We start from the raw sequence: 144,179 nt of genomic DNA on the forward strand, positions 1-144,179 counted from the left end.
TTATGTATGCACTATGTTACAGACCTGAAAATGATGCAAAGTCTGTCAAAACCAATTGTTTGTAAATAAATATTTATGCTCTCTTGGCTTTAGAAAGTTTTCACCAAGTAATCTACTTGGACATACTGTGATATGCACCATTAAGTACCTCTAACCTGTTATAAATGTCACCGATATAGTCATAGTGCAAGGCAGTGTAGAGAGTCTAGGTTGCTCATGATACTACATAAAAACTAATTTGCACTGAACTTCTGGAGTTGTAATTCATTTTTGTGTTTTTATGTATACTGGGGTGACACAACAGCAGAGTCAGAGATGAAAGGTTTGCCAGTTCTGGAAGCAGCACGGATATTGTCAGAAAAGGTAGCACAGCTCATAGCAGAAATACATATTTATATGGGACAGCTAAGGATGAATAGTTAGCAATGCTTTGGGTACTGCAACATGAGGTAGATCTAGCTGCTGCATGATTAATTGTTACCTTTTATGGAAAATCAACTGTGGATGTGCAATTGTCATCAGATGACCTTAAAACGTTGGAGGAGATGGGTCCTTGGGCAGGTATTTGTTGTGTGCAGCAAAATTGCAATAATGGGAGAAGAAAAAATATATGAGAGGTGTACAGAAGCCCTAAAGATTGCAGCAAAATTAGAACAGTTGGAGAAATGGCTTTAGCAAAGGTATAAGAAACAGCACAGTGTGAGGTATTTTCGGTAGCACTCAAACACAATTATGAAGAGGCATGAGGAAATTGTGAAAGATTTAATTGATAGGGTAAGGAAATCTAATGAACACACGTACAAGTTAGGGCAGAGTGTTGCAGGAAATGTGGATTTGTGGCAAGTATCTGAACAGACACCTTTTGATGCTTTCATGAGGGGATTGCCACCAGACATGTCAAGAAGGATGCGCACAGCTGCACCAAAGGATCTGTATTCTGCTGTTAGGTTATGATGGAAAGCAAAGAAATTGACATTCCAACAGGGATATGAGAAACCATGGGAATTTAGCATGAGCATTGAGTGTAACAGGTGTGGACAGAAGGGGCAGTTACAGAAGCAATGTCGCCAATCATGGGGAAATAAAGGAAGTAAAAGGTAACAGTAGCAGAATTTTGGTTTTGGATTTAGGGGTGGATGAGAGGTTGGTAAGCAGCTATTAAACACAAGTGGCAACCCTAGATCCTCCTAAAGGCATTCCTGTTAAAATTAGTTGCAACAAATGTATATGCAGAGATGGAGGTGCAGTAATAATTGTAAGAGGTAAAGAGTGCAAGTTTTTGTTGGACACAGGGTAGAATGTGTTGGTTGCCAGTAGACACTTAGTGTGTCAAAGGCAATGGAACTTGCCATGCTATAGGTTATGTGGGATTTGGAATAATGTTGTAAGACCATTGTGGCTGGCTCACACAGATTTATGAATAGGTGCTGTTTGATTTCTGTAGTGTGTAGAGATAGTACTGCATGTAAGCAAGGGTTGCAGCATAATCTTGAGGTTAGACTTTTTGCATCAACATTGTACTAAAACTGATTTTTGGCAATGTGCAGAAGAACATGGTGAAATGACATTCCAGGTAGGGGAAACTGTTGCCGGTGTGGAACTGTCACATATTGGACAGACTAGTTGAACTGTATTGGATTGCACTAAGGCTTGATTAGCATAACTGTGTGCCAGATGGCATTCCATCAAAATATGAGCTAATGGCTGTAAGGCTCCACAACCACAATTTGTGGGTTGCTCATTACGTAAAAGAAAACTATGGGTTAACGTGGAGTGGCTGATGTGGAGACGACATAGGACTGTGTATTCCTTCTGGGAGAAATGGAAGGAGGAGAGCCAAGCTGCAGTAGTCTCCTTGATTGTGTGAAGTTCATTAGATGGGGGAACAGCCCACTAGAAGTTATTCCACTTTTGAATGGCACAGATCTCCTGTACACTCGCAAAAATGCACCTGGGGTTGGCACAGCGAATGGGGAGTGAGTAAGTGCTCCTCTAATCAAATGGTTGGTCAGTTCATTCCCTGGGATACCCAAGTGAGTTGGGATCCAGAGAAAGACAATTGAACAGGCAGCACGACAAAGGTAAATGAGAAGGTCATGAATAGTGAAGACCAAATGGTGACAAGAATAGCATCAGTTAATAACCTGGAGATTGACCACTGAGTTAGCACACATTAAAACACTATAAAGGGAGGCCTCTGCCAATGGCTGTCAGCTCTGCTGTAAACACACTACACGTTTCTGGCAGAGAGAGCCACCAGTGTACAAGATGGTAACACCTTGCAACTCTTGAACAGCTAGACACAACAGACGTCTAAAGGTCAGGGGGTGACTTGGAAGAGATCGATCCTAGTCAAGAGGGAGTGCACGGGAAAACATAGGGAGCACAGTTCAGGGATGGGAGATGAAGATCTTGGCAGACGGAAGTGAGGTGCATTCCAGCTGGTAACCCCACTACAGGGTGGGAATGAGGAGGATGACACCCCTCATATGTAAAGAGAATGGGATATGTGGGGTGATGAGGGCATTGTTGAATGGCAATTTCATAGGAAATCAAGAGCTGGTACAATCAAATCTGAAGAGGGAAGATCCCAAATTTGGCAAGGAGACTGAAGACACTCAGGCAAGAAAGCAAAGAGCATTAAGCTTCTGCATGTGGCTTGTCTTCAGGAGATGAATATGGGGCAGGCAAGTTAGCTTTTTATTTAAAATGGGGCTCAAGGAACAGGATTGTGCTGCAATGTTCACATGCTGGGTACCTAAGTAGAGTTCTGGGTCAGAATGAACCATGGTATGACGGCAGAAATGCATGACCAACGTTTTTTTTATGAGAGAATTGGAAATCATGGGAAAGAGCTCATGCAGGGGCCTTCCAGATGACACCTTGAAGCTGCATTCAGCAGAAGTTACTGAGTGCAAAAATCTTATACATACAAGGCAGGGATGGCCAGCAGCCCAACACAGGTTGTTAGTCATTGATGGTGATGATGAAGAGAGTTACACTCAACACAGAGCCCTGTGAGGCACCATTCTCTTGGACCTATGGAGAGCTAAGTGAAATGCCGGCTATCCCAGCACAAACAATGGGATAAAAATTGACCAATAAAAATCATTAAGTGGCCTCAAAACCCCAAGTCATGCCAGGTAAGTAAAATGTGATGATGCCAATCAATGTCATACACCTTATGCATGTCAAAAAAGATGCTGGCATTTAGCAAAATTCTGTTGAGTGCTTTTTTCAACCTAAGCAGACGGTCAGTTGTGGATCAACCCTCCCAGAAACCACACTGATAGGGTACAAAAGACCCCAAGTTTTGAGAAACCAGAATAACCTGCAGGCATCCATCCTTTCAAGAAGCTTACAGAATATGTTGGTCAGGTTAATCAGCCAGTAAGTGTCGAGATGTACTGGGTTCTTAACTGGCTTAAGGAGTGGGGCGACTATGCTATTTTGCCATTTCAAGGCAAGGCATCTTGGAGCCAAAGATGGTTGTTGTAGACCCTGACAAAATGTTGCTTTTGGGGAACATTCAGATGATTGTGAATTGAATCAGGGTCTGGGAGTGTCTCATGCGAAATAGCAAGAGTCTGAAGTAATTCCGAGTCAGTGAAAGGTTCATTACAGGATTCAGCTGGGGGGGGGGGGGGGGGGGGTAAATATAAGGAGATGTCTTTAATTTGTCACTTTAACAGTACAGTACAAAGGCAGCAGGATGGGAAGAGGATGCTGATGCTGTAGGACAAGACCTGTAGCAGCTGTTGATCATTGACAGCCCATAATACCACAGAGCTTGGTCTACACTTAATATGAAGAGGCATATGTCCTCAAGGAGGAGACATAGCACTCCCAGCATTCCTTCTTGCTGCATTTGATTAGATAGAGAGCCTTAAGATGAAGTCACTTAAAAAAGATAAGGTTGGTCTGTGAAGGACGTTGTTTGATAATCATTTCAGGGCTTGTCGGTGATCCTGAATTGCTATTGCAATGTGTTTGTTGCATCATGGCACTGGTCGGTAGTGGAGGGAGTATGTGGAAAGCAGAATAACAGTTCCAGTGGCATGGCTGATTGCCTCTGAGATGACTTCCACCACCTCATAACCCAATCTGACAGAGAGGTGGCTAATTTAACAACAAAGACATACAAAGGCCAGATGGTTCTGTGAAGTACCCAATGTCAGTCTGTCTGCCTATGGCAAGGAAATAATATGATAACCAGAAATTGGGTACTGTCATAAAGATCATTGTGTAGTAACCAAATTAGTGAAGCCACAGGATTAGGGGCAGAGATCATTAGGTTGATATCCGAAAGTGTGCCATGGGCAGCACTGAAGTGCATAGGAGAACCATAATTGAAGAGGCACAGATCATGGTTCATGACATTGGTCAATTAGAAGGCCCCTTCCACAGGGAGTGGTACTCACCCACATTGGGTGGTGTGTGTTGAAGTCCCCAATCAGGAGAAAAGGGAGGTAAAGTTGTTGGATTAATGTGATCTATTCAACATAAGCAAGTGGCCTATGTGGAAGTAGGTGAACTTTGCCAATAGTGATTGCACTTGCATCACTATTGCCTACAGTGAGATATGAAGGTAAATGCATTCACTGATGACATCTGTACAAACCAAAGTAACAGACGCCTCCTGACACACTCTCGGGACCAACATGATTGTGACAGAATCCACAATGACCATTGAGTGTGTTTCTTGGAGAGCTATGTAAACTGCAGAAGAAGAGGGAATAAGGTGGTGTAGCTCTGGCAGGTGGCAGCAGTAACCATTACAGTTCCATTCAGTGATCATGTGACTGATGGTCAGGTTAGGAGCCTAGGGGCTAGGAGGACTATGCCACAGGGTCACTGCATGTGATCAGTGTGGAAGGAACCACATCCACAAAAATTGGCTCAGAATCCTACTGCGTGGGGGGATCTGGAACTTCTGTGGGCAATGAGGAGCCTTGTCCCAATTCTTGCTCTTATTCATGTTCTTCTTCTTTTTCTTTATAGCCTTTTGAGGACAAGGTTTGTTTAAGAGGATATTTGCGTTTAGTGTGGGGATAGATGAAGAGCAGACAGCCTCGCGACGTATAGGCTGTGGCTCCTTCATCCACTGTTGAGCTTCGAGCCACTGGTCTAGGGAGAGGATCCCGAGAGGGAACCCTGTTACCGGTAGATGCTAAATAAGGAGAATGGTTCTCCAGCCAGGTGAAGGAAGTGGTTCATAAAGAAGGTGCTGTGGGAACCATGGGAAAGGAGGGTGGTGAGAGATCTGGTTTGAGGAAGGTTGACATAGGGTGGTGATGGTCATGATGTTAGTGTAACTCATCATCATATCCACAGAATGTAGGCATTCATATTTCTTCTGTGCCTCAGTATATGACAGATGGTCAATAGATTTGTATTCCTGGATCTTCTGTTCTTTCTTGAAAACTGGGCAAACTGGTGAAAATAGAGGATGATGTTCTGCATAGTTGAAACACAAACCTTAACGTTCACAGGGGCTACCTTCATAGAATGATCATCAACAGTTAACACATTCTGAGTCTGCCTTGGTGTGGGATGACATACGTCCAATGCGTAAACATCTGAAGCAAATCATAGGCAGTGGAACATTTGGTTTGCATCACACCTGTGTGCCATGACTTCAACCTTCTCCAGGAGGACATTCCCTTAAAAGGGCAACGTAAAGGTACCTATACCTGTAGATTATCCTTGGGTCGTTTTTGTACCCGTCTGACAGAATGTGTGCCTTGCAGCTGCAGATTGCTCCAGAGCTTCTCCTCTGCTGGGAGGGTAAGATCTCTGTGGAAAATGATTACTTGGAACACTTTCAAAGTTTTGTGTGGGGCAATGGCCACAGGTTTGTTCTCAGTGTAGATGAAACAACACCAGGATGCAAATGATCCAGTTTTGGGGTGCTGACGTCTGCTTGAGAGGTTCCCTAAAAGTTTTTGACATTGTCTTCCATTGTCTTCACATTGCTATTCGACATTTCTCTTGGAATAAACTTCGGCTTACTTTGTTCCCCATGCAATTCAGATTTCTTCTTCTCTGGGTGGGACCCTTATTCATTTTAGGATATCTTAAGGTGTTCATTAAGGACCATCTGCCAGATGATGAAAGGGGAGCCATCTCAGGAATGATTTCACATTGTTCTTGTAAAGTCCTTCGTTGACTTTCACTCTATCAGTTAGACTGGCTTCGTCCAGTTGCATTGCAGGCACACCTTGCATCTCAGATCAGTCAAGCAGATCACGACCATATACATCATATCATATGGGCAGTCATCACCCTCCATTATCCACACCATGAAGTCTTTCATGCCACCGATTGCTGTTTGTGTAGGGCAGTGGTGTCACTGGGAGCAAAAAAATTCAGGAGTAATGACATCGGGCTGAAAGTGGTAAAGTCTTGTGCTCCGGAACCCATCAGTTACATTTTTCGGTGGCAGATCTATATGCCACACCTTTCAGAAAAGATTCCTGAGTGATACTTTTGTTATTTTCCTGTGAAGGTTGTTTGACTACAAACAACTTTTCATCCTTCCTGCACATGTTTTTTCCATTTCTAAAAAGCCCATTTTAAAAAAGAACTCAGAGGTTTTACTATTCTCTACAGGTTTCCTTCACAAGCAGCTAAAAAAATAATTACCCCAGAGCTTAGGAAAAGCTTATCTTAGTAGCTTAGCAAAACCCACCAAAACCAAAGATTCTCATCTGCAACTGAACAACATAAAACATGGCATCTCTTCTTCTCTTTTGTCACTAGGATGCTATTTCCGGTCATATAGGTACTGCCATTTGGCAGATTTGACTGGAAGTTTCTAAATTAAAGTGCAGTGGCCTTAATAGGGACTGTGTCCTTGCTTGGCATACCTACCTTATGTCATCAAAAGTGTTACAAAATAACTAAGTGGAAGGGCTAGGCTGAGGTGACATTACATTTTTATTTCCAAAACTCCCATTAAAAGAAAATAATGTTCAAACCTTCATTCAGTTTAGAAATAACTTAAGTTTAAAACATTAAAATCCTTCATTAACTCCTCAGGAATTACAAAATGCAACTACAATAATTTGTGAAACACACAATAGTCAAACAAGTCCAGTAAACAAATTTATAAATCCCCGATCATCCATGAATGGAAAAATACTGTGTGACATGAATGACATTAAGCCTCAATTAGATTTAAAAAATTTGGCTTTAATGGGCTTTGGCAGCAGACAAATGATGCAAATGCATTTGATTATAGCACAACACTGCCTGCAGTGCCTCTCATGGGTTCATGACTATTTTGGCTGTACCCTAAACGATAGAAAACATTGACCTGGTCATATGAGTCCCCATTTCAGTCGGTAATATCACATGCCTGAGGAGCTGTAAACTGCGTAGCAGAGGAAGTTTAAATTAATAATGAACCATTTCACATTTTTCCCAGAGGCTCAACTTCCCCAAATTTGTCTTCAATGTTTTTGACACAAAATAATGTTTTGCTGCAGTAACGTATCCACACCAGTCTGAGAACGTACCAAGTACTGTGTGAAGTGTTTAGCTCCCAGTCATCTGGCTAGTCCCATTTTTCCATGTCATAGCCAGGGAAGGAAATCTCCCCACACTGTAATAACCTTTACCCCCTGAAGAGACTGCTGGGGTCTTGCAGCCACCAGCAGAAGAAAGTTTAATTCACTTCATGTGTGAATCATCTGTCATGGTACCACCCATTTTAAATGGGGGCATTCCCCAAGGGCGCTACCCAACCACAGCAACAGTTACCTGGCTAGTAAATCATCGCCTAGAGTCCCCGTGCCCCAGCCTTGATGGGCACATACTCCTTGGCTTGCTGTCTTGCTTGGATAGTTTCTAGCGCAGGCACCAACATTGCGATCCCAGTATGGTCAGATATCTACTACCATGCAGGTACTTGAAGACTGCCCTCCTGCCCCCCCCCCCCCCCCCCCCCCTGCCCCCCCACACACACACACAGCAGAATGGCTACATGGTGGCTTTTGGGCATAGTACCCGTGCAAGAGAGGAAGGAAGCAAACAGAGAGAAAGGAATAAAATGTGGAATATAAGCCACACTGAGTGACTTTCTCTGCACAATCCATAGCACTCCGTCTTCAGGCCATGAGTGGCCTACCGGGACCATCCGGCCGCCATGTCATCCTCAGTGGAGGATGCGGATAGGAGGGGCATGGGGTCAGCACACCACTCCTGCACAATCCATAGATCTGTAAAATTTGGAAAAGGGATAGCAGGTCAGACCCAACAATGGGGATCATATAGCTAAGGATGAAAATTTGTAGAATGTCGGAAGCAGAGAAGACGAGTGTCCAAGATCACAAACCTAATCCAAGCACAACTGGCACCAAGAAGGACATCAGATAGAAAGGCACAGAGGTAAAAAGAATTGTAGGAGAACAGAGAAGTGGAAAGTGAAGTAGCATGTGAGGGCTGGTGTCTCATGGTGGCCAACTACATATTCACAAAAGAGATGTGAGCCCCCAGGGAGGCGGGAGGATGTCGCATTCCTAAGTATTTTCAGCTGATTATGGAAGATTTCAATATCCCACAGTTAGCTGACAGGACAACAGAAGAGAGCAGTCGTCCCTGGAGTGCAGGAATCATGGTCGTACCAAAAAAGTCTACGGGTCTTTCTAGACAATACAGGTTCTGCTGTAATTACTGTCACCTGAACAGCAAGACTGTAATGTATGCATACTTCATTCCCAACATCACTGAGACCATTGATAACTTGGGACAATGTCAGTACTTTTTTAACATGGATTTGAGGAGTGATTACCATCAATTGGCAGTTGTTCCTAAAGACTGGCCAAAGACAGCAGTTTTGGTACCATGTGCCTACAAGCAACTATGAGAACAAATGATAAGTGGTGAAAGTGATGTCACATACACAATGGAATAGAAAATGGATGTATATTGGGGATGAAATTTTGAAAACTGTTTGGAATGGCAGGTATGGGTGATATTAAGAGAATTAAACAAAACTGAGGAAGTAGTAAAAAATTTGGCAGATGGAAATAAATTAGCAGAAGAACGGCACACTACACAGTCAGAGAACTTGGAGAATGAAGTCGTTAACAACACATAGTTATTATGGAAATTAACAAGTCAAGAAAAGGATTACACTAGGGCATCATAGGAAGTGACGAATCAGAATCCAGGAGTGCTGCAAGCACGAGTAGAAATGTTGGAGGAGAGAATTATAGTCACAAGGTTTTACAGGCATTAGCGGATAGCACATGGGATGCACAACAGGCAGTGTGCATACAGAAATGAAAGAGGAGCAGTTACAACAGTGTCGAAGGGGGAAGGTCACAGTTTGTCCAACCCAAGTAACACAAACCAGCCAGAGTACTTGAGAAGTCCAGTTGTTCTTAGCCAGACAGAAGGGACTAGATTGTCTGAGAGATATTGTAGAACCCAGAGTGCATTTCCAGCAAGCAGGTCTTAATTGGATTTACTCCATTTATGATGACTTGCATCCACATTTGTATTGGCCAGATGTAGCTTTGGGGTTGTTACCAGTACCAAAAATAACATTTCTGAATCAAACTCTAGAATCTAGCATAATCCATTCCCTGTATTAATTCATTGCCCCACAGTAAGAGCATATTTCAGCCAAGCAGTTAATGCAACATTTAGAGCATTTTTAGAGAAGGATAATGATGAGTGATGGTGATTTTGAGCACCATAGTAATAAGTGCCACAGTGGCTTTAACTCTGCTGTGCATAGCTTTTATTCTTTTGAGGTGGAAAGCCAATCATCCAGATCCAGTAGACTGGATCCATACAGCCCAAGAGAAAGTAAGGGTGTAACATAGTAGTGTGAATGCAAAATATATGTAAATTTAGTGTTACCAGAAAAGGAAGCTACGCAACAAGGCATCATGGTTTAAATTGCTAGAAGCGAAAACAATAATGATAAGTAGATTTGTAAGCAAGTAATATAAGCAGCATAGTAAGAGTGGATGTAGTATCTAACCCAAGTGGGCAAGCTGCCAGTTTCACCGTATTTCATAGGAACACATATTGTGATACAAAACTGCTCTTCAGATGGACCCAGGGGACCGTATCTTGTCCATAGAGGGAGTAATGTAGCATAACAACCATGTATGGCAATTTTGCAGCAGCACTGACAGCGGGTGAGAGCAGGATGTTGTCGCTCCAATAATTTAACAAAGCCAGAGCAATGTTGCAAGGCAGATAACTTGTTGAAACAACAAACTCAGTGGTACTCCACAGACTTATGCATTGAGGGCAAGACAGATTTCCACACTGATAGTGGGAGTATTGTCTTTTGTCTTCATATACATGGCTAATAGTGGCACATGTCCGCAAGAAGTGAGCTACTGCTGACTGTGAGTATTGGTCATTTTTGTAATATATTTATTCTGAGTCTTGCAGCCCAGCCAGGATGATGGGGCTTTGCTGGATCTGGATGAGGATGCCATATGGACCTGCCAGCAGAAGCAACCAGTTCAAGGCCAAGATAGGGCAACAGCTCTTTATATGCCATCATTAAGAACATGACACTGGCATAGAAACAGTGTATGTGGATTATGTAATGCAGGCACTGGCTCAGTGCAGGAGCTGCATCAGCATTGGGGCATACGGGCCACCACACAGCAGAATTCAGCAGCCAGCCAACCACTGACTTAGTGTGTCATGAAGAACAGATTCACCAATAAAAGAATTTGTTGCATTTGCAGCTTCCTTTCTCTGGAGCCTTCATGGCTCCCACCTTGCCTCCACCATCCTGGCCCACAACCGCCCCACCCTACACCAAGGGATGCTATAGACCCTTTAATAACTCCCATTAGCAATGGGTTTTATTTGAGTTGTTCAGTGTGCTGAGGGTCTTGGTATTTGCAGCATGGCTTGTTGCATAATTTACGGATACAGTCCATCTTGGGATTGTGATATGATTCCTTCTGGTGTACCTTCCCATGGAAACCCAGAGGGCCTGTGCGCCGAAGCATGTGCACAGGTGCTGGATTTGTAACTTTGGTCCTTTCCAGACATCCTAACTCATTGCTTCCCTTTCCATGATTTCTTTTGGTAGCTCCCTGCTTTTGTTCTCTCTCTCTCTCTCTCTCTCTCTCTCTCTCTCTCTCTCTCTCTCATTTTTTAAGCGTCTCTCTCAAAAATCAAAACATTGTCAAATATCTTCTACAAAGAAACATCCTTGTGCTATAACGTAAGTGTAGCTACAAACTGTGAATTTTTATTTGGACAGAGCTCTTTTTAGGAACCTAGATTTAATGTTCTCTAGTTTTTTGAGGTTTTTCACCATCAAATGGGTCCATATTAGTGGAATTCTATATGTAGCAGATGGCATAACTTTGAGCTTGAACAGCATTATTGCAGTTTGCAGAGATAAATTTTGTAGCTTGGGATGTTGTAAATGGCTTCTGTTATGCGTGTTGCTTGCTCCTGTATATGCAAGTGGTTCAAGTCATTTGTATCATTACTCCCGAGTATTTAAAGCTGGATATGAATTATAATGCTGATCCACCACACTTGAGTCATACTCTCTTTGATATTCTTCCTCCTCTACTAAATTTCATTGCTTTCATCTTTGAGCTGTTTATTTCCACTGAGTATCTTAGTGCCCACTTTCTGAAGGTTTTCCTTGGCCGCTTGTAGGTCTTCCTGGCTCCTGGAGAGGATGAACATGTCATCTGCAAACACAAGCAGTTTTAGGTTTGTTGCATCTATAGTTTGTATGATGTCTGCTGTCATTACATTAAAGATCACTGGACTCACCAGACTCATTGGATTTCCGGGTAGCACGCTCTTGTTTGGATGATGTCCTTCCATACTGATATGCCATCGTATATTGATACATGGTTTGCAACTGGAATCAACTACCTATTTCTAGTTCATGGCTTGATTTATCTAGCATATTCTCTAGCTTCTGTACGAGGACCTTCCTGTTCATACTGTTGAATGCTTTAGAGTAGTCTACAAAGACGCGTACAGTGGGTAGTGGGTTGTGCTAGGGTCGTTATTTCTTAAACGACTTCTTCAACAGTGTGCAGTGTTGATCCACCTGAAGGATAACTATATTAATTCGTTGGAATATTAATGCATACTCTTTGTTGAATGTGCCCTAATTTGATTTTAGAGAAGAGTTTTTGTGGGTGTCAATAGTGGCTCGCATTGCTGGCTGGAGAGCGGAGGAATATTTGTGGATGGGTCAAACACAGCAGTGCGTTCTGACTCTTGATATGATGTAGACATGTTGATGTGTCACACTTTGTGGGTGTGTGTATTGTGTATTGAACTGGGGATCTAGAAACGACGGAGAGGCTTCGTCCCCCCCTACCTCCCCACCCCCACCCTTCCGAACATCTGATACCAGATGAGTGTAATCCCAAATGTTTGCATGGTAGACTAATTATGGTGTATGCGTATGTGGAGACAGCGTTTGCATAGCAATTGCCGACATAGTGTAACTGAGGCGGAATAAGGGGAACCAGCCCACATTCACTGAGGGAGATGGAAAAGCGTCTTAAAAAGCATCCACAGGCTTGCCGGAACATCAGACCGCGACACTAATCCATCGGCACACCTTCCCACTCGGGAAGCACTTTGTGGGTAGTATATTCACTATCAATGGTCTTGACTTCAGTACTGGGACATTCCCTGTCACCCAGTAAGGAAATATGGTCATAAATTTGAATGTAATGCTCTCCAGAGAGATTCCTCAATAGGAGTTTGGATCATCTGTCCTACCTTTGCCTTTGAGGAGTACAGTTATAATTGTCTTCTTCTGCTGTTGTGGTACTGAGCTGTTCTTGAGGCATCTGCTGAAGAGGCACACTAGAGGTTCTGTCAGATCTTGGATTATATCCCTCAGGTGTTCCATTTATATTCCATCCGGCCGGGCTGCGCTGTTATTCTTTCTGTTCCATATAAGGTGGGTGGCTTCCTTGGCTATAATTAGAGCCATGACCTGTGCATTTGCCACAGGTGGTGTGAATCAGTTTACATTTTTCTTCTTCTCTGAAGAGGTTGCTGAGGTATAGTTCCCATTACTCTATGTTTGCACATCACTTTTAGTACAGTAAAATAGATAGGGGTGGTCGGGGTTAACTGGACCTAGAGATTTTTCTTCCCTTGAAATTTTAATTAAAAATGTTTTTTTCTTTTTTTAAAATTTTTATTTATGTAACTGAAGAAAAACATGTACAAAAGCTATAGGTACTTTCATTTTTTCATTATCTCACAAGGATTTAACAGAACTGGAGAAGAACTTTCAGCCTACTTTTGGTCCATTTTACCCCCAGTAGCTGGCTTAACTGGACCAAATGTCAGGATTAAATGGACCTCTCAGTTAAATAAATGAATTTCAGGATACTAAATATAAATATGTATTGCAACAACATTAGTAACAATGCTAAACACGCAAACACAGCACCCCTTCCACACCAAAAATCCCCCCCCTCCCCAAACAGCTTGGCTACCCAAGGACAACACATCTCCACCATACCTACCCCAGTATGCTGAGGGTCTCACCAAGGCCTACATTGACAGGATTTACCCTCAGGCCTAGTCCGCAAAAAGGAGATCTTCCATGCCATTTCCCCTCACATCCTCAATCCTCACAACACCCTCAAGAACCAGCTTCAAAGCTTCATCACTCAATACTACCCCGGACTGGAACAAATGAACTACATCCTTTGTCAGAGCTTTGATTACCTGTCATCATGCCCTGAAATGAGGGACGTCCTACCCAGGATTCTTCCCATCTCTTCTAAAGTGATGTTCCATTGCCCATCCAACCTCCACAACATCCTAGTCCACCCGTATGATACTCCCAATCCTCACCCCCCAACCCCTTGACACAAGGATCATCTCCTGTGGAAGAGGACCCACTCAGCAGTTCCTATTCCAGTCCAGCCAGAGGCTTATCCTACCTGTCAGAGGTCGCACCACCTGTGAAAGCAGCCATATCATATACCAGCTCTATTGCAATCATTGCACAGCTTTTTATATTAGTACAAGTACCAATCATGTGTCTAACATGATGAATGGCCACTGCCAAACTGTGAACAAGACCAAAGTAGACCACCACGTGGCACAGCACGCAACTGAACATAACATGCTTGATTTCAATGGCTGCTTCACTACCCAAGCCATCTGAATCGTCCCCTCCACCACCAGCTTTTCTGAACAGTGCACATGGGAGTTATCCTTACAACACATTCACCGCTCCTGAAATTATCTGAGCCTTAACCTATGGTAACCTACTGTCCCCACACACTCCACCCAACTGTTTCTACTCCCACTTACCTTACTACCTCCTCCCGATTCTTCTCTCTTTGTGTGCAGCCCTCTGCTAATGCACCCACCTGTCTTTTCCCTCTGCTGCTCCTCTCCTTTTTTCGCTCCCCACTCCCCCCCCCCCCCCTCCACTCCCCTCTGACATTGTACTTCTTGGCAATCTAGTCCCAGCACACTCTGCCAGACAGCACTCTTCCCTCCCCACACTCATACCCTGCTATCCATTCCCCTTCCCCGCCCCCTCCAGACTACTGCTTCCCCTCTATGTGACAGTTGCATGCCAGTCCAAGATGCCAAAGATGGTGGTCATGTGTGCATGAGGTGTGCCTACTTGTATGAACGAATGTGTGTTTGTTTCCTTTTTGGTGAAGGCTTTGGCCGAAAGCTACGTGCAAGTGTCTTTTGTTTGTGCCTGTCTGCAACTCAGTGGGTCATTTTTACGGTGAGTAGCAATATATCTTTTCCTTATATTGATAAACACACATTTATGAATACATTGATGAAACAAATCATGGACATAACAAAACTAGTGCACACTGAATTTATCAACATCAACCTGGAACAAAAGCATATTTTTATAGCAGGTCCTAGTGAAACTTATTGGATTCGGTAGTATGGCAGTTATTTCATTTGAAGCAACAAAGGTGTCACCTACTTCCGCAGCTGCAAATTTTGTAGTACAAACAATATTCCTATAAAATTTTACTTCACAGCCCTCATTTTACATTTGAATGACTCAATCAATCAAATAGTGACTACTCGTGGCAGTTTTCCTTTGTTCCCTAACTACTATGAAGTCCTCTTTCTTCACTGTTTCAACAGTTACATCACCACTTGTGCACAAATCAGCATTAGACAAATCAACATACTGGACATGTTTACATCTTCAGAGTTACTATTGCTCTCTTCCAATATTTGGCATTTGAATGATGGCTTTATTTCGTTCATTTTATGCTTCATTGGCAATTGCTTTGATCTTCTGTATTTTGCTGCTGCCTCTAACTGTTGTTTGAAAGGTGTATGATAAAGCAATTGATTTTTCCTTTCTTTCTGCCTCTTGGTGTTTTCCGTGCACCAGTCTTAGAATATGGCCAAATTGGCACATGATGCGAAATTTCTGTTTGCTGATCTAGCTGGGTTTCAAGATACTCCACATTATCATCTGCTGGTGTGCTTGGATCTTCTCCGAGTGAATAATCTGCTGTTTGTTGGTGAATGGGAAGAGGTATGTCCATTACACAAGATGATGAAGTCTCATAGTCAGTAAATATGTTTCAATTGGGAAAATTGATACTACTGACACCATAGTCTTTCAAGATGTTTGAGGTAATAAATGCCAAAGGATATGCTACACCTACTAGGCCTGAAGTGTCCCATATGGCGATTCTTGGACCAGTGGTAGGTGTTTCTTTCAAATTAGTGTTACATTTAGCCTTTAGAGTTGCAAATACAGTCAACTCTAATTCTTGTGTTGTACCTGCACAATTTACAAGTATTTTCTGACAGAAAGCAAGTTAAACTATAAGTAAAATTGTTTTCATCTACGAAGGGCAAAGTTTACATATACAATATTTAATTTACTTCATGTTTGTATCAATTTTATTTACATTCATCAGCAACTTTCTGGGGTTTAACGTAACCAGTCAACGTAAATCCAAGCTTTTTCTGGTCTAGTCAACCACCATCAAAACGGATGGAAAGTGGCTCCATGCACAGCTTATATTTCATGAAGCACCCTACAGTAATAAAGACTGAATAATTCACACAGCTCAGCTGATTTAATGAAACACATTTATGGTATTAAAAATAATTTTCCTTCTTAAATGGTTTATTAATGTGATGTCAAGTTAACTGCAATGTTCAGCTAACCACAACCTCCCTATGCCTTACAAAAGGCAGGGTAGAAGATTTTATTTATTTTTTAACTTGTCCATTTGATTGGAAGACCAAATTTTGTGTACAAAATTTATGTGGGCTATACTTTATGTAGTCTAAAAGCTTTGAAATTTCAGATTTTTTCAGTTTTTTTAAATATTTTGTGCTCCTAGCATACAACTTTTTTTCTGCACTCCAAACCAAGGGTGCTCCATAGACAGATTTATTCATCTTGTAACATACAGTTTTAAACCACTGTTGATTTGATGTGTTGGAGGCATATCAGGGTTTTTATTTTATTTTATATACCTTTCTAAGACATTTCTATACAATTACATGCTGCAGTTTCCAGTACGCAAAAGTAAATGTATAATTTCCTTGTTAAACTGTCACAGAATTCTTCAATAGAATAGTAACACTTTTCCACAAGACGGGTATAGAGTAATCTTTTCATTGGACCTAACTTCTTGTTAAATGTATTACTGCCTTTCATTTTATGTTCATTAGTAAGCCTTCCTGTGAAAGCCATATTCTCATGAAACAGGATTGTTTAAAATTAGTCTAGTATTAAAAGACAACTCGGTATCAGCAGTGATATTTTCTAAAGCTCTCTCTCTCTCTCTGTCTCTGTTTTTCCAGTAGTTTTTCCTTATTCGGAGGTGTTTTGGGAGTAGCAGACAGTGAAATTGTTTGAGTAACATCTCGGACTGACACTGTTAGTTTCAAAACAAGAAGTGAACATCCACTGGATGTAAAACTGGAGAAGAAGGAAGGAACTTTAACATCTATCAATGTCAGGATCATTAAGGATGGGTCATCTGAAAAGTTGACCCTGATAGGCAAGGACATCGCCAGCAGCCTATTAGACTAGGACAACAGAATAACTGATTTAGGGAAGCCAAAAGAAACTTAAAACTCTGAGCAATTAATGACAAAGAAAGAAATTTACAGAACCTAAATCCATACTGTTTCAAAAGGAGGGGGTGTATACGTCTTTGAAATGATGATCCTCATTTGTCTCTCTCTTCTTATGTCACTTCTTTCATCCCATTCCTCTTCCTGGCCTTGCTGTGTTAAGACGTGTGTATCGTTGTAAATATATTGGTGTGAATAATTATCCATCTTGTACCTTTAATGACTCTTGTTTTATTATTTCTTAACATTAATCTTATTCTTGAGTTTTTAAAAGATTACCTAGTGGAAAAATGGGTGTGTTGTACAAACTGTGATAACTATCTTGGGTGAAGCTTGTGTAGCCACCATTGTGGCCATCTGACCGAAATAACTCCCAATTGTAGTAATTATTTAGAAATAGCTCTTCATTTAATTAAACATAATTCTGTTAAACATCACACTTGAAACATTCCAAACTCACAAAGCTGCGAAAATACTAAGCCAAGCCAGTTATTCTGAGAGAGTAATATTTTGTGTCTTAGTATCCTTAAATCTGTTAACCTCTCACCAATTTAACTTACCCAGTTCTTTTTACGGTGAGTTACAACCTATATGGTCTTAACCCTTCCTCCCTCCTTTTCATAGTACTAGTGTACTCAGATAGCTGTATTAGTACCAGCTACTAGTGCTGAATAGCAAAAGTTAGCTTACGAGCTTGATTTCCCCAATCTAGAGTGGATGACATGATAAAACATAGAATGAAATTTTTCACTCTACAACGGAGTGTGGGCTGATATGAAACTTCCTGGCAGATTAAACCTGTGTGCCGGACCGAGACTCGAACTCGGGACCTTTGCCTTTCGCGGGCAAGTGCTCTACCGACTGAGCTACCCAAGCACGACTCACGCCCCATCCTCACAGCTTTAATTCTGCCAGTACCTCGTCTCCTACCTTCCAAACTTTACAGAAGCTCTCCTGCGAACCTTGCAGAACCAGCACTCCTGAAAGAAAGGATATTGCGGAGACGTGGCTTAGCCACAGCCTAGGGGTTGTTTCTAGAATGAAATTTTTCACTCTACAGTGGAGTGTGCGCTGATATGAAACTTCCTGTCAGATTAAAACTGTGTGCCGGACCGCGACTTGAACTCGGGACCTTTGCCTTTCACGAGCAAGTGCTCTACCGACTGAGCTACCCAAGCACGACTCACGCCCCGTCCTCACAGCTTTAATTCCGCCAGCACCTTGTCTCCTACCTTCCAAACTTTACAGAAGCTCTCCTGCGAACCTTGCAGAACTAGTACTCCTGAAAGAAAGGATATTGCGGAGACATGGCTTAGCAAGTTTGGAAGGTAGGAGACGAGGTACTGGAGGAATTAAAGCTGTGAGGACGGGGTGTGAGTCGTGCTTGGGTAACTCAGTCGGTAGACCACTTGCCCGTGAAAGGCAAAGGTCCCGAGTTCGAGTCTCGGCCCGGCACACAGTTTTAATCTGCCAGGAAGTTTCATATCAGCGCACACTCCACTGTAGAGTGAAAAATTTCATTTCAGAAACAACCCCTAGGCTGTGGCTAAGCCATGTCTCCACAATATCCTTTCTTTCAGGAGTGCTAGTTCTGCAAGGTTCGCAGGAGAGCTTCTGTAAAGTTTGGAAGGTAGGAGACGAGGTACTGGTGGAATTAAAGCTGTGAGGACGGGGCGTGAGTCGTGCTTGGGTAGCTCAGTTGGTAGAGCACTTGCCTGCGAAAGGCAAAGGTCCTGAGTTTGAGTCTCGGTCCGGCACACAGTTTTAATCCGCCAGGAAGTTTCATGATAAAACATGGTGGTTTTAGACCCGTAGGCTTCCTTTGCCTCAATACATGATACCAAGCTTCACCCAAGTCAGTTGGGTAATTTATTCTCTTTTCTTCACACAGATCTGTTCTTGTTCTCAACAGGATGCCTGTCAGACCAGTTACATCAAACATATGGCCAGAGGCTGCCTTCGTACTGATGTAAAATACTGAAAACAATAGGAAACCAAAATGCCAAGCGAGTTGGTGAATGAGAGAATTGGATTGCAAAAGAAATCAGTGTGGAAGTAAACTTATGCAGTGTATGACTTTTAAAGTTGTGGAATATACAATTAAAAATTTTACTCAATTGTCTTGGGGATTTAGGATAATTAATGATGATCTAGCCATAAACAAGAAAAAAATGGAAATCCAGTTTCTAGAAGCACTTATTATTAGGGGGAGGTTGACAATTACTTTGAGATTCTTAGCCTCAGAAAACTCCTCTACAAACTTCAAATATCTTTTTGACACCTCCAAACAAAATATTGCAAATAATGCCCGAGGTCTGTTATGTCAACATCGAGGTCGTGAAAGAACATATGCAGGTTGGTTGGTTGGTTTGGGGAAGGAGACCAGACAGCGTGGTCATCGGTCTCATCGGATTAGGGATGGGGAAGGAAGTCGGCCGTGCCCTTTCAGAGGAACCATCCCGGCATTTGCCTGGAGCGATTTAGGGAAATCACGGAAAACCTAAATCAGGATGGCCGGACGCGGGATTGAACCGTCGTCCTCCCGAATGCATATGCAGGTAAGTGAAATAAAACACTGTAACCACAGAACAGTATAAATCTAATTTTCTTACCAAGGAAGTCAGTAACTATATCTTTTTTCCCAGTTCCAGAAATGGCAACTTCGTTTTGCTATCTACGTCCTCCCATGCATTCTCATAAGTATTTTCGTTGTGTTTGTCTCTGTTCTTTGGATTCTACATAATTTACTTTTTCAACTATTCTGTCAGGGCAAAACATATTTCACTGTTCATTTTTATTGTACATGAACAGATGAAATACCATCTCAACTGAACAAGCAGAGTACATTGAAATTGCTTAGCTGCAGGATGGTAGACTGGTCTGCCTTGGGTTGCTGCATGGAAAGTTGACTGCAGCAGCCATGTGCTGCAACATGGTTCCAAATGCACGAGATACAGCTGCAATCACTGCAACAGGTGGCTGCCACGTTCAGCCGATATGCAACTCAAGGACCCATTCAAACAAAGGCCACAAGTTCCGCTGCTTGAGGTATATTTCAATCCCACATGTAGCTACATTATTATGTAACTCATCCAGATGGAGTACTGCTTGCCTGACTATGCTTCTTATGACGGAAGTATGGCAGATGTTACAGTGTGTGCCTGATGTCACACTCACCTTTGGTACATAGTAGCCACTGGGATTCCCTTCATGGAGGTTTCTATTATTCTAATGTAGCCATTTGTAACCTTCCATATAACACTTAATAGTGATTGCTGAAGCATGCCCATAGTTTATGGTAACTGTGATTCTTCAGTTTCTCCCTGCGTATTTCTTGCTCGAACAGTCCACGGGTGTACTGTCAGTCTATAGTGTCCAATGGGCACAATATTTCGGCGATCAGACATGTCACCATCATCAGGTGCACTGACAAACTGAGCTCCCGAGGGCGGGTGTCCGTCTTAAATCCCCTCCCCTCGCAAGGCATTGTCTCCGTGGTCTGCGCCTGTGCCTCGGTGGTTGCTGAGACGCTGGCATCGGCATCTGTGGTGGCGTCAGTGTAATTGCCTCGTCTGCCCTAGTTGCTCGTTTGTTTCCTTTGCTGAGCATATTTTTAATTACGCTCAGTGCCGGTTCACATGCCCTGCTGAGGTTGTACCCGCAATCTCAAGGGCGACTAGGGCAGATGAGGCAATTACACCGACGCTACCACAGACGCCAATGCCAGCGTCTCAGCAACCACCGACGTGCGGGCGTGGAGACAACGCCTTGCGAGGGGAGGGGATTTAAGATGGACACCCGTCCTCAGGAGCTCAGTCTGTCAGCGCACCTGATGATGGTGACATGTCTGATCGCCGAAATATTGTGCCCATTGGACACTATAGACTGACAGTACACCCATGGACTGTTCGAGTATGTGGTAACTGACCTGAATCCACTTATTGCAGGTGATATCCCTGAGGGGTATGTCACTATTATACATGATCTAGATGAATTTAGAAGACAATGGAAACAGTACTATCATAACCTGTGTCTGTGTTCACTGACTTTACCAGTTATTAATTAATGCCACCAGATTTATTTCTGCTGTCAAGGTATACATGTTCTAACATAAATTACTAGGAAGTATGGGGGTCATTCAGTAATTAAAGAGACAAATTGCTCTGGAGAAAAAAGCGTTTATTTTTGCAAAACAATACTTTTTCTACTTTTCAACACAATCCCCTAGAATATTTATGCACTTGTTCCAACAGGCTACAAGCTTTTTTTATTCCAGCTGCAAAGAACTCTTTATCTTGATGTTTGAACCAATTTCCCACTAACTTTTTCATGACCTTGTTGCCCTGGAACCTCTTCCCATGTAATGCCTCCTTCAGTGGACCAAACAAATGGAAATCACTAGGTGCTAAATCAGGACCGTAAGGGGGGATGAGGCAGAACTTCCCAGCCCATTTTGTCGATGGTTTCACACGTTAGTTGAGCAATATGAGGAAGTGCATTGTCTTGCTGGAGAATCACACATCTCCTCTGAGATCCACGACATCTCTCTCTCATGGCTGGTTTCACCTTGTTTAAAAGTAAATCCGAGTAGTATTGGCTGCTCATTGTACGATGCTCTTCGAGAGAATCACAAAAAACTGGACCTTCAGCATCCCAAAACACCGTCAACATGAGTTTTCCTGCTGACGCTTGTTTCAAATTTTTTTCTTGACAGGTGAATTGGTGTGCTTCGATTCCAGGCTTTGTCTTTTTGATTCTGGCTCATAACAGTGAACCCAAGCTTCATCACAAGTTAAAATTTTGTTGAGGAAGTGCTAACTTTCTCTTTCATAACATTCCTTTAGCTCTGTGCACACTCTCATTCTTGTTTCCTTGTGCAGCAGTGTCGACTCCTTTGGGACCCATCTTGCACATGTTTTGCAGAACTTCAGCTTGTTACAGATAATGTTATGAACTGTACCAGTAGTAACTTGAACCTTATCAACTGTCATTTCCACAGTTGTACGGGGGCTGGTATGAATAATGTCATCAATTTGACTTTCAAGTGAGGGAGTTGAAAATGCAACTGGTTGGCCAGAACGGTGTTCGTCAGTCACTGAGTCGTGACCATTTTTGAACTGCACTTGTAAAAATTTGCATAATTCATACAACATTCACCATAAACTTTAGACATTCTACAGTATATATTCACTGGTTCCTCACCTTCAGCAAGTAAGAAATGAATAACAGAACATTGTTCAACTAATGTTGACGCAAGCAGACTCGCCACCTTGAAATGTATTTTTGAGGTTATAAACAAAACAATGTTGATACATCAACAGACCAGGGCTCATCTCAGCGATGAGCCATAAAAGTACCAAACTTGCCATACTAACAGTTTTTTACCCAGACCAATTTGTCTCTGTAATTACTGAATAACCCTCGTAATACGATCTGTAGGCATTCATTTGTAATGTCAAAATAACGTGCTCTCTGATTTATCTCATAATTTGGAACAAACATTCCTCTGAAATATCACAGAGATTTTGTGCCATAAATTCATGTCATTATGACTTTAGTGCAGAAATGTATGAGTAGAAATATATTCTTTCCAGAAAAAAAAGAAAAGAAAAAAAGAGCAAGTAGACAGGTATATCCGAGATCCGTGATGTACTATATTTCAGAAAATAAAAATCAAGCAAAAATAAATTAACAAAACCATTTTGATATCTTTCCACCCTGTTGCTCCCTACGAAACAATGAACACAAATTATCAAATTCTGTACGTCTTGCAGTTGGTAGAGTTGGTGATGAAGTACTGCAGGTTCTGGAGAAATCACCTAAAACTGTTATTGTTTCCTGGGACTCACATATTGTCTTTATTTGAAATGGGCCAAATACTTTACACAAAACTTGCATAAAAGCATCTCACAGTGTCTTCAAACAGTAGAACACCTACAGCCACATTCAGTTTATACAGAAACAAATGGATGAACAAGTTCATATTTCCCGGAACTGCATAAACAAATGAATGAATACCCAGTTGTATACAAAATTCAACCCTCCCTCTCTCTCTCTCTCCCTCCCCTCCCCACACACACACACACACACACACACACACACACACACACACACACAACAGAAATTTTACACTGTACAAATAAAGAAATGATAATTTCGCAATTACATTACAGTCCATAAAATAATATATAGATTACCCCACATTCAAAAGACATCCACTTCCTGAAATGTAAGCATATCTGTGTACAGTTAATAATGATCTGCATTTAATTTTGGATATATATTTCCTTTACAAAATGTGTGCCATTTAATTGACATGATTTCATGTGGTCTTTGTAAACTGAATTATTAAACAATAAATGGCATACATGGGTCTTGATTTGTCACACAACTTCCACTGCAAAAGCAATGATCTTTATCACTCACAACAGAAAACAAACAAAACAGACAAGACATAACACTTGAAAATATTATACAGTTCAGTCAGTTGCTTGTGCAAATCTCTGTAATCTTCTTCGCCTGATCTCTTCTTGTTCAGTGGGACTTGAGTTATTAGCATCACTGGATGAATTTGAAACAGGATATGTTTCTGCTCTGTGAACATAAAAAAATCAAATGAAATGAATTGCAAAAGTAATCTAAACAATGTGTAAATGAAGTAAAATATTTTGAAATATTGTCTCATGCATCTAAAGAATCAATGTTCTCTCTCATTTGTACTCAAAAGTCAATGAAGATTTTCAAGTCTTCTATATGTTCCAATGAGATATAACAAAAATATAGTTTACAAAGAAATGTGATTTGATCCTACCTTCTCGTATCATTGAATTACCAATGTGAAAACTAAAATACAAATAACTTACATAGCAAGGAAGCACAAGAGAACTGAGAAGGTCACAATACATACTTCACCGAGTTTGTGAAAGTGAGCAAACAAATAATGTGTGACAGCCATTTTAATTATTACTCTTTAAAAGTAGATGAGAAAATAAAGACACACAGTTAAGGAAGGAAAGCAAAGCAGTAAGCTGAATACACAACACACAGAAAAATTTAGTGAAAGTAATATTCTCCATGCCACATTCTCAAAAAAGAAAAATATATAAATAAATTAAAAAAGGAAAAGCTGATAATAATTCCAATTGTAAAATAAAAATTTACTACCGTGCAATATACACTTACGAGCCAAAACATTATGACCACCTGCTTAATAGCTTGTTTGTCCATCTTTGGAATGAAATACATCACTGATTCTGCATACCAGGGATCCAACAGCTTGTTGGTAGGTTTGTAGAAATATGTGACATTAGATGTCTACACACAGGACATGTAATTCGTGTAAACGATGGGCCACTGATTTGCGTACGCCATGATGCCGTCCAATAGCGACTGAATGGGTTCCGTAGGATTTACATCAGGCATCAATGTGAGTTCACTTTAATGCTCCTCAAACCACTGTAGCATAGTTCTGACTCCAAGACACTGACACTTATACTGCTGAAAATGACATTGCCGTCAGTGAAGTCATCAAGCATGAAGGAATGCAGGTGGTTTGCAGCTGTCAGTGTGCCCTCGATTACTATCACAGGTCCCATCCAACGCAGGACAGTGTATCCCATAGCAAAATACTGCTCCCACCATTCTCCATTTGTGACACGCTTCATGTTTTGAGCCGCCATTCACCTCAACGGTGGCGTTTGTGGAGACAACCATTGACCTAGTGCAGCAAAAGTGTGATTCACCCAAAGCGCCAGCACATTTCCACTGATAGATGGTCGAATCCTGACAGTCCCATTCTCTATGCAATCATAACTAACGATGTCATTGGGTCAACATGTGAACTCATATGGGTGGTCTGCTGTGGAGCACCATGTTTAACAATGTATGATGAAAGGTGTGGTCTGAAACACTTGTACATCCACCAGCATTGTGCTCTTTTGGCAGAGATGCCACGGATCACAGTCTATTCTACTTTACAGAGCAGAAAAGCCTCTGAACCCCACTTTCTGTGAAGAGCTGTGGATGTCCAACTGTTCCACTGTCCTCCAACCTCTTTCTGTAGATTGCTCACAACAGTAGTACATAAATATTCGACCAGCCTTGCTATTTTCGAAATATTTCCCGCATAATTATAAACTGCCCTTCGTCAAAGTCACTTATCTCAATGGATTTCCCCATTTACAACCCATATCTTTGCTAGGGTGATCCCTCATCCATGTCTGCTACAATTACATACTTCTGTTATGGCTTTACGTGCCCCCAATGCCACCAGGTGGCATCCAACATTGTGGGGGACCGTGATCATAATGTTTTTGCTTATATGTGTGTAATGTTCTTACTAGCACATGTAACATCAGTAATTGACGATAATTACTGGCCAGATTAAAGTATGCAATTATTAGGCCTTTTTGTGGGAACAGTGATTCCTTATGTCAACAACAACTAGCCACTCTAATTACACAATTTTCCCCAAATTTTTGAGAAGGTAATGCAGTCAAGAGTTGTCACCTTCCTGTGCAGTTATGTGCTACTTAATCAATAACAGGCCAGATTTTAAAATGGCCTTTCCAATAAGACAGCTATTTATATGTTTACCAAGCACATGACAAAGCTTTGAAAGGAGAAAATTATCTCTAGTTTGGACTGCTATTTTTCAAGGAATTCCACTGTCAATTATTACTATAAAAGCTGCCTTCTTTCATTAGTATATCATGCAATGTGTAATTGGTTTAGCAGTTATTTAAGAAACACAATTTAGCAAGTTACAGAAGGCTGTTTAACTAATTTACAAGCATATACCACATCAGCCGGAAATAGAAATTACAGTGCACATTCAAAAGGTCAATCAAATATCCGCTACTAGGGGCATGAAATTTTGCGAAAATGATAATGCAAAAAATAATGCAAAATTATTGGATTTTTGCAAACTAATGTGAAAGAGGTAATTTTTATGTGATATTGTAATTTTGCCAATTAAAAATTTTATAAATCAAAAGATGGCAGTTTACTAATATTCATAATTGATACTTATTGAATGTTAAAACTGCACTTTAACTTCTAATCGCCTCAAGGCTGAGGTTCGTGCATAATCTTAAACTGGCAGTTCATTTACTGTATAACAAACTTTGATGTGATGATAAAAATAGCACAGAACTTAGCAAAAGTAATATGGAATTTGACAAAAAACAAAAAATTATCAAAATGAATACAACACCAAATTTGGCAAAAAACGTAGCTGCATTGGGAGAAAATAACACCAACTTTGGCAGAAAATAATATCAAATGTGGCAAAAAAGATAAAAAATATGGCAAAAAAGATAAAAAATATGGCAAAAAACAACACATTTGGTAAAAACAACACTAAATTTGATAACAAAGTACCAGTACATTTCACAAAAAACAGCCAATTTAAGCAAATAAACCAACATCAAATTTGGCAAAAAGGTAACACCAAATAGGGCAAAAACACTAAATTTAACAAAAAAGTACATCAAATATAGTAAATTAATAATAATGAATTTGGTAAAAGTATTAATTAAGTTGTAAAATAACAATGAATCTCACAGAAAATAACACTGGTTTTGGCAAAAATAACACTGAATGTAGCAATAATGCAAAACAATTTTTTCCCGTCCCTATCCATTACTAGTATATGCTGATGAATATTCATCTCCATATTTGAATTAGAGGCAGAATTAATCCTATTTGCAAAAATTTACAAGTTTTCTAATTAAGCCAAGCAAAGCACTATCACTGGAGAACACTGTATCTGATATTTTTTTGTGAAATTTATTAATTAGGTGTGCACAAATGGGATAGCTTTAAACTTTCAAAAATACATCTCTATAGTCAAAAATTCACAACATTCATTAGCATAATGGACAAGTAATGACAAACAGGATAGAAAGTGCTAAGTTAATGTATACTGATTAATATTTATACTGTAACAGTAATAGCTTCAGGTACTTCTCACTTGAGAATAATGGCCAACTTGGAAGATATAGAAGTAAATAACCTATCTTTCCAAAAGCCTCACCTTTTGGCCCACTCCAAAATTCCAGTGGAAACCATTTTTCACTATCAACTCTACAAATCAAGCTTGACCCAAACCCAATATTGAACCGCGTCTCCCACAATTTACTTTTCCACCTAATGTAGTGATCCATGTCAGTTGTGGAAGGGCATGTATCACGCACTTCAGATATAGAGCTCACAGTAAAGATGTGCGTGACTGCAATTAGTTTACAAACATTGGGCCACATATGGTTGGGGAGCATTTGTAATCTCCACGGAGCAAGGAGGAAAGAAGGGGCTCTGGTACCATGGAAGACCTCCGGCACAAAGGAAGACGAATATGCTGTATATAAGTGAGTGCTGTTTTGTACTGTTCAAAGACATGTTAATGAGAAGTCTTTGAGACAGTAATATTAGTTAGTTCTGGGAGCAGTATCTTGTCATGTAATGTGTAACAGTTTATGGAAGCTTGTGACATTATACAGAGTTAATTGGAACTATTCAACACATTATTTAAGTACAACACATTATTTAAGTAGAGTAGCAGTGTTTTGTTTTATAGCCACTTCACTTTTAGAAATCTAAATGGAAGAAAAAAGTTTGATGACTAGGAAGAACAGGGCACAGCATAGCTGGACTCTGGATTAAATCACAGGAGTTGCAAGGCTGAACCTTTACACCAATCTAATAAGTGTGTGTTAAGGCGAAAGTGTTAGGTGTAGCTGTATGGATTAATAGGTCTAGAACAGATGTTGTTCAAGCATTCAAAACATCGCCAGACAAGCTAAATACAGCAGTTATCAGCCATTAATAAACACTCCATGTGGCATGGTATGGTTATAAGCAGAGAAAAAACAGACTGAAAGGAAGAAATTCCGCAATAGATCAGCAAGAGATGTGTTGCCATGGATCATAAACAACAATGTTGATGGGCTAGGGCTAAACACATCCATCTAAACCGACAAAACATGCAGCCGTATGTGACCCTCCAAGAGCCAGCATACAACCAGCAACGTCTGGCCAGCATGCAGCCCTCAATACATCACCAGTGCACACACTATACCACCACGATGCCAGCATATAGTCTACTCCAACGCGACGCCAGCACACAGTCTAAACCATTGCATCATCATCACGCTATTGTTGACTACCAGACCATCGCCAGCATGCGGTGCAACTATGGTGACCTATGTCAGTATTTCACTTCAAAATTGTTTTTGTGGGTGTAGCGCAGTGATTCGGTAATATTTGTGAGTTTGTTTATGTTGGTGATAACAAGGAAAATGTTGACAGAAGTTAATACGGAAATGTTTCTACAAGTACTGGAAGACATGCAGAGACAGTCAAATGAAAAGTTTTCAAAAGTAATAAAACAATCCAATGACAAATTTTCGAAGATCAAAAAGAGATTCGTACAGCCACGGTAAATTTCAAGACAGTATTAATGATTACTTTGTGCAACTATGTTAAGACAGAAAATCAGATTAAAGACACTCATTAGCAAGAAATGGAAAATGAAGATAGACTGTGACAAGAATTAGAAACTCAGATTAAAGACACTCATGAAGCATTACAGGCACGTTTAGGACATAAGCTAGATCGAAGACACAGTGTGTTAAGAGAAGGAACACACACAAAAGTCTTGGTACAATGTGACTTGGTTCAGGAGGAGATACATGAACATATTAAAAATTTGCGCATGGATGTAGATAGTTTACGTAACTTTGCAGAAACAGAAAGAAAGTTGGTAAAAGATCAGATATCAGATATACAAAGATATTTTAGAACAAAGAAGCGACGAGACAGAGATTCCATACATCCACACAAGATACAATCAGTTTCGGAGGAAAAAATAAAATCATTGTTGGATCAGAAATTTCAGGAGACTTTACACACTTTAGGAAATGGGCAGCTTTCTGGGGAGGAAGTTACTAACACCACCAACGGGTTTAAAAGACTATGGGATGAATTGGCAAAAACTAGAAGGTAATTAACAGTAAGTCAAGTTAAAGGTAAATTTTTCAATGCAACAATACTGTTAGAAGAACTGCAGTTGGGAAGTAGAATGAACTTTTATAAGCATTTTCCAAAGTTTAAACCAGATGGGGAAGTACATCCAACATACTATAGACAAAGTACATCTAGCAAAGATATTGGTAAGACATTTACCATACTATGTAAGAAAGGAAATTTTATACAGAGTTTGGTCTACCGTAAATCAATTTCTGTCATTAGTTGAAAATCTAGATATGATTAATAATGAGCACAATAATCCCAGTCATGAGGACATGTGCCAGGAAGAAGATCAGTTTAACTCTAAATATCAGAAAAAAATGATAGGTTAATTATTGCCAGGTAAATAAAATTCAGAATAGTAAATCTAAACAACAAAGATGTGGTGTACAAAGCATTGATACACAAACATTTACAACTAGTGACCTAAAGGAAGGTGCTAGAATAGTGTAGCATCTTTTGACACACCACACAACGATAGTAATGGAAAATGATCAACGTCTTGGTCTAGGGGATCACGATTCAGGAATGCCCAACTAAATGAGGAACCATAAGAAAAAAAGTTCATTGTGTGGTGTCACCGCCAGACACCACACTTGCTAGGTGGTAGCCTTTAAATCGGCCGCGGTCCGGTAGTATACGTTGGACCCGCGTGTCGCCACTATCAGTGATTGCAGACCGAGCGCCGCCACACGGCAGGTCTAGAGAGACTTCCTAGCACTCGCCCCAGTTGTACAGCCGACTTTGCTAGTGATGGTTCACTGACAAATTACGCTCTCATTTGCCAAGACAATAGTTAGCATAGCTTTCAGCTACGTCATTTGCTACGACCTAGCAAGGCGCCATTATCATTTGCTATTTATCTTGTGATGCATGTACCGTCAGACCGATGTTCACCAATTATGGATTAAAGTTAAGTATTCCAGAAGCTACGTACCTTTTTTGCTAGTATAATTACTTTACCTGTTCCAGACCTCACGCCAGCCTGCGTGAGCTTAAACGCATGCCTTTCGGCTACCTACTAGTGGCTTGGCTGTCTTGCCAAGTCACAACAGTTTGACGACGAGGATTTTGCGTTCATATTGATACCCTGATTTACTTGTCATGGCTTCGCCACCATCTCCAGATGTACTGTCCGAATTTTATCGCTTACAGAACCAGCAGACCCAGGCCTTATTGGATGCCCTTGGACAGCTCATCCAGGGTCAACGTACAATGCAAAACGATGCGGCCGCCACCGCTCCCGCAGCCACAACACACAGTTTCACCACCTTTCCGTCCTTTTGATGCGGCACTGGAAAGCTGGACGGAGTGGTCACACCAATTTGGTTTCCATCTCGCCACCTACAGAATTCAAGGTAACGAGTGGCAGCCTTTCTTATTATCGTGCGTCAGCATGTCCACGTACCGTGTGATAGTGAAATTATTTCCCCGACGCGACGTAGCAACTCTGTCCTACGACGAAATTTGGCTGCATTAGATGCATATTTCAAAGAATCAGTCAATGTAGTTGCCAAACGGTATACGTTCTTTCGTACAAAACGTACGGCTGGTCAAACTAATAGGGAGTGGGTTGCAACTTTGCAAGGCCTTACTAGGGATTGTGCTTTTGAGTGTGAATGTGGACTCCCTTATTCAGATACTATGGTACGTGATGCAATTGCACAGAACGTTTCTGATGTTCGTATACGGGAACAGATTTTGAAACTAGTCAATCCCTCCCTTCAACAAGTGATAGACATATTGGATCGACAGGACACACTTGACTTTGCTCAGGAATCATTTGAAACTTCACCAGCCGTGTGTCACGTTAACCGGCCCGCCGGGCGAGCTGCACGGAACAGTAAACAGCCCTCGCGCCCGTCCGCGCAGCTGCCGCCAAGCTCTCAGCCACGTGTGCCGCGCAAGCAAGCAAATGCAGTGAAATCATGCCTGCGCTGTGCTACTAGACATTCGCATGAGAATTGCCCATCACGCCAAGCTATTTGCTTTTTCTGTAATAAACGAGGACATTTTCAAAGTGTTTGCCAGAAAAAGCTCCGATCGGACACTCACATCCATTCCAGGCCCTTTGCTTCGTGCCGGAATCGGAATCGAACCCAGAATACTCAGGCTTGTGAACCTTCGCCCATGGAAATTCATGTATTTCATTCCACTCCGCCCAGTGCCACTCTCTCTAACAGTGATTGTGTTCGTCCCACAATTAGTGTGTGCCGACACCGCCGGAAATCCCGTCACGTCACAAGTGATTCTGTACCAGTGTCAGTTCACGTTGCACGAGACAGTCGCTCTTGTCGTCAGCAGGACAATAAACTTTTTGTAGACTTGGACATTAATGGCAACAGATACCATTCCAGCTCGATACCGGAGCTGCAGTTTCCTTGATCAATCAAGACACGTACAAATAGCTGGGCACCCCTCCGTTGCATGCCGCAAATGTTAAGTTAAGTAGTTATTCAGGACAAGCAATCCCTGTGTTAGGACAGTGCAGCCTTCTTGCAACATACAAAGGACAAACAAAACTTGTGTCATTGTACGTCCTTCTTCTGCAGTGAACTTGTTTGGTTTCGATTTGTTTCAATTGTTTAACTTGTCTATAGTCAATCTGGTCCTATCAGTGAACCAGACTGTGCCTTCAGACAGTATTTCTCGTCTATGTGAAGAGTTTGCAGACATTTTTGCACCGGGCCTTGGTTGCGCTAAGAACTATGAAGCACATTTGGAACTGAAAGTAAAAGCACAACCGAAATTTTTCAGAGCGCGCAATGTTCCCCACGCATTGCGTGATGAGGTCCCAAGAACATTAAACAATTTGGAATCACAAGGTGTAATTGAATATGTGCCGGCTTCTCTCTGGGCATCACCCTTTGTAATTTTGCAAAAGCCTTCCGGAAAATTGAGACTTTGCGTGGACTTCAAGGCAACAGTGAATCCACAATTAGTGACTGCAACTTTTCCTTTACCCCGCCCAGAAGATCTTTTTGATAAACTGTGCCCGGGTAAATATTTTTTGAAGTTGGACCTAGCAGATGCGTACTTGCAAATACCGGTGGACGAAGAATCCCAGCGCGTTTTAGTGGTTAACACACATCTTGGTTTGTACCGATTCAAACGACTGCCATTCGGGTGTGCATCCGCCCCTGCATTGTTTCAGCAATATCTACAAACTGTTTGTGCGTCGGTCCCTACTACAGCAAACTATCTGGACAATATTGTGATCTCCGGAAAGACGGAAGAAGAACATTTAGCCAATCTCAGAACATTATTTCAGGTCTTGCGACAAAATGGTCTTCGCTTGCGGAAGGACAAATATGTGTTTTTTGCTCAGGACTTACCCTACCTGGGCCATGTAATCAATGCCCAAGGCATACATCCCAGTCCAGAGCACCTCCGTGCCATACAAGACTTGCTTTCGCTGCAGAATTTGAAGCAGCTACAGAGTGTGCTGGGAAAAATAAATTATCATCATCGCTATGTGCGCCACGCCTCTTCCATTTCAGCTCTGCTTCATCGCTTACGCCCTAAGGGTGTTCCTTTCGTCTGGACGACGGAATGCGAACGCGCCTTTCGCCAGTTGAAATTGGCGTTGCTTTCCAATACTTGCCTTACGCCATTCGATCCCCGGAAGCCCCTTTTGTTGATGGTGGATGCCTCGGATTTCGGGATCGGTGCTGTGCTTGCGCACAAAGATGGTTCGCACAATCGCCCTATTGCCTTTGCGTCCAAATTGCTCTCGTCTGCACAAAGAAATTATTCACAGATCGAGAAAGAAGCATTGGCTCTCGTATTTGGTGTTACAAAGTTTCATGATTTCTTGTATGGTCGTTACTTTACCATCATCACAGACCACAAACCTTTGACATTGCTTTTTCATCCGAACAAGCCTGTACCTCCGCGTACAGCGCAGAAATTAATTCACTGGACTATTTTCCTCTCGCAGTACCGCTACGATATCTTGTATCGGTCCACTGCTAAGCACGGAAACGCCGATGTGTTGTCCCGTTTGCCTGTTGCTGAGGATAGAGCATTCGATTCCTCCGAACTTGCTTGCATGTTCATTGATTCGGAAACCAATGACGTGGTCGATTCGTTTGCAATTGATTTTCGTCGTGTAGCTACAGCCACAGCTGCCGACCCTGTCCTTGCTACCGTTCTGCGTTTTGTTGCTATGCAATGGCCCTTGTCAAAGTCATGGATCGGGGATCCGTTGGTTCGCCGATTTTTTGCTCACAAGGAGAGACTTTTTGTTCGACGTGGTGTTTTGCTGTTGTATTCTGATAATGATCAGTCCAGGGTCGTGGTCCCACGTTCGTTACAGTCCTCTGTCTTACAGCTTCTCCACCAAGGACATTGGGGTATAGTGAGAACGAAACAACTTGCTCGTCAGCACTGTACTTGGTTCAGAATCGATGCTGCGATTACGAAAATGTGCTCTTCTTGCATGGCGTGTGCCGCACAACAATCCGCACCACCGCGGAAATTCTTTGCATGGCCAAAAGCCACTTCCCCTTGGGAACGCTTACACATCGATTTTGCTGGTCCATTCTGGAATGCTCAATGGTTGGTTGTGGTAGATTCATTCAGTAATTTTCCTTTTGTTGTCCGGATGTCTTCCACGACGTCTTCTGCCACCATACAAGCATTAGCCACTATCTTTTGCATTGAAGGTCTTCCACAGACTATTGTTTCCGACAATGGCCCACAATTCATATCCGTTGAATTTCAGTCATTCTGCAAGGCCAATGGTATTCAACATCTGACGTCCGCGCCGTTTTCGCCACAGTCCAACGGTGCCGCTGAACGTTTGGTCAGGACTTTCAAGTCCCAGATGTTGACGTTGAAAGAGTCACATTCTCGGGAGGACACGTTATTGCTCTTTTTGTCCTCGTATCGCTCTCAGCCCCGCGATGGTCGCTCGCCGGCTGAGTTGCTTCACGGTCGCCCTCATCAAACCTTGATGTCTTTGCTACATCTGCTGCATCAGGTTCCTGTGCAGCGGCAGACACCTGCTTTTGCCCCAGGCGATGTGGTATACTATCGCAACTATCGAGGTTCACGGCGTTGGCTCGCAGGGCGCATTCTTTGCTGCCTCGGCCGCGCTGTGTATCTGGTTTTGGAGGCCTCTGGTGAGGTGCGTCGGCATCTCAATCAGCTGCGCCTCTGACGTCGCACGGCTTCTGCCGCTCCCCGTCTCCTTTCAGCGACGGTGCCGTCCGGTCAGTGCCCTGGGGACCCATCTACTGGCTCGCCTCAGCCCCAGGTGTTACCGATGATGCCTTCCCTTTTGCCCCATGGCAACGCGCCGCCACCGCCGCCTGTTCTCCCGCCAGCGCCGCCCGCAGTGGACGCGTCGCTGCAACTGCCGGGCGCCTCCCTGGGTCACGCGCCGCCGATCGCTTCCCGTGATCCGTTGTCCTCCGCCATGGACTTCTTGCCCGCTCCGGACCATAGGACGTCTTCGCCCGTTGGGTGCCCCGACCCGATGGAGGTCGACCCTTCGGTCCCTCCTGTCTCTCTACGAGCGCATACACCGTATGTTGGCGTGCACCCTGGAGTAGGTTTTCAGGTGTTTCCTAGCTCCCCTCGGACCGAATGGCAGGGTGTGGGTGGCACAGCCTTGCCTGTTGTTAGGCTCCCCACCTGGTCGCATACGTCAACATGGGGTCCTCCCCACGGCGGGCGGAAGCCTTATAACACAACCATACGCCGATTTGCGGGGGAGGAATGTGGTGTCACCGCCAGACACCACACTTGCTAGGTGGTAGTCTTTAAATCGGCCACGGTCCGTTAGTATACGTCGGACCCGCGTGTCGACACTATCAGTGATTGCAGACCGAGCGCCGCCACACGGCAGGTCTAGAGAGACTTCCTAGCACTCGCCCCAGTTGTACAGCCGACTTTGCTAGCGATGGTTCACTGACAAATTACGCTCTCATTTGCCGAGACAATAGTTAGCATAGCCTTCAGCTACGTCATTTGCTACGACCTAGCAAGGCGCCATTATCATTTGCTATTTATCTTGTGATGCATGTACCGTCAGACCGATGTTCACCAATTATGGATTAAAGTTAAGTATTCCAGAAGCTACGTACCTTTTTTGCTAGTATAATTACTTTACCTGTTCCAGACCTCACGGCAGCCTGCGTGAGCTTGAACGCGTGCCTTTCGGCTACCTCCTAGTGGCTTGGCTGTCTTGCCAAGTCACAACAGGTTGCCTTTATTGAGGTAAAACCACTGTGAAATAAGTTACTTGCTGATGAAAAGGAGAAAGAAACACTTATCAAGTTTACTAACCCAGTAGTTTCAGGAATGACTGACAATCAGGAATAGAGTGTGTAAATAGATTTGATGAGTGAAATCCCTACACCAATGTAATAAGAGTGTGTTAAGGTGGCAGTGTTAGGTGTATCTGTACGGAGTAATAGGTCTAGAACAAATTTTGCTCAAGCAGTCACATCATTGCACAAGCTTTAGCAGCAGTCATCAGCCATTAAACAACACTCCACACAGTCATTCAAATGCCACTTCTGTGGAAATTTTTGCTTTCTCAAACGCCTTCAAACTTCATGACATGACTCTCTATTGACTGTCTGACAAGGAAGGATGAACTCTGAGTTATTTGTGGCCAAGATGAAAAGGAGCCTTCCATTGTGACGTCTGTAACTTAATTTCATTTTCATAGTCATAAATCGATTTTGGAGACCAGTAACAAACTCTGAAAGAAAGTTTGAATTGCCTTGAAGCAGCAGTTTAAGATCTGTGAAAACATTGGTGTGATGTTTCCTCTAATCCTGATGCAGCTATCATGGCATAAACTTAGCAACAATTTTTTTTCGTGTTCAGTCATTTTGACAGAATACATTCATAGGTATCATCCACAAGGAAGAGGGGAGATGAGGTACTGGTGGAAGGAAAGCTGTGAGGGAGGGTTGTGAGTCATGCTAGGAAAGCTCACTCGATAGAGCACTTGCATGCAGAAGACAAGGTTCAAGTCCCAGACCAGCACACAGTTTTAATCCGCCATGAAGTTTCACATGTATCATAACCTATCCCCATAATGTTGGAAAGCTTTGATGCCTCTAAAAACTTCCTTTGACATATATTGCATTTCTTCAGCAGTTTTGCAAAGTTCAAAACAAAATTTTGAACACTTAATCTATTCTTCCAGGTCAGTCATTGCAGAAAAGCAAATTCAAAGAAAAATGGCAATGGAAATATACTCACCAACAACTAACCAAACCACTCAGTTCACAGGCAATTGCCACACAAGAAGGAAGTCATGGGGAGACACATAGCGGTATTTCAGTGTACTCTTAATGATTTGCGCTTAAAATCCAAATTTCTGGAATTTTTGGATACCAGCTCATTATCATTCCAAAAATAAAATAATTTGGTGAAGCACAAGACAATTTATCTCTCTTTAATCCCTCTGGGAGAGCTATGAATTACATGTCATCATCTTTGAACTGCCCGTCATGGTGGTGTAGCAGAACACCCAAGAAATCTCTATGACATGTCTATATTTCATCTAGTTGACTAATTTGTTTCTATTATGTGCAACATCAGAAATAATATGTTCACTCAGAATAAACTGTTCTTCCATTAATATGATATTACAAATCTGATTATACGCCAATTGGTAATGCTGTACCAATTGGACAGCTGAAAGTTTTATCCTTTTAGTCTTCTTACTTGTCTTCATCATCTTCACGTACTGACTTTCATTAGTTGATGCTGTTATTTTAAACTTAGTATCATTTATATTTTGAAAATAATGTAGGTAGCTCAAATTCGTCCATGCATGAAGTTTTCAATCATCTTCATTCTGGTGGCCTTTATCCAGCCAATGCCAGGTAAGAAGTGATATGGGGATTTTTCCAGTTTCAAGGAGAAAGAACCATACCTGTATATAGTCCATTATTATGATGGAGTCACCATTTCCAAAGGCACTCCCCCCTTCCCATGATGAGGAATCTGTGAATCCATTCTGTATGCATGTTGTGTACTCCACATGGCCAAATGTAACAAAGTTTTTCAAAGTGTTTGTGCATTGTGTAACTGAGATGGGATGTGGGAACCAACCTAGTATTTACCTAGAAGGACATGTAAAACCACCTGAAACACGCACCCAGGCTGCCTGGCACACCGGGCCCATCCTAATTCGTGAGGCAGATTCGATCTGTAGCTGGTGTACCTCCTCAAGTCCCAGAAGTGGGTGCTTTGAAGAATGGTCACCTACCCGGGCATGTTACCAAATTTTCGTTATGTGGTATAATTATGAGAGAAGCGTGCTACTGAAAATCAAGCATAAAAAGTACAGCAGCTACAACAATAATGAAAAACTTAACATAAAAGAAACTTCATTTGCTCATGCAAGGGGGAAAAAAACATCATTGTCTGTGACAAAAACTGACATTACATGTTACAGAACTACAGTTTCCTTCCTGATGAACTGTGAAGAAAAAAAAAAAGCACAGAAGAGTATGACCAGTGAGAATGTGTCTTTTAAATACGATAAATATTCAGTACTAGTTTCTCTAGGAATAGAATGCAACAGCAGGTCACTTGAACAGCATGAAGAAAAACAGAAAGCCTTACTAAATGGACATTTTACATACTAAAGCAAAGATAAACTGTCTGCTAACTATAATCAAATGTTAATTACAACACACTTTGCAACAGGATATTATATATGTAGTTTTCAGTATTCTGTCATGAAACCCCTATTTAAAATGCAGACACCCAAACAAGAAACTGAAAGAAAACTATGTTACTACTGTTTTTTTACAAACTGATAAAGGCACTTTCTGTGTGGAATAAAATGCAATCTATACCAAATCTCAACTACCGATGAAAAGTGAAGAGAGTGTACGGCAGGATACTGACTAACTACAACATGCTGTGCCATTTGTTATTCCAGGCTCACTGCCCACCTGCTGCTACTGCTGCTGGAGCTGCTAGCACTGCTTGCAAGAGCAGATGCAACATCAGTTGACCGTCTCGTTTCACCTGCAGCTCCTGTCTCTGTAGTTGCTGGACCCGTATTTGACTCTACATCATTACTTCCTGTTCCATTAACCAGCACCTGATCATTACCTACTTTTGTTGTCACTTGTTCTATCCTATAGCAGACACATAAGCAACACTTAAATATATGCCATGTTTGTAACTGCAGAGGAACTTTAATATAGATGAGTCGAGCTACATAACGCATGCAAGAAGATCCTTATAAATAACAAATTAATTAGGCAAATAGTCAGTAAGTCTCACAAATGACTGTTAGTTGACTGGGACATTCAGCAGTTCTTTCAAACTCAGTTGCAAGAATATCAACTACCCATTCTCATCCTTCACTCAGTTACTCATGCTAATCCAAAAATATACATCCATTTACTCATCAGATACACATACAGATGAAATAAAAATGTTCTGTTACCAACAATGGCACTTGCTGGAATACTATATTAATCTTTGTGGTTTTTTTGTGTGCCTACAACTAGTTTTTGTAGAAAACCTCAAAGGATCATGAAGAGGAATAAAGTATTACAGCTGTTGTCATATTGTCTAAGTCTACAAATACTGTTGCAGAAATCTAAAATTGCTAAAAAGCCATTGTGAGCTTATAGTTTATTAGTCAATGTGTCTGTGGAAAGATAGTTTAATCAAATTTCCAACAAGGTAAATGATCTGCATTATTGCAGGAAGGAAATTTCTTATTGGTCATTGCTACTTCTGCTTTGTTTCTGAAATTTTGATAAAATAAAAACTGATTTGTTTCTTATTCCAAAAAAAGCAATTATTTTATATACCACTGATGGTTCAACATCTATGCAATAAATACATGTGCACTTGTTCATCTTCGCTACTTTGAAACACAACTCTTCTAATGAATAAGTGTTCATAACTTTTAAGATATCCATTTTAGAGCATATATTTACTGAACTTTTTTTCATGTTCTGGTCCATACTACTACTTCGCAAAATATGGAAAGCAAAGGGGCAAAATATGGAAAGCAAAGAGCTTGCATCAGAAGAGATTTGTTTCACAGTATTGAAGATCAAGAATTGCTCATAGCTCTTAAGGTGTGCATTTTAGAACCAATGTTTACTTGACTTTTTTATTTCGAATGATCATTACTGTCATACCCCTGAATATTGACCATCACTTCTGAAACACCCTGTAGACACGAATTACTGTGGTTCCACTACATCACTAACATTACTTGCACCAGAAACTGTACGAGGGTTATTTTTTTTCTCAGAATATATTTATTGTTAAGAGTCTGAATTTGGTGACAATATACATCAACATGTCTTGTCCATGTCCTATTTTCTATGTAGTTTCCATGATGTTCTACGGCCTTACGCCAACATTGTGGAAAAGCATGTATTCCCTGCTTGTAAAAGCTCTTGTCCTTTAGGCGTAGCCATGTTTTCACTCCATGACTGACACTTCCATCATCTTCAAAGTGTGTTCCCTGTAGAGGCAGAGGGGGTTGCCTTGAATTTCTTATTTTGTGGTGAACGAGGATGATGCCACTCCACTGTCTTTTTAATTTTCAGTGCGAAGTGGTGCACCCAGCTTTCACTCCCCTGTAATGATTCGTGACAGAAAGGCCTCTCCATCGGTCTCAAAATGCTCCAACAATTCAGATGAGATGGCCTTTCTTTGAATTTTGTGGTCTGCTGTGAGCATTTGTGGAACCCATTGTGAGAACCTCTTTGAATATCCGAGTCTCAATCCTTGCAGACACACTTCTAATGCTGACCCACAGCTGTAGAGCCAACTGTCGAATTGTGATGCCCTGGTCAGCGCAAATAATGGCATCTGCACGCTTCAGCATGTCTGGAGTGGTGGCTGTGACAGGACGTCCCAGGCATGGCTGATCATGGAGCTCTGTTTGTGCATTTCTTGAGGCTGTAAATTTCTTTACCCATCGCCCAACTGTACTCCTATCAACTGCAGCATCACCATACACTGCACACAAACATTTATGGATGTTCACCACAGTTTCTTTTTCTGCAGACAAGACTTCAATAACAGTACACTGCTTGTAATGTGAGTCGTATGTAGAAGCTATTTTGATGCTGTACTACAGCTCTGCCATCTGCCAGAATGTTACAAAAGTTCACCAGCGCACAGAACAAACATCAAATGTGAAGCACGAGCTAGGACGTTTGTCTACGTATATTAATGGATTTTTAAAAAAATGTGGGGCATTACTTATTGAACAACCCTCATTCATCAGAGGGCACATATAACACAGACTCAATTGCATAAAGCATCTCTGTCATAAAGATTCTTGAAGCAATACTACGAACATGCAAGATTTTCCCCACCCTGGTTAGAGGGACGGCATGTTGTACTACAAATAAAATTATGGCTTCCTCTGAGTTTTGTAGAATTACAGTTTGTACCACTCTCCCTCCTGCCTAAAAATAGTCTTCTACAATCATTTACTCCATATTTGGCATGGCAAAATATCTTCCTGTAGCAGGATGCAGTCATCCAGTCCCAAGTATCTGAGAATGCCTCCATACTCAGTGGACTTCAAGCAAATCTTTGAGCAAATTTAGGCCAACAACTCAAGTCTTTGGTCAGAACTCCTTGGGCAAGTCCTTCCTAAATGACAGCTCAGGCCTTTGGCAATGTTGTAAGTAGATCACTTAATGCAGTAACATGAAGTCATCAAATGGTTTAGTCTATTCTTCCTCTGTACAACTGGATTGGATTTTAGTGACAATGCCATGCTGAGAACTACTTCATCAAGCTATGAGATCCTAAAACTTTCCATGAACAGTGTTTGGCAGTGAATATCATTCACTGCCATCATATTCCCACCAAGCCAAAACGGAAGCACTGAGTTTCCATGTGATATCTTGTTTAGTGAGATACTATTTTGCCTTGCTTGCCTTGAGTGTCTGCCAGAAATCCTACTGATTTGTGTGTGGTACGGAAAGAAGCAGGGTTGCCATCCTCCAAATGTGAGTCCAGTTTTTAACTACTCTGCCACCTCACAAGTCTGATGTATAACACTTCAGCACAGTCAATGCCAGTGGTTGAAAATGGTTTCAATGGAAAGTCTCAAACAGCAGATAATGGAGGGTCTATTTCTTAAGTAAAGTGAACTTTTACTGTCTCATATCGAAGACATTCAAGTAGCACATTCGATTGTCTGTAGTGCTCTAAGGATTTATAATTTTGTTGTCATGTCAAATGAAACTATGCACATTCCAATGTGATGAGAGTAATACAAATTTGCTGGGTGAGCAAGTGACAAATATTGTATCAAATAGGCTAGGATGGCACTGTTGTGTTTAAGTAACGCTACGAACAAGAGGAGGAGGAGGTGGTTGATGATTATAGAAGCAGGGAAAGGGTGGGTGGAGATGTGTGGATCGAAGAGGGTGCGCAGAAATGATAGGACGGAGGGATAAGGGGAGAGAAGGGGAGAGTCAGACGGCTCTCAACAGCAGTGTCAGGTTCACGTGTGAATTACAATAATGTCAACAATTGTAAAATTTAAGGGGGGGTGGAAATTCATTGTTGAGATCGAAAATTGCAAGAAATGTAAGAATGAGACAGGTTAGTAGTGAGGGGCAAACAGAGTCAGAAGGGGATGGCAGAGAACGAAGACTAGAACTGGTGTATGCAAGGATGGGATTTCAACTGAAAATATGCTCGATGGTCGTCATTAATGCCTATTTCCTCAGGCATTGTTAAAAATAAATATTACAAGATTTCATGGGCAAAATGATGATCGTAATACCACTGTCGAATATGTTTGTCTCCTTCAAACCTTATGGTGGGAATCTAAGTAACACTGCGAGCTACAGGGTAGTAGGCATTACAACATATGGAAGTTTGGGTCAGCCCGCGAAGTGAGCTTACATAGTCAAAGTGGTTAAGGCGACCACTCACGACAAGTGGAAAATCTGGGTTCAAGTCATGGTCCAGCACAAATTTTCATTTATCATCAACAGATAATATCTTCATACCTAATGCAGCTAATGTCAGAAAGATTTCTAACTGTGAATACATTTCCAAAAGTATTGAGCTTCAAATAAACCCCTTTGCGTACAGCAGAATTACATTGGTGTATACACTCAACTTGTTAATTGCTTCTACAAAATCCTTTTAACCTGTAGCTTTATATACCACACAAGAACCTGAGTTTATGGATCATGGGATCAGCAAAGAAAGAAAGAAATTTGGTTTTCAGTACTTGTCTCAGCATTCATTTCAATTAATTTGATGACTCTTTTCCACAATTGAGAGTGACAGTGTTCCTAAAGAGGAAAAGCTGATTAACAGTGAAGGAAAAACTGTAGATTATTTACAACAGCTAGTGAGGAGTACACATACATATAAAATGAAGTTACACTGTAGTGCAAATAAGAAATAACTTTTTCTTTTTACAACCATAAATTAAGTAACCTACATGTATGAGAGAAATTATTTTTAGAATTTCAACATTTTGTCCCTAGCAGATGTCTCACTTAAACTACATTAAACATTAATTTCCCAAAAACTTGCAACACATCCACTTCTATCCATTCCCAAATGCTTTTTGTATTACCTGACTGCCACTGAAGCATATTGCTGCATCATGGCAACTGAAGCATCAAGCAGTAATTGAATGTTACGAAGGCACTGCAAGCGAGCTTCCACAGCCTCCCTGGTGTTGCCCTCCATACGATGAAGCTCCTCTGTAGTGAATGCAGCAAGATTAGGTGGTGGAACAGGTGGTGGCGGAACTGTTAGAGAGCACAAACATTATATTAGTTTTATGCCTTCAGTATACAACATGTTGCAATTACATAAAAAGACTTGTTTGAAAAATGTGATTTATAGCAGCCAAAGTCACAACAAACTTTTATCGCCTTCAGCATATACTCCATTCCTATCTATACACCACTGCATACAAGCCTTCCATTGTTCAAAGCAATGCAGTAACTCAGCACTTACCACCCATTTCAACAACTCCGAAATGTTTGCTTTTAACTGTTCCATAGACTGATACGTCCCCCCTTAACCCTTTGACTGCCGTTGACAAGTTAACTTCATTACACTTGTCCGCTCCCCAGGGTGCTGTTGACGAGTTTAAGCATGGCCAATGGGCATTCCTTGAGTACTATAGCCAAATTAATGGCCAATGGGCTTTCCTTGAGAGCTACAGCCAAATTAACACAGCCTGTTAGCTATGGCCACAGCACTAATGGTGAGTACAGTCATACTGCCACTCAGGTATCTCTGTTTTGTTTAAGCACACAGCAGATTTTCCACCTCTCATCTCAGCAGCTTTTCATAGTTTTGGTTGCTAAGTTGCGCAGGGGCATTTTGTCTGTTGTGGAGCCATTTTGTTGAATTCGATTTTGCTTTACATCTTACAATGCATCAGGATTGGCATAAACATTTTTCTCATCAACCGTGCTACAGAGGAATAGACTGTCGAGGTACTAATGAAGAGTGACAGTGAGGATGAATTATTTGATGTTGATGTAAACAATAATTTCCCACATATTCTGAACGGAACAGTTTTAAGCTGTCTACATCAGGAGGAGTAACACGACAGTCTCATGACATATAACTTTTCTGAGTATTATACCACGTCGTAATGTAAAATACTGCACTGGAGAAGCCAAAGTTTGAGCCATGGTTACAGTGGCCTCCTTTTGGGTCTAATGATGTGCTGTAGTTGTGAGGAGTCATTTACATTTTGTCATTGTCCATCACTGAGCATGACGTTATGTCATAATTTGAAAAGGTCGTAGTTATGATTGATCAGCTGAGGCGAAAGAAGCAGGAACTTTATTATAAAAGGTTGCTGTGGTGGAGGGACTGGAGATCTGCTGTTATCTCTTGCTTCAAGCATTGGTTACTATGATTGGTGCTCACTGGTGAATGAGGCAGTGGAAGCAGTTACTCGCTGGCAGCGATCCAGTCACGTGTTGTTGGTGTGCCCTGTTTGTCTCCAAGGGCTGGCAGCGCGGATGGGGCAAACATGTATCCACTCTCTTTGTTCATATTGTTAGGGTGTTTTATTATTTCTATGGCTTCTCTGATCTAGTGTTTCATCAAAGCTGGCTGTTTAGCTAGTATGCAGGTTTCATTAACCAGCTTATGGTTGTAGCCATTGGTCATGAATGTTTTACACAGCCTTTAGAGCTCATGTGTTATGTTTTGAGCATTGCTTACGTGCTGTGCACAGATGTCCAAAGAATGGATAACAGAGTTGTTCTGTGCTGGGTGGTGGCTGGATTGGGTGGGCAAATACTTGCCCACATGTATAGACTTCTAGCATACTCTGTGTCCAGCAGGAGGGAAACAGGAGCCCACACCTCACTCGTCAATGAGTACCAATCACACTAAACAACGCTTGAAGCAATAGATAACAGCAGATCACTAATCCCTCCACTGGAGCAACCTATTATAATAAAGTTCCTGCTCCTTCCACCTCAAGTGACCAATCATGACTATGATATTTTAAAATTATGATGTAAAGTCATGTATAGTGAGTGGCAGTGACAAAATATAAGTGATTCTTCACAGTTAAAGCACATCACTAACCCCAGAAAAAAGACACTGTAACTGTGACCAAAACATTCATTCCTCCAGTACAGTTTTTTACATTATGACGTGGTACGATATTCAGAAAACTTTTATGTCAACTGACTCTGGCTGCGGAAGCCTACACAATTATACTACAGACTCACGTTTCACAACAGATGTAACTGATGGTTCATCTGAATCCGAATAATCTGAAACTGAATGTGTAAGGTATAGGAAGAAATCACTGTTTACTGACACATTTGATAGGAACAAAAATGATTTTTGTCCAATTACTCGTGTATTTGAGCCTTGGGGACACAAGGGTCAACTAGGGAAATATCCAATTATTCTGCCATTCTTCATGTTCTTTTTGATAGAAGATACTATGATGACAATTATACAACTGGGGGTTTGTAGTGCTGTGATGTGTACTTTGTTAGTGAAGTACACAAAAGTAAAAATACAGTACACATTGTGACAGACAGACAAAAATAATATATCATTGTTGTGACGTAACAAGACTGTTACGCCACACGGTAGTAGCCAAAAGAAAGGCAGGCACGCGTACACACACACGCCGACGGGCGTGAAGTCTGGAACATGAGAACTTATAAATGAATAAGAAGAAAAGTAGGTAGATGCTTTTTACTTATCTTTTCTTTATTCCTTGGAATACATCGCTCTTGAATACTAGTAAGCTATAGGCACTGATACAATTGGCTCCTTGCTAGTTCGTAGCCATTAACTTCTGATGGCTATTCTGTCTCTCGGCTAATGAGAGAGAAAGGCTTCGTACAACTGGGCGATAGCTAGGTCGCGTACAACTGGGCGGTAGCTTGGTTCTCGTACAACTGGGGTCGAGTCCACTCTCGTATCACGAGACCTGCCTAGGTGGTGGCGCTAGGTCTGCGATCACAGTGGCGACACGCGGGTCCGACATGTACTACATGGACCGCGGCCGATTTAAGCTACCACCTAGCAAGTGTGGTGTCTGGCGGTGACACCACAATCATCATCTATTTATGACAGGGGATTATTTGAATATCAACAAAAACTATCCAAACATCTCCATTTCCATAGCCTAGACGATTTTATTACACAATTATACATGAAGCTTATCATTTTCATATACTTTCATTAACTGTTCAGGCCCACACCCATCTTGTCCTTTGTGACCTTCTACAAGAGAATTTTTGTGCCAAAAGTAGACAAGAAAAGATGAACATTTCGGATAATATATCTTTATTTCAGAGGTTACATTAAAGTTACAAAAATATTACTAACTGCATGGGAGAGAACTATGTCGTCCATTTCTGAAGGACAAGTTATCGAAAATTTAAGAAATGCATTATCAAATTTCCAACAGGATGAGAGCTGTACTGCAGATCTACTGTTTACATAGTGTACCTATTTCAGATAAGCAATCTCTCCTCCTCCAGTGATAAAGTACTTATTAGCAAGTGAAAAATCATTCATATAGCTGCCAAAGAAGTATCATGATACAATGAAAATTGAAACATTGTTAATGTAGTTTATAATGAATGCCAATATCTGAGAACAGTGTCACAGACATTCAGTGTATTTTGTTCACCATATAAAGTAACAGGAAGCTTTTGACTACAAAGGTACCCATAAATGAAAACTATTATTGAGGGCTTTCATAACTCATGCATAATGAAACAATATAGTCTGCACACAACAGAATGTGACCAACAATATGTGTTACAAACATAAAAATCAAAATTCCTTATTTCATTATTTTGTAGAGTGAAGTATACATACAGTACAATAGATATTACTGATGTGTAGCCATGGAAGCACGCTGAACTACTGATGTGTTGGAAGTAACACGTAACTATCAGAATCGGATACCAAAAGCACATCAGAAACTACTGAAGGAAAAGCCATGTTCACATCCCTGTGGATTTGTAATAATCATTAATCAGCATGCAACCCTCAATGCAAGAAACCAATTTTTACACATGTAACTATGTTCCACTCGGCAGTGACGAATCTTACAACAGTACCAGGAGACATCATGGACAGCACTCCAGAAATATTCAGCACTGGGCAAAGCAGGCCACTCAGGTAGCCCCAGCTCAGATAGAAGTCCACACACAGATTACTATGCATTATACAATAATGATACAGAGTTCAACTCAGAATATAGCAAGCATGTCTGCAGCAGCCAAAAGGTTAAATGCATGTTTCACTTTTGGGGGCAACTCTAAAGCACTTAGAGCAATATCTGGCAAATAAGGTGGACGATGGAGCACAAGAATGCACTTGTCTGCTAAAAACACAGACAGGGCTCTGGTGCATCTTCTTGGTGCAGAATCTGTAAGTTTTTCTTCCCCAAATCTGGTCTTCTTTACTCTTTCCCTCCACTAAAGTACGACTACTACTACAGTATTTCTGATTACTGGTTTGACATTCATGCTTCTGTTCTGTCATAATAACAGACTTGAAATCAACAAAAGACATCAGCCTTTCCTTTAGGTCTGACTTGCTCATTTGTGCTTTTTTCATTCTTGGTGATCAAGGAGTCTTCCATTGCATCAACTGATGAACTGTTTCGGAGCCGTATTGAAAAACCTGTACTTCATTACCTGTAATGACATCTGAAAGCAAAGCTCGTTGTTCTGAGAGTTGTTCCATGATGTCAGCACAAATGTTTTTACCACTGTCTTTCTGTTTCAGAGTGAGGGTTTATGGGAGCAATGCTGCACAAGAAATTGTTCTTATTCTCTAAATGATTAATGGAAAATCTCATATAAAGATGTTAGTATTTGTTCTTATTCTCTCTTTGTTTTTACCATGACAGTGGTCAACTGAACACTCAGATGTCAATCTTCCTGCACAATGTCATTAATTTTCTAAACTTTTCCTTCAGTTCATGCAATCACAGGTCCATTAGGATGTTCATCATCTTCAAATTCTTCCCAAACTTCAGATATCATTATGCCTGCACTTTTTTAAATTACAGGAGACATTTTAGGTTAATGCACAACTCAACTTTTAAATGAACCAGGACTATGGCACTAACATGAGTAACACACTGTATAATCACAGTTCAAAAGCTAACTGAAGCAGACAGAGAGGTGAAATAATGGTTGGTAGCTCCAGAAATATCAAGTTCAGCTACATTCAAATACCAAACTCATCTCATGTTTCTGCACTGAAGACATGCTGTCACATTAATCAGTTATCACATCTCGTATTTTTACCAAACATTGCTAGGGACAAAGTATCAACATGAAATTTCTGTTCTGTGACCTTTATGCCTGCTTCATCATTTAAGCTGTTTGGATTTTACACCACAAAAATACTGTAGAACTTCACAAGTGGGCATCTGCAACATGGTATATGCTCAATTCGTTACTCATCTCGTTGTGCCTCATACTACAGCGCCCTGATGGTGTCACTCCCTTTTCACTTCCCTGCTTATTATTCCTCCAAGTTTCTGACATTGCTGTTCTTTGTATCAAGATTCCTTTCACTTCTTTCATATCAATGCTTTCCTTCTTCTTCTTCTTCTTCTTGCGTTGCGGCCTCTGTAGGACCACAGCCAGCTCCTTCACGGACTGCATTTTCCTCTTCTTCTTCCAGAACCTCTTCATTCTTTTTCTTCTTCTCTCCCGCTCTTCCTCCGAGATCTTCAGTGTCCTTTTCTCCTGTTGTCTCCACTGGAGACACTCTAATCTTTTCCTGTATTGTTCTCTGTCATTGATCTCCGGCATATTGTTCGGTGTATATTTGTTCCTCCAATTTTCCTTTCCTTCGACCTTGATCCCCAATTCCAACCACTCCTTCTGAAGTTTGACAACCAACTTGGTTCCTGTCTTTCCCCTTGTCCTCCCTGTTGTTTCCCACTCTGTATTTGTCATTCTGTCCATACTCATCCTAATTACATGTCCAGCAAACCTTGCCCTTTTGAGTCTGATGTCCTCGGATATTGTTCTCATGCTCCGGTACAGTTCTTCCCTAGGTCTTCGCATCTATCTCTCTCCACCTCTTTTGGGACCTAGTATTTTTCTCTCTTCTTTCTCTAGTTTTTCCGCCCCATTTCTTCCTGGTGTCATCGTCTCAGCAGCATATAATACTGCATTCCTCACCGTTGCCTTGTAGTGGCGTATCTTTGCCTCTGTGAATATATTCTTTTTATTGTATATTTCTCTCATCATACAGAAGGCTGACCTCATCATCTTTATCATCTCTGTTATTCCCTCCTCACTCCTGTTCCTTCCTGTTATAAATAATCCCAGGTATTTAAATTTGTCCACCATTTGCACAGTGCCTTCCGATGTTTCCCTTTTCCTTTCTTTATTTCATTTTTTCAGTTTCTTGATTGAATTTTCTCATTTTGCGATTACCAAAGAAGTGATCTGTTTCACTTGCTAAATACATTCTACAGCGAAGATTGTATAAATATTTATTTATTTAAAATGATTGGTTTTGACAGACACAAGGTGCTATATATTTTTAGATATTTTAGTTATGACAGAGCTTTTATAATGTGCTGATTTTTATCCACATAACAACTTGGTGTGAAGTCCTATGTACAATGAACATGTTTCATAACAAAAAGATTTTTTCAGGTTTGTGAAGGTACAGTTCCACTTTCATTTTTTGTACTGCCAAACTGAGACTTGAATGTCAAATATTATGTCTTAAATCATGTTATGAGATGTATTCTATTTATATGCACTTTCTTACAGACTTCAAGATGAAAGCAAAGTTTGTCGAACCTGGTTGTTTTGAATAAACAAACATTTATGCACTCTTGGCTCTTGAATGTTTCTTTTTCAGTTTCTGTTGTTTTCCTTCCTCCTGACCTTCACATCTCAGCTAGTTTTTACTTTTCTTTTTTCTTTACCACTTTATTATCTGCACATCTACTCCCATAGTACTTCCCTCCCAAGATTTATGCATTATGGACTGTTGAAGCTACCACTTCTAATTTTCAGATTATCAAGAATTAATCTATTGCTCGTATCTCACTGCAGGTTCCTCTCAACCCTGAGCATTCTCTTTCATCTGATCCAATACTGACTGGTTTTTATGGGCAATTCTTAAATCCTCTGAAACTTTCCCTTATTTACTGGAAATGCAACATTTATTTCAAAAAGGTACACCACTCCTGTCAATTTATTTTACAGTTTTCTTTCTTTCCAGGTGTATAAGTAATGTTTTTTTGTTATTAATATCTACAATGTGCTACTAAAGAAAATATTAACTGCAAGTTTATATTAAATCTTTTAGTTTTCTTTCAAAGAATTGCTAATCCTATTGAAATATAAAAAAATGAGAAGACATTTTTAAAAGAACAAGGCTGTCTTGAGTGATTAATAAAAAGTACCATGATGTGAAACAATGGGTCACTAGGAACATAATGAACAAAAATATTCATCAGATTATTTAGAAGCAGCACTGGCAAGTGCTGATTCAGTTGCCAAAGAAGAATTGAAGTATGGCATCTTTTATTTTTAAATTCTTATCAGAATACACTTTTGGTTAGTAACACAAATGAAACTATGGTTATTAGCTTTCTCTTCATTTAGAGGTGGTAAATGCAGTGTAACTTGTATGAAATGTAAATTCAATTTAAAAAATTGCTTAAGTCACAATGTGACTTAGTCTGAGCAGTATGTACATCCAGGACATGCAGTTCCCAGTATCACTATTATAAATGCATAAAAATGGGACTTCGTATACACAGCACCCTTTTCTGGGAGAAAAGCGAAAATAGTTGGGAGACACTGGTATAGGGTCCAGATTATAATTCATGGTGTGGAGAACTATGTGCCTAAAAAATGGATTAAGGATGGAAAAGAACCACCTTGGTTTAACATCGAAATCTGGAAAATGCTGAGGAAGCAAAGGTTGTGACACTCTTAGTTCAAAAGGAAATGCGCAAATCACAACCACATAGGTTAACAGAGATTTGTGAGTCTCTGAAAAAATCTGTGTGTGATGAATATAATAACTCACCAACATACATTATCGAAAGATCTGTTTGAGAAAATTCTAGCCCTAAGTAAAATCAGTAAGCTGGGCTATGGCTTTCATCCTTTCACTCAATCAGTCTGGTCTGGCAGTTGAAGATAGCAAAATGGAAAGCTGAAGTTTTAAATTTCACATTTAAGAAATTGTTCAGACAGGAGAATCATACAAACATATCATCGTTTGACAATCAAACACACTCCTGTATGGTTGTCATAGTAATAAGCATCTCAGCAGTACAGAAACAACTGAATGAGTTGAAAACAATTAAGTTGCCAGGTCCAGATGGAATCCCAATTCAGTTTTACAAAGAGAATTCTATGGCATTGCCCCATTACATAGCTTGCATCTATTGTGAATCTTTGCCCTGGTGCAAAGTCCCAAGTAACTGGAAAAAAGTGCAGGTGACTCCCATTGTAAATGAAGAGTTAAAGAAAAGACCTGCAAAATTATAAATTAATATCCTTAACATTGGTTTGCTGCATAATCCTTGAATATATTTTCAATTTGAATGTAATACATTTTCTAGAGACTGAGAAGCTTATATCCATGAATCAGCAGTTTTAGAAAACATCCCTTGGGCCAAAATCAGCTTGTTCTTTTCTCACATGACATACTGCTAACTATGGATGAAGAGCGATGGGCAGGTGCCACATTTCTAGATTTCCAGGAAGCATTTGACACAGTGCCCCAGTGTAAACTGTTAACAAAGGTATGAGCATATCGAATAGGTTCCCAGATATGTGAATGGCTTCTATTATTTTCTATATACTCAAATGCTCTGGTGGGCACGGTGGGCAGCATCTGCAGCTGTCTGCTGACACTGCTGTGGTGTGCAGGAATGTGTCGAAGTTGAGTGAATGTAGGAGGATACAAGATGGCGTAGACAAAATTTCTAGTTGATTTTTCTAAATATAGAAAAATGTAAGTTAACGCGGATTAGTAGGAAAAACAAACCCATAATGCTCAGATACAACATTAGTAGTGTGCTGCTTGACACGGTCATGTCATTTAAACCTGGGCATAATGGTGCAAAGCAATGCAAAATGGAATGAGCATGTGAGAGAATTGTGGTAGGGAAGGCAAATGGTCAACTTTGGTTTATTGGGAGAATTTTGGGAAAATGTGAGTCATCTGTAAAGGAGAGCACATACAGGATGCTAGTGTGACCTATTCTTGAGTATTGCTTGAGTGTTTGGGATCCACACTAGATCATATTAAAGGAATATATCAAAATAATTCAGAGATTGGCTGCTAGATTTGTTACCGGTGGGTTCGAACAACATGCAAGTGTTATGAAGATGCTCAGGAACTGAAATGGGAATCCCTGGAGGGAAGGTGATGTTCCTTTGAGGAACACTGAGAACTGGCATTTGGAGATGTCTGCAGAAGATTCTGCTATTGCCAGCATACATTTCACATAAGGATGACAAAGATATGTGAAATTAAGGCTCCTACAAAGGCAAATAGACAGTCCTTTGCCCCTTACAGTATTTGTGAGTGAAACATGAAAGGAAATAGGTCACCTCACCAGGTTTATTAAAGGAGAAACTGAGGAAAACTAAGGTCAGTAGTGACACAGAGAGACCTCCAACCAAGTCTAAAGAAAAATTCTGTAGCTTACCTAAAGTTCAAACACAGCAACATATTATGTAATACATGCAAAATCACCACAAACCATTTTTTTCACCGCAAACTTTTTCGAATTTCACATTGTATCTTACTTCCATGTAAACATCACATTAACTACAACCATTAAGGAAATGATAACCACATCATCATGAACCTGACATATAAAGCTATAGGTAACACAAAAATGATTTTTCTTTAACCGGATAGTTCCTGTAAAATCGTTTGAGAAAGATTGATTCTGTCATCACCAACCTGCCAAAACGTGGCAAATGCCATTGGGGTACCCTTCCGAACAAAGAAATGAACTTCTCCTAGGTTTCAGGTGAAAATTGGTCATTATACATCGGCCAATGTATCCTGCATGGACTGTAACTAGCACATGTACAGGTTACCCTCTACCACACACTATATGATGGCTTGTGAAGTATGCATGTAGAGAGGAGTGGAGGGAGAAATAAATGAGGTCCTAAGTTAAGAAGGACACATCTGTTTGTGTGATACTTATGTATGACCCCTTTAGTTTTGTGATAGTTACATGAAAGGCTATGATTACAAGTTCTGCAGCTCCCTCCCCCTTTCACCAACGAAGAAACATTGTTCTGAACTCTATGAGTCCTATGTTCTGTTTTATATTTCTATAAGCAATACTGTGTGTTTTGCCTCTTGAAGGTAAGAACTGGGCAATATTTCAATTAGTCTTAATAGAAGTAACATTTTAGGTTTCAGAAACAAAATAAAAAGAAGGTATGGGCAATTAAAGTGAACATGAGAGGACTGTAGTTGACAACACTTAACTCACATGTCTAATAGACAGTAATATGACAAAATGAATACTGAGATCTTGAAATAACAATTAGAACATATCAATAACAGTCATAATGTAACATTAAGATACCCAGAACACTGTATCCAAAGTGGAAAATTTAGCAGTCAATCAAGAATGGATGGAAAAAAATACTGAGTTTCACATCCCGTGAACACCAAGGTGAGCACAAACTCAACTTGACACAGATGGGGAAGGAAATTGGCTGCAACCGTTACAAAGGAATCATTTCAACAATCAACTTTAGCAGAATTTGGGAAAACACGGAAAACTTAAATCTGGGAAGATACAAACAATAACATCGTGTACAAGTAAAACAGATAATTTGATGATGAGTCTATACTAATAAGCAGAGACACAGTGGAAAAGGACAGATGAATTCCTCAACAAACAATGGAAAATCTGGGGTGGAATGTAACAATATTACGAAAAGGATAGTTGCTACTCACCATATAACAGAGATGCTGAGTCACAGATACGCACAACACAAATGACTCTCAGAAAATGAGCTTTCGGCCAACAAGGCCTTCATCAGAAAAACACACACACACACACACACACACACACACACACACACACACATACACATACAATTACAACCATCTCTGGCTGGGCCTCAGCAGCCAGAGACTGTGGTCGTGTGTGTGTGTGTGTGTGTGTGTGTGTGTGTGTGTGTGTGTGTGTGTGTGTGTGTGTGTTCCCGATGACCTTGTTCGTGGAAAGCACACTTTCTGAAAGTCTTTTTGCTGTGCCTAACTGCAACACAGTATCTCTCTTATATGTTGAGTAACAACTATCCTTTTCATAATGTTGTTGAATTCCTCAACATTTTTATGCACACGAATAACAGTATGGAAAAAATTGTTTTACAACTGCAACAGATACTCACTCTTGAAATAATACTCCAGAACTATTATTATAGGAACTGTTGGTGATGGTAATAAAACTACAATACAGATGAGGGGAATAAAGAACTTTAATCAATGCTAGAAATCAGTTGCCATAAAATTGTGATAGAACACCTACAGCTTTAGAGAACTATTACTGTAGAGTTTTTGTGCCAGCTTCAAATAGTATGGAATGTACTGAAAGCAAACCCATAGAACATTTCTCACAGTAATTGTTGGAAATTGCAACTGTTGATTGCATCCCCAGACTGATTTCTATAGATTCCATAAATAACTTTCACATTTTCTGTCACATGTTTTGTAATTAAATTTGATTCCTAAAAATGTCCTTTTACTTGATGAATGACACATTATCTGCCAAGTAACAGTTTGTAGCAACTTGATAATATTACTGCAAAAGGAATGTGACTTCCTTAGCTTTCATCTAACAACAATATAAAACAGGACAGATTGCTACCCACCACATAGAGGACACGATTGGTGGCAGAAAGGCAGAATGAAAGAAGAATGATGTATATGATTGGCTAAAAGTCTTCTTTCAATGTGCCTGTTAGCTGCTCAATGCTTTCTTTATGTGAGAAGTAGCAATCTATACAACTGAATATTATCATTATTCCATCTCATGTTTTGCACCGTATGATTTTATCTTTAACCTAAACATTAATAAAACTATAACACTGCCTCTTCATAAGCACTGAAGCATAAGAACAATGCCACAAGATAATCAAGAAGCCACAACAGTGTCTCAGTGTCCTGCAGAATAAAACAAGCAATTAAGTGCAAATTTTGAATCTTTTCAACTCTCCCTCCCCCCTTTCCACTCCTTCCCATCCGCTCTTTTCAGTTGTGGCGACATTATTTATTTATACTCAATCTTCCACTCCTTCCCATCCACTCTTTTCACATGTGGCAACATTATTTATTTATTTATACTTAATCTTAGTGGAAACCTAACCCTCTGAAATTATACAATAATTTGTAATCATTCTGGTTTTCTCAGCAATATGGTCAATTTATTAGTTTGCATCAGCAGAATTACTTACTAAAGGGCATGAAAGGGAATGGTGGGCAAATAAAAGGCATTCCTCCTGTCCCAGTTCCTCCCACAGATGTTGCTCCTGCAGCTACTCCTCCAGCTGCAGATCCTGAGGCTTGTTGCTGACTGGCAGTGCCATCCGCCAATCCACCAGCAGCAGCTCCTTCCAAGAAAGCATGCATATGTATTAGATTGACAGATTATGGCTAACCTACAAAAGAGAGTATCACAAAGGGGCTTGACTGTTCTTAAAATAAAATAACTGCCCACGGAACATCTTTGTTTTAATTCTATTTTAAAGTCTCTGCTGCAGCTTGAAGATTCATTCTGGTGATTTTATTTGACAATTCATTTCTCCATGAGGTGGAGGTTCAGAATTATATGGGGCAAACCTAAGTATTTTGAAGTATATCAGAAAGTAACCAAAGAAACCCTTTTCATACAAAAAGTAATGTTTTCAGAATTTATTTTACTAGCATTATGCATCTTAAAACATTTTCCTATGTGGTTCTTCAAGAATAATGAATAACAAGAGACTAGTTTCCTTTTACCACCCCTGAAGAGGGGGGAAAACTACTACTCCTGCATACCCCAAAATGCTGACAATAAATGGATCTTCTCCAGTTGAAGCAAGAAAGTATCTGAGGAATAGGTTAAGTCCCAATGGAATTTGAGATTATTTTTCCCATCAAAAGTTCTTGATCAAATTTCTTGTTTCTTAAGTTGCAAACTGGCTGACAATAACTTGTCCATCTATCAAATTTTATTAAACTTTCACAAAAATGTCTTGGCCATTTCACCAATTATTTGTTGATCATCAGAAGCCTCTCACATTGCTGACAGTGAATGTGTATTGGTTTCATTTTCGTTGTAATCAGAAAATGATAACAGATAAGATTTTACAGCTAGTGTGCTGATCAATTTTTGTAACCTTTTGGAAGTACACATCAACTCCATATTGATAGTCTGAAGTTTTCTTTGTCTGATAGTGACTTCCAGAATGAATCTTTCACTCTGCAGTGGAGTGTGCACTGTTTTGAAACTTAACGGTGTATTAGAACTGTGTGATGGACTGGGACTTGGAACCACTTCTTACGCAGGCACTACTCGTAGCATCTGAGCTATTGAGTTACACCTCACAACCTGCTTTCACAGCCTTGCATGTGACAGTACCTGTCTCCTACTTCCCAAACTTCACAGCACTTCTCCTACATTCATAGCAGAACTAGCACTACTGAAATGAAACAATATCAGGGAGAAATGACTTAGCCATAACCTAGGGGATTGTTTCCACAGTGAACCTTTCAGTCTGCAGAAATGTATGCACAGTTATTAAACTTCCTGGCAGAATAAAACGTGTGCCATGGAGGAACTTAAATGATTCTGTCTGGTAACAATTCCCTTAGGTGTGGCTATGCCATTCCCCCATGGTATTTAGTCCCACTAAATTCGCAGGGAGAACTTATGTAGAGTTTCGAAAGGAGAAGTAAAGCTGTGAGGGCAGTTAATGAGCTGCCAAATAGCTCAGTCAGAAAGAGCATACACTACAAAAGATAAGGCCCATGTTCAAGTCCTGCCCAGCACAAGGTTTTTAAGTTGGGAGTAAGTACTAGTGACCTTTAACAACTGGATGAAGCTATCGGCAACTAACAAGGTCAGAACCAAAGTACTATACTGACACTGATGGTAAATTTCCTGAATGCACCAAATTTTTCCAAGAAAAACACAGAATATATTTTTGTGGACATTTTGATGTATACCAAATGACAAAAATACGAGGGTTATTCCAAAAGTAAGGTCCGATCGGTCGCGAAATGGAAAAGACTATGAAAATCCGATAAAGCTTTGCACAGATGTGTTGGGTAGTGTCTCTAGTATAACCCCAGTTAGCATCGCGTCGCTCTTCTCATTTCTGAGCTCGCAGTGAGTGCGTAAAGATGTCTAGAAAATAGTGTCTGCCGCCAAGTACGAGGGCCTGGTGAGAAATTTCGCCTGAAGCTATGCAGCCAACATTACATAACTGTCGTGCTGTTTCGTCTTCACGACAATTCTCAGCCGCATTCTGCAGGGGCAATGAAGATGCTCCTGCATCGTTTTCAAATGGAAATGTTAGATTACCCACAATACAGTCCGCAATTGTCTCCCCCTGAGTTTCATCTCTGGTCACATGAACCGCTGTCTTTGAAGACAACATTCTGACACAGACAACGAGGTGTAGGCCAGCGTGGAGAATTGGCGGAAAGCACTGGCGGCTGCCTTCTATGATGAGGCCATTGAAAAGTTGGTACAACGCTATGACAAAAGTCTAAGTCAGAACGGCGACTACGTAGAGAAGTAGCTGAAAGGTGTAGCTAATTGTTACAAGTAAAACATTTCTGATGTTCACTGTGGTTTCAATTTGGCAATCAATCGGACTTTACTTTTGGAATAACCCTCGTAAATAATAATAAACTGCATATGTAGACCTATGAGTGTTACCTGATGGTGCAGAAGTGCCTGCTGCTGCTGCTTGCTGTGTCGCTGCTGTGGATGGCTGGTCTGGCCTCTGTTGAGGTGGTTGTGGCTGTGGCTGTGGTTGAGCTTGTACATGTGGTTGAAACATTTGCCAGAATGGAAGTGGACCAACAAATGGAGGTATGTTTAGGCCACCTGCATATGTGCAAGAAACAGGCATTTTGAGACTGTGTGGCAGATAATTCAGTGGTTATACAACAATATATTTACAATATGAGAGTATTTTGTGATACAACAACCAGAAAATCCTTTCCGCTTGCCAGTAAAGACAGCTAGATATATTTTAGCAAGAATGGTGCCTAATTAACTGGGGGGTATAAAACTTATTTTGTGGTCTTAGCAATGATACCATAAGCTTTACTGAAGAGACAACAGAAGCAAAACCAGAATAAAAATTTGTGAATAATGTAGTTACTTGTATTTTTAGCAACTGCAACTAGTCATGGAACTCTTATCAATTTATTTTTATTTGACAGGAGGCAAATTGAGATCAACAACTGCTGTAGCAGAACAGACACTGACACTTCACACTCATCAGGAGCTAGCAGAGGCACACTAACAGATATAGCTCACTTTGTTTATAATGAATGTCAAAAACACGGAAAGTGTGATAATCCATTCTGAAATTCATCAAGCCTTGAAACCAAATAAGCTATTTTATTAGCATAATAACAGACACTATCTTGTCAGGTGCTACAACTAATTGTTATGAATTCTCTGGGAGTGATTTAAGGGAACAGCCAGCTTACAGGATTTATTACAGCAGTAACCATCATTATCATCATGATCAACTGGTCTGTCTATGCCTTCCTTGATAAAGGTGAACAGCCTCCATCTTCCCCTTTTCTGTGATTTTCGTACTGATACAGATGTTCTTTTTGACAGAGTAATTTAGTATATGAGGGGTAGTCACAAAGTTTTAATTATCACCTCAAAAAATTCAAGTTGTCACCATATAACTGTATGATGGTGTGAATCCTCTACAAATTCACTCTTCAATGCAGTAGGCTTTTTCAAACAAATGATAACTTTGTGGAGTCTGTGTTTGTTGAAGTCTGCATTTTGGCTGTTCAGTAAATATTCCCAGGATGCACTGTCCTGACAACCTCCCTTAATCTCATCAGGAGGTTTCAGCAGTATGCTCCTGTGATGGTTTCTCCCTTACAAACATACACTGAGGTGACAAAAGTCATGGTATACCTCCTAATATCACGTCGGACTTCCTTTTGCCTGGAAAAGTGCAGCAACTTGACATAGGATGGACTCAACAAGCTGGTGGAAGCCTCCTGCAGAAATACTGAGGCGTGCTGCTTCTATAGCCATCCATAACTGTGAAAAGTGTTCTGGTACAGGATGTTGTGCATGAACTGACCCTCGATTACATCTCATAAATATTCAATGGGATTTTTGTTGGGCGACCTGGGTTTCCAAATCATTTGCTTGAACTGTCTCGAATGTTCTTCAAACCAAATGCGAACAGTTGTAGCCGGTGACATGGTGCATGAAGTCCATGAATGGCTACAAATGGTCTCCAAGTAGCCGAACATAATAATTTCCAGTCAATGATTGGTTTAGATGGACCAGAGGACCCAGCCCATTCCATGTAAACAAAGCCAACACCATTATGGAGCCACCACCAGCTTGCAGAGTGCCTTATTGACAACTTGGGTCATGGCTTCATGCGGCTTGCACCACACTCAAACCGTATCATCAGCTCTTATCCACTCAAACTGGGACTCATTTCACCAGGCCAGGGTTTTCCAGTCATCTACCGTCCAACGGAAATGGTGATGAGCCCAGGAGAGTTGATGCAGGTGATGTTATACTGTTAGCAAAGGCACTTGCGTTGGTTGTCAGCTGCGATAGCCCATTAACATTAACTTCTGTTGCACTGTCCAAACGGATACGTTTATCGATCATCCCACATTGATTTCTGTGGTTATTTCATGCAGTGTTGCTTGTCAGCTAGGACTGACAACTCTACACAAACATCATTGTTCTTGCTTGTTAAGTGAAGGCCATCAGCCACTGTATTGTCTGTAGTGAGAAGATACTGTGTTGTCTGTGGTGAGAGGTAATGCCTGAAATTTGGTATCCTCAGCACACCCTATACACTATGGATCTTGGAATATTGACTTCCTTAATGATTTCTGAAATGGAATGTCCCATGTGTCCAGCTCCAACTACTATTCTCTGTACAAAGTCTATTAACACTTGTCATGCAACCATAATCATATTGGAAACCTTCTTGCATGAATCACCTGAGTATAAATGACAGCTCCGTCAATAAACTGCCCTTTTGTGCCTTGTGTATGTGATACTACCACCATCTGTATCTGTGCATATCACTATCCCATGACTTTTGTCACTTCGGTGTAATCCGTTAGCACCACACCATGGCAGTCCCAAAACACATTTAGCACCACCTTGTCCGATGATGGTTGGATCTTCATCTTTTTCAGAAGAGTTTTGACTGCTCACTTTGCTCCTTTGTCTCAGCATCATAGAGTGATACATGCAGCCTACATCAATGGTGATCAGTTAGCTACAACAGTCACCTGGATACTACATTCCACTTATACCTCAATTCAATGGGCTGTTGAAATGGGTGTGAGCAGTAGCAGAACTCTATCACATTCAAAATGATGTGCAAGATGTTAAAAACTGATCCATTACTGACTTTTTAGCTTTCTCCACTATCGCTGAAGGAGAAGTTTCACACTGCAGAAACCTTGGAAAGCTTCTACAAATATTTCCCACATGAACAGTTTCCATTATTATTTAAAATAGCTGCTCACGTGCGTAATTTTTTTGGAGCAACATACCTGTGCAAAAGTGTTTTCTCCATAATGAAAGTGACAAAATTGAAGCTTAGGCGTAATCTTACTGATGTTCATCTGATTGGTACAGTGCACCAAATGATCAGTAATTTCACACCAACTATCAAGATGCTAGTTCAAAATCACTGTAAAAACATCCAGGGTGATGTAAATTAATGCCTATGTCCTATTTGTATGTAGTACCCCTCCTCTGAACTACACATTTCTGTGTAAATATAATAAACATTTACAATACAAATGTTTTCGTTTCTTAATCCTTTATGTCTGTATACTACTTGTGGCCATGAAAGTAGAACATGTTACAATGATTCGAAACTGCGTTTCATCCATACATGACCAACCGTTGCATGGCACAGGATACACAAACTTTGGGTAAGCACATTTTACACTTACGTCCCACACACGCATGTTGTCCCACATATGACTGTGTATCAGTGCCATGTTCACGGACGCTGCATATGCATGAAACGACCTCGGACATGTGTGTGTTCCACCTGCACTATGTACGTTAGCTTGTCCATACTCAGCTGTGTGCATGAAGCGCTCTCACAGCAGCACAGTTGCCCCCCCTCCCCCCACCTCACCTCCTCCCATGCAGTGTGCATACCCAAGTGGCCAGCCACATCGCACAGCTCTGCTACCCCCACTACATGCCCTCACAGCTGCTCAGCATTGCCCTCATGGCTCACAGTGCTCACAGGCAACCATGCAGGCAGTTCTTGTGCACACCACTGATTTGGAAGTTTATTTTACTGACCTATAATGGGCTTGGTTACTGGGACTACTTGGTCGAAATATAATATGGATCTTCTAATATATCTTCCCCTCTCTCTTTCAGCTTTTCATGTTGTTATTTCTTTTTACCCACTTTATTTAATCTTCTAGAACATGACATCATGGACAAGGAATTCTACAGTACCTACATTAAAACGAATTATTGAAATAAGCAATATTTTAGATGCAATAGGGTACACAGCTAAAATAAATTATTTTAATGACAATAATCTTCACACTGGATTAGAATATACCTTCCTTTTGTCTTTTTCCAACAGTGCACAGTTTTGTACGGGCAGCCATTTTCAAGTTTATGCTGTAACCTATCAAGTAGAGATATTTGGGTTACTGTTAGAATGTTGTTGCTCATACATTTTAAAACTTTAGTTGTATGGTCAGACTTTGCTTTGAAACAAAAAGTGGCATCTGGTGTATTAGGGCCTTATTAGAACAGTTTGCCAGTATGTCTTTGTCTTAAGAAGTACACACAGTTAAGTGAAGTCATCTATAATTTTTCTCAATTCACCTGCGAGGTGAAGAAAATGTGGCCTTCAGCGATTTACTTGCTCAAAGCGAGCATCCCTGAGCAGAAAAAGATAGCAACACAGCAATCTGAATGGAAAAATTATTCTGCGATCAAAGATGTGGACATACAATTTCCTGTGAAATGGTTTTTCATCAAAGAAAGTAGGTCCTATAGTAACGGAGATGGAGTGCCTGGTGCTAACAGGGCACTTACAATAAGAACACGAACATGATGGCAAAGCAGCCTTCTAAGGAGAGACAAAGTTTTAGGAAGTTGTATTGGAGGACGTGGAGCATGTAAGGCAACAGTGAGTGGTGGTATAACAATACTGTGTACCACTGCCCACAATTACGTACTCACTTTATGTGATTCCTTCAACAGACACATCTTTTATTTGATTGTATGCTAAACTTAACTTTTCATTCTCTTTGTTCTCTCTGTTGCTGTATATCTTTGTCTACTCTAAACCTCCACCTCACACTTCTCACCACTTTATCACAGTCTTATTTACTCCTCTCTCTACTCTCTTAACTTCTCAAGTTTTTAAAACACATTTATTGATGGCATTTCATTGTTTGATTATCTGTCACTTGTTTCAGATTTACCTGATTTGTTAGGTTGGTATCTTTATAACATTCAGTTAATATTTTATAGTTCTTTCTACCCTTTTCGGTACTTCTGAAATTCCCACTACCCCCCCCCCCCCCCCACCCTCCCCTATACTGTGTCTCCCACCATAAGAACTTAAATCTTTGTTGTCTGCAGCCTCACTTTACAATGTGATTAATACTTTTAAGAATAGAAGGTATAACAAGGACAATGTGGATGCAATGAATGGAGGAATGGGGAGGGAAGAGTAGAGGTTGGGGAAGGAAGTTTGAAGGTTTTGGAGTGAAGGAGTGGGGGAAGTAAGAGTACAGGAATGGGGAAAGAATAAGGGAGAGAAAGGGCGGAGAAAGAAGAAGGAAGTAGAAAGGTGGAGACGGAAGAGGGGAGGGAAGGGGTGAGGTAGGAAGAAGGGAGGGATGGGAGAGGAAGGGAGTGGGAAGGAAGGGATGGGAGAGGAAGGGAGTGGGAAGGAAGAGTACGGGAGGAGGGCGGGAGTGGGGAGGAGTGGGTAAGAAGAGAGGAGCATTTGGAAGGAAGACGGGAGGAGTGGCTAGGAAGAAGGGTGAATTTGGAAGGAAAAGGGGAGAATTTGGAAGGAAGACGGGAGGAGTGGCTAGGAAGAAGGGTGAATTTGGAAGGAAAAGGGGAGAATTTGGAAGGAAGAGGGTAGAATTTGGAAGGAAGAGGGGAGGATTTGGAAGGAAGAGGGGAGGGGAAGGGTGAGGGTACCCTGCTGCAGCCAGGAGTTTTTAATAAAGTAGTGGTTTCACACCATATATTCCAAGATATATCTCTGTTATTCTCTGTCTCATCCTCAGGATGTGATAAACTCCTTCTTTCTTGTAATAAGCTTAAACAATATGCACAATTCACATTTTGCATGTGGGAACGTCAGCCGATTCAATTGAAGAAAAGAAACTGATTTCAGTTCCACTGACCATTGTCCAAAGTCTGTAGGTTCAGGCATTGAAATCAACTGCACTGGGGCCATGCACCTACTGGCATAATGCTTTGAAAAGATCAGTCGTCTTCGGCTGATGTTGGTTGTCGGTGCAATGGATCGATGTCGGGCCACTATGACTCCAGCCCATGGGATCAAGGGAGCTGGTGAAGGTACACCTCCCATTTACACAAAAAAACTAGTGCTAGGGCAAAGAATCTTTCACAGATTGGATCAGCAGTGAATACAGTACCACTTCGAGAGAGAGAGTGGGACGATTAAGTGAAAAATATTCCACATCTCAGTACTCAGTGCCTTGACAGAGGGGAAAAAAAAACAACAAAAAAAAAAAACCCTTTACTCCTACCTTTTCGGGTAACAGTAGCCCCCCTCCCCCCCCCCCCCCCCCCATAAAGGACTTATATTTACATGTGAAACTATGTGTCAGTACGCTGAATGATGACATGAAATCAGTCCTCCATCTGTGTCTGACTGTTTTACTCACACATTGTTATCAAAGTTAATGTTTACATAGTACACGCACATTAAAATTTACTCTATACCTGGTGGTGGCATCTGGGGGATTAAAGGAGGTGGTCCCACCAGAGGAACTTGTTGTGGCTGCTGCTGTTGCTGCTGTTGTTGTTGTTGCTGCTGCTGTTGTTGCTGCTGCTGTTGTGCAGGTTGTGACGGTGCTGGAGTGCGAAGTATGTTGAGTCGGCACGTGGGGCATGTCTGTTGCCTTTGGAACCACGATCGTAAGCATGCTGTGTGGAAGATATGATTGCACGGCAGCTTTTTAGATGCTGTAACAGAAGATAATGGAATAATCAACGCACTGCATAGAAACAAATGCTTTTAGCCTAATATGAATGTCAACACCTAGTTTTTTCTCAGGAAGAAAACAAGGAGGAAGAGGTAACAGTATCAGTGGTATCAAACAGTTTGGTTATAATTTTCATGAAACAGGGTACTGAATATTTCGTTTATAACTTTCGAGATGTGGATTATTAAACAATTTATTGCTAGTTTTTGAGTTTCATAGTACTGAATCTTTCTTATATGGATGTGGTTCTGCCAGTTTAATTCAGTTTTGTCACAGTTCTACACTTTGTAATAAATATATAAATTAGACACATCAGTGTGAAAATCACTTTTATTTTTCACGTTTCTAAGGTTTATGTATTATTTTACAATGAACTATGTAACAAATCATTCCACTTATAATTTTCCATAAGAAATTCAGGAACTGTAAAGACACACGTGATCATGATGTTAATAATGATCAAATTAAATAGAAGTTTTATAGAAACATAGTGCTCAAAATTAGAAGCAATTAAAAAGCATTAATGTGTAACAATGACAAAAGTTTATACAAATCAAAACATTAATTGCTCTGCTGCATTACTTTGCTTTGACACCATTGTAGCAGTGTTTAGTGAGACCTTATGGTGAGCAACTGTTTGAAAAGAGTAGTGTGGTAGACAGACTGGGACGTCAGATGTAAATTATGCGAGACATGGAGAATGAGCACCAACTTACTGTATCAAGGATGTGAATATCAAGGATAAATAAAAGAAATTAACGTGAAAGGTATTCAAATATGGGTACTATAAGCAACATCAGCACCTACAAAATGATTTCTGCCATTTAGCACTTGCACCCTGGAGAAGACTATATCGGAATTCATACAAAAGCCAACAATCTGGATGAATACAGAACCTAAGTACTATTCTTCAGTTAATACTGTACGTCCAGATTTCTAAGATCAACTTTTTACATCATGTGTATTTTGGGCTAATGCACTATTTTTTGTTTGTGCACACATTTATTGGAAATTTAGAAACTTATATAGATTATGGTTCAACCTACAGTAAGTGATGAGTTCATTAGAGATGCAGCACAAGCTCAAAAAGGTGGAGGATTGAAAGGAAATCGACCATGTACTGTTTAAGAAATAATGTCACCATACACCCCAATTGGTCATCCTGGGCAGATATCTTTGGCATGAATGAAACAGTCTCCATAAGTACTCTGTTTAGAGCAATACATGTTTGCAATTCAGATGACAGCTGCTGCAAAACTTTTCATTTTCTGTGCATGTGTAATCCCAATACACTACACATCAAATGCGTGTCTACAAGCTACTGCAGTTAGTAATTCCTTATATTCAACAGACAGTCATGAAATAAAAATAGTGGGAAGCACTACAGTCAATCCATGAAAGGTGACTGTGAATTGTTCCTCAGCATAGCACCATCAATAGCAGTACTGAGACAGTTGTTTGTCATGACAACTAAACCTACTTACAAAAATGTTTCTCAAATGCATTACTCATTCAAAACTTCACAGCACCTGACATACGCCTTTATGACAAATAGTTTCGTATCTGAAAATGCTCCACTTACAACAGTTCAATTTAGACACTAAAGGTTAAACTCAAATCACCATCTGTACTCTACATTACTGTATACTATAGTGAAAAGCAGCTGGAGTAACAGCATTTTTTTGCTTCCTTTCTATTCAACTCAGGGTTGCCATGTTTTTTGTGAACAAACTCGACATTTTTACAAAACCTGGACAAAACACACTTAGATGTAAAACTCGAAATACAATATAGCAAAGCACTGAATTTTATCTTATTGATATTTCTGCTTTTTAACCTTCTTAGTAGGACTTCCCTTCTCCTCTGTCAAGAAGATGACGAAACTGCTGGCATGTATACGAGTAATTCATCTTCACCATTAATTCAGCTTTTAATGTAGTAATTGACAAACACTTTCTTTCAGCTTGTCAAGTGTTCCTCATAAGGCTGAAAATTCTTTCTGGAGAATCAATGAGGTACAGAAAACATGAAACAGACAAGTTTGAAGAGGTTTTCATAAGGATGGAAAAATTTCATCCAATTATCATCACACTTGAGCTTAAAAAAGTTCTCATCTTCTTCTGTCAATAGTATGAAAAGGATAGTTGCTACTCACAATATAGCGTTGATGCTGAGTCACAGATAGGCACAACAAAAGGACTGTCAGAAAGTAAGCTTTCAGCCAACAAGGCCTTAATTGGAAACGGAAACACACACACACACACACACACACACACACACACACACACACACACACACACACACACACACACACACACACGCGCGCGCGCGCGCGCGAAACCATCATTTGTCAAGACAGTCTAGACCACACTGCAAGTAATCAGATGCTTCTCTTTTGAATATTTTGACATGAGGGGGCATCATTTATCGATTTCAAGAAGACAGAGAGTGCCACAGAGCCATAAAACTGATCTGCTTTTCTTTGTTTCAGAGAGGTTATAAAGTGATTCATAAGTCTGTTATAAGTACATCAACAGACTGAAGTTTTGCATTTAATGATGCCAAATAACCACCCATGTACATTATAAAGCCCAGATATGCCACCAAAGATAATTCACCTTCGGAAAAGTCTCTGAGTATCTTTGGTGTGTACTCCTGTGAGAGGAATTATGATTTGATTGTTTCAAGTTTTCCACTACTCATTCTATGGCTGGAGATAGCCAGCATTTTTGCATGTGTTTGAAAATCTCCTACCATTCAACATCCATCCAAGTAAAAAATTCCTTTAGTTCACCGACACTTTTAGTAGACCGATGGAATTCATTATATATCTTGAGAACAATGGCTTCTACATCAGTCTGAAGTGCATTTGCTACTTGCTTTTTGGTGTTATTCAAGAGAGGACAGTTAAATTCTGCTGCTAACATGTTTGGATTCGCTTTGCATAGCTCAACGTACACAATTTTATTCTTTCCTAAATTAACACAGGAATTATCAGCAGAAAAACGGCTGATATTCCTCAGTGACAAAGATGTTTTGGTACGCTCACTTTTTATTCCTACCACAATTGAGTAAGACATTTCACTTTCATTGCTATAAAATGACATAAGTCTTGTACATACACCTTCTTCACAAGAAAACTTGTGTACTGCCAGTGGAAAGGTTTTAATGTGTCCTTTGTTGGATGCCCCGAGGAAAAGAGTAATAAATAAAGTTGTCCAACTGCTTAACTGTTAGCTCTTCTGAATACAGTCCCAGTACCAATTAAATCATTTTCATTGCTTTAGTGAGTCCCCATGAACATTTCTCAGATATTTTTGAATTTGGAAACAGCTGTGAGGACAAATTGCTGCAGCAGTCCACAGAAATATAACTATTCCTATGTGTACTGAGTTAAACACGAAGGATGCTCCTGCAGCTGTTATTTTTTTCTTCCTCAACACTTCCATGAGAGGTAAAAAAAAGAACTTACTTTCATCTGTTTTCATGGACAACTGTTGAATGGAAGGTTCTGTGTGTTGCAGTGTTTGTGTGTTTCTTTAACATCATTTTGGCCTCCATGGAAACACTGAAATAAGAAGGGCACATAGTACAGTGGGCATTATGATCATTTTTACCTTTTCGAAGCTATGAGTAAATTTTACACCATTCCCCATGTAACTTAGCTCTCACCTTTTGTTTCTTTTTTGGCACTGACAAATCTTTAGTTTTTCTGTCTGATGACAAACCGGTATTTCTACAAATGCTTCACACAGCAAACTGCATAACACTACTTACTTGCTTTTGCAGAGAATGACTAAGCATTGTTTCGTTCGACTTCTGACAAGCTATTTGAAAACAATGGTTGTTAAAACAGGTTTGCCAGCTTAGCTCCCCAATTAAAACCAAAATCAGAATTTTAAATTTCAGTAACTTCTACAAGATTGCCTCTCAGTTTTAAACCCATAAGAACAGTTTAAAGTGGAGACCATAGTATTATACTGTCCATTTTTGTGTAGTTGGAATTTTTATCTATGCTGACAAAGTTTAATTAAGAGAGGGGTTTTCAACTGGAAATCTGGGAAAATCCTACCTAAATTGGGATACCTGGCAATCCTGATTCTACGAATGAACTGCATGTGGGTAGAACCACCATTACTATGCCTCTCTATGAGCCTGAACTAGTCTAATTTATCATCAATGTCATAACAAGTTGGATGTGGGAGGAAGGCAAATGTTTTATTTTATATCCTTGAATATTATACAGCTTTCCTGTATCATCTTCTACTGGAGTTTGACAAGCACTTCTGTAATGTCCTCATGCTGACATAAAACAAGATGTACGTTTGCTGGCATTTTGATCTGGTAAAAATCACATAACATTTAATAAATTTGCTTATTTTTATTTCAATGATTAGGCTGATTACCACTGTATTTGTAATCATTTCTATTTTCATTGAACAAGATTCCATTATTGTAACAGATCCCTGTATTTCAAGTAAATTACTAATATGGCATTTAAGTATCAAAAAAGTTCAGGTCGCCTAGCCAGTCTATGTGGTATCACACATTTTTAGTGTTATTTCTAAATATTATCCACTTAAATTTTCATCTGCAGTCTTAGAGTACAATTCACTGTTGCCTAAGTGCCAAGTAGGATTGTCTCCTCAACACAGGTTGTTTGTTACCAAAAAAATGCACTGACCAACAACGCCTATGCATCATTTTCTGAGCAGACAGTGGGAAACACAGGAGAGAAATCTCATATTGGTTACAGGTCATATCTGGAGTAATGGTCGAAGTTGGGGCTCTCTCTTGTTTCAACCTCCAGTTAGAGATGATGTGTACTGTCTCCTCTCTCTCCTGATCTGTATGGACTTTGTTCCTACTTAAAAACTGCAGCCTTCCATTACCACCTTGATAGGCTAATAGTTGGATGTCCTGGTATTCCGTCACAGAGAATATATATGCATTATTTCAAATTCATTCCCTTTAGATGCCCACATCCTTGTTCATTCTTATCAAGATCAACTGTTGTTGTTGTTGTGGTCTTCAGTCCTGAGACTGGTTTGATGCAGCTCTCCATGCTACTCTATCCTGTGCAAGCTTCTTCATCTCCCAGTACCTACTGCAACCTACATCCTTCTGAATCTGCTTAGTGTATTCATCTCTTGGTCTCCCTCTACGATTTTTACCCTCCACGCTGCCCTCCAATGCTAAATTTGTGATCCCTTGATGCCTCAGAACATGTCCTACCAACCGATCCCTTCTTCTAGTCAAGTTGTGCCACAAACTCCTCTTCTCCCCAATCCTATTCAATACCTCCTCATTAGTTACGTGATCTACCCACATTATCTTCAGCATTCTCTGTAGCACCACATTTCGAAAGCTTCTATTCTCTTCTTGTCCAAATTACTTATCGTCCATGTTTCACTTCCATACATGGCTACACTCCATACAAATACTTTCAGAAACGACTTCCTGACACTTAAATCTATACTCGATGTTAACAAATTTCTCTTCTTCAAAAACGCTTTCCTTGCCATTGCCAGTCTACATTTTATATCCTCTCTACTTCGACCACCATCGGTTATTTTACTCCCTAAATAGCAAAACTCCTTTACTACTTTAAGTGTCTCATTTCCTAATCTAATTCCCTCAGCATCACCCGACTTAATTTGACTACATTCCATTATCCTCGTTTTGCTTTTGTTGATGTTCATCTTATATCCTCCTTTCAAGACACTGTCCATTCCGTTCGACTGCTCTTCCAAGTCCTTTGCTGTCTCTGACAGAATTACAATGTCATCGGCGAACCTCAAAGTTTTTAATTCTTCTCCATGAATTTTAATACCTACTCCGAATTTTTCTTTTGTTTCCTTTACTGCTTGCTCAATATACAGATTGAATAACATCGGGGAGAGGTTACAACCCTGTCTCACTCCTTTCCCAACCACTGCTTCCCTTTCATGCCCCTCGACTCTTATAACTGCCATCTGGTTTCTGTACAAATTGTAAATACCCTTTCGCTCCCTGTATTTTACCCCTGGCACCTTCAGAATTTGAAAGAGAGTATTCCAGTTAACATTGTCAAAAGCTTTCTCTAAGTCTACAAATGCTAGAAACGTAGGTTTGCCTTTTCTTAATCTTTCTTCTAAGATAAGTCGTAAGGTCAGTATTGCCTCATGTGTTCCAACATTTCTACGGAATCCAAACTGATCTTCCCCGAGGTCGGCTTCTACCAGTTTTTCCATTCGTCTGTAAAGAATTCGCGTTAGTATTTTGCAGCTGTGACTTATTAAACTGATAGTTCGGTAATTTTCACATCTGTCAACACCTGCTTTCTTTGGGATTGGAATTATTATATTCTTCTTGAAGTCTGAGGGTATTTCGCCTGTCTCATACATCTTGCTCACCAGATGGAGGAGGTGGCTTACAAGACACTGGTTCGACCTATGCTTCGGGATTGCTAATCAGTGTGGGATCCGTACCAGATCGGGTTGACGGAGGAGATAGAGAAGATCCAAAGAAGAGCGGCGCGTTTTGTCACAGGGTTACTCACCTGCACAAAACCATCAATAACTTACTTTTAAAGATGTCCGCCATACTGGAATTGCACATCACTGATGGATGGATAAACGTTCAAGAAACAACAACAACAATAACAATAAAGAGAGAAAGGAGAGACGTGGAAGAGAAATTATCACGAACACAAGAGATGAAGTTTGTGGTTTCCACAGCAACATTGATTCTAGTGAGAACATGAAATTTCTATACTATTTAAGTACACAGCTATTTTGAACCTATTAATTTTTTTCTAGTCTTTAATTAAAAAAATGGGGATAGGAAAATTAATACTCCAGCACATTCTCATAGTTGTCTTACATGTACATTCACACTGGGGCATTAAATACCAATGAAAAGAATCTGTAGAATATCCGAACAAATAAAATACAATGATAACAAATAATCACCTGACACCATCTCCTCTCTGCAGATGATGCAAACATTATCGGCAGCTGCTAGTTCCTCTGGTGTAGCATCAGGATACAATGTGTTCATGTTTCTTATAGCACGCCGAGACAGAATAACATCATTGAAGGCTTTTTTAAATGACCTGGATGAAACAATTTCCATAATTCATCATTAAAATTCAATTCACACAAATCTGTGATAGACAGGTAGTATAAAGTAAGGATTAAGAGAGAAATTTACATACTTACTGACTTTTATGGACATCACATGCACAAATAAAACTGAGATAATATACAAATTGTGCTCAAATTTGTTAAAATCACTACACATGATATGGAATTTGAAAATGAAGGACAGTGAAGCTCCATGTCTATAAATCGTACATGCATTACATTATTTAAATAAAATAACATTATTTTCTGTGCACATCTGTAATATATGCTAACATTACACAAAACTCACACAAGTACTGTTAAAATGTGTGTTTCAAATGTATTGGTTTGCCGTGGGGAAACAAAACCAGTAAGTTAACTAACACTTACAGCATTAAAACCTTGGCAAATTGCTATTTCTTTATAATTAGTTACAGTCTCTTAACTGTCACTTCTCACTGATAATTATACCATAATAAACTGGTCACTAGTTAAAAGGACAAGAATGATGAAGGAACTCACTGCATATTGTTGAATGGATCATGGATTGCCTGATGTCATTTAATGGCATTACTGCTTGATCACAATGTGAACCCACCTTCCACAAGATAAAAAACCATGTAACCTCATTTAGTTGTGTTAATGGTTCAATTGTTAACTGTTTTGTTGCAATAAGATACATGAATAAATATTAACATTTCTGTGTGTCCAACTACAGAATCTTAAAGGACTTCATCAGCTTACATTTACATGCCAGAACATTTATGCTTTGAAGCTAATGTTGGAATACAAATAAAAATTAACTTGAACTGTGATACACCACAATAAAAGATATAAAATTATTTCCATCTACCGTATAAAATGTTCCTATCGTGGTGCAACAGCTTTAACAAATTACTTCCAAATGTATAACAGGAAATTTTGAACTACCAAAACTTCCAAAGTAAAAAGTTTTTCTTACAGTCCGTTACATGTTATCAGAATATTGTTTTTTTGTGTGCAAATCCTTTGGCAATGTGAGAAAAACAGTTCATTAAAAATAAATGACAATTAGTAAAGCTATTATTCTTCAATTAATAAGCTTTTCCACATTACTGTCAAGTATCTCATATAAGATATTCTTCAGTTGCAAAACATTATTGGAAAGATAGCAGCTCCATTTTTATTCCCAAAGTAGCAGCTTGATGATCGTCATGTAAGATGCTACTGCATATCTTTTTGAGTGTGAAAGAGTATAGCACAAGCCCTTATTTGTTAATGTACCCTATATGCGTTTCATCTCTATGTTAATGTATATTCTGAATATAATAGAGGGAAACATTCCACGTGGGAAAAATATATCTAAAAACAAAGATGATGTAACTTACCAAACGAAAGTGTTGGCATGTTGATAGACACACACACACACACACACACACACACACACACACACACACACACACACACACACCCAAAATTCAAGCTTTCGCAGGACATCTCTGCCCAAACGCTTTGCCTTTACAAATGTCTGCTTGTGTCTGTATATGTGCGGATGTATATGTGTGTGTGTGTGTGTGTGTGTGTGTGTGTGTGTGTGTGTGTGTGTGTGTGTGTGGGCGCGCGCGCGCGCGCGCGCGCGCGCGCGCGCGCGAGAGAGAGAGAGAGAGAGAGAGAGTGTATACCTGTCCTTTTTTTCCCCCTAAGGTAAGTCTTTCCGCTCCCGGGATTGGAATGACTCCTTACCCTCTCCGTTAAAACCCACATGCTTTCATCTTTCCCTCTCCTTCCCTCTTTCTGACGAAGCAACCGTTGGTTGCGAAAGCTTGAATTTTGTGTGTGTGTTTGTGTGTCTATCAACATGCCAACGCTTTCGTTTGGTAAGTTACGTCATCCTTGTTTTTAATGTATATTCTGACTGATTCCACCTACTTGGCAGGTGCCCATGTGAAATATCATGTTTGGTAATCAATGATAATAGAAAGCAATCCTAGATCATCACATAACATGATACACTATGTGACTCCTCCAAAAACATACGTTTTTCATATTAGGTGCATTGTGCTGCCACCTACTGCCAGGTACGCCATATCAGCGACCTCAGTAGTAATTAGACATGGTGAGAGAGCAGAATGGGGCGGTCCACGGAACTTACAGACTTTGAATGTGGTCAGGTGATTGGGTTTCACTTGTTGTCATATGCCTGTATGCAAGATTTCCACACTCCTAAACATTCCTAGGTCAATGTTTCCAATGTTACAGTGCAGTGGAAATGTGTAGGAATACATACAGCACAGAAGTATACAGACCGTCCTCATCTCTTAACTGAGAGAGACTGCCGACGGTTGAAGAGGGTCGTAATGTGTAATAGGCAGACATCTATCCAGGCCATCACACAGGAATTCCAAACTGCATAAGGATCCACTGCAAGTACTATGGCAGTCAGGCGGGAGGTGAGAAAACTTGCATTTCATGGTTGAGCACCTGCTCATAAGCCAAACATAATGCTGGTAAATGCCAAACAACGTCTTGCTTGGTGTAAGGAGCGTAAACATTGGACGACTGAACAGTGGAAAAACATTGTGTCAAGTGACAAATCACAGTACACAATGTGGCAATCCGATGGCAGTGTGTGGGTATGGTGAATGCCAGCGTGTGTTGGGCCAACAGAAAAATTCGGAGGCAGTGGTGTTATGGTGTGGTCGTGTTTTTTATGGAGAGTGCTTGTACCCCTTGTTGTTTTGCGTGGCACTATCACAGCATAGGCCTACATTGATGTTTTAAGCACCTTCTTGCTTCCCACTGTTGAAGAGCAATTTGGGGATGGCGATCGCATTTTTCTGCATGATCGAGCACCTGTTCATAATGCACGGCCTGTGGCAGAGTGGTTACACGATAATAACATCCCTGTAATCGACTGGACTGCACAGAGTTCTGACCTAAATCCTACAGAACACCTTTGGGATGTTTTGGAACACTGACTTCATGCCAGGCCTCACCGACCAACATCAATACCTCTCCTCAGTGAGCACTCCATGAAAAATGGGCTGCCATTCCCCAAGAAACCTTCCAGCACCTGACTGAATGTATGCCTGCAAGAGTGGAAGCTGTCATCAAGGCTAAGGGTGGGCCAACACCATACTGAATTCCAGCATTACCAATGGACGGCATCACAACCTTGTAAGTCAGTTTGAGCCAGGTGTCCTGATACTTTTGATCACATAGTGTATGTCAACAAATGACTTCCTAATACTGAAAGTGTCATCAAAGAGTAGTTAATAGTATTACAAGACAGGCAGCGTAACAAATTAAGTAGCTGCATACAGCCCAAATCCTAAAATGTATTAACAGCATGCCGTATTATTTATCAGAAAGCTTTTCATGAAGTGTCATCAGCCTCAGCAGAAAATAGGCTATTAGGATACTGGAGAAACATCTTTGTACACAACTTACTGATCACTGACGAAGCTAGATTTCCTGCAAAGGTCAGTGGTGATTTTATGAGAAAATTCCGCATATGAATTGTTGCGTACTTCAGGAATGCCACTTTCTTAAGTAAAACAGGCATGATTTTTTCATGGCACATTTTGTAGACAACATGCTACAGCAGTCATCACATTATGATAAAAACCCTACTCCACATAGACCGCAAAAGTTACTTTAGAATTTTAACTTCAGTTGTATTAATTGAACAGGGGAAAAGGCAGTGTTTGTTATGTTCAATCTTTAAGTCAGACTATCTTTATCTTCATTTTTGATGAAAGTGACTACAGTTTATAACTTCAAACAAAAACCACTGTGATCTGTTTTGCTGATACAAAATATGCAACTTGAATGAAGAAATTTGGAAATATCAGACAAAGTAAAATGGCAGGTAGCAAAAGAAACACAATACAAAAAGATACTTAGAATAAGTGCCAAAAAAAAACTGTATAATGGTTTAACAGGCAAATGTAGTAATTGTTTATTCAGGTCTTTATGATCTAGAGCTTCAGAAGTCAGAGTGCCCCTTGTTACTGTTTCAATGGAAAATGGCTATTATGGAGGAATTGTACAGAACTACTACAGGAAATCTTATTCAAAGATTAAGAACTCTAAATAATTCTTGTGATGGGCTTAGTTTACCTGACAGAAAGCTTTATGGAACTATCAAAGTAGTCTTTAATAGAGAACTTAGAGAATTCTGCTAGAGTGCTTAGCCATCTCCTAAAATATGCTCACTTGAAATTAACTTTTAGCCACTGGAATCTTCTCATAATCTAACATTAGCTCTGGCTACAACACTGCAATGTTCTGGGAATATGTTCTGCTTAAAATGATCATGAACTACTAAATGCCAATGATGTTAATGATAACCTAAATCATGTATCACTCTAGCCAAAAAAGGTAGCACAATGCTTAAGGCACACGACTTTTATCTGGAAGGAGGGAGTCTCAAATCTACTTCAGACCATAGAGATTCAAGTTTTCCATGCGTTTCTAAACTACTTCAGGTGATTGACAGAAAAGTTTCTTTAAAGCCAGAGGTAATTGGCAGCCTCATTTTTGTAGGATCTGCACTCCTGCATGGCCTCTAAAAACCAAGTAACTGATGGGGTATTAAACCTTAACCTCCGTCTTTCTTTATAATGCAAATTGTGGTAAATATTTAATTTGTGAAGCTAAGTACTGGCACACTCACATTTTATGAGAAATTAATGTATATCCATCTGAGTAACAATCTTACATCATTATCCAGTTTTAGTGACTGGAGTAGCAAGGACTGAAAATAAAATGGATAGCCTCAGTGCATTTAAAGAAAGAAAAAAATAATTTAGACAACTGGTAATAGAGAGAGACTGATAAAAGTTTTATGCTGATTTCATGAAGAATTAATTTCTGTCTGTCAAAAGTTTGTAGTCTTTGTATATTTAGTTTCTAAACAATATACTGGGTTGGTGCATAAGCTTGTAGCATTTTTCCATTAAGTTTAATAAACACAACAGAGACTTTAGTTACCAATAATATACTCTCCTTCACTATTTCCAAAACTCTGCCAATGCTGGGATAAGTTTTAGATTGAGCGATTGTAGAAAACACATGGTTTTGAGGTGAAGAACTTGTCGAGCCATGTTCGGGGTGCATTTTCATAATAAATGCAGGCAGATGTTATCATGGATTAGCATCACTTCACGCAGTCTTCCTGGTTGCTGTTCTTTGACTGCATCTCAAGATATCTCAGTTGTTGCAATAAATGTCAGCAGTGATGGTTACATCTCAGGGAAGCAATTCACAGTACACCATGCCATCGCTGTTCCACCATGTGCACAATATTATCTTTTGTGGCGAGAGCAGATCTTTGTAAGGGAAATTGCTGTGTTGTTTCAGCTCAACTATTCTTTTCTTTTCCTTATGTTAACATAGAGACACCATTTCTCATCACCAGTAACAATACGGGATTGGTGTTGTTCATGAAGTAATCGATGACAAGCAAGCAGAGATGCACATACGGCCACCCACTGATTTTTGTGGTTTTAGCAAAGAACAGGCTGTATCCTTATAACCGATTTTTGAACCTTCCCCCCTCCCTCCCACTTCTTCCCACCTGCATGCAAATGTTGCATGGTGGTGGAATGATCACAGTTCATCACATTTGCCAGTTCTTGAGAACAATGATGTGGATCATTGTGGATTAATGATCTTCATCAAACCCTTATGATCTTCCTGAACGTGGAGAGTTACTAACATCAAAACGATACTGCTTAAAATGAGAAATCCATTTGCTTGCCATGCTCTGTCAAATGACATTATCTCCATACATGGCAAAAATGTTTCTGCCTGCCTCCACTGCTGTCACCAATCTACTGAACTCAAACAGAAGAATATGTTGGAAATGTTCCGATTTCTCCAGTTGGCACTCCATGAATATGTTGGAAATGTTCTGATTTTTCCACTTGGCACTGCATTTTCTAGTGTCCACAGCTCCAATCACTATCTCCAAATGACAGTATGTAGAATCGCAACAGTGAACTACAAATAAAAACTGATACTTGATAAATAAACCAACAGCAACACGCACAACGAAAATGCTACAAATTTATGGACCAACCTAATATACACAAGACCCTAAAGCATGTGCAATGATTACACTAAACACAACTGAGAAACAGGAAAAAAATCTGATGCTTAATAATTTTTTCCATCTTCTATTTTTTTAATCTTCTATTTTATATCATGTTCTATATGTAGATAATGACACACAAAAGGCAGATAGATTTAATTTTAAATCATGGAAAAATAGTGTATTTTAAAGTACGTAAGAAGCTTGATGTGCTGCAGCCTGCCAACTTACCTCATAGTGTAATACATTGGGCGGAAGGCAAACAATGGTAATGTATAAATTCGGACCATTATGGCAACAAATGTAATATACAGAATAACCTTGATGAAACCTGTTTGGGGGCAAACAAAATGAAATGAACATTTTTACACCCATAAATATGAAAAAAAGGCTTAAATTTCTGTTTAAAAAGGTTTATACTACCACGTTATAGCAATAATTGAAACTAACTGAACACAGATACTAAGAGTACTCATAAATGCAAAATATTACATTAAATAAACAAGATTACGACATTGGTGAGGCGCAGTGAAGAAGGCCACAGATGAAATGTAAAATAAAATATTTACTACACTTACACCATTTTATGTTACATGTCAATTTAAAACATTCCTTTACTGCGTACACATAACTGAAACAACATTCATTCACAACACTCATGCTCATGGAGCACTTGATCAGTCAGTGCCTGCAGTTTATTTTATTTCTGCAGAATTTGTCCCATCAATTTCATTATTACTTGTGAAAACAAGTACAAAATGGTACATGTGCAAGGTTGGGTAAGTTGGATGGATATTCAGACCATTAACACTAAACTTAGAAAACTAGTTTTTAACCAATAGTGACTAGAGAGCAGAGTCCATGTCAAACAGCAAAACTCAGTGGTTTATGAACTGTTTCATGTTTTCTTCCGAGAACAGCGCAGTGGAGGATAATCAAAATAAAAATTTCATCATCACAATGCAGCCACCTGGGGAAACATTTCCATTACTTTTTCCTTTGCTTTTGTTTATGTGAAATGTTTGTCTCTTTTACAATGCTCTCATCTTCCACTCAGGTGATTATTTTACTGAAGGTCTTAGAAGAGACATGTTTGTTGGTGTGATGATTTTCAGAAAGCTGTTATTTGTACTTGTCATTGTAAAGAGGTCACTCACCACTGAAATAATAATACTATCTTCTTCACAGGGAACAGTGTATTTTAAAACAGTGATTAACACCACAATGCAGGTTCAAAATTTCATGCAGAATACTTTCAACATTCCCTTGTGAAATTGTCTTGAGGTGCAATTTTGCAACTTGGTAGCCATTTATCTGCCGAATCAGTATGATGAACTTTATTCTGTGACAGTGGTGAATGTGGACAGATGATCACATAGCATCAGGTCATCTTCAATGCTGGTTCAATGTTCAACAAACTGCCTACATCACTTGAATATTTACAGTTTTGACACTGTCACATTTCCATACAACTAATGCATAACCACAAGTGATGACTTCCGCAGTAACACACAGACTATGTTTTCATGTCGCTTGGTAGATGTCTCCTCATTTGAAGATCTGACAACACAAAAACATGAAGCTGATCACAGTACCAATTACTTGACTAATGGCAACTGTACAATACTTTTTACCAATTGGAGGCCTTCCCTGTTAGTAGTGCATATACAATAAACATAAAATACTGTCAGTGATTGTCCTGCTATCAACTTCATTTTGGTTCCAACAATCTTGTGACCCCAAATGGCATTAGCAGTACACATATGTCTTAAAAGTGCTTTTTAAGTAGTGTTATAATAATGATGGCTGCTGGTCTCATAGAAGCATACAGCAATTAATATTATGTACTAAATAGAAAGAATGATTTTTTATTTCCCACACAGCTATTTTTATCTAAAATCGAGACAAATGCATCCATCTACTTTTGCAGATTTCGATTAAAGCCAACTTCAAGCACCAGCTCAGGAATCCATTCCAATTACTAGTCTTGTTCACTGTTTGTGAGTTGATTTGTGCATATGGTTGTCTGCAAACACTGAAATTGTATGTCTCACATATGATTCTTCATAAATACTTCCTATTAGGCACTATACCCAGATTTTTATGACTATGGGCATTATATTCCCATGACACAAATTTGAACATTGTAGTCTACTACTTCTATTTCAATAAAAACAACACATTCAACTATGAGATCAGTCAAAGCAGTGATTATAAAACTAACCAACATTTACTTCGTTACATTTAAGCTTGAAAATGCTGTGAACTCAAATGCAGATAATTAGTTAAGAAGTACAATTTTCTCAACTAACCCATAACAAGTTCAGTATAGAGAAGGAAAACGGCCTTGTTTTCCCATGGACTATCACTGTTGAGATCGATCGTATGAAGAGTGTATTTTATGGTTATATTGAAGACGATAGTGAGCAGAATAGCATATTCAAAACCAAATACCAGTTGCACTGATGCTCCTTTTGTTACTGTGGAATGGTATGCATGCTCAACAAAATGCATATCAAGTCCCGCTAACATCATCAGCAGAGCTGTAACAAATAAAAGAAATTCAAAATTTATAAACTATTGATATTCTTTAACCAAATGAGGGAGAACTTTATTTCTTTGTATTATTTCTTTGTATCAAACATCAAATTACACATGCCAGAACATATTTTCTATTCAAAATGGAAAAAAAAAGTTTCTCGGTTATCTTGCATGTCTTTATCAATGAGTTATAATATGAAGTTTTTATATAAATATGAAGAAAATTACATAATTTATCATAATATCTTATTTAAAAGGCAAAAAAGACACAGGGTTCCCATTTTTATACTGCAAATATTAAGTAGCCACACATGTTCTATGGAATCACAAAATCTCCATACTAATATAGGGTGTCCCAGGTGAAATGGTCAATATTGTGAGATGACAGGAATGATCATTCAAAGCAAAAAATTGTAATATACATGGTCTCTAAAATGCTTACCTTAAGGGCTATGAACATGTCTTCATCTTCAATACTGTGAAGCAAATCTCTTCTACTGCAAATTTTTTTAGCTTTCCATATTTTGAGAGGTGGTACTATGGACTAAAACAAGAAAAAAGTCCAGTAAACATGGGCTTTAAAGTGCATACGTTAAGATCTATGATCACTTATCATCTTCACTACTGTGAAACACATCTGTTCTACTGAAGGACAACTCATAGCTCTTTAGGTATGCATTTAAGAGCTCATATTTACTAGACTTTTTTGCTCTGAATGATAATGTCTGTTATATCCCTGAATACTGACCATTCCTCTTAGAACCATTCCTCTGTATAAAGCTGTTTGCCCACATCTTCATTCAGAATGCAATTAATGTACGCAATGATAATGTTTACAACCATAATATATGAAAATAAATCAGATTTCTCACTACAGTCTCATGTGACTGTAAACTAACTTTTAATTCATGACCTACAAAAAGTGTTTCTCAGTCATTGTAAGAGGTTCTATCTACACTTCATATACAATACCAAAGATAAAAATGATTCAAATTCTTCCCAAATCAACGTCACATAAGCCCTTAAACTACAATATCATAATATTAGAAGCCACTTATGTACAGTTATCCTGACCAGCCAAAGGAACCAGAGGTTTGCCACACTTTACAAGATACTTCAATAATGTCACATGCTCCAAAGCTTACATTAATCTTGTAATTGGATACTACTGGGTAAAATTGGTTACTTTCTTAGTTACGGACGTCATTTCGTATTCATCTGCATTTAAATTTAAAGAGAACTCCCATTCAATACACAAAGTGAAAATATTGTCAGAGCCATGTCCTTATGATAATCCAGTGAAGATACTTTCCTGTAAACATCATCATCATCAGCAAGCAATCTGACAGCGTTGCTGACTCTCTCTCTAATAAATCATTTACATATATTGTAAACATTAATAGTCCTTAACATTTCTCTGCAGCACGCCAAACATTACTTCCACTTCTGATCAACACCTCACGTTCAGTATTACATACAGCTGACGTATGGTGCCAGTGTATTGTACATTAACATGTTTTGTTTCAAATTTGTTATTACCTCAGAAACAAAAATATGTTTAAGATTTTCTTGACTAAGTCCACATTGATGAGAACCATATCATTTAGGATTTTGTGGAAGGGGCATTAGCATATATCCCTCTCTGTCTTTTTTATGGTGTATTCTTATATTATGACTTGTTGCCAATCTCTTTGCTATGGATATATGAAACAAAAAGTATATCTCATCCAGTCTAATCTAATTACAATGAAACATGTGACACGCAGTCTGGTGATCCACAGACTCACAATACACTTCACAGGCATGGAAGCCCATTATCCTATATTCTTCTTGGATTTTCCTGCTATCAATGGTAGGCTGTTCAGTGGCTTCTATACCAGATTGCTTTCACTGCAGTGGTGGCTCATGCGAAATTATACCCATGTCAATACAATGTGATGGCCTATAGCCTTTTGACCTTCAGGCACAACAAAAAAATTTTTACACTAAAAGTTTTCGGCCAATGGCCTTTGTCAACAAGACACACACACACACACACACACACACACACACACACACACACAAACGCAACTCACACAACGTCTGCAGTCTCAGGCAACTGAAACCACACTGCGAGCAGCAGCACCAGTGCATGATGGGAGTGGCGACTGGGTGGGCGAAAGGAAGAGGCTGGGGTGGAGAGGAGGAGGGATAGTATGGTGCGGATGGCGGACAGTGAAGTGCTGCAGGTTGGGCGGCAGGCAGGGAACAGATGGGGGGTGGGAGTGGAAAAGGAGTGAAATCGAGAGAAATAAATAACAAAATAATAAAATAAGGTGACTTACCGAACAAAAGCGCTGGCAGGTCGATAGACACACAAACAAACACAAACATACACACAAAATTCAAGCTTTCGCAACAAACTGTTGCCTCATCAGGAAAGAGGGAAGGAGAGGGGAAGACGAAAGGAAGTGGGTTTTAAAGGAGAGGGTAAGGAGTCATTCCAATCCCGGGAGCGGAAAGACTTACCTTAGGGGGAAAAAAGGACAGGTATACACTCGCACACACGCACATATCCATCCACACATACAGACACAAGCAGACATATTTAAAGACAAAGAGTTTGGGCAGAGATGTCAGTCGAGGCAGAAGTGTAGAGGCAAAGAAGTTGTTGAAAGACAGGTGAGGTATGAGTGGCGGCAACTTGAAATTAGCGGAGATTGAGGCCTGGCGGATGACGAGAAGAGAGGATATACTGAAGGGCAAGTTCCCATCTCCGGAGTTCGGATAGGTTGGTGTTGGTGGGAAGTATCCAGATAACCCGGACGGTGTAACACTGTGCCGAGATGTGCTGGCCGTGCACCAAGGCATGTTTAGCCACAGGGTGATCCTCATTACCAACAAACACTGTCTGCCTGTGTCCATTCATGCGAATGGACAGTTTGTTGCTGGTCATTCCCACATAGAATGCGTCACAGTGTAGGCAGGTCAGTTGGTAAATCACGTGGGTGCTTTCACACGTGGCTCTGCCTTTGATCGTGTACACCTTCCGGGTTACAGGACTGGAATAGGTGGTGGTGGGAGGGTGCATGGGACAGGTTTTGCATCGGGGGCGGTTACAAGGATAGGAGCCAGAGGGTAGGGAAGGTGGTTTGGGGATTTCATAGGGATGAACTAACAGGTTACGAAGGTTAGGTGGACGGCGGAAAGACACTCTTGGCGGAGTGGGGAGGATTTCATGAAGGATGGATCTTATTTCAGGGCAGGATTTGAGGAAGTCGTATCCCTGCTGGAGAGCCACATTCAGAGTCTGGTCCAGTCCCGGAAAGTATCCTGTCACAAGTGGGGCACTTTTGTGGTTCTTCTGTGGGGGATTCTGGGTTTGAGGGGACGAGGAAGTGGCTCTGGTTATTTGCTTCTGTACCAGGTCGGGAGGGTAGTTGCGGGATGCGAAAGCTGTTTTCAGGTTGTTGGTGTAATGATTCAGGGATTCCGGACTGGAGCAGATTCGTTTGCCACGAAGACCTAGGCTGTAGGGAAGGGACCGTTTGATGTGGAATGGGTGGCAGCTGTCATAATGGAGGTACTGTTGCTTGTTGGTGGGTTTGATGTGGACGGACGTGTGAAGTTGGCCATTGGACAGGTGGAGGTCAACGTCAAGGAAAGTGGCATGGGATTTGGAGTAGGACCAGGTGAAACTGATGGAACCAAAGGAGTTGAGGTTGGAGAGGAAATTCTGGAGTTCTTCTTCACTGTGAGTCCAGATCATGAAGATGTCATCAATAAATCTGTACCAAACTTTGGGTTGGCAGACTTGGGTAACCAAGAAGGCTTCCTTTAAGCGACCCATGACCTTCGTAACCTGTTAGTTCATCCCTATGAAATCCCCAAACCACCTTCCCTACCCTCTGGCTCCTATCCTTGTAACCGCCCCCGATGCAAAACCTGTCCCATGCACCCTCCCACCACCACCTATTCCAGTCCTGTAACCCGGAAGGTGTACACGATCAAAGGCAGAGCCACGTGTGAAAGCACCCACGTGATTTACCAACTGACCTGCCTACACTGTGACGCATTCTATGTGGGAATGACCAGCAACAAACTGTCCATTCGCATGAATGGACACAGGCAGACAGTGTTTGTTGGTAATGAGGATCATCCTGTGGCTAAACATGCCTTGGTGCACGGCCAGCACATCTTGGCACAGTGTTACACCATCCAGGTTATCTGGATACTTCCCACCAACACCAACCTATCCGAACTCCGGAGATGGGAACTTGCCCTTCAGTATATCCTCTCTTCTCGTCATCTGCCAGGCCTCAATCTCCGCTAATTTCAAGTTGCCGCCACTCATACCTCACCTGTCTTTCAACAACTTCTTTGCCTCTACACTTCTGCCTCGACTGACATCTCTGCCCAAACTCTTTGTCTTTAAATATGTCTGCTTGTGTCTGTATGTGTGGATGGATATGTGCGTGTGTGCGAGTGTATACCTGTCCTTTTTTCCCCCTAAGGTAAGTCTTTCCGCTCCCGGGATTGGAATGACTCCTTACCCTCTCCTTTAAAACCCACTTCCTTTCGTCTTCCCCTCTCCTTCCCTCTTTCCTGATGAGGCAACAGTTTGTTGCGAAAGCTTGAATTTTGTGTGTATGTTTGTGTTTGTTTGTGTGTCTATCGACCTGCCAGCGCTTTTGTTCGGTAAGTCACCTCATCTTTGTTTTTATATATAAATTTTCCCACGTGGAATGTTTCCTTCCATTATATTGATATCATTAATTTGAATCCAACAATTATGTTTGTTATTGTCACTGTTGCATTTCGAAATCTTTTCTGTCGTCTTATTTTCCTCTTTCTGTTTTTGCCAGTAGTTTCACTTTGTATTCACCTTCTCCTTTTTACCATAATCTGCTATACTATTTTATCCCGCCTATATATATATACTCAATAATACGTAACCCACTTCCAAACTATAACCAAAAAAATTTTTTTTGCCGCTTTCGTCACTACCACCGCTATAATATCCACCGTTTCTAGTTCACAAACAGCTCCTTTCACCTTTCAAACAACCATTTCGGCCAGTTCTAATAACTTTCGCTTTATTTCCATTTCCGTTTTTCCCACATCACTGATCATTTTAGCCGCTTCCCACAGGTTTTAACGCGATTATTTCTTCGTCAGACAATTGTTAGCCTCATTTTCATAATCTGCCACCAAAATACCACTCCTTTTAATATACTACACGCAGTTTTTTCGAAATTTTCCCGAATTTCTCCGTCCTTTAACGTGTTTTGGCGGCAACACAACCACCTAACCTTTATGCACATCGTTGTCTACCAACCCAAGTCCAACATAGCCCAGCTGTAACCAACACCTTTTCGCCTTTTTTCATTCCAGATCTCCAGTTTCTTTCCGGTTCACCTTTATCTCTCCCCATATATTTTTATTTTCATTTTCATTTCACCTCATGTTACACTTTCCACCTTCTAATACCATGTCACACTCACAACACCCCCACAATGACCCCATTAAGTTTTATCTACATTCCCTCCGCAAACATGCCTTCGCCCTAGCCAGATTACACTCCCATATTCTATTTTCTCAGGCTTGTCTGACATTTGGCATCACCCCCAAAGGCCTCACACTTAAAGTTCCCATCTCTGGCTGCAACCCTTCCTTCCATCAGTCCCTATACCAGTTCCAAACTGAACAATCCATTGCCCTCACCCACCTAGTCCTTCACCTACACATCAACTCAGCCAATGAACACACCCGTCAACTCCTATCCTTAATAAAAGTCCTTAATCTTTCCTCTCCCACATCCACACCGGCTGTTCAGAGCATCCTCCTACAGGCCAACCGTAAATTAGAACAGCATGCCACCCTCCACCTCAAAAAACTATCCAATCTCCTGGTTTCCCACCTCCGGAAAGGCAACTCACTCACCCTTCACAACCTTTCCAGCAAACCTCAACCTCCTCTCATTGCACACAAACCCAGTCTCTCCCATCTACTCAATCTCCCACTTCCAGCTCCACTCCCTCCAAAACCTCAAAATTCCGATCAACACAATCTGGAACCACAACACCCTAATTCAGTAGTTAACCTTTCCTCCAAACCTCTCTCCCAATCCGAAACCTCTGTCCTATCCAAAGGCCTCACCTTCAGCCCCACTCCCAGATTCAACCAAACAGCCCTCGTCAAAGATTTACTGTCCTACACTCGTACTCTCTGCTGGAAGTATCACTTTGCCACGAAGAAAAATGATCCTAATCCTACTCCTAATGATCCGACTCCTCAAGACACCATCCAAATTGAACCCTGCCTGGAACAGTTCCGTCCTCCGTCACAGCGGGACCCACCTCCTCTTCCTCAAAATCACCCTCTCCAAACCTTCCAGGAATTTCTGACTTCCAGCCTTGCATCTCAATCCTTCTTAAAAAACCTTAATCCTACACCCAACATCACCACTGCTGAAGCCCAGGCTATCCGTGATCTGAAGGCTGACCGATCCATCGTCATTCTTCCGGCGGACAAGGGTTCCACAACCATGGTACTTGATCATCGGGAGTATGTGGCTGAGGGACTGCGTCAGCTTTCAGACAACACCACATACAAAGTTTGCCAAGGTAACCCCATTCCCGATGTCCAGGCGGAGCTTCAAGGAATCCTCAGAACCTTAGGCCCCCTGCAAAACCTTTCACCTGACTCCATCAACCTCCTGACCCCACCGACACCCCGCACCCCTACCTTCTACCTTCTTCCTAAAATCCACAAATCCAATCATCCCGGCCGCCCCATTGTAGCTGGTTACCAAGCCCCCACAGACCGTATCTCTGCCTACGTAGATCAACAACTTCAACCCATTACATGCAGTCTCCCATCCTTCATCAAGGACACCAACCACTTCCTTGAACGCCTGGAATCCTTACCCAATCTGTTACCCCCGGAAACCATTCTTGTAACCATTGATGCCACGTCCTTATACACAAATATTCCGCACGTCCAGGGCCTCGCTGCGATGGAGCACTTCCTTTCACGCCGATCACCTGCCACCCTACCTAAAACATCTTTCCACATCACCTTAGCCAGCTTCATGCTGACCCACAACTTCTTCACTTTTGAAGGCCAGACATACCAACAATTAAAGGGAACAGCCATGGGTACCAGGATGGCCCCCTCGTACGCCAACCTATTCATGGGTCGCTTAGAGGAAGCCTTCTTGGTTACCCAAGTCTGCCAACCCAAAGTTTGGTACAGATTTATTGATGACATCTTCATGATCTGGACTCACAGTGAAGAAGAACTCCAGAATTTCCTCCCCAACCTCAACTCCTTTGGTTCCATCAGTTTCACCTGGTCCTACTCCAAATCCCATGCCACTTTCCTTGACGTTGACCTCCACCTGTCCAATGGCCAACTTCACACGTCCGTCCACATCAAACCCACCAACAAGCAACAGTACCTCCATTATGACAGCTGCCACCCATTCCACATCAAACGGTCCCTTCCCTACAGCCTAGGTCTTCGTGGCAAACGAATCTGCTCCAGTCCGGAATCCCTGAATCATTACACCAACAACCTGAAAACAGCTTTCGCATCCCGCAACTACCCTCCCGACCTGGTACAGAAGCAAATAACCAGAGCCACTTCCTCGTCCCCTCAAACCCAGAATCCCCCACAGAAGAACCACAAAAGTGCCCCACTTGTGACAGGATACTTTCCGGGACTGGACCAGACTCTGAATGTGGCTCTCCAGCAGGGATACGACTTCCTCAAATCCTGCCCTGAAATAAGATCCATCCTTCATGAAATCCTCCCCACTCCGCCCAAGAGTGTCTTTCCGCCGTCCACCTAACCTTCGTAACCTGTTAGTTCATCCCTATGAAATCCCCAAACCACCTTCCCTACCCTCTGGCTCCTATCCTTGTAACCGCCCCCGATGCAAAACCTGTCCCATGCACCCTCCCACCACCACCTATTCCAGTCCTGTAACCCGGAAGGTGTACACGATCAAAGGCAGAGCCACGTGTGAAAGCACCCACGTGATTTACCAACTGACCTGCCTACACTGTGACGCATTCTATGTGGGAATGACCAGCAACAAACTGTCCATTCGCATGAATGGACACAGGCAGACAGTGTTTGTTGGTAATGAGGATCACCCTGTGGCTAAACATGCCTTGGTGCACGGCCAGCACATCTCGGCACAGTGTTACACCGTCCGGGTTATCTGGATACTTCCCACCAACACCAACCTATCCGAACTCCGGAGATGGGAACTTGCCCTTCAGTATATCCTCTCTTCTCGTCATCCGCCAGGCCTCAATCTCCGCTAATTTCAAGTTGCCGCCACTCATACCTCACCTGTCTTTCAACAACTTCTTTGCCTCTACACTTCTGCCTCGACTGACATCTCTGCCCAAACTCTTTGTCTTTAAATATGTCTGCTTGTGTCTGTATGTGTGGATGGATATGTGCGTGTGTGCGAGTGTATACCTGTCCTTTTTTCCCCCCTAAGGTAAGTCTTTCCGCTCCCGGGATTGGAATGACTCCTTACCCTCTCCTTTAAAACCCACTTCCTTTCGTCTTCCCCTCTCCTTCCCTCTTTCCTGATGAGGCAACAGTTTGTTGCGAAAGCTTGAATTTTGTGTGTATGTTTGTGTTTGTTTGTGTGTCTATCGACCTGCCAGCGCTTTTGTTCGGTAAGTCACCTCATCTTTGTTTTTATATATAAATTTTCCCACGTGGAATGTTTCCTTCCATTATAAAAATAATAAAATAAATATATTAAATGACTGCGTGTGGTGGTGGACTGATAGCTGTGTAGTGCTGGAATGGGAGCAGGGAAGGGGCTGGATGGGTGAGGACAGCAACTAACGAAGTTCCCATAACCCTTCTGGCCGCAACCTTCGTTAGTTGCTGTCCTCACCCATCCGACCCCTTCCCCGCTCCCATTCCAGCACTACACAGCCTTCATTCCACCACCACACCTAGTCTTTTTTATTTATTTTATTATTTTTTATTTATTACTCTCTACTTCTCTCCTTTTCCGCTACTCCCCCCCTCCTCATCTCTTCCCTGCCCGCTGCTCAACCTACAGCACTTCATTGTCCGCCATCCTCACCATACTCCCTCCCCCTCCCCACCTGAGCCTCCAACTCTACCCCCCCCCCCCCCAGTTGCCACCTGCCACTCCTATCATGCACTGGTGCAGTGTGGTTTCAGTTGCCAGAGACCGCAGTAGTGTGAGAGAGTTGCATTTGTGTGTGTGTGTGTGTGTGTGTGTGTGTGTGTGTGTGTGTGTGTGTGTGTGTGTGTTGTTGACAAAGGCCATTGGCCAAAAGCTTTAAGTGTGAAAATCTTTGTGTTGTGCCTATCTGTGACTCAGCATCTCTGCTATATGGTGGGTAGCAACTTTCCTTCTCATACTATTTTTACATTCCATCTTGGATTTTCCACTGTTTGATTAAATGGAATATATTAATTTTACGTATATCAATTGAATTGTTTCACTATATTTAAATAATTGATATATATATATAGAGGGAAACATTCCACGTGGGAAAAATTATATATAAAAACAAAGATGAGGTGACTTACCGAACGAAAGCGCTGGCAGGTCGATAGACACACAAACAAACACACACACAAAATTCAAGGCTTTCGCAACAAACTGTTGCCTCATCAGGAAAGAGGGAAGGAGAGGGAAAGGCGAAAGGAAGTGGGTTTTAAGGGAGAGATAGTAATCATAAATAAATTGAATATATTATTCTTCCATCTGTAACTAAACTGTTATTTTTAAATTAATGGTTCGACACTGTGAAGGAAAAAAATTGTTAGTATTAGCGGGAATCGGGCCCGGGTTCGAAAATTACCAGTCTAAGCTTTAGACCACTTGCCCACGGTGGAGTCATGACAGCAGAGCTTTAAACATCGCTCCATTCTCTATGACTGCACAATAAGCCACATGCAGTTTCAAATAAAAACACTGACCTGGTGCTGTGAGCAATATAGCACTTTTAGTGCCAGAATATATGATTTACATCAAAGCATGCACAGTAGAAAACAGAAAACTGTATCACTTCTCTGACTCAATCATAGTGAAGCTGACTGTCATTTCAGCACTCGAGACTGGTTTCTAGTTCTCACACACAGGGTGCTGAGAAACACATTTTTGTCCATTTTATTCAAATACCCGCATGCATTCAAAGAGAAATGGCAATTTTAGTGTCATTTCCAGCTCACTTTTGAAGAGAAATGGTGTAATTTTAGAGTGATTTCTGGTTCACATTCGAAGCAAAATGTGCTGTAGCACATTAGCACATGATAACTGCCTGCCAATGTTTTACTGTGTATTGGGCTGTAACTGTTCAGATGTCTTTGACCATTCACTGAGGTAAGGTGTCTTCCTTTTTGTCTATTCCATCTTTGCCTTCTCAGATTGGTCAGTGAGCTGCTTAGATGATTGCAAGGAACTTCTTCAGGGCACAGCTGTTGATGAGGAGGGAGAAATTCATGCAATTACTAGGCACTGATCAGTTCCACTTTTAAGCCTCTCCTTTTTGACAGACCCCTCTCTCCATGTTAGGGTTCATGCTACTTTAGGTAACTTCTGCTAGAGTTGGCAATAAGCAACCTGTGATCAACTACTAAGTCTCACTGAGAGCAGTATCTGGCATTAAACGACCTGCACCAGACTGAGGAAGCATATTTAGATACAGAAAAATACACACCCAACACTTAACTGATACTGGTCTACAATTCTGTAAATCCACTCGTTTACCATTTTCCATAAATTAGAATGTTCTGTCAACATAAACGTTCATGCATACAGCTGCATCATTTGTAAGATAACTGTTGCTGGATCAACAGAACTGATATTTCAGCCAAGGTAGTTGTGGCTTGCATTTGTGTCTACTGGTGTACTGTCCTGTCAAGGATCCACTTATATTTCATCATGACACCTTCCACTCGGCATCATACTAAGCCACTTAAAAAAAAAGTTCATCTGATTTAGTTCCCATTGTGGCAGGATTGGGCAGCTTTATCAGACTGGTTTGCTGTGGTGGAAGAAGTGGGGATCTGCTGCTGACTGGTGCCAAATTTGGTACAGGCCATAACTGGCAGTTGACAAATGTCATGTAGATTACAGTGATTGCTGTTTTCATATTGTGGAGTATTGGGTGTGTAATGACTTTTTAAACTAGTAATACTTTGATCTCAAGTTGTTAGTGTGGCCTGCTGGGCACTGATAGCTGACATACATGATGGTGCAAGCTTACAACCACCTACTCTATTCAGAATGTTTGGGTGTTTTAACATTTCAGTGGCCTCCCTGATCCCAACGCACTAATATTTCTGGCTGCTCAGTACATAGGCACCTTTCCATATCTCTGGAACAAACTTTTCAATAAATTCCACAACAAATCTTCCCAGAAGGGAAACAAAGATTTCATGTGGGAGAGAGGAGACATATGGAGCCCACCCATAATTTTTATAGCTATTACTAATTAGAATGTGTAGAGTATAGCTGATATGTATATTAATGGCCACAGTTATTAATTAGTATAATGAGGAATAAGAATAACAATTAATGAAACAGTGGTCATGAAAATTTCTGTTACCACATTTGACACCCCAATGGTAGTTCAACAATTCATATGAAATTAGTACGTCTCAATAAAAAAGTTGTGAATCATGTACTAGTTCTAGACAGAAACAAATTATTTACTTACATACAATTCGGACGTGGAAAAGATGAGAGAGAACTGGACTACGTTCCATCTGAAACACACACAATAAATGCAAACAGGAATTTATAACTGTAAAAGAAATGTCTCACAAGATTCTTCCAAATACAGAAAAGTGATGACTCCAGAACTTACAAAGTCAACACGATCCTCAGCTAGCCAATGGAAGCATTTCAGGAACAGAAGCAGTATGAAGAGTGCCACAAACTTTGGACTGAAGTCATCTCTGAACATAGTGAAAGCAAGGCAGGTTTCTGTCACTGCATACCATGATCGTTCTACCAGATGCTGCAAAAATTAAGAAGATATACACTGAGATGCATGAATTTTAAACATAGTTTCCATTCAAAAAGCTGTACTGTAACACATCCACCTCTTGATTATATACGCATTTGATTACACAGAGATAATTTTCAAGGTCTAAAATGCTTGTATCCCCTTCCCTCTCACAAACAAATTTCATAACAAAGAAGGAAACAGACTGATCATCAGTCGCAAAAGCATGAGACATTAATTTAAAGGAGTACTGACTGCTGGAATGGTTACATGTAGCATGTGTCAATGTCTTTGATGAGAGATCCAGACAGCTGGGCAATTGAATATCACTTGAAAAGAGTGAATTATTTATACAAACAATGGAAACTCCAGGTAGGAATATCAACAATATAAGGAAAAAGACAGATTCCTACACAACGTAAAGATGACACACTGAGTTGCAGGCAAGCACAACGAAAAGACAGTTACACATACAGCTTTAGGTCAAAGCCTTCTTCAGAAAAGGGAACACAGACACACACATTCACACAAGCACGTACACCTCATGCACACATGACCGCCATCTACAGCAGCTCAGACTGGAATGCAACTGTCACGCAGAATGAAGCAGCAATCTGGAAGGGATGGGGAAGGTGAAGAAATAGCAGTGTACAGGAGGGGGGGGGGGGGGGGCAGGAGAACACTGTCTGGAGAAGTGGGCAGGGAGGACTGGGAGGCTGTGCAGCAGGGAGGTGGGGAGGGGTGCGGGGTGGGGGCAGGGAGCTTGTAAAGAGCGGAACAGAGGAGGGGAAAAATGGGCGAGTGTGTTGGCAGAGGGTGGCACACAAAGAAGGTGAGGGGACAAGAATAAGGAGGAGGTGATAGGACAGATGGGGTGGTAACTGTTTGGTGGAGAGTGTGGGGATAGTAGGTTACTGTAGGTTGAGGATGGGATAACTTCAGGAGCAGAGAATGCATTGCAAGGATAACTCCCATCTGCACAGTTCAGAAAAGTTGGTGGTGGAGGGGAGGGTCCATATGCCCTGGATTGTGAAGAAGCCACTGAAATCAAACTTGTTATGTTCAGCTGCACATTGAGCCACAGGATGGTCTACTTTGCTCTTGACCACAGTTTGGTAATGGCTGTTCATTCTAGTGGACAGCTAGTCAAAAGTCACACCAATATAAAAAGCTGTACAGTGATTGTACCAGAGCTGGTATATGACACGTCTGCTTTCACAGGTGGTCCGGCCTCTAATGGGGTAGGACAACCCTGTGACAGGACTGGAATAGCAAGTGCTGAGTGGGTGGATTGAGCAGGTCAGGGAATATGATCCCTATGGCACAGGGTAGGGATTGAGAATGGCACAGGGATGGACTAGGATTTCATGGAGATTGGGTGGAGAACTGTACACCACTTTAGGAGCGGGTGGAAGGATCTTGCGTAGGATGTCCCTTATATCAGTGTGTGATGGGCAACATGATAGGTAATCTAGGCCCTGATGACAGATGTGGTTCAGTTGTTCCAGTCTGGGATGGTACTGGATGATGAAGGAGGCTCTCCTTTGTCACTGGTTCTGGGGGTAATGGGAGGATTTGGGGGGCAGGGACAGGAAATGGCACAGGAGACCAGTTCCTGCACAGTGTCTGGGGGATAGTGTCTGTCCGTGAAGGCCTTGGTGAGACGGTCAGTATACTGGCCAAGGGATTTCTTGTCACTGTAGATACACAGTCCTGGGTGGCTAGGTAGTATGAGAGTGATTTTTTGGTGTGGAAGGGATGACAGCTGTTGAAACACAGGTACTGTCGGTGAATTTCGTGTGGATGGAGCCATCGGAAAGGAGGTCAACCCAGAAAGGTGGTACGTTGGGTAGAGGAGGACCAGGTAGAGCAGACAGGAAAGAAAGTGTTGAGGTTATGAAGGAATGAGGATAGGATGTCTTGGTCCTGAGCCCAGAACATGAAGATATCATCAATGAATCTGAACCAGACTAGGGATTTGACATTTTGGGAGGTGAGTAAGGTCTCCTCTAGATGGCCCATAAACAGGTTGGCATAGAAGGGTTCCATGTAGGTGCCCATGGTTATGCTGCGGATTTGTCTGTATACCTTCCCTTCAAAGGAAAGGAAGTTGTGGGTTAGGGTAAAGCTAGTAAGGAGAATACCACAGTAGGTTTGGAGGTGGAAGAACATTAAAAAAGGTAGCACTCAGTAACGGTAAGACAATGGGTATGAGGGGTGGTGGTGTATAGGGAGGTGGCATCAACAGTGATGAGTAGGGATCCAGGAGGTAAGGGGGCAGGAATGTGGAGAACCAACGGAGGAAGTGGCTGGTTTGTCTGACGTGAGAGGCTAGATTAGGGACAATTGGTTGGAGCTGTTGGTATTCTCTCAGTGGGGGTACAATAACCCCCAAATCAATTTCCCTCCTCATTCCCATACTAACCAGCACACCCTCTTTCTACACGCTCCCAAAAATCCACAAACCCATGAATCTTGGACACTTCACTGTAGCTGGTTATTGTACCCCCACTGAAAGAATTAGGGGCTCACTGACCAACACCTTCAACCAATTGTCCATAATTTAGCCTACCATGTCAAAGATACACCCCTTTACCTTCCAGATTCATACTTGACACTGTTGACGCCACCTCCTTCAGGCTACAAACCCACTATCTTATTCCTCATACACCATACTAACTTTATCATAACTCAAAATTACTTCTTCTTTCAAGATAGGATATACAAACAATTCTGCAGCACAGCCATGAGCACCTGCATGGCCACCTCCTGTGACAACCTGTTTATGGGGCACCTAGAGGAGACCTTCCTAGCCTCCCAAAATGTTAAACCTCTAGCTTGCTTCAGGTTCATTGATGATATCTTCATGATCTGAATTCAGAACCAAGACACTCAGTCCTCATTCCTTCACAACCTCAATACCTTCTCTCCCATCTGCTTTACCTGGCCCTCCTCTATTCAGCAAGCTACCTACCTGGACATTGATGAATTCTTCCTCTCTGATGGCTCTATCCACACATCTGTCTACACAAAATCCATCAACCACCAACAGTACCTGCATTTCGACAGCTGTCATCCCTTCCACACCAAAAAATCCCACCCCTACAGCCTGGCTACCCGAGGATGTTGCAATATACTAAGGGCCTCACCAAGGCCTTTACAGACAGACACTATACCCAAACCGAGTCCGCAAAGAGATCTCCCACCCTTCTGAAGATGTGTGCCGTCACCCACCTCATCTCTATAGCAGCCTAGTCCATTGTTATGCCACCTCCACTCCCAATCCCAACCTCTTGCCACAGGGATCATATCCCTGTGAAATATCCAGGTGCAAAACCTGCCCAATCAATCTACATCTACATCAATACTCTGCAATCCACCTTACAGTGTGTGGCATTTGCATACATACTCCACAAGCCACTGCACAGTGTGTTGCAGAGGGTATTGTGTAGCACAACTAATCATTCCCTTTCTAGTTCCACTCGCAAACAGAATGAGGGAAAAACGGCTATCTGTATGTCTCCATATGAGCCCTAATTTCTCGTATCTTATCTTTGTGGTCTTACATGCAATATATGTCAGTAGCAACAGAATTGTTCTGCAGTCAGCTTCAAAAATTGGTTCTCTAAATTTTCTCAATAGTGTTCCTTGAAAAGAACATTGTCTTCCATCCAGGATTCCCATTTGGATTCCTGAACATCTCCGTAAGACTTGTGTGTTGTTCAAACCTGCCAGTAACAAATCTAGCAGCCCACCTCTCAACTGCTTTGATGTCTTCCTTTAATCTCAACAGGTATGGATCCCAAACTCTTGAGCAGTATTCAAGAATAGGTTGCACAAGCATCCTATATGCTGTATACTTTACAGATGTACATCACTTTCCTAGAATTCTCCCAATAAACCGAAATCGACCATTCACATTTCCTACCACGATCCTCACATGCTCGTTCCATTTCATATTGCTTTGCAACATTATGACCAGATATTTAAACAACATGACTGTGTCAAGCTGCATCCAAACATGACAGGTTTGTTTTTCCTACACATTTGCATTAACTTACATTTTTCTACATTGACAGCTGGCAGCCGTTCATCACACCAACTAGAAATTTTGTCTAAGTCATCTTATATCTCCTATAGTCACTCAACTTTGACACCTTACCATACACCACAGCATCGTCAGCAAATAACTGCAGATTGCTGCCCATCCTGTCCACCAAATCATTTATGTATGGTTCAAATGGCTCTGAGCACTATGGGATTTAACATTTATGTATATAGTGAATAATAGCAGTCCTATTACACTTCCTTGGGGCCCTTTGACAATACCCTTGTCTCTCATGAATACTCACCTTCGAGGACAACATACTGGGTTCTGTAACTTAAGAAGTTTTGGAGCCACTCACAAATCTGTGAACCCATTCCAAAGGCTTGTACCTCCTTTAACAGTCTGCAATGGGGCAATATGTCAAATGTTTTCCAGAAATCTAGAAATATGGAATCTGGCTGTTGCCCTTCATCATACGAGAACAGAGTTCGACATGAGCAGTGCTATACGAAACCACACTGATTCATTAACATAAGCTTCTTGATTTCAAGAAAATTTATTATATTTGAAATGAAATATTGGCCTGCAAGTTTTTGGGTCTGTTCTTTTGCCCTTTTATACACAGGAGTCACCTGTGCTTTTTTCCAGTCACTGGGGCTTTGCACCTGGAGATAGATTTGTGATAAATGCAAGCCAAGTAAGGGGTCAATGTCGTAGAGTACTCTTTGTAAAACCTTATTGGGTTTCCATCTGGACCTGGTGACTTACTTGTTTTCAACTCGTTGTTTCTCTGTGTCAGGGATGCTTGTTACTGCGTTATCCATAGAGGAGTCTTTTTAATGATCAATAAATGGTACGTTTGTACGATTCTCCTGCTTGAATGATTCCTTGAATGTGCAATTTAAAACTTTGGCTTTCATTTTGCTATCTTCAACTGCCACACCAGACAAGTCAACAAGTGACTGGATGGAAGCATTAGACCCACATAGCGATTTTACATAGGGCCAGAATTTTCTTGGATTCTCTGCCAGATCTTTTGCTAAGACATGACAGTGATAGTAGCTGTATGCTTCATGCATAGATCTTTTCACGGGTGCACAAATCTCTACTAGCCGTTGTTGTCAGTTGCATGTTCTCTTTTGAACTGAGAGTGCAACAGCCTTCGCTTTCTCAGCATTTTCTGAATCTCGTTATTAAACCATGGTGGGTCATTTCCATCCTTAATCCATTTACTAGGCACAAACTTGTCCAGATCACAGTTTACAATTTGCTTAAACTTTACCCATAATTCTGCTATGTCCATGTTAATGGAAGTAAGTGATGTCCATTCACTGTCTAAGTGAGATGCTAACAACTGCTTATCAGCCCTTTCTTGCAGAAATAACTCTCATAACCTTCTTAACTGATTTATTAATTTTCAGAGACATAATTGCTGTAATGAGTTCATGATCGCTAATTCCAGTTTCTATACTGACACTGTCGATAAGGTCCGGTCTATCTGTAATTAACGTGTAATGTGTAATGTGCTGCGAATACATAGAAAGACAGATCCCTTATCATTTAGCTACAAAATAGCAGGTCAGCAACTGGAAGCAGTTAATTCCATAAATTATCTGGGAGTGCGCATTAGGAGTGATTTAAAATGGAATGATCATATAAAGTTGATTGTCGGTAAAGCAGATGCCAGACGGAGATTCATTGGAAGAATCCTAAGGAAATGCAATCCGAAAACAAAGGAAGTAGGTTACAGTACGCTTGTTCGCCCACTGCTTGAATACTGCTCAGTAGTGTGGGATCCGTACCAGATAGGGTTGATAGAAGAGATAGAGAAGATCCAACGGAGAGCAGCGCGCTTCGTTACAGGATCATTTAGTAATCGCGAAAGCGTTACGGAGATGGTAGATAAACTCCAGTGGAAGACTCTGCAAGAGAGAACCTCAGTAGCTCGGTACGGGCTTTTGTTAAAGTTTTGAGAACATACCTTCACCAAAGAGTCAGTCAGTATATTGCTCCCTCCTACGTATATCTCGCAAAGAGACCATGAGGATATATCTTGCGAAGAGACCATGAGGATAAAATCAGAGAGATTAGAGCCCACACAGAAGCATACCGACAATTCTTCTTTCCACGAACAATACGAGACTGGATTAGAAGGGAGAACCGATAAAGGTACTCAATGTACCCTCCGCCACACACCGACAGGTGGCTTGCGGAGTATGTATGTAGATGTAGATGTAGAATTACACAGTCTAACAAATTTCCATTGTGTGTAGGCTGCCAAACTGGCTGTTCCAGACAATTTTGAGGTGGCATGTTCAAAAGTACTAAGCATTATTGTCTGTCTGTGCCCCCTACAATGAATCCATAGACATCCCAGCCTATACTCGGTAAGTTAAAGTTGTTATTTATTTATTTACTGCAACTAGTAATGTGTGATCTGGGTACTTACATGCTACTGACCATAGACATTCTTTGAATGACTCAAGAATGTCACAGAATCAGGTGGCCAGCAAAAACACCCAAAAATTAACTTGGTTTCACCTAGACCTGTTACACACAACCGGATAACATCACTGTCACACTCAATTTCAACCTCAATAGGGAGAATATTTTTCTGAACTGCAATGAACATTCCTCCTCCTCTGGCCTATAATGTCTTTCCAATATACTTATCATGACTCATTAAATATCTCAGAGTTTTCCACTTTGGCTTTCATCCAGCTCTCGGTCCTGTGAATAATTTTAGTGCGAGAACATTCCAGGAGGCCAGTCAATTTGGTAACTTTTTTATGAATACTTTGATAGTTTACTGATAAAATTATTACAGTTGAAGTGTTTTACTCTGAACACAGTCTGATTTCCTTTGTTGCATACTGACTGGTGAGTGTTCATCACAGTGCCTCAAACTACTGCCTAGCCTAAAAAACCCTTGTGTGCACTCCACAAGCACTCCGCTACCCAAGTAGCTGCCTCCTTTGTGTACTGCACTGCTGACCTATCAAGGGAAGTCCTACAAATCCCCAACTGATAATGCAAATCTGCAGTCAAGACTGCCACAGAACCGATGAATCCTTTGGTTGTGACCCTCCACTCAGTTCCAAACCAAAGGACCCCAACCAACTCTGCGAAGAAATTGTGAGCTCTGCCTTCACACCACGTATAAGGCCTCCATCCACCCAGCACTTCCTATTCCAGTCCTGTCACAGTCTAATCCTACTCCATCAGAGATTGACTCACCTGTGAAAGCAACCATGTCACATACCAGCTCTTCTGGAATCATTGCACAGCTTTTTATATTGGAATGAGAGCCAACCAGCTGTCCACCAGGATGAACGGCCACTGCCAAAGTAGACCATCCTGCGGCACAAAATGCAGCTGTACATAATACACTTGATTTCAATGGCTGCTACACAAACCGGGTCATCTGGTCCTCCCCTCCACCACCAGCTTTTCTGAACTGTGTAGATGGGAGTTATCCTTTCAACATATTCTCAGCTCCTGAAATTACCCTGGCCTCAACTTATGGAAACCTACTGTAACCACACCCACCAGGTTCCACCCCCTCTGTTCTATCACCTTCTTCCTGAGTAATGAATATGAAATGGATGATGATTCACTACGTGTTATGTTATGGACATGTTACTCAATGGGATACATTCTATTTAGAAAAATTCATAATCTAGAAAGAATTTAAAAAGACATTTAATGAAAAGTACTGGTCAGAAACAGCACAAAGGAAACCTCAAACAAGATTACTAGTACATGAGAATATAACTGAACTACTAACAGTCTTTTGAATTGTGTAACACATTAGATAATTGGGATAAGTCAATAGAGTCAACTGATGGATAAAGTAATTAACAGTTTACCAATAAGAAATGATAGGTAATTATGAAATAAGGCAAACAACTTACTATACTTTTGGGAGAAAATTTGGTATGTTATATAAATTCAATGAGCAGGGATTCTTATAAGGAATCACAATTCACGAGGCAGAGGGGAGAAAAAGAGGAAATGTTTGCAAAGTGCAAAATAGCAAAATCAATTAACTGAATGGGAGCAAAAACAGATGTAAATTTGAAGAATAAATGTAGGGAGAGAACAAGGGAGATCTCAGAAGGGGACAGAAGGTGTTCTGGAGATAGTTTCAGCTTTTGAAACATGGACAGTTAAATGGATTGCATTGACTATTCCCTTTAGTATGGTGTAAGATAGAGAAGTTGATAATGGAAGAACTGTTATATGAAGGTAAAGTAGAACCAAGTTGCAGGTGAGGAAACCCATTGTGACAGGAAACTCCATGAATGAATAAATCAGTACTGTGTTAGATTCAGGGGCTGAAACAAGTGTTATAGTCTATCTGATCCAAAGTATCTCATCACTCCTAAGTAATGTGGAATTGGCTAGTAGATGTCACGAGAGGTGGCCTCACCAGTACGAAAGAAAGTGGGGAGTATTGTGTTGTCAGCAGTGTAGCAAAATGGGTCAGTCAGAAGAGGTTAGTGACTTAAAACATGGAATAGTCATTAGATGTTGCCTGAGTAACCTATCCCTCAGTGATATCTCAACCCTTCTAAGGCTGACCAATTCAACTACAGGGGACGTGACTGTGAAGTGAAAATACGAAGCAACAACAACAGCTAAACAAGACCATACAGACCTCTTGTAATGACAGACAGGGACCATTGAGCATTGTAGACGGTTTTCATAAAAAATCACATGAAATCAATGGAAAGAATCATTTGTGAGTTCCAAAGCGCTACCACCAGTCCAGTTAGCACAGTGACTGTGCGTAGAGAGTTAAAATGGATGAGATACAATAGCTAAGCAGCTCCTCATATACTAAGGCGACAAAAGTCACGGGATAGTGTTATGCACATATACAGATGGTAGTAGTATTGTGTACACGATGTACAAAAGAGCAGTGCATTGGTGGTGCTGTCATCTGTACTCAGGTGATTCATGTGAAAATGTTTCCAAAGTGATTATGGCCACACAACGGGAATTCAGATTTTGAACCTGGAGTGGTGCTTGGAGCTAGACACATGGAACAGTCCATTTTGGAAATAGTTAGGGAATTCAATATTCCAAGATCTATAGTGTCAAGAATGCGCCAACCATAGCAAATTTCAGGTGTTACCTCTCACCACGGACCAAAGGCAGAGGTGTTTGCATCGAGTTGTCAGTGATAACAGGCAAGCAACACTGCATGAAATAACAACAGAAATGAATGTGGGATGCATGACAAACATATCTCTTAGGACAGTGCAGGGAAGTTGGGCATTAACAGGCTATGGTAGCAGATGACTATTGCGAGTGCCTTTGCTAACAGTATGATATACCTGCAGTGCCTCTCCCGGGCTCATGACCACATTGGTTGAATCCTAGAGAACTGGAAAACCTTTGTCTGTTCAGATGAGTCCCAGTTTCAGATGGCAAGAGCTGATCATAGGAATTTGACAGTGGCACAGACCCCAGAAAGCCATGGGCCCAAGTTCCCAACAAGGCAATGTGCAAGCTAGTGGCAACTCCATAATGGCGTGGGTTGTGTTTACATGGAATGAACTGGGTCCTCCGGTCCAACTGAACCGATCATTGACTGGAAATGGTTATGTTTGGATATTTGGTGACCATTTGTACCCATTCACGGATTTCATGTTCCCAAACAATGATGGAATTCTTATGGATTACAATCCACTATATCACCAGACCACAACTGTTCATGATTGGCTTGAAGAGCAATCTGGACAATTCGAGCAAATGATTTGGCTACCCCTATCAACCAACAAGGGTCATAATTGGGAGCTCAGTTTGTGCACAAACTCCTACATCAGCAACACTTTCACTATACTAGACAGTTATAGACACAGCATGGCTCAATATTCCTGCAGGGGACTTCCAATGACTTGTGGATTCCATGCCATGTTAAGCAGCTGTACTGCACTGGGCAAAAAGGGGTCTGACACCATATTAGAAAGCTTCCCACAATTTTTGTCACTTCAGTGTAAGCCACATATTACTGTAATAAATGCAAAGTGATGCATGAGGTGGTCTAAAGAGTGATGCTACTGAACAGTGGGTGACTGGAAATGAGTAACCTGGAGTGAAGAATCATGCTATATCCTGTGGCAATCTGATGGGAAGGCTTGGGTTTGGCAAATAACTGAAGAACGTTACCTGCCAACTTCTGCAGTGCCAATGGTGAAGTACGGAGGAGGCGATATTACTGTATACGGATGTTTTTTGAGGTCAGGGTGTGATCCCCTTATTGTGCTTAAGAAAATGATCAAAGCAGAAGTATATGAATACATTTTACAGTATTGTGTACTGCTTACATAAGAGGAACAGTTTGAAGATGTGATTGTATCAGTATGACAATGGATTGTAGCATAAAGCACCATTTGTGAAGCAACAGTTTGCAGACAGAAACATTTGTGAAATGGATTGATCTGCCTAGATTCCCAACCTGAACTCAATGGAACACCTGTGAGATGACGGATTGTTGACTTTACTCTAGTCCCTAGAGCCCAAAATCATTACTTTCTCTGGTTTCGGCTCTTGAGAAAGAATTCCTCCACAGATATTCAAACACCTCATTGAAAGTGTCTAAAGCAGAGTTCAAGCCATCATAAAGGTGAAGGATGGACACATCCCATATTACTGTCCACTAATAGGTGTCCAAATACCTACATTCTGATAGTGCAGCAGAAGTGGAGACAAGTAAGAAGGGGAAAGGGGAGCAGAAAAGGAGAGAAGTAGAGAAAGTGAAAGAGACTGTTGGGTGTGTTAGTGGAGTAGAAGGCTGTGTAGCACAGGAGTGGCAGCAAGGATGGGGATAGGTATGTGAAGGACACTGACTAGTTAAGGCTGAGCCCAGGTGGTTACAGGAATGTAGGCTATTTTGAAGTGGGAGTTTCCACCTATGCAATTCAGAAAAGTTAGTATTGGTAGGGAGGATCCAGATGGTGCAGGCTGTGAAGCAGTCATTGAAGTGAAGCATGTTATGTTGGGCAGAATGTTCAGCAAATGGGTGGTCAAGCTGTCTCTTGACAATAGTTTGTCAGTCGGCATTCATGCGGACAGCCAGCTTGTTTGTTGTCGTGCCCACTTAGAAAGCACCACAGTGGTTGGAGCTTAGCTTGTAGATCACATGACTGCTTTCACAGGTAGCCATGCCTTTGATGGGATAGGAGATGCCTGTGACTGGACTGGAGCAGGTGGTGGTGGGAGGATGTATGGGACAGGTCTTTTGCAGAGATATGAGCAATGAGACAAGCAGTTCAGACAGGATTGGAGTAGGGACAGACAAGGAGATTGCAAAGGCTTAGTGAGCAGTGGAATACCATTTTGGGAGGGTTGGGAAGGATAGTAAGTAGGATATTCTTCATTTCAGGTCATGATGGAAGGTAGTCAGAATCGGACTGAATCCTGAGGGGAATGCTCCTTTAGGGCAGGATTGTGGGTATTTGGGAGATGGTACGTGACTGGAGAGGCAAGGCACCGAAGATCTGTTTCATACAAGGTTAAGAGGGTAATTTCAGTCTGTGAAAGTCTCAGTGAGATCCTTGGTATATTTGGACAGGGACTACTCATCACTAAGATACAACAAGCAAGAGCAGGAGGGACTTATTGGTATGGAATGGATGGAAGCTGTCAAAATGCAGGTATTGCCATGGTATGTTTGATGTGGATAGAGGTGCTGATAGAATCAGCCTTGTGGTGGAGGTCAACATTGAGAAAGGTTTCTTGTTGGGTTGAGGAGGATCATGAGAAGTGAAAGGGGGAGAAAGTATTGAAGTTCTGGATGAATGTGGGTACGGTGTTCTCATCCTTGGTCCAGATCACAAAGGTGTCACTAACAAATATGAACCAGGTGATTGTTTTGAGATTCTGGGTGGTTTGGAAGATCTCCTCTATACGGCCTATGAATAGGTTGGCACAGGATGGTGCCATGCGGCTGCCCATTGCTCCACCACAGATTTGTTTGTAGGTGATCCCTCCAAAGGAGGAGTAATTGTGCGTGTGGATATAGTTGATCATAGTGATCCATAAGGGGTTGTAGATTTGGAGTCAGTGAGGCACTGAGAAAGATAGTGTTCAATAGCTGCAAGACCATGGGCATTGGGGATGTTCGTGCAGAGGGAAGTGGCATTAACAGGGATGAGCAGGGCACCGTGAAGTAAAGAAGAGGAACTGTGGAGAGTTGGTGGAGGAAATGGTTGGTGTTTAATATATATAACAAGGTACGTTACAGGTTTTGTTTTGTTTTGGAGTGCGAAAACAATTACGCGCTCATGTCAGATCTGTACAACACAACAGCAAAGAGTGGAATTAAAAACAACTACACGCCAATCCCAACTGACAGAAGAGAAGACAGCTAAAAACAGGGCTGTGAAGAAAGGTCTATAAAATCTGCCATAAAGAAATGGAGGTCCAGAACTAAAAATTAAATGTCTTCGCCATGTTGACACCTTTTCTGGAGCAGGTGGTAGTGGAAGGAAACGATCTATTAACTTAGCTGCAACCACTCTGCTGCTTTCTATCTGGGCACGACAATTAAGAAGCTGTGGCCGGACAAACAGTGGCCAAGAGACAGTTGGACCACGCAGTTGCTGAACATGTGCACAACACAGTGTGCTTCACTTCAATGATTGCTTCACAGCCTGCACCATCTGGATCTTTGCTACAAATACCAGCTTTTCTGAGCTGCGGAGGTGGAAACTCTCCCTGCAACTACCCCCTTCCCTCCTCCCACCACAGCACTACATTGCCTTCTACTACATCAACATGACCACTACTCTATTTCCCCATCTTTGCTTCTCTCCTTTTCCACTCCTCTTTCCTCCTCCTCTGCTTCTCTCCTTTTCTGCTCCCCTTCCCATCCCCCAAACCCCACAACTGCACCTAGAATAGGACTTCTAGGTGCCCCATCACATTCCTGCATCATCCCTCAGGCAGCGCTACACCTTCCCCCACAGGAAATGAGGCATTAGAACACTTGCCCACAAAAGGCAAAGGTCCCGAGTTTGAGTCTCAGTCTGGCACACAGTTTTGATCTGCCAGGTAGTTTCATATCAGTGTACACTCCGCTGCAAAGTGAAAATTTCATTTTGGCACATAAATCTACTTGGTGATGGGAGGTTTGACCCTTCAAAATGTGTTGTGTATACAAATAAACAGTGCCTGGGAACAGTAAACTTGTTGTTACATTCAATAGCATGGAAAGCATTTCTGAAGAAGAGAAATTTGTTAACAGTGAATATAGACTTAAGTATTAGGAAGTATTTTCTGAAGGTATTTGTCTAAACTGCAGCCTTGCTTGGAAGTGAAAGCATTTCACACAAAAGAAGAATAGAAGCATTTGAAATGTGGTGCTACAGAAGAATGCTGAAGAATAGGCCTTGATGCGTAGATCATGTAACCAATGGCAAAGTACTGAATAGACCTGAAGAGAACATCACACCAGTCTTCAGACTGAAAACAACAAGTTTACACATTTGGTTAAAACAATTAATTCTATTCAACTGAAGAATCCCTAGAAACTAAATAATCTAGTTATTTTCTCTGTATGTGATTACTGAGTAAAACATGACTGCACTGTAAACTTTGATGAATCCAACTGAATGAAAAATACAGATTTCAATTAAGCATCTGCCTGAGCTGGTGATTTTGTACAGCATATTCATCCAACTTTATAGGAAACAACTGCTCTTACATGTACAGTCCACTCAACACGTTATTTGTGGGGCTGAGTGTCACACGAGATGTCAATCTTTCAGCACATATGGTAAGTGATGGTACAAGTGTTAAACTGGCATTGTGGGACATGGCTCAAGTATTATTTCCATAAAGGCTGTAAATACATGAAACAATTTTTCTTTACAAATTGTAAAACATGTTTACTCTTCAGTTCAAAAGGTGGGACAAGAGCCAAGAAAAGTTTAAATTACTGCAAAACAGATAACCAGTTTCCGTGACTGGCAGTGTTAATAACATCCGTCACCATCAAAAGTAAGGAGAATGGTTTTTATTGGTTTCAATGTTAACAGCAGATACACTTACCTCGAATTCAGCAGCTCGTAACTGGCCAAAGAACACTTTCCGCATCAATTTTCCAGCAAGTATAACAAGAATAAATGCCTGAACATAAATCACCTGCAAATAAGAAAATGATTGAAAACTATGTAAGCAAGTATCCCCTCTAAGTAAATAGTATCCTGTCTCATTATACAGAAGGTGATACACATTAGAAATCAAATGTAGAAATATATTTATAATTGGGGAAGGGGGGGGGGGGGGGAGATTTTATGGATACCGTGAACTGAGGTAGATCTTTTAAAAAATCTCGCACCTCACATAATTATTGAGTGATGACAAATGTTATGCAAAAAATGTTATCAAAAAATAAATGATATTTTTCATCATCATGGACACATTTCATACCATCACTTTTTAAAAGTGGACTGATCTTATCTAAATTTGTTAGTTATCAGCAGTAACTTTGTACAAAATGCTATTCAACAGTTCATGTATAAGTAACTGCACAGAAAGGAGAAAAAACTAACAGAGAGAATTAATCTAATACAAGGAATTTGGAACCTTGGGATTTGATGCAGCTTTTGAACAAAACAAGCAGTACAGTTTCAATGTCATTTGACATCCTCAGATAGAAAATGATCACCTCCAGACTTCTCCATCCATTACAGTCTTCAGTGACAAGCACTCATGTTTCTTCTGCAGTATGAATTATAATTTTATTCATAGCTTCCGGTGAATGCTTTGGAATATAAAAATTACTTTTGTGATAGCTAGAGGAAGAAATTAACTAAATTTCAAGGCCACAAATGAGATGCAATATAATTTTCTCACAAGGGGGTCATGAATCTCAATTCCCCATTCTTAAAGCCTCCAACATTAGTTGCACTCTCTCTCTCTCTCTCTCTCTCTCTCTCTCTCTCTCTCTCTCTCTCTCTCTCTCTCAAGCGAATGCTCTGGGGAGTATGGTGGATGATGCAGTACTTCCCAGTCCCATCATCCGAACAGAGTAGCCACAGCTTGCGCTGTATGCGCCCACGCATTGTCGTGCAAAATGATGGGTGGGTTGTGCAGAAAGTGTCGCCGCTTCTTTTGCAAAGCTGGTTGCAGGTGATGCTCAAAAAACAAACAGTAATACTGTGCATTGACGGTATGCCGTGGACGAACGTAATGCATTAGGATAACACCGTCACAGTCATAGACAAGAATCACCATAACTTTCACCATACTGGGGCTCTGACACTCTTTCGACTTTCACGGCGACTCATGTTGATGCCATTCGTTGGATAGGCATTTCAGTTTTGGCTCATACAATGTGGCCCATGTCTCATCCGTGTCATAAAACGGCATACGACAGCATCTCCTTCACACTCATTGTGCTCCAAGTGCATCTGGGCAGTGTCGTAACACATCCATTTCTGCACTTCCATCAAGTCATGCAGAACCCATCGTGAAGCAAATTCTTAGCATGCCCAGGCGTTCCTTCAGAAGGCGAAGCACAGTTGTATGCACTAATCCGGTTTTGTGGGCAAGCTCACGAATTGTATGGCGTCGATCACTGTCCACTAATGCGACAACAGCATGCACTTCTTCTTCTGAGACGCTAGGACAACCTGCCCGATGCATGTCTGCCAAAGTCTGTCGACCTTTGTTGAAGGCTTTTACCCAACATGCCACTGTTCTGTAACGGCAATGCCGATTCCCCGCACGCCTCTTGAAGACCTTGATGACACTGTCGTGCTGTATGACCTCTGGCACATTCAATCTTGATCCAACACTGGCCTTCCTCTACAGTCTGTGCTCCCCATATTCTCCCCTACTGCCAAATTAATAACTCCTTGATGTCTCAAGATGTGCCCTATTAACCTGTTCCTTCCTTTAATCAAATTGTTACTTAAAGCACTTTTCTCCCCAAATAATGATTCAGTACCTCTTTATTATGAGATCAAAGAAATAAAATATCTCCTCATTAGTTATCCGATATGCCTATCTAATCTTCATTATTTTTCGTAACATTACATTTCAAATGCTTCAGTTGCCAGCTCATCTTGCAGAACAAAAATTTCATAGTGTCTTTCTCTGAATGCGTCATACGATAAATTAAACTGAGCCTCAGAAACTGTTCAGTGACCATATTTCACTAAGATATAGATGCGAAATAGGGATGTTTTCTGATGGATTGATGGCAAATAATGACCTACTTAAAAAGATTAAATGCAATATTTCGTTCTGTGAAGCAGACTTTGCTGGCAGGACAGCATTCTCAATAGCCTGCATCAGATGAAGATAAGACACTGCACTGAAATATGGAATGAAAGAAAGAAGAGGGCAGTTGCATTGAAAGGTCAATACAATTCCATCGTTCATTAGTTTTTCTTATGACCAAATGAGAGCTGACTTAACATGCTGATGGGGTCACCATGGGAAGTGCTCTTCTCCCTTGGTGGTTAACATGCCATGGTGGTTTTTGAGAAGACAGCCCTGAAATCAATAAACCTTAAAGCGACCATTTCTTGGAGGTATGTTGATGTCACATTCACAGTAAGTCCAAAGATAGTAAAAAAATAATGGTTTTTTTTGGACAGTATCTCAACTCCATCCACACGAACACCCAGTTGCCATGGAAACAGGAAAGATGGTTGTTTGCCTTTCTTTGATGTTTTGGTTACATGGAAAAATAGTGACTTCCTGTGTCATTCAGTTCATCACAAGCTCATTCACTTGGATTTGTATTAACAACCTTTGAGTTGTCATCCTCTATAGCAAATCATGGGTGTACTTAAGACACTTGTACAAAGAGCACACACAGTTTCCGAACCTGAAAGTTTGCCTAAGAAACTTGCCCACCTAAGAGCAATGTACAGGGAAAATGGATACTTAAAATACAAGATTAACATGGCACTTTCACCTAAAGTAAAAAACTAACAACCTAATAAGGAGAGTACAATATGCAGCTTTTCTTTCATATGCTGATAACACCTTTTTTTAAGATAAGCAAGATAACTTAGAAATTCCAAATTAAAATGGTTACCCATCCACCATCTTGGACAGAATCCTTCACCACTTGGATTGATATAAGATTATATTTATTATTGCAGAAGACTAGAGTTTATTAAATACCCTGCCAGTGTGGCATTGCTAATATGTGTTAAATTACACACACAGTGACAGAACGACTTACAGGACACCAATGCTGCACCCGCTTCTGTGACCCACAAAGTCTGCTACTACTGAGCACTGGACATTCATCAGAATATGATAACACAACAAGTGTGATTGTCACTACTTTCATTTTAGTATTCTATTACTAAAGAGCCCATGGAGATGCACATAGCAGAAAACATTATTAGCTGGGACTGTAGTTATCAGATGGATAATGCACAGAATCCTATTATTTCCATGATCTGCTGTCAGCACAGATGACAGAATACTTCAAGGGCCACTGAGAGTGGCAACCCACCAAACAGAAGAGGTTCAAACTACTGCTAAGTGTACTGATTGCAACTGCGTTTCACAATGATCACTTGTTGACATGTTGACTCTTTGGCTTCTGTCTTAGGTTCTTTGGTCAACATCTGTTTGATGATTTTTCTGATGTTTCACCGGAATGAGTGGGTGGTATTGCCAAAGCTTCACCCTCCACTGCTAGTGATGGACTGGGGGTGAGTCAGCAGCTGAAGATTATATATACCTGGCTATTCCCTGGTGATTACTACTGTGACTCTTCTCTTCCTACCTGCAACAGTTATTCAATGCACCATGAGAACCCATGATCCATTGAGCTTGAGGCTTTCCTTTTTGCTGTTGAATTTACTCCCATGTTGCTGGATTTGTATGGCTTCCCTGAACAAATGGGCACAGAAGCTCTTCTCCACAGGGGAAACTCTTTATTGATGAATTTTATTATGTGGGCAATAAAACAAAGCATGAGCTCTGCCACAGCTAATTTCTCTACTTCTCTCAACCTGCAAGACACTTTATGTATGGTATCCTGCCATTGATGGATTGTTCAGTAATTGCCACAGACTTCTCCACATATATAGGGTATACGGTATATTCCAGACATTGAAAGCGAGTCCCAGTTTCATTGTCAGGAATATACTGCATAATCTGTATGTGGGAATGACTTCCCAACCATTATCACCCAAGTCTGTGTGGCCTTGGCCAAATCGTTGGCACCATTTCACTATGCCTCAGATATGACCTTGCATTTTGTTTATATTCTTCCAGATTTTCACAAAGTATCTGCAATTTAGATATTTTACCTATAAGAATTTTACTGTCCCATATACTTCAGCTTCGGAGTTCATTTCCAGATGGTGTGCCATTTCAACTGCACTTGTTATCTGAACCACAGCAATACTGTGTCTGCAGAAAACCAAGAACATGTACTCTATTCTACAATGCACCACTACTGTTGTGCAATAGTCTTAGCATGGGTCAACATGTGTATCTTACTTTCTGAAACCCCTACATATTTCCAGAGAACTTTTACCTCTACAGTGTGGTGTAACATTGATGTGATCCTCCTGGACAAAGTATTACATGGGTAAAATAGTTCCTTATTCAGATTTGCAAGTTGGGAGGATATTACCATCAGAAAAAATAAAAATAAACAAACAAATCAGGCGTTACATGAATTGGAGTGTGAAATTTTAGATCTTTCACTTGTGTAACTTGTCCCGCGAGGTCAAAGAAATTGTTCATCACATGAAGAGAGATTAAAATTTAATTTTGATAGGGAGGTGATTTTGATTGCAGCGAAAATAGTAGAACAACACAGACTGTGAGAAAGAAACAAAAGAGGAAGCCAGCTGGTAGAATTTTGCACAGAGCATGATTTAATCATTGAAAACACTCGGTTCAATAATCATAAATGAATGTTTATGCAGAAAAGACCTGCAGCCAGCACAAGCTTTCAAATAGTTTACCAAAGATAGGAAACAGATTTATAAACCATGTTTTAAACGGCTAGGATGAGGCCTAAGTGGAACAGGCAAAATGAAACAGACACACTTAAAAGAAAGGGCAGGATAAGTACAGTGTCAATGCAGGAATCGATAAAACAGAAATGCAAATCTGTTAAAGCATATACAGCTATCAAAAAAGATAACTGCTGCTTGCAGAAAAACAGAAAAAAACCTATGAATGAAAGAAAGCACCATTATGAACATTGAGAGCTCAGGTGGTAAATCAGCTACAAGCAATGAAAAGAAGGGTGATAGGAGGAAGAAACAAATAAAATGGCTACAGAAAGAAATGATACTTCACAGTATTATGGGAATGAATTTGAAATGTGTGATGGGGTACCGTGAGAAGAATTTAGCAGGATGCTGAAACACCCTAGTCAAAGCAAGATATGTGAGTTAGACGTGGTTTTAAGATCCTTGCCATAACAAACCATAACAAAACTGTAAACTGGTATGCAGGATGGTTGAGAAATATCAATACGCTTCTTCACCGAAGAATGTAACAATCCCAATACCAAAGATAGCTGGTGACGACAATAAACCAGGGTGTCTTTAGGCTTTGACCACTGATCTTGTACCAAGCCCCAAGAAGCAACACAAACATCGTTTCATGATGGCAACCAATAACCTTACACATTTTTATGGCATGACAGATAATATAACTATCTAGTACAAAATAATACAAATTATTTATAATAAATACTGAAGCTAACAATACTGTGGTGGGAAAATAAAGGTAGTGGGTGGGGACGAACTAAAGTATAACACAACAACTACAGAATCATATAAATAGTGAGGTAATGCAAATTACAACATAGCAAAAAAATCAATACAGTAATCATAAAGAAGATTGTACTACACACCTAGCGAAAAATCATGAAAGCCAATAATACAGAGCTCAACTTGAAAGACCAACTGCAGTTGTTGTCTGCAGACCGGCCAGAGCAGCCAGAGACAGTGGTCATGTGTGGGTGCGATTTGTGTGAATGTTTCCTACTTCAGAAAAAGGGCTTTTGGATGAAAACTTAAATTTATAGCAGTCTTTTCATTGTGTCTGTCTGTTACTCATTTTCAGCTCTTTTAATGCTGATGTTAGTCTGTATCAATTTCCTTTTACTGAAACTGCAACACACTGACAGGTAAAAGAATTGTAGACAAAGTGATAGAACTGATAATAATTAGAGATTTATGGAGGAGCCTGCCAGATTACCACAGTGAGCCCTGCAAAGTATGTTTGTATCTGAGAATAATTTGGTACTAACACTAATTTGGACCTGTATTGGAAAGAAACTTCAGGAACAGACTTCATGATTACTGCATGAATGACATACCAGAGGCAAATCACTGTATAAACCCCTAAGCTTGTTGAGACAGCTATCTGCTGTATTGTACTGAGACCTTGGCCTTCATTCCCTTTGACTTCAGGGAACAAAGAACTCACATGCTGAAACTGAGTTATTACCAGAGAATCTGACACAGGCTTGTAGAGTCATATCAGTTCCATCATACTTGTTTTCCAACAGGCATCCGTGTGCAGCACCACTGGCACTTTGCACACAATCTGTTATCAAGTTATAATGTTCAAAATTATCACCAGGATTTTGCAAAGCAGCAATTTTAACATTTCATCACCCTTATTTTTATTTATTATGACAACAGTTACGGCAGAGGGTGAAACCTAATGTTAAAGCACAGTTTACTTCTCAATGAAAGCTAGTGACCTACTTATCCTACTGGTAACAAGTTGATACATGTCCTGTAAGTTTAATATTCTTCATTTTCTTTCATAATCTGACCTGAATTTCAGGCTTTCTGACCATTCTTAAGGGCTGTGGTCTGTCCAGGCGAAAGAGTGCACATATGGGCAAATTTATTGCAACTAACTACATACCTCATAGCAAACTGACAATGAAACAAAATTTTGTAAAGTTTTGTAGTCCCCTAGTCACTAAACTAAAAGAGCTCTCCGTAGATGCAACACACTGCTATGGCACCTATCAATATTCACTGAAATATACAGACAGTTTAGCTGCTGGAAGATTGGCAACATGAGCCTGTTCATAGCTTGTGAACCTGGCTTGAATTAAACGAGGTCTTTGATACTCAAGCTACACTAGATGCCAAAACAATTATTTGATAATCACATTTTCTGGTTTCACAAACACAAACCAAACTGCCAACATAACCTAAACTCAAAAAATCAATATGGTCTTAAAAACATTGTCCAAATTCATTTCTCTTTTAGTTGTGCATGTCTTATGATGCATGCCACAATACCGATAGGTTCTATTGACCCCCAGTAACTATCAAACTAAGGGTAAGATGCAGGAGATGCTTGTCATATACTATATGATGAGCATATCTGGCTAAAGACGACATAGCAAGCACTGTCCTCTTTCAGTATTAGATGCTTTGTCATTTCATTTTATGTCCCACTATATACTAATAATGTCTGTAGCTTAAAATACTCAAATACTGTTGAGTTATTACTATATTTTAGATACTGAACCTTGCTGAAAAACATGAAAACAGACAACTTATAAAATACATGGAGAGAAGGCAGCTGATTTATCAAATAATGCTCACAGGACTCAGAGAAGCCGTTTTCATTGCATGACTGACATACATTCACAGAACATGAAAATGATAATCACACATAGGATTCCTTGGACATTACTTTTATAAATGCAATGTTAATGCCTTCATTGTTCCCTCATATTAATGTGGGCCTAATTTATACTATTATCTTTCTTTTTTTTATTACATGGTGTTTTGTAAACAGAGCACTACTAACTTGTTTTGTTTTCAAATCAACGACATTGAAAGACTTGATCAACATAAAATTAACTCACCTATAGAACCTGTAATATAGAATTTATTTTTTTTTTTGTGTATGACAACTGAGTGATCCGGTGTAAGTCTTTCAAATGGTTGGGACATGGTCAACTTGTGTCTCCCTAAGCATCACAAGAAATGCTACTGTGGATAGGGGATCTACAGTTTAATGTGGAATCTGAACCACCTGTCATTCCTGGAGACTATCCATATCACTGACAGGTGTAGGCTACTATAAAGGCAGGTAAATATTCAGTGGTATAACTGGGTTTCGTTCCTCTCCAGGCACACACTTTTCCATAGAACCACCTGGGCAAACTGCTGGTTCTACAGCAATATAATGTTAGTTTGTAAATAAGTTAGAGTATATGTTCAGTTGTCATTATTTCAAAGCAATGTTCTATTAATCATAATACATTTTCTGACATTCCATTTTCTTGTATTTATTACAAATTCATTCTCATCAGTTATGAGGCTTATTGTCTGATCGAAAATACTAGGTGAGCTTTCTTCTACATCCACAATATGCAAGCTGTAAATCAAGTAGGCTACGCCATTAAATTTCTGAAAGTTTGACAAGATTTGTGTGAACTAGAAATTCTTTGAGGAGCATTCACTGGCGAGAAAGTGTCAAATTAAACTTTTGCTGATGCTCTTTTATAATATCAATGGTGATAATTAAACAGCTGATCTGCATATTCTTATCCTCATGAAGTGGAAAGATTTTACCCCACTTGGCCCTAGCATTTCAAATCGCCTCCGTCCATAAATACACCTATTTTCTCCTTGTAAGCATATGTGTGTGTTCAACATGTGAACAGTTATATTATTTCTTTAAAATTATTAAGTAGTTAATACTTTATGTGATACACGTTACTGGTATTTGAGGTACTCGGTACTATGACAGACAAATGTTGGTGTAAGATAACGTTAACTGTTGGACATACTTGTTGCTGAACGACAACAATCCTCAAAACGCAACTCTAGCTTTGCGCAATGCTCACATATTCGGGGCGCTCAGGTTGAAAAAGCACATTACCTTTCACAACATGTATAAATTATGTCTGCGAACTTGTAAACAAACATCGCGTCACACAAACACCGCACATAAAAAAATTTCAGAGGCATCATCATTAACCATGATGGTGTACGCCTAACTGCAAACATGAAATATCGTTTTCAGTGCTTTCTAAGTTGTTAACTATTAGGGAAACAATAGTTTCGACTATATAAACATTATTATAATGACTTGGCACCTACCGCCATACTCGGATTTGATTTTGTGATGTACACAATTGACGGATAAAACTGTTTCTTTTGGTAATATGCATTTCCAATTACTATACTTGTTAATCCGAGGCTAATAAGTGTTATTCCAAGCGACCGCATCTCAAAAAATTTAGTGTCGTCTACTATTTTCAACTACAGCTGATCTCACATCATCCACAACTCAAAATCGACTACAGAGCACTCAGCGGTTTTGAATGACACTACGTGTCATGATCGTCCTATGTTTCAACACTACGTGTTTGTAAATATGTTGCTAGAATTTGGCGGCTGGTTGAAATTCTTGTGAGTTGATTTCGTCCGTAATTGTTTAGTAAGCTATTACATTCTGGATTTGCTTGTTTGGCTACTAGATAACTGTCAAAGCAGCAAAATTTAATGGATATCGAATTACGAAACGAAGAATGACTTACGAAATATGAAGCTCGGTGTTTCTGGAACTCAACGAAAAGTGTATCATTGACGAAACACGACTCTCACTTTTTATACAAAGTTGACATTGCAAGAAGGGCGGATAATCCGACTTTCAATTACGTCCATGTACATCATTATATCATTTTTATCCAACATCCTCCATGTGTAACCCTCAACAATGTGAAAGCCCACCCAATGCAGGCTATTTTCAAGGATCCACCGTCTCGCAGCTTAAATGGATTCTATAGGCGGCTGATGTGCCTAAATCATCTCTTTTCAACCTCATCTGATATACAGACTAGACCACTGTCCTAGCATTCTACCCTACGCTTCCTACTAACTACAGAGCCGTTTAAGCAGTCATAAATTTCGCGATGGATACCTGTAATAATGGGAAACCCCACTAGCTGGTACAAAGTGAAGTACCGTCTGCCATTTGGTCCACAGTGATTTTCAGAGTAGAAATGTAGATATGATCAGGACAAAAATATTGTATGATTATTTACTATTATTATGTGGTGGTTGTTCATGTCCTGGAAATTGGAATTAATTCTCAACTTACAATCATTTATTTATTTGCTGATTACATCTTTTCGAATACAGAAAGAAGACAAAAGAAGTGTGTTTTGTTGAGCAAATCATTATTTGAGGAGAGTTAATTTGGCCCATCGTCTAATTATTATCACAGTCCATTTTCGTAAGTTGAAAAGTGCTTTCAGATTTGTTTTACTGTGTCCCAGTTGGTGAAATGCAAAGAAATATGCAGCTCTGGCACATTCTATCTGTAGACGTTGGAGAAGAAACAAAAAACAAAGCACTCTTTGAGTTCAGCTTATTTGTGAAATGTAGGATATATGCCTTCCAGTCAATTTTCATCCAGATGTAAACCCATACTTAGTACTGTACCACATGTTGGAGTCTGTTCACGTTCAAGTCACTTAATGGTGCTCAAATGCCTCGTTATGAACTGTAATTAGTCAAATTTTGTCTTTGTGGTCACTACAGGAGTTAAATCTAAGTGGCTGAAGTATGTTTCATGATTCTTCACTCAATACTGGATCTTGAAACTTCAGAAGTAGGCTTTTGCAGGATAATTGGCATCTATCTTCAGGTGTCCACCAATTCAAGTTTCTCAGCATTTTCATGATGCTCTCCTGCGAGTCAAGCATACCTGTGATCATCATTGTAGCCATTATTTGTACATATTCAGTTAGCCCCATTAGTCACATATGGTACGAGTCGTCCCAATATTCTAAGATGAGGCACACATATGTTTTGTTAAGTGTCTCCTTTGTAGAGTGACTGCACTCTTGCAGTATCCTACCAATAAACTGAAGTTTGTTGCATTCTTTAGTATAGCTATTTTTATTTCTGTTTTCCATTTTTACTTCCATAGTAGATGATTCGAAATGCTGTTCAACATTGACATAATCAAATTCTTTTCCTATTGTATAATATGGACAGATTTTTGTGTCAATACAAAATGCTCTAACTTATGAGTTTCTTTTGCAGTGGGAACACAGTTGTGACACATACCTTCTTGATGTAATTGTCAAAGAACCGAGACCATGTAACTGACTTCTCAGGATTTTGATCAGTTGGTGTATGGTACTTGATTCAGCACCTTTGCTCTTTCTGCAGGGATGGCAGATTTTCAATTCTCTGCAATGAAATATGTAAATTATGTATAAATGCAAAAGAATGAAGTATCTCATAACTGGAACAGTGGAAGCTTCATGAGACTGATCATTGATGATGCTGTTGTCTATAGGGAGGTTACAATGCCAGAAAATGATCTGTACCTATGTTTGGGCCTCTGAGACTCCTCACGTCCAATAGGTCTGATGTGTGTCTAAAATCTATTAATACATGGTCGATCTGATAAGGGCACGGGTGAGGGCAAGGATATCTAACACAGCGAAAGGAGTCCCACCCAGGGCACAGAAATATGATATAACAACTTTAGAATCAGCGGAAGTTAGAGAACAGTATCAGGAGAAGATAACTCGGATTCTGGAAAATGCTGGAGAATCTAACAATATCGAAGATGACAAACTGCCTATTGGCTTCTGTCTTGGGTTCTTCAGCCGACGTTCATCTAATGATTTTTATGACGTTTTGTCAGCACGAGTGGCTGGCATTGTCAAGGCTTCACCCTCCATTGCCGGTGGTGAACCACCAGCAATGGAGGGTGAAGCTTTGACAATTTACCAGCCACTCGTGCTGGCGAAATGTCAGAAAAATCATTAGATGAATGTCGGCTGAAGAACTCGAGACAGAAGCCAATAGGCAGTTTGTCAACTAGTGGCCACGAAAGCCTTAACAATTTTGTAATATCAAAGATTCGAAGATCATTGGAAGCAATAAAAAAGACGGTGGAGACATCGGCAAGAGAGATACTTGGAACTGGGACAAGACAAGTAAGACCATCATGGTTTGATACTGAATGTGAAATAGTAACTGAAAAAGAACAAAGCATATAGAGGGACACTGCGATCACACTGTACGAGGAGGATAGTAGAAGAATTATAAAATAATAATAATAATAATAATAATAATAATAATAAACCCAGATGATTGAAAAGAGGACTCACCAAAGAAAAAACAGGGAATGGATGAAAGCAAGTGTCAAAGAAATGGGAAGACGGGGCTGTACCAATACGGATTCCTGACCGGGAAGTCAAGTATAGATCAAATATTCACCTTAAGACAAATCCTGGAAAAAACAAACGAAAATGGTGTTTGCATGCATCACCTCTTTATAGATTTCAAAGCAGCTTATGATAGCATAAATAGAGAGCAGTTATATCAAGCTCTAGATGAACTGGGAATCTCGAGAAAGTTGGTAAGGTTGGTGAGAATGACAATGAGCGAAACACAAGGTAGTGTAAGAATAGGAGGAATGATGTCCAATACATTGAGTATTAAAAACGGAGTGTGACAAGGGGATGCATTGGCATATCTTCTCTTTAATGGTGCCCCGGAGAAGATGATGAGAAATGCAAACCTTGTGAATAGGGGAATGATCTTCTATAAATCAGTGCAGATATTGGTCCATGCGGATGATGTAGATATAATAGAAAGAAACCAAAAAGCAATGGAAGAGACATTTACAGCTCTCAAACAGGCTAGTAGGAAGATGGGGTTAATTATTAATGAACAAAAAACAAAATATATGGTAGCTGGAAAAGGACATAGAGAAAATATGCAATAACAATGGGCAATTATACATTTGAGAAAGTTGAACATTTCAAGTACCTGGTCTCGACAGTTACGCATCTAAAAGATACCTCCTATGAAATTAAGCAAAAATTAATACTAGCCAATAGAGCCTATTGTGCTCTAACAAAACGTCTATGCTCAAGGCTCCTGACTCGTACCACTAAATTAACTGTCTATAAATCACTTATACGACCAGTGCTTACATATGCCTCTGAAGCCTGGACATTAACAACTAAAGATATTTAAAAACTGGATGCATTTGACAGAAAGCTACTTAGATGAATTATCGGCCTAATCTGTAAAAGAGGAAGATGGAGGAGGAGATACAACCATGAGCTGTATATCATATACAAAGCCCAACCCATCAGAAGGATAGTGAAATCATCCATACTGAGGTGGGTGGGACATGTGGTTCACATGAATGATACAGAAGTACCAAAAAGAATATTACAATATTACAGAGAGGACATGGTCGACCAAGAGCCAGATGGGAAGATGGAGTAATCGAAGATCTTAGGAAGATGGGATATAAAAACTGGAGAGTATTGGCAAAGGACCAAGAGAAATGGAAGGAAATTGTAGAAGAGGCCAAGGCTCATCATGAGCTGCAGAGCCAAGGAAGAAGAAAGAAGAAGCAATGCCAGAATACTGTAGTGAAATGCAGGAAGAGCTGCAGAGGACTGACGATTGGTACAGTAAGTGGCAATTGTCAATCATTCTTAAAAACAAATCTCCACTTTGAAATGAGCAACCATTTCTTTTCAGGTGGAAAGATCATCTTCCAAAATATGGTCCATTTACGTTATCAAGTGAAGCCTTGACTCCAGAAGTACTTTCCAACACTTGAAAAGTATAACAAGCTATAAGAATATGCTGTGGCTGTAAAATCTTTATTTGTGATTATTAAGAAACAAAATTGAGATAACAGCATACATCAGTAACTGTCAATAAATACAATTCTTTTATTGATGGAAAAGTAAGATACATAATAATACAAATATAACCTGTTCCTCGTGATGGGGTGATTGAAACACAATCTTCGGATTTTATGATATTTGCCATGAGATATTAGAGAAGCTCTCAATGTGAATACACTTGGTTGTGTGTATTGGTTAGAATCTTTTAAAAAGTAAGTTATGGTTCTGTATGTTGCATTTCGTAATGTGAGGATTGTGGTGACACTTGTGGGGAATTGTGTTTCAACTTGCTTAGTCTCTTGTACAACATTACTTGATAACTAAGATACCACTCACAAACAAAAAGAAAATCTGATTTAAATCACCTCCTAACGTAGGATGGCACCAATAAGTTGCAGCGCCTCTGATGTCTGTTTTATGGAATGTACTTTGAAACTTTCTATGATAGAAGCACATCTCTATGTAAATGTTACTAAATTCACTGAATTTTCTGTAGCAGTGGCTGAAAACTGAAAACACAGGGACAGGGAATCAACCATGAAAAGCAGATCTATTAGACTTACTTAGAAAGGTACAAAGCAGATCTATTAAACTTCCTTAGAAAGGTACTGCATATAACATCCCCAGACATTCGTTTTGCCAAATTATCTGCTTGAGGGATCACAAAAATAATTAACTCTCTAAAAAGAAGTAACTCGTCTGGCTATTACAGTATTTCAACCAAGGGTCTTCATTCTCATGCTGACTTGATAGGGTCACACTTGAGTTAAGCCTGTAACTAGTTGACGAGTCAAGGTGTATTTCCCGAAAGACTGAAGGATGCTGTAGTAATGCCCACATTTTAAATGTAGACATAAGCAAAGTGACCACTTATTATTGATCCATCTGTATTCTTCTCATGTTCTCATACATTTTCGTGAATATATCCTGCAAATGAGTTGTGAACCACTTTTCTGAGAGTAACTTTTAACAACAGCTCAGTTTGGTTTCTCATAGATACTGTGCTGAGGAAACTAATATATAACCACATAAACTCAGCTCTGGTAAAACTGAACAAGTAAAATTACTGTACTGACATTTTATGCTCTTGCCAGTGCCTTCAACAATGTGGATCTTAAAAGTCTACTAGCATAATGAAAATAGTGTGGCATAAAAAGTGTCCTTTGAATAGCTGAAGTCTTATCTTAACAACAGAAGGGAAAGGGTTGCATTAACAAATGATACAAAAGTACTAAGACTAAATTTATAGGGGGGAAATGTTAAATATGGTGATCCACTCATGTTTTTGACATAAATACATGATATACCTGAAATAGTGAAGGACTCTTCAGAAACTGTGGTGCTTGCTAAAAAAGATTCCAGACACATTCGCACCAGACACTACCAGTAAAGAATGGACAGATTTAAAACTACACTCCTGGAAATGGGAAAAAGAACACATTGACACCGGTGTGTCAGACCCACCATACTTGCTCCGGACACTGCGAGAGGGCTGCACAAGCAATGATCACACGCACGGCACAGCGGACACACCAGGAACCGCGGTGTTGGCCGTCGAATGGCGCTAGCTGCGCAGCATTTGTGCACCGCCGCCGTCAGTGTCAGCCAGTTTGCCGTGGCATACGGAGCTCCATCGCAGTCTTTAACACTGGTAGCACGCCGCGACAGCGTGGACGTGAACCGTATGTGCAGTTGACGGACTTTGAGCGAGGGCGTATAGTGGGCATGCGGGAGGCCGGGTGGACGTACCGCCGAATTGCTCAACACGTGGGGCGTGAGGTCTCCACAGTACATCGATGTTGTCGCCAGTGGTCGGCGGAAGGTGCACGTGCCCGTCGACCTGGGACCGGACCGCAGCGACGCACGGATGCACGCCAAGACCGTAGGATCCTACGCAGTGCCGTAGGGGACCGCACCGCCACTTCCCAGCAAATTAGGGACACTGTTGCTCCTGGGGTATCGGCGAGGACCATTCGCAACCGTCTCCATGAAGCTGGGCTACGGTCCCGCACACCGTTAGGCCATCTTCCGCTCACGCCCCAACATCGTGCAGCCCGCCTCCAGTGGTGTCGCGACAGGCGTGAATGGAGGGACGAATGGAGACGTGTCGTCTTCAGCGATGAGAGTCGCTTCTGCCTTGGTGCCAATGATGGTCGTATGCGTGTTTGGCGCCGTGCAGGTGAGCGCCACAATCAGGACTGCATACGACCGAGGCACACAGGGCCAACACCCGGCATCATGGTGTGGGGAACGATCTCCTACACTGGCCGTACACCACTGGTGATTGTCGAGGGGACACTGAATAGTGCACGGTACATCCAAACCGTCATCGAACCCATCGTTCTACCATTCCTAGACCGGCAAGGGAACTTGCTGTTCCAACAGGACAATGCACGTCCGCATGTATCCCGTGCCACCCAACGTGCTCTAGAAGGTGTAAGTCAACTACCCTGGCCAGCAAGATCTCCGGATCTGTCCCCCATTGAGCATGTTTGGGACTGGATGAAGCGTCGTCTCACGCGGTCTGCACGTCCAGCACGAACGCTGGTCCAACTGAGGCGCCAGGTGGAAATGGCATGGCAAGCCGTTCCACAGGACTACATCCAGCATCTCTACGATCGTCTCCATGGGAGAATAGCAGCCTGCATTGCTGCGAAAGGTGGATATACACTGTACTAGTGCCGACATTGTGCATGCTCTGTTGCCTGTGTCTATGTGCCTGTGGTTCTGTCAGTGTGATCATGTGATGTATCTGACCCCAGGAATGTGTCAATAAAGTTTCCCCTTCCTGGGACAATGAATTCACGGTGTTCTTATTTCAATTTCCAGGAGTGTAGTTCACAGCAAACAGTGTATAAAGACTTGTATTTTACAATTTGAAACAAATAAAAGTGACTTACAGATACCAGAAGTGCACAGCAATCACTGAGGCTGCTTGTACAAAGTCCCCTGTCATTCAGATGGATTATATGGTTCTGCATGTGAATAACACGACCAAAAACTGAGTTCTACCTAATTTGCAATTAAAAATCTTCCTTGTAGTGCTGCCCTGCAGATGAGATTCTTAAATACGTTCTCAATACTGCTCTATGGTATAATCTTCTGGAGCAATGCAGCTAAGCTCAAAAAATATTTATTCTACAAAAGTACGCAGTATAGACATTGTGTAAAGCTGATAACTGAACGTCTTGAAGAAGCCTCTTCAGGGACCTTGGTATTCTCACCCTCACATGCAGACACATATACTCATTAATGCAATTTATGGTTAAGAATGAGAATGAATTTTGGATGAATTGTGCAATTGACAACCACAGTACCAGCATACTATAATACAGCATCTGAGTTTTGTAAGAGGAATTGCAGTGACTTTTGAAAGTAACTGTCCTGGACTTCCCCTCCACTACCAGCTTTTCTGAACTGTGCAGATACTTAGAACACATTCTCCACTCCTGAAATTATCCCAGCCTCTGCACCCTCACCCAGCAGTTTTTGCCCCCTGCCCTATCACCTCCTCCCAGTTATGTCTCCTCACCCTCATTGTGCACTGCTCTCTGTCAACACACCCACTGGTCTTTTCCCCTCCTCTGCTGCCCTCCATACCTACTCTCCCCGCACCCACCCTCCCCCACAGTCATCCTTTCTGTGTTCCTCTCTTTTTCTGCTCACCCCACCCCATCCTGCCCCCAGAGCCACCCAATGCTGTGTCTGGCAGCCTTGTCCCTGCATGCTCTGTCAGGTAGTGCTCACTTCTCTCCTCCTGTCTGTACCCTGTTATTTCTCTCCCCTTCCTCGCCTCATTCCAAATTCCTGATTCTGCTCAATGCTGTTGCACTCTGAACGGTCATGTGTGAATGTGTCTGTTTCCTTTCTGAAGAAGGCTTTGACCAAAATCTCAATGTGTAACTGTCTTTACATTGTGGCTGCCTGCAACTCAACATGTCATCTTTACAGCGAGTAGCGATCTCGCCTTTCCATAATACTGTTAAATATTTTCGATGTAAGAAATATAAAGTAATTTAGAAGTAATCACAGTCATCATCTATGAGAGTAGATTTGCACTAGTCTTAATTTGTTGTTGGTATACCTTACAGAAGTAGCCTTGTGTGGTTACTTCAGTCTGTTAATTTATAACTTGACTGGTTCCATACACCTGTAGGTTTTCCTTTGTGATGGAATGTATGGAAAAAATATGTAAATGAATGCAAAAGAGAAGTATATTGTATCACGGAATCATAAGCAATGACTCAATCATACTGTTAGAGAGAAACTATTTATTCCTGAAACACTGTTGACAACGTTTCACCCTAAAACAAATGAGGGAAGATTAAATAAAAGCAGGAGAGATTGATAACTTATGGGATTAAAGTATCTAAGTATCTTATGCTAGAAAAAGAAGACTCTACATAGTTCAGAGGACAAACTGTAATCAGAAGTTGAAACTCCAGTACCATCAGTATTGTAAAAAACTTCAGTCTGTAATTGTAAAAAATGTAACACATGCACTGGGTACAAAGTAAGCAAATACTAAATGCATAAACAATTACAAGAACAAAGAAGTATTGCAAATAAATGGAGTTAGCAGGAAAGACATTACACTGAAATCAGTGGCCACTCAATCGAGTGCTATTCACTACATCCCTAAAAAGCAGTAATTGTTGTGGCTATGGAAGTTTTTGTAACTGAATATTAAAAATTTTTACTGACATGATAGCCGGCCAGGGTGGCCGAGCGGTTCTAGGCGCTACAGTCTGGAACTGCGCGACCGCTACAGTTGCAGGTTCAAATCCTGCCGTGGGCATGGATGTGTGTGATGTCCTTAGGTTAGTTAGGTTTAAGTAGTTCTAAGTTCTAGGTGACTGATGACCTCAGAAGTTAAGCCCCATAGTGCTCAGAGCCATTTAAACCATTTTTTACTGACATGATAGCAATACCATTAATGTGTCAATGATGCAGGGCACACTTCCTGATAGACTTAAATGTCTGCCTTTAAAACTGGAGGTAGGCAAACCACCTCTAATTAAACCCACTTCATTCCTCTGTCCTTCCAGTAGCTTTCCTGAAAAGACCTGTGATATAATACTATATCATTTTTCTGAGCAGAGAGCTCTTTAACAGCATTTCTGTTTCGATTTTCTAAAGGATTCTCCCCATTAGATACCATACAAAGCCATATGATTGCATGGCATAGCTAAACAAGAAAATACATCTTGAAGATATATTCTGTGGCTTGTTAAAGCCATGGTGTGAACCACAAAATCCTGCTTGGCAAACTAAAGTGTTATAGCACTAATGGCATCCTTCTTACCCTCAACAGAAAGCAGAGAATCACGTTCGCAATCATAGGTATAGAACTTAACTCAAAATGGAAGAACTGAACAAGTTAGTTCCAACAGGGATCAGCACTGTGTCCACGTCTGTCATTAACTAACATAAATGTTCTACCAATGAATTTAACCCCTTCACTGATCATCAACAGTTATTCAAGGCAGGCCAATTTGTTCACGAAGTACTATCTTCAGATAACTCGTGTGTCTTTCTGTACATTTCTTGCTATCTATTGGGCACGATTTTGTCTTCAGTTAATCTTAGTTTCGTTTATGGCGTATGGTTGTTAGCATAAATTTCTGTATAATTTAGTGAGCTATTGTTTCGTATCAGGTCAACAACATGGTTGACTGCATTACGACTTCCTTTGTCAAAATGGTGGGAAATGTGTTAGCAGTGTAAGTGGGTATTGTCATAGAAAAATTTCTGGGCTGCCAAGTGCTGGATAGCCAAGTAAATTGTGATGAAAAACACACACTATGTCAAAAATGCACCAAATCCACAGTTTTGGAGATAAGGCAATTTGTACCACGCTTTACACGAAAGTAACACATTTACGTATAAAATCCTTTGATTATATACATTCATCTTTTTTTAAATGAAATTTGAAGTTTTATTTTCAAAAAATAATATATGTTCCTTTTTCTCAGAACATATTCAAGATATTTCTACAAAAATTTCTCTGTTTCCTCTCTTTATATCTTATAAGCTTCTCTCATGAGGTTTTTGGAATAGGTCAAATAGGAGAATTTTCATAATTTTTTAATTATAATTCCACAAGTACAATTTTAAATTCATGCAAAATTCCAAGCACTTTGTCCCATATCTCAGCTTGAAATCAGAATTTCAAAATTTTCTCTTGAGACAACGTTTGTTAGGTTTATAGAAATGTGTGTACAAAATTTCATAATTCTAGCATTCATAGAATCTGAGGAAAAGGTACATAAACTTTAAAAAACAAACTTTTCAGTAAACGCAATTTGAAGTTCAACCTAGCTTTTTTCTTATGTCACTTCTTCAGAAGGCACCACATTTGTACTCTAGGCCATCTTTCCCATCAAGGTTTCTCTTCTGGTTTCTTGTTGTCTGTCGTCTTCCCTTTGTCAGGTCTTCAACTGACTTTTCTGCTGCAGAGATGTGCTGTAAATCTTATTTTTCTCAGGATGTCTTGAGTAAAATATCCTACCTTGAAGCCCATGCTTTCTAATACCTTCATCCTCCTGACGTTCCCATCATTAAATACAATAACTGCATCATAAGTTGCAATTGTGACAACTGTAGCAGATGCAAATGTGTTTTAGGGCATCGTTTCCATATGGGTGAATTTAGAGGCTCTTTTGGGTTTTGCCATGAACACACTTTTTGAGAAGTGCAGGATCAGCCAGAAACCTGTAAGTGGGCTTGACAAGATCCAGGATACAATTTGGAAGCCTCTCCTTGTGAATGTAGGGGTTGTTATCCCTCTGAGCTTTTAGATATTTACACCAACTAATGTGGCACAGATTATGAATAGGGTGTTCATCTGTTGACAACATGTGGAAATATGTAGCCCATACTGCACTTTTCATGCCATTTACACTGGATAGGTTCTGTATGATAGCCTTACCATAATACACTTGAAGAGAGTCTATCATCTTCTTTGTGAGTATGTTGTATCCACCAATGCCCTTTACATCTTCCAACTTTTTGCCTTTCATGTCACTGACAAGTTTCCTCGATCTTGAGCCATTCTCTTCTGGATGTGACCTATGCATTCAAGTTTCTCAATTGAAAGTTCTCCATAAGGTTTGCTGTCATTCACAGACTTGAATGCACTGGAGTCACCATCCCCAAGATGTTTCACATATCTGACACAACATTCCTTGACAGATCTCTTAAAAATAATTTGCATACCAGTTCCTTCCATTCCACCACTAGAACCAGAAAATGTTTTGCTGGAGTTATGTCCTTTTACATCTTCTTCACATTCTCCACTAAGTGCACAGTTATGGCAGAATTTGCTCATAACTTCAACATCTAGTACCTTCCCTGTGCCAATACTTATGACACTTGGCACACCATATAAAGATGTATGCTCTCTTTTCATGAATGTACCATCACATGACACAACAATATCTGTTCTAACATGACCAGAATCGTTCTCATCTAATGGGCCATTGTCTGCAATAGCTTCTACTGTAGCTGCTATAATACTGTCCTCACGCACATCAGAAATTATATTTTCCAGTACACAGTCTATTTGTGTAAATCTCAGACATGGCGCTGGCATATTCATTATTCCACACAATAAATTTCCCCCTTCTCTCCCATATCCAGTGCACCTCGATCCATAGGTAAACCTCATATTATCTTCATAGTACCAGTTTTTACATTTAGAAGTTTTGAATGAGCTATCAGCATCACATTTTTTACACACGATATGCAGATTTGCTGCCAAGCCTACTCCCTTACCATAATCTATAATCTGAATGTTATCACTACCACACATTTTACAAACATGAGAAAATTTCACTGCTGCAGTCAATAATTCATGGTCAATTAATCTGAATCCAGTGTACTGAGATTCATCACTGTAGTATGCAGCATTCACCTCACCAATTTTTTGCTTGGAACTGCTAGGAGACGAGTTCACATTTTCAGCAGATTTTCTTACTTCGGACGTAGCCTCATTGCTTGTTTGTCGTTGTTTCTCAAGTCTTCCATTCACTAACTTATTCAAATACAATTTATCCAGTTTTTATACACTCTTTGTGATCATGGCATAACTGAATGAAGAAAAAATCGAACAGTTATATAAACCTCCGTTAGTATCACAAGGCAAATGAAGAATTGCTTCATTGTAAATGATGCAGCTAGTTTTTTATTGTTTATAGTATACGGAACAGAGTCAAAGATGATCTTTAAAACCAAAGAGTATGTATCACGGCCTTCTAGATGTATCCCGTACACATTTGGTGGAAAGTAATACATAGAATCGTTGTTCACTGAGCTGGTATTGAAGTGCTGCTTCAAAACATGGGCATGGCAGGGAGGCCGTCACACACTTTTAATTAATTTTCAGGCACTTTGGATGCGATTTCAACATTGAAACTGTGGGAACTTATTGTCCATGAGTTGTACTAACAAATAAAAAATAAATTGAAAATTGACATTTTTGGTCAATTTCATCAACTTCCTCCCTTAAGCTGATGTTTCCATTTTCAAGTCCGTTAGTGATTAGCCATTGTACAGTGAAACAGAAATTAATTCTACACTGCCAGGGGAAAAAACAAAAATAGTAGCACAGCTGGAAAAATGACGTCAATTTTGATCCGATCTTGGCGTATGCCACCTGGGCAATAGTAGATGTGCTGATAATGGTTTTAATATCATCTTCCAACAGATAATGTAGTGGCATAGCTACCAGAGTGCCATCTGTGTCTACACTTTAATCGGCAGTACTCACATCCAGAAATCTCAGTGTGGTGCGAATGTGTAAAACAACAGGCAGCCAAGCCACAGAGATGGACCCATGCTTCCTACAGTCAACTGAGTGAGTTTGAAAGGGGTCAAATTGTGGTTTTCCAAGTGGAAGGATGGTCCTTTCAGACAATTGCCAATCAAGTTGGACATGTTACATCAGTTGTGCAATGATGCTGGCATCAGCAGCCACATGAACATTCTCATACCCATAGAAGAGGTTCTGGATGTCCACACTCCACAGATGCTCATCAGGACTAGTTACTGTAAGGGCAGCAGTGGCAGATCATACAGCTACCACAGCACAGATAAGAGGGCTTGTGAGCTCAGACATGTCAATGAGACCTGTTGTGAACTGGTTACTAACAGAGGAACTATTGCATGCACACCTCTAGCCCATCTTCCACTCATGCCACAGCACTTATTTGCATGGCTCAACTGGAATGGCATACCAAGGTCTCTAGTGATGAAAGCATATTCTGCCTGCATGCAAGTGATGATCATTTGTGCATACAACATAGGCCAGGTAAGCACTGTCTTGTAGAGTGCATTCGTCCAAGGCACACTGGCACCACCACAAGCCATGTGACCTTGGTTATGATCAGCTACAACTCTCGTTCATCTTTGGTGTTTCTGGCTGGGACACTAACAAAAACTCAGTACCTGCAAAATGTTAGACCCATTCTTCCACCAGGAAGGTGTGTTGTTCCAACAGGATAATACTCGCCCACACACTGCCTTTGAAACTCAGTGTGCTCTGTAAGATGTGCAGCAACTTCCCTGGCCAACATGATCTTCAGACTTTTCTCCAGTCAACCACATGTGGGATATGAAGGAACGAGAAGTGACGTGTGATTCGAGAACCAACAACTCTTACAGTACTATGTGAACAGGTTGAGCGGGTGTGGCATAACATATTCCAGGACAGTATTCCCCATGTGTATGATTGACTGGATGCCAGAGTCAGCACCTTCATTGCTGCCCGTGGAGACTGCACCATGTACTAATATGGATGTTTCAGCATTTATCAATACCTGGTACCTCAGGACTGCTTGTGCTATTAATCTGTAAATGTAATCATTTCATGTTCTCTATGTGCGTGCTGTTGCAACAATATATCTTGAGTGAATTGGAAATCTCTAAAAGGGTGTACTATTTTTTTCCCAGCAGTGTGTTACAGGTGAATACAGAATCGGCCTAGTTGGGTGCCAAAATCTAGCAGGACAGGGATAGCTGTGGGCAAACTGGAGTTAACATGAGCAGTTCTTACTTGTTGTAAGGGGTTCAAGTCTTCCAGTGGGCATGGTAAGATCCGTAGATATTTTGGGAGATGGGAGACCTGTGGTGAAACAGAAGACAAACCAGCAGTGGACATATACACAGTCCTTCATCCCACCATTCAACTTGATTCTTCCATGAATATGAACAAGCCTTTAATTATTCCACCTGGCTAATACAGTCTTTCAAGTCATTACCTTCTTCACATAATATGCCACACTGAGCGGCAGGCATAGTCACGGACAGTGGTGCCAAGAGGCAAGTTGTTTACTCAGTCAAGCGCCATCCTGGTACACTGCCTCAGTGATTGTGGTGCAGACACTTCACAAGTATTCATACAGCTGCAGTGTGGAGCAAGGCCAGCCAGCAGTGTCTTATGTCTTTCTAGAAGGCTGCAGCATTCCTGGTGGCATGGCGATGGTGTTGGCCAGGGTTGACCAGTGGACTGATCACTGGTGAGCTGGGGTAGGCAGCTTATGCAGCGTTGGCGGCTGGGGCTGGACAGACAGACAGACAGGCAGGCAGGCAGGCAGAGGTCCCTTGTTCGCAACACAACCTGGTTTTGACAGAGTTAAGGCAACAATTCTAATTGACACAGGCTGGGCATCACTTACTGCCCAACTGGTTGAACGAAGATGAGCTGGTTTGCCCATGGTTAAATATTGCTCTCCCCCTACTGATTCCCTTTTAGCAGCGGTGTTTCTGGGCTGTGTCGAAGTATCTAGAGCATGTCAATGGCCAAAATGTGGAGCATAAGCGGTGTTGATTACATAATGCCAGGCTGTGGCATGGTTCGGCACTGTGGTCTGATGACTTAGGAGCTGATCACGCAGTTCAGTGACCAGTACCTGCTGTCTGGGGCTATGGCTTTGTTACATTTCTGGACTCTGACTTCTGCTGCAGATTTTCCAATAACTTTTCCCTTTTACATTCCTCTCCACAATGAAGAAAATTTGTGCTGAATTTTACAGAAAAATTATGAGGGTCACTCCAAAAGAAATGCACACTTTTTTTTTTAATTCCATCTTTTATTCTACATGTCTGAAAGTTTTACAGTGTGTAGATACATCCTTTAGGAACAATATTTTCATTTCTCCACATAATTTCCGTCCCACTCAACTGCCTTACGCCATTTTGGAACCAGCACCTGTATACCCACACGGTAAAATTCTGGACTGACCTGTTGGAGCCACTGTTTGGCAGCGTGCACAAGGGAGTCATCATCTTCAAACCTTGTTCCATGAAAAGAGTCTTTCAGTTTCCCAAAGAGATACATCTACACCATTCTCGTAGTGTCCCAAAAGTTCACTGCATACCGTTTTTCTTGTTTCTTTGTGAGCCACTGTCAACATCCTGGGAACCCACCTGGCATAAACCTTTTTTAATGCCAACACTTTCAGTATTCTGCAAAACACTTCCTTTCCCTATCCCAACGTAGCTTGACAATTCGTTCACTGTGATGCATCTGTCAGCAGTCACCAATTTGTTAACTCTCTGCACATTGCCTGGAGCGTGTGTAGTACGGGGCCTGCTGCCGCGAGGACAATCCTCAATATTGCCATGCCCGCTTTCATCACGTAACCTGATTGCCCACCGACTAACTGTACTGCGATCGACAGCAGACTCTCCATACTCCTTTTTCAACCTCTTATGGATGTTTCCCCACAGTCTTGTTTTCACAGCACAGGAATTCTATGACAGCACGTTGCTTCTGACGAACGTCAAGTGTAGCAGACATCTTGAAGACATGCTGTGACGGCGCCACTCATGGGAACAGGTTGAACTAAGTTTGAAAACAAGCGGGAAGGATGTACCTACACACTGTAAAACTTTCACACATGCAGAAGGAAACTTGTATTTTTACAAAAATAGTGTGCAATTCTTTTGGAGTAACCCTCGTAGTTTATTTACACTTTGTGTTTGTTCCTCCACTCATGGTATCACATTGTACATTATTTGTTGAACTTCACTAGCAGTTGTCTACCCTTCTCACAATTACTGAATCCATATGTTCTCACTTGTAAATTTTTTTACATCAGTTCACTTTTAGCCTTGTTAACAGGTGTATTATTTCACACCATGCGCATGGTATGGGGTCCAGGTAGGCATCCTACCTGCTAGTTGTTCTGCTTCATATTTACCCAGTAAAATTCACATCTCTCATATTCTCAGTTGCATACTTCATATTCCTCTAACCCCTTGAATAGAAGTCATACCTCACATGTAGCCAAATGATATGACATGCCATCCAGCACTAACTTAAAAAAACCAGGAACTTCTTAACTCGTACACTTCTCTTTTTGTTCTATATATGTATACTGTAACCTAACAGGTAACGGAATCTATCAACAAGTTTACACTAATATCTTGCAACCTACAATTATCAGCCAATAAGGAAAATACATGTACTGTGACCGAAGTTCTACAAGCACCCTAGGTGTAACAGAACTGACCTATGCAAAGAGTATGATTCATGCAGTGTGCTATTGCTTAACAATACTGGCCTGTGTGAACTCTGTGGTTTGTGCACTGTCCTTTTACACTGTACTCTTATACCATAGCAATTTGCAAAAGTTTATTGACAACAGTAGGAGATCCATGATAACCTTACTCTGGTCGCTGTTTCAAGACGTCATGATTTGAGGATTTATCCAAAATTTCTTCCTTGTATTAATTCCCTAATTAATTCCTCTCACTCAGAGTTATCCAGTGGACATGCTTCATGAACTCTCTACAGGCGCTGTAACTGCTTCACGTGTGCTGTACAAAAACACTAAGTTTTTCCAGCCACAGGTACTATATCAGCCCCACATGTTATACAACAACAAAAAAATCCCTTTAACATCTGATAGATTTTTTCACTTGGTGGGCTATTACGAGTGGATTTACCACTACGTGAACATTACTTCTTGAGGGACCTGGAGTGGTTTAATTGATGACATCACAGCCAATGGCATCTCTCAACCGCGTGGTATCTCAGTGCTTTGGCTACTTTGAGACAATGGCGTATGATGGGAAGACAGTAAAGCCTAACTACTGTTGTGACTCTTTATTCCAATTCTCACTTGTCTGCATCAAACCACAGCTTAAAACTATCTTAATACACTAGTACCTGTTAAATATTTTCTCTGGGTGTCACATTTTCCAGATTAAATCTCCTAATATTCTCGGCATACCCAGTACCTTAAATTATGCTTCTCTCTGATTACTGATATACAAATTACTTTTATCGTCCTTTCTCATCTGGTAAGCATACTTCACACAATTCCTTATTTACAGCAAAAATCCTTTATGCCTCTTCTGGCTTAACTTTATGAAATTACCAAAGTTTTTGGGGTACCCGAGGTTTTCCACACCCGAGCCAGGCACACACACTGCACTGGCTGGCATAATGCCCTTTTTTTTTATGGCAAACCCAGAATTCTACAGGATTTGACTTGGTGCATATGGCAGAGTGCCCATGTAAACTGCACTGGGTGCATAGTGCTGGAGTTACCAGTTTGGCCTTTGGTCCCATACCAAATGCTACGGTGGTATCTAACCCTGACATTATGGAAAAGCGTAAAGAAAGTCCAAACCAAAGGATATAGGGCATCCCATGAGTGAAAGTACAAAAGTTTGTTTTGCTGCTTCCATATGTTACTGTGCCTGTTGAATCAGTGTGTTTTCTTTGTTATCATTGATCGATCAGTCTCCATACCATCTCATTTCTGACACCAACTATAACAGGTGTAGCCTAATCGCCCCACATTGAGTGTCTAAGTGTAGCAGGACAGGGATAGCTGCAGGCAAAGTGGAGTTAACATGAGCAGTTCTTGCTTGTCAGGATGGGTTAAAGATTTCCTGTGGGTGTGGTTTGAGAGAGAGGGGAGATGTGGGGAAGTGGTAGACATATCAGCGGTGGACATACACACAGTCCTTTATTCAGTCATTCAACTTGATTACTCCATGGACGTGAACAAGTCTTTAATTATTTCATCCAGCTACTACAGTAACTCAAGTGCATTTCCTTGTTCGCATAATATTCTGCACTGAGCAGCAGGCATCACATCCAGTGGCAGAGAGAGGCAAGCTGCTTGCTCAGTGGAGCTTCGTCCCAGTACGCTGACTCTGCGATGGTGATACAGATGCCGCACCAATCTTCATAAAACAGCAGTGCAGAATGAGGGCAGCCAGCAGTGTCTTCCATCTTTACAGCAGACCGCGGCGTTACTGGTGGCATGGCGATGGTGTTGGTCAGGCTCGACCTGTACACTGACGACGGGGGATCAAGAACAGAAACTGGCACAGCATTGGCTACTTGGACTGGCCAGACAGACAGATGTTCCTCATTCACAAGGTAACCTGGTGGTAACAGAGTTAGGATGACAGCTCCAACTGACATAAACTGGGCTTCACTTATTACCCAGTTGGCCAAATGATGAGGAGCTGGTTCAGCCATGGTTAAATACTGCTTCCTCCAGCTGATTCCATGGGAACACAGTGTTTGTTTGTCGTGGTGAAGTGTCTGGAGCTTGTTGATGACTGGAAGGTGTGGTGTAATGAGCAGTAAGTCGGCCAAGCTGCGTTGATGACATGGCACTGCGCTGTGACCTGGTTCCAGTGCTTATGGCTGGATGACGCAGGAGCTGATCATGCATTTCAGTGATCAGCACCTGCTGTCTGGCTGTGGCCTCATTACAGTTCTGGTCTTTGACTTCAGCACAAAGGGTACGATTATTTGGTATAAAACTATAATGTTCATAGTTTGGGGTGTCCATTCATCCCCGCCCCCACCCTAAAAATGTCCATGTTCCTCAAGTTTTTGCGGAGCACCAAATGTCACACTTCTTGGTGATTCCACTTGGCTAAAGAATTTTATGCTAGCAATTAACTGGTCATGTATATACACTAGTTAACACCACTTTTACAACTTGCTCTACTATCATTTATTTACAGTTAATCTTTCGCACTGTTGTATTTTTGATTGGTTTAGACCTGGAGCAACCAGAAACTTGACAAGTGGGCAGTGTCTTGGCATGTGTGGTGCCCTTTCTCATCTCATGGTAGCAAAGTTGCATAGTACATTTCCCCCATCATCCTGCTATGCTGTCGGAGTGTGAACTACAAATACGCTGCTTTAAAAGTTGCACTCAGAACATAGACCAGCTTGCATCCAGCTTGATTTTGTATTATGTTATATTAGGAAGTTCAAAAACTTGAGTTGTATGCCATGGATAGCAATATTATACTGTTACTGACTATTGATACAAGACAGTACACTTATAAAAATGAAAATAAAGTTGAGCTTGCAGCTGCATTGCATGGGCAATACTGTGGGAGCCGCATTGTTCCATATTAAAGTCTCACAACATTTCAGCTGAGGTAGAGAAAAAGAGGCAAAAACAAACAGATGGAATAAATTATCCAAGTAAACTTGAAAGGAAAAAGGATTTGTTATTTAGAATTTCTCTGCCTACAGTGCTGTGGTTACAATTCCAAACAAAATAAATCAGAAAGAGAACAAAATTTTCATCATTATTTATCTACTTTTGGTTTGTTGAAGACACAATAAAGTTGATATCTGGTACGAACTGTCGGCATGCTGCCAGACCTGCAACAGTTTATCACACAGTCGTCACTGAGGCTACATATAATTGTGACCTATTTAGTTTCATATTGTCTGCAAACTTATACAGCAAATGGGTTTTGAAAATGCTTTGAAAACAAATGCAGTGACCTGAAAACTGTTCCTGTATTTCTTCTAACACCATAATGCATTGTTCATAATTTGCATTTTCTTTAACACCAGGGCACAAAGGGAAATGAGCAGTGTTCCTTTTCAAAAGTTGTCCCTTCCACATTGTGATTTTCATTTTAAAGACATTCATTCATTCATTCATGCATCCACCTTTCCCATTAACAGAGACTGCTTCTCACGTTGCAATGTTTTATTGTGTGTGTTCCAGAGTGCAGTCAAGTCAACTAAAAGTGTCAGGTCTGCAATCCATTCCGGATCTTTTAATGTTGGTTCCTACTTTCCATTTTCCTCCATAAATTGAACAATTGCAGGTCATATCGAAAAATCATACCAGATATGTCACTTGATTTCACCAACATACTTCGCAGGAGTAAATCATGTCTCCATACTGTTCCTGTAGCTCCATCAAAAACTGTTAAAACTGCCGATGTAATAACCCACATGAGTTTACATAATTTACTATTCAGACCACCAGATACATGTTGTGCTCTGTCCCAGCAAATTTAGCAAAAAATCTTTTTGATGTACAGAGTAATGAATTCCATACAAATCGTCTGTTGATTGATGTACTCTTAGTTCTTCACACAACGATGCTAGAGTGCCCCTCGTATTGCTGCTATGCCATCAGTGGCAACAGAGACCAACATGACCGGATTCAGGCCAACGGCTTCTATTGCTTCTTCAATGGCTTTCAGTAAGTCAATCCCTCTTGTTGTGTCTTTCATTGGCATTAGATCTAACTGTTCTCCTGTCATGTGCAAATTGCTGTCATCATTGGCTGACTGCGATATGGAGCACATATCTTTGTAATGGAATGTATTTTAGGATGGGAAATAAGCACTTGTGACAAGGCCACTACAGAAAGCCACAAGCTCTGACGCCACATTAGTTGCGTGTATGAAACTAGCTTTAGATACTGAGAATTTCCATTTTCATTGTGGTTAGTGGCCTGAAGATGTCGTAGTGGATACATAACAATTTAAACCCACACGGATCGGAGCGTGGAATGTCAGATCCCTTAATCGGGCAGGTAGGTTAGAAAATTTAAAAAGGGAAATGGATAGGCTGAAGTTAGATATAGTGGGAATTAGTGAAGTTCGGTGGCAAGAGGAACAAGACTTCTGGTCAGGTGACTACAGGGTTATAAACACAAAATCAAATAGGGGTAATGCAGGAGTAGGTTTAATAATGAATAGGAAAATAGGAATGCGGGTAAGCTACTACAAACAGCATAGTGAACGCATTATTGTGGCCAAGATAGATATGAAGCCCACACCTACTACAGTAGTACAAGTTTATATGCCAACTAGCTCTGCAGATGACGAAGAAATTGAAGAAATGTATGATGAAATAAAAGAAATTATTCAGATTGTGAAGGGAGACAAAAATTTAATAGTCTTGGGTGACTGGAATTCGAGTGTAGGAAAAGGGAGAGAAGGAAACATAGTAGGTGAATATGGATTGGGGCTAAGAAATGAAAGAGGAAGCCGCCTGGTAGAATTTTGCACAGAGCACAACATAATCATAATTAACACTTGGTTTAAGAATCATGAAAGAAGGTTGTATACATGGAAGAACCCTGGAGATACTAAAAGGTATCAGATAGATTATATAATGGTAAGACAGAGATTTAGGAACCAGGTTTTAAATTGTAAGACATTTCCAGGGGCAGATGTGGACTCTGACCACAATCTATTGGTTATGACCTGTATATTAAAACTGAAGAAACTGCAAAAAGGTGGGAATTTAAGGAGATGGGACCTGGATAAATTGAAAGTACCAGAGGTTGTACAGAGTTTCAGGGAGAGCATAAGGGAACAATTGACAGGAATGGGGGAAAGAAATACAGTAGAAGAAGAATGGGTAGCTTTGAGGGATGAAGTAGTGACGGCAGCAGAGGATCAAGTAGGTAAAAAGATGAGGGCTAGTAGAAATCCTTGGGTAACAGAAGAAATATTGAATTTAATTGATGAAAGGAGAAAATATAAAAATGCAGTAAATGAAGCAGGCAAAAAGGAATACAAACGTCTCAAAAATGAGATCGACAGGAAGTGCAAAATGGCTAAGCAGGGATGGCTAGAGGACAAATGTAAGAATGTAGAGGCCTATCTCACTAGGGGTAAGATAGATACTGCCTACAGGAAAATTAAAGAGACCTTTGGAGATAAGAGAACGACTTGTATGAATATCAAGAGCTCAGATGGAAACCCAGTTCTAAGCAAAGAAGGGAAAGCAGAAAGGTGGAAGGAGTATATAGAGGGTCTATACAAGGGCGATGTACTTGAGGACAATATTGTGGAAATGGAAGAGGATGTAGATGAAGATGAAATGGGAGATATGATACTGCGTGAAGAGTTTGACAGAGCACTGAAAGACCTGAATCGAAACAAGGCCCCCGGAGTAGACAACATTCCATTGGAACTACTGACGGCCTTTGGAGAGCCAGTCCTGACAAAACTCTACCATCTGGTGAGCAAGATGTATGAAACAGGCAAAATACCCTCAGACTTCAAGAAGAATATAATAATTCTAATCCCAAAGAAACCAGGTGTTGACAGATGTGAAAATTACCGAACTATCAGTTTAATAAGTCACAGCTGCAAAATACTAACACGAATTCTTTACAGACGAATGGAAAAACTAGTAGAAGCCAACCTCGGGGAAGATCAGTTTGGATTCCGTAGAAACACTGGAACACGTGAGGCAATACTGACCTTACGACTTATCTTAGAAGAAAGATTAAGGAAAGGCAAACCTACGTTTCTAGCATTTGTAGACTTAGAGAAAGCTTTTGACAATGTTGACTGGAATACTCTCTTTCAAATTCTAAAGGTGGCAGGGGTAAAATACAGGGAGCGAAAGGCTATTTACAATTTGTACAGAAACCAGATGGCAGTTATAAGAGTCGAGGGACATGAAAGGGAAGCAGTGGTTGGGAAGGGAGTAAGACAGGGTTGTAGCCTCTCCCCGATGTTGTTCAATCTGTATATTGAGCAAGCAGTAAAGAAAACAAAAGAAAAATTCGGAGTAGGTATTAAAATTCATGGAGAAGAAATAAAAACTTTTAGGTTCGCCGATGACATTGTAATTCTGTCAGAGACAGCAAAGGACTTGGAAGAGCAGTTGAATGGAATGGACAGTGTCTTGAAAGGAGGATATAAGATGAACATCAACAAAAGCAAAACAAGGATAATGGAATGTAGTCTAATTAAGTCGGGTGATGCTGAGGGAATTAGATTAGGAAATGAGGCACTTAAAGTAGTAAAGGAGTTTTGCTGTTTAGGGAGCAAAATAACTGATGATGGTCGAAGTAGAGAGGATATAAAATGTAGGCTGCCAATGGCAAGGAAAGCATTTCTGAAGAAGAGAAATTTTTTAACATCCAGTATTGATTTAAGTGTCAGGAAGTCATTTCTGAAAGTATTCGTATGGAGTGTAGCCATGTATGGAAGTGAAACATGGACGATAAATAGTTTGGACAAGAAGAGAATAGAAGCTTTCGAAATGTGGTGCTACAGAAGAATGCTGAAGATTAGATGGGTAGATCACATAACTAATGAGGAAGTATTGAATAGGATTGGGGAGAAGAGAAGTTTGTGGCACAACTTGACGAGAAGAAGGGATCGGTTGGTAGGACATGTTCTGAGGCATCAAGGGATCACCAATTTAGTATTGGAGGGCAGCATGGAGGGTAAAAATCGTAGAGGGAGACCAAGAGATGAATACACAAAGTAGATTCAGAAGGATGTAGGTTGCAGTAGGTACTGGGAGATGAAAAAGCTTGCACAGGATAGAGTAGCATGGAGAGCTGCATCAAACCAGTCTCAGGACTGAAGACCACAACAACAACACAATCATTGTATTGTCATGCCAAAATGAAAGTGTAATTTTGACAGCAATATAAAAAATGAGTTTTCTTTTGTCACCCTTAGTGGAGAAACTGTTGAATGCACAGCAATGGAAAAAATTATTCATATGGGCTCTGCATAAGATGGGATAGTGGCAGAAATTAGCTGGAGATAACACAGGCAGATTGATACAGAACTCCTGGACATGGGCTAGCGAGAGACTCCCAGATGACTGGACCACAGCCGTTATGCATCGAATTCACAAAAATTGAAGCATAACAGGTCCATTAACTACAGAGGAATACTGTTGCTTGCAGTCACATAAATCATCGAATGACATGTAACAAGGCAGTTGGACAGTGAGTTAAGGGAATATCAACAGGTTTGAGAGCATTGAGATCGTGTACTGAACAAATGTAAAACCTCAAGCCCATCCTCTAATACAGCAAGAAACGAGCCAGACAATGGGCATCTACCTTCATAAACTTCTAAAAATGTTGGTAGAACCATTCTATTTTGAATACTAAGAGAAACAGAACCCACTGAAAGACTTAGTAGGTTGATCCGGCTTGTACAACACGAAATTCAAATTAAAGTATAGAGGACAACTCTCATAAGAGTTTTCCGATCACTACAGGGCTGAGGAAGGTGTTGGTATTTCAAGCACATTGTTTAACAGTGTTCTGGAAGGGGGGAAAACTAATGTCAGGGAGGAACCAGATCTCTACCAGCTAACACTGAATTAAGGATGGGGATCAAAGCAGATGATCTAAGGATCTCGTGTCTGCCTGTTGCTGATGACCTGACTGTACTGGCCACCAACATGCAAGAGGCTTCTATGCAACTCCAAGCACTACATTTAATAGCAAAGAAAAGTGATCTATCGATCAACATCAGAAAGACCAAATTCACTACAAATATTAAAGATATCTATAGAAGGGTGAGAGTCAGCACTACCAAGTATATCAAGAGAGCAAAACTGTAAACTGTCTTTGAGAATGGATCTCAGTGAAACTGTTACTTCCAAACAAAGGAAAATCAAACTAGATAGAGCATACCATGGATGCAGAAAAATCTATGTCTCTAAACACCTACCAATGAATATCAGACTAAAACAGTGTAACACAGTACTCAGACCATCAATCCTTTGAGTGGCAGAGTGCCTATCACTAAAAAATCCCCTAATAAGAATCCTTGAATTACAAGAAAAGAAATTCCTACAAAAGACAGTGGGACCAAGGATTCTACCAGATGAGAGAGAATGGCACAAACCTAATTGAGAATTCTGCCACAACCAAGGAAACCTTATGATGCCATCAGAAGAAGAAACAAGCTTTCTATGGCCACCTGTACGGGATGGACCCCCAAAGATTGTCCTATAAGATCTTCAAAGTAGTCAACAAGGGTAAAACTACTGGATCCCTGTGGATCAAGCAATAAAGAAATTCCTTGCAGAATGACATTTTATTTATTTATTTAACCTGGCAAGATTAGGGCCATGAAGCACCTCTCTTGCACCTAACCAGGCATTCTACTTATTTTACATTCATATGTTTTAGTAGGCATGTTAAACTACATCTAGTACAAAAAGTGAAATGAACAATTACAAAGGCACACACGGAAAAATACATACATATAGAGTTTATATTCGTAGATGATAAGTACTGTTATAATTAGACATTATGAAAGAGACAGATTTTAGATAGGAGTGCTAACAGCAGGGAGTATGAGGGAGACATGGTGAAGGGAGGAGAAGAATAGACACATGACGTAACATAAATAAGGAAATATAAAGGAAAAGAAGATTGCGTGGTTAATAGAGATAGATGAAGAGGAAGAAGAGAAAGGAGCAAGATAGGAGAGACTAGCTTTGCTATTTGACAGAGGAGAGGATTAGCCTTGTACATTAATTTTGTGGAAAACGTTATCATGATGGTAGTAGGAAACACTTCAAGTTCTTCTTAAAAACAGCAGGGGATTGAATTTTGTGCAAGGTAAAGGGCAGTTTGTTCCAGAGGCGGACAGCGGCAATTGAGAAGGAGTTTTCAAAAGTTTTTGTTTTGTGAGTAGGCACAGTTAGGATACCAAATAAGAGTGACCTCGTGTTTCGATTATGATGGCATGAAAGGTGTTTAAACTCTGAAGCAAGATACTGGGGTGCTTGCGGATGAGGAGTCAGTGAAGTAGACGTAGAGTGTGGTAGTGACGCAATTTGTCCGGCCGCAGCCACCCTAGCTGGGAGTATGAAGCACTACCATGATCATATCAGCAAATGTTGCAGGTGTAATGCACACAAGCATTCATAGTTAGTTATAGCCGTTGGTTGTTTTCACTACTCATGCCTTGTTGAATTACATCACAATAGTGGAGGTTTGGTAGAACGACTGCTTGCACGAGCTGGCGTTTCAAGTCCTGTAGAAATACGTTCTAAAACTTTTTGAGAGCATAGAGACAAGCAGACATCTTTTGGCACGCTGCGACTGTATTCTCCGCCCACTTGAGAAGCTCATCGAAAGTTACACCTAAGTTCTTAACTGTTTTCTGATATGGTATTGGAATACCATCGAGCAGAATAGGAGGCAGCCGTTCTCGGGAATCTGAACTTGTTAATTTCTGATGCGCTATTAAGATTACATGTGTCTTTTTTGCATTTAGTTTAAGCCCCAGGTTTTTCACCCATGTCACTACTGAAGACAGAGCATCGTTCATCTGAGCGATTGCAGTGTTTATATCTTCAGGTCTGACGCTTAGGTAGAGCTGGAGGTCGTCGGCGTAGAAATGATATTTACGGGAGGACAGAACCGACGAAATATCGTTGACATATAAAGAAAACAAGAGTGGTCCTAACACTGATCCTTGTGGCACTCCCGAGGAGACATGTTTCCATGAAGATTTTTCATTTACGCAGACAACACATTGCTGTCTGTCTTTTAAGTAGCTTTCAAGCCATCTCATTGCACTATTTGAGAAATTAAGCTTTTCTGAGCAATATGTCAAAGTTAACAGTATCAAAATCTTTGCTGAAGTCTAGTAGCATCAATATTGTTGCCTTTCGGCTGTCGATGGCATATTTCAGATCATCAGCTACTTTAATTAGAGCAGTGTTTGTGCTGTGATGTTTACGAAAACCGGATTGAAATTTGTCATATAGGCTGAATTCATGCAGGTGTTCAGTGATTTGATCATGAACAATATATTCAAGTGCTTTGGAAACAGCAGGCAGTATACTAATTGGTCTGCACTCACTAGGCAGTTGCGGGTTTTAGATCTTAGGGATGGGTCGAATTATGCTTCTTTTCGATGCAGCGGGGTATATTCCGTTCACGAGGGAAAAATTAAATATGTCAGTTAAGACAGGTACTAAGATATCGGCAGCATTCTTAATCATGGTTATACTGATACTGTCATTGCCTATCGCGTCAGAAGAGATTCTCATTATTGCTTTTCTTGCCGTATTTATTATTACGTGTTTTAGGTGGAAGGTATCGTTGTTAGTTATCCAGTTAGGGGATTCTTGTGGACAGTAATAATCAGCCATGTGGGTATTCAGAGGTGCAGAGAAGGACTTATTTAATTCGTTAGCTGAGACATGAAAAGCTGTTTCCGATTTTGCCTTTCCGACCCCCAAGCTATGTAGATTCTTCCATAGAGTCGTGGGCGTCAGATCGCTGCATACAAGGGAGCAAGCGTGCCAGATTTTAGCATTGCGAATGCATTGTTTCACTCTGTTCCGTAGTTTTCTATATTCTTCGAAACACTCGGGTTTCAGATCTGCCTTGAAACGCCTGTGGGCAGCATCCCTATTATTCATCATTTGACGTAATTCAGCTGTCGGCCATGGAGCAGGAGATTTTCTTATGCGGATTGTGCGTACAGGTGCATGTTTGTCATAGAGGGCAGTGAGTTTATCACCAAGTTCATTAATTTTGCCATCGATTGTAGGTTCTCTGATTATTTGATGCTATGAGATTTCTGAGCAATCGGCTGTTAGAGCGTCAAGGTCAATACGTTTCATGTTCCTACAAGTTATGTAACGCGATTTGATTCTTGGGGGCTGCACAGAGTAGGCCAGGAATATTACATCATGTGCTGAGAGGTCTGGGGCCAAAATTTGACTAACATCTCTTACTTTTTCAGTCTGTTTCGTTGCGATTACGTCTATAAGAGTATGACTGTGCGCCGTATGGTGTGTAGGTTGTAATGGAAGAATGTTCATGCTATTGCAATTAAACAGTCTTCTTAGGTTTACTGCGGAGGGGGTCTCTCTTAGCAGGTCTATGTTCAAGTCACCCATTACGATGACATGTTCGTATTGACACTGAAGTGAATGTAATTCCAACTGAAAGGAACTCATTGAGCTTATTTTTGGTGGCTTGTACACAACACCAGTCAAGAACGTCGGACTTTTTATATTTATTTCAGTGAACATGAATTCAGCCTCTTTTTCTTCAGCAGGGTTTGACACACACAATACTTTCGCTTTGAGATCTGTTCGTATATACACACTGACCTCGCCACCTCGCTTTTTTGATCTGTCTGCCCTAAGAAATGTGTATCCTGGGAGGTGAATATATGTAGATGATATGTGTAGTTTTAACGACGTTTCGGATAAGAGGATTACGTGGTAGTTTAGTTGGTTGAAGAGGAGGTTAAGTTCTTCGTAATGTGCAGGTAAAGACTGGATGTTGCAGTGCACTACTAAAAGCTCTGACGCATTCCGCTGGGCAGCCTGGAGTAGGGCGTCAGACTGGTTTGTCCCTTTGTTAGGCACTACCTGCCGCAAGGGGCACTGGCCGCTGCTTCTGCGAAGTGACATAACACAGAGGTGTCCGAGATTTTGCGCGCCCTGTTTGTGATCCCCCGAGTGCCGAAAGAAAGGCAATCGCAAGAGATTTTCTGAGGTTGCAGTGGCATAGAAAATGGAGTAGTGGTATTCGGTGCAACGAGAATATGACCAAGGCAAGACTTA

At 40.8% G+C, this 144,179-nt stretch overlaps 1 protein-coding gene across 2 annotated transcripts; it reads right to left on the minus strand.

Moving 5' to 3' along the window:
* Positions 1-22,922: 22,922 nt before the first annotated feature.
* LOC124795461 (E3 ubiquitin-protein ligase synoviolin) lies at positions 22,923-115,183 on the minus strand. Of its 2 annotated transcripts, XM_047259488.1 has the most exons (13): positions 114,981-115,183; positions 105,943-106,035; positions 91,692-91,844; positions 91,542-91,590; positions 79,599-79,829; positions 77,518-77,617; positions 71,058-71,200; positions 63,842-64,084; positions 57,554-57,724; positions 55,083-55,238; positions 42,701-42,878; positions 38,055-38,243; positions 22,923-23,688 (listed from the first exon to the last, which is right to left on the minus strand). In XM_047259488.1, the coding sequence occupies exons 1-13, from the start codon at positions 115,107-115,109 to the stop codon at positions 23,574-23,576; spliced, it is 1,950 nt and encodes a 649-aa protein (XP_047115444.1). In that variant the 5' UTR covers positions 115,110-115,183; the 3' UTR covers positions 22,923-23,573. The 2 variants fall into 2 exon arrangements, with proteins under 2 accessions (XP_047115444.1, XP_047115445.1); XM_047259489.1 differs by lacking the exon at positions 38,055-38,243.
* Positions 115,184-144,179: the final 28,996 nt, after the last annotated feature.

This window comes from Schistocerca piceifrons, chromosome 4, assembly GCF_021461385.2.
Source record: "Schistocerca piceifrons isolate TAMUIC-IGC-003096 chromosome 4, iqSchPice1.1, whole genome shotgun sequence".
Lineage (NCBI taxonomy): Eukaryota > Metazoa > Arthropoda > Insecta > Orthoptera > Acrididae > Schistocerca > Schistocerca piceifrons.

Bases quoted from the DNA above. Each gene is read 5' to 3' on its own strand.
- LOC124795461 (XM_047259488.1), bottom strand. From the start codon at position 115,109: ATGCGGTCGCTTGGAATAACACTTATTAGCCTCGGATTAACAAGTATA. The intron at 42,879-55,082 runs GTAAGTAATTCT...GCTCTCTAACAG, and splicing joins ATTCCCTTTCATGCCCTTTA to TTCCGCCACCACCTGTTCCA. The intron at 38,244-42,700 runs GTAATACAAAAA...TGTCTGCTATAG, and splicing joins TATGCTTCAGTGGCAGTCAG to GATAGAACAAGTGACAACAA.